This window comes from Microcaecilia unicolor, chromosome 4 (assembly GCF_901765095.1).
Source record: "Microcaecilia unicolor chromosome 4, aMicUni1.1, whole genome shotgun sequence".
In the NCBI taxonomy this organism is placed as follows: Eukaryota; Metazoa; Chordata; class Amphibia; order Gymnophiona; family Siphonopidae; genus Microcaecilia; species Microcaecilia unicolor.
Window position 1 is genome coordinate 2550690 of NC_044034.1, and position 105854 is coordinate 2656543.

General features: G+C 46.0%; 2 protein-coding genes across 2 annotated transcripts; one reads left to right on the forward strand and one right to left on the reverse strand.

Annotated features, from left to right (window-relative positions):
- Window positions 1–12693: 12693 nt before the first annotated feature.
- Window positions 12694–50877, forward strand: LOC115468243 (hemopexin-like). The gene is made up of 10 exons (XM_030199783.1): window positions 12694–12883; window positions 16434–16501; window positions 24033–24110; window positions 25479–25621; window positions 29990–30143; window positions 36255–36470; window positions 42013–42129; window positions 47097–47227; window positions 49285–49429; window positions 50307–50877. The coding sequence occupies exons 1-10, from the start codon at window positions 12798–12800 to the stop codon at window positions 50531–50533; spliced, it is 1365 nt and encodes a 454-aa protein (XP_030055643.1). The 5' UTR covers window positions 12694–12797; the 3' UTR covers window positions 50534–50877.
- A 13081-nt stretch (window positions 50878–63958) lies between these two features.
- LOC115468180 lies at window positions 63959–82108 on the reverse strand. The gene is made up of 2 exons (XM_030199718.1): window positions 81871–82108; window positions 63959–65153 (listed from the first exon to the last, which is right to left on the reverse strand). The coding sequence occupies exon 2, from the start codon at window positions 65084–65086 to the stop codon at window positions 63959–63961; it is 1128 nt and encodes a 375-aa protein (XP_030055578.1). The 5' UTR covers window positions 65087–65153; window positions 81871–82108.
- Window positions 82109–105854: the final 23746 nt, after the last annotated feature.

The following is a 105854-nucleotide window of genomic DNA, read 5'->3' on the forward strand; positions in this document are numbered from 1 at the left end:
TTAGAGAGAATTTAGGTCACTTTTGTTGGACCCGTTTTTTTCACGAACAGGTCCCAAAAAAGTGCCCTAAATGACCAGATGACCACTGGAGGGAACTGGGGATGACCTCCCCTGACTCCCCCAGTGGTCACTAACCCCCTCCCATCAAAAAAACCAGAACGTTAAACACTTTTTTTTCCAACTTGTAAGCCAGCCTCAAATGTCATCCCCAGCTCCATGACAGCAGTATGCAGGTCCCCAAAGTAATTTTAGTTTAGTTGGTGCTGCGCGGGACCCAAGCAGAGAGGAAAAATCGGAAGAAAAAAAAACAAGTGCAGTCAGGGACATCTAAATTACCACACTAGTAAAAGGGGGATTTGAACCAGCAACCTTCTGATTACAAGCTCACTACTCAAGCCAGTGCACCACCCAGGGCTGTGCCAAGGGTCTCTGGTGCCCCCCTGCAGACTATCAGTTGGTGTGCCCCCCCCCTCCCCCGCTTCTTCATTAGATGTTTCTCCATTGCTACCTGTCTTTCCTTTAGACTGAAAACTACAGGCCCAGCCAGACCTGACAAAAGGGTCTACCACACCCTTCAATGTCAAGCATATACTAGAAAACTGTAAATTAGCTTACACAGGAAAGCAGTTTAAAAAAATAAACACAATTCCTGCTGTTTCTTAACACTGCTCTCCAGAGAAAGCACTGCCTTTATAAAGAGGCTTTTCAGTGGGACTTAGCAGTGTGACTTAGCCTATTAAAAACTATTAGCATAATTAGGAATGGCCAGCCCTTGTAACTGCAGAGACCTAGTGTGTGTGTGTGTGTCTGTCTGTGTCTGACCTCCCTTGGAGACTGCTATACATTGCAAAATAAGATAGCACATGTAAATTCTCAAAGTGGACATATTCCAAACACTAAAATGAAAATAATGCTGGCCCAGTATTTGATTCTGTTGCTGGTATCTGTCCTCTTAACTCTGTTTCCAGGGCTTCCTTTCCACTGTATGTATCCCTCATTGATAAGTCTCTGACTCTAAAGTTTAGCAATTTCATTAAAGCAAAATGTATTTTCAAATATCACAAACTCTCCCTATCCAAGCAGAATGTTTTATATAAAAACAAACACACAAAAAAAGCAATCAGATTTTTACTTACCAGCTATTCTACACTATACGTCAGCTAAACTTTCTCTTTGAACCTCAGCCAATTAAATGGATTTTAGGTGTAGCTATGATAATTATGTACACATCATTGCAGTCATGCCCTCCTCTCAGTGTACATGCTCAAAAAACAAAAAACTTTGAACCACTTACAGATAACAATTACACTATTTATTTTTTATTTCTCCCCAGTCTCACTTGCACACCTGCCTCCAAACCTGTTCTCTTTAATTTGAATGTTGTTCCAGCTCACCCTGAATGAAAGTTGTTCAAACACCAAAGCCATAAATAGCTGCTGGTTGTACTCTTTGAAGCAGCATTAGCAGAGCAGCGTGTCTGTCTCAGCACGGCCCTGGCACCACCTTAGTCAGTTGCTTAGATGTCCTTCCCTTTCCATTAAGTCCCAGTTTCTGTCAGCTGACACCAATGTCAGCTAAACGAGCTGTGATTGGCTGACAGAAACTTGGAGGGACTTAATGGAAAGGGAAGGCTAAGTAACTTAATAATGTGGTGCACTGAGTTTGTAATTAGAAGGTTGCTGGTTCAATTCCCCCTTTCACTAGTGTGGTAATTTAGACGTCCCTGACTGCACTTGCTTGCTTGTTTTTTTTTTCTTCCGATTTTTCCTCTCTGCATGGGTCCCGCGCAGCACCAACTAAACTAAAATTGCTCTGGGGACCTGCATACTGCTGTCATGGAGCTAGGTATGATATTTGAGGCTGGCATAGAGGCATCTCAGGGGGACCAGTCCACTACGAATGCTGGCCCCTCCCACGACCAAATGCCTTGGATTTGGTCGTTTTTGAGCTGGGCCGCTTCGGTTTCGATTATCGCTAAAAAACAAAAACGCCCAGCTCAAAAAACGCCCTAATCCAATGTATTTTCGAAAAAAAAGATGGACGTCCATTTTTTTCGAAAATACAGTTCGGCCCGCCCCTTCACAGACCCGTTCTCAGAGATGGACATTCTTACACATAGGCGTTCGCGTTTGATTATGCCCCTCTAAGTCAGGAATCTATAAGCTTTTCATTTTCAGCCTTATCCTGTGTGTCTGTTCCAAGGTGTTTTAACCCACAGTGAGCAAAACAATGCTGAACGGTTGTGCTGTTAACATTTCGCCAGCCATCAGCAATAAACTGCACTGCTTGTAAAAGATCAATCTTTCCACTGACTTCTTTTGCTGTTGAAGACGACGTGAGCCAAATTTCTAAAAATACCTTCAAGGATATAAGTTACCAGTTTGGCATAGTATAAGGTCAGGTTTTTAAAAAAATGATTTTCATGTCCATTCGTTGCACCAGAGATGTGATGCTGGGACAAAGAAATTCCACCTGGATGTTCTTCAAACAGTCAATGTGTGGGTGTGCTGCATGGTTATCAAGGACAAGCACAATCCTCCGAGACCTCCTCTGTAACTCACTGTCCTAGCTCATTAACCAGTTCTTTTTTTGTTAGTATAATACAGAGCAGGTAAACTTTCCATACTGATCCCTTTAAAACACTGCGGCTTTGCACTTTTCCCTATAACCAGCAGCTTATGTTTATCGGTTCCCAACATGTTGGAAAAGAACAGCACTGTTACACGATCCACAGCTTTCGTTGAGCCTAACAGCATCGTTTATAAGACAGGGATCCATCAGATGTGGCAGGGTAGAATATCCCTATTTCATCAGCATTGTAGATGTCATCCGTGCAAAAATTACAAAGCAATCGTGGAAGTTTTGTGGGTTTCCATTGTTCAGCCCTTATAGTGTCAGCACTGTCCTTCTCACCGTGTGCCCTCTTAAACTTTATCCCGAACCTGCATTTCCATTGCGACAACTGAATATTATCATCATAACTGAGAGCCTTGGTTCAAAGCCTGACTTTGGTTCAGGATCTAAAAATGACAGAAAAGTTTATAGGCCGGTAACTGTAATCTGGAGTTCCAGTAAGACTCCTGAGCTATTTGGAAACCGCCATGCACCAAAATAAGGAAGGGGCTAGGGTGAAAAAAAAACCTCATAAACAGGATGGTGCGGTCTACCAACAGGGCATAGTCAGTTACACCCAGGAAAATATGGTCAGAAATGTAGAACTGAGTGGTTTTGCAAGAAGATGGCCAAGCTTTCTGAGCAATGCTAAAAAAAAAGCCAAGCACGTACGGTAAATGGTACCATATATGGTCACTAAGGTAGTGACTACAATATATTATATCCAATAAGGTATGTTACTGTCATTTTGTCTGTATCCTAAATGGGCATATAAAAAGGAGTGTACTTCCTATTTCTTTGGAGAGAGACAGTCACAACCAGTACCTTTGTGCAAGCAGGGCTGCTCTCTCTCATGAGAAGCAAATCAATTGTTTCTGAATTGGCAAATAATCCTATTGCTTTCTCATAAGTAGCCTTGAGTCTTTTATATCTATTAATTGGCTTTGGCTGGTAAATAAAACATTAGAGACTCAGACACAAAGATCACCTATGTGTAGCTGTGGTACTGTATTCCCATAAGCAATTGATTGTACATATATTTAGGGAATAGTAAATAAAAGTATCTGATTGCTTATATATTCTTTGGCGTCTCAGATGTAGAAGTAATTTTGTGTAGCAGTGCTCTGTATTCCTAGTGAGATATCACTGATCTGCTAATTGTACAAATACTGGAGAAGAAACAAGGTATCTGAATAAATTCTAACTGATGCAGCCTTGGGTGATATATTTCTTCCTAGGTATTGGTGGGTAAACCACCATATTGGGAGGGATAAATTTACCCTAAAAAAAATACACAACCATCTATTTGTCGCTTTAAAATCATTGTGATTGAGTTTTCTTGCTAACTCCTCTGACTTGCTTTTTAACATTGATCCACTCCCACGAACACCTCTTCCTCTTACAATTGAGAGTCACCAATTCAGGGCCTTTTCTACGTCGGGTTCCTTACATTTTTAGGAAACGCCATGTTGCCTCTCAGTTAAAGTACACTCATTCATAGGCGGTCGGTTGCCCAACTGTTTGGGGAGGCTAAAGGGGGTGGGGTTAGGGGTGGGACCAGGGGTGGAGCTTAAATCCATAATTGTCTGATAACACACAGAAAAAATAAATAAATAAAAATAAAAGTCACATTACCTTTTATTAAATTTAGATATTAGATATGTATCAACTCCCCCTTCATTATCTCCTCAGACCCTTGCTGAATTCTTTCACAACAAAGTTCAAAAGATAAACCTTGCATTCTCTCCCTCCACTAGTCCGTTCTCCTCTCTCTCCTTCCCCTCATTCCCTTTCCTCCTTTCCTGAAGTTACTATAGAGGAAACTACACTTCTCCTTTCTTCATCAAAATGTACCACCTGTTCCTCTGATCTCATTCCCACCCACCTTCTTAATGCCATCTCTCCTGCTCTTATTCCTTTTATCTGTCACATTCTCAACCTCTCACTTTCCACTGTGACTGTCCCTGCTGCCTTTAAACATGCTGTGGTCACACCTCTCCTTAAGAAGCCTTCACTCGACCCTACTTGTCCCTCTAATTACCGACCCATCTCCCTCCTTCCTTTTCTCTCCAAATTACTTGAGCGTGCTGTTCACCGCTGCTGTCTTGATTTTCTCTCCTCACCTGCTATTCTTGACCCACTACAATCTGGTTTTCGCCCTCTCCACTCAACCGAAACTGTGCTTACTAAAGTCTCCAATGACCTATTACTGGCTAAATCCAGAGGTCAATATTCCATCCTCATTCTTCTTGATCTTTCCGCTGCTTTTGACACTGTCGATCACAGCATACTTCTCAATACCCTGTCCTCACTTGGATTCCAGGGCTCTGTCCTTTCCTGGTTCTCTTCCTACCTCTCCCTCCGCACCTTTAGCGTTCACTCTGGTGGATCCTCTTCTACTTCTATCCCTCTGCCTGTCGGCGTACCTCAGGGTTCTGTTCTTGGTCCCCTCCTCTTTTCTATCTACACTTCTTCCCTTGGTTCATTAATCTCATCCCATGGCTTTTCCTACCATCTCTATGCTGATGACTCCCAAATCTACCTTTCTACCCCTGATATCTCACCTTGCATCCAAACCAAAGTTTCAGCGTGCTTGTCTGACATTGCTGTCTGGATGTCTCAACGCCACCTGAAATTAAATATGACCAAAACCGAGCTTCTCATTTTCCCCCCCAAACCCACCTCCCTACTCCCCCCGTTTTCTATTTCTGTTGATGGCTCTCTCATTCTCCCTGTCTCCTCAGCTTGAAACCTTGGGGTCATCTTTGACTCTTCTCTCTCCTTCTCTGCTCATATCCAGCAGATTGCCAAGACCTGTCGTTTCTTTCTTTACAACATCCGTAAAATCCACCCCTTTCTTTCCGAGCACTCTACCAAAACCCTCATTCACACCCTTGTCACCTCTCGTTTAGACTACTGCAATCTGCTTCTTGCTGGCCTCCCACTTAGTCACCTCTCCCCTCTCCAGTCGGTTCAAAACTCTGCTGCCCGTCTCATCTTCCGCCAGGGTCGCTTTACTCATATTACCCCTCTCCTCAAGACCCTTCACTGGCTCCCTATCCATTTTCGCATCCTGTTCAAACTTCTTCTACTAACCTATAAATGTACTCACTCTGCTGCTCCCCAGTATCTCTCCACACTCATCCTTCCCTACACCCCTTCCCGTGCACTCCGCTCCATGGATAAATCCTTCTTATCTCCGTTGGTTCCTTGATCCCTGTGCCCCGGAACAGGTTACTTCCTGTTCCGGGGCAGAGAGAGCAAGGAACCAATGGAGCCGACGCAGCTCCCAGCGACGTGGACTCGGAGGCGGATAGGCCCTCCCGCCTGCCCCTCGCTTCTAAACTAGGTAAGATCGCGCTCCGGGGGAGGGTGCGCGCCGAGGGGGGGTTGCGCAGCTGCGACCTGCCCCGGGTGTCAGCCACCCTCGCTACGGCACTGCCTATGCACTCATTTATCAATTTTTCTTGTTGTTGTACAAGGTGTGCTATTGTGGATCTTGGCACTCCTGTAATCTCTGCTGGTTGGCACTGTTCTGGTACTCGACGGTTATTTTTTCAATTCTTCTAGCAAGGTGATTTTGTCGGTGAGTGTGACATATAAAGAGGGTTTCTAAAGAAAAAATAATTCGACCAGAGTTCGTCTCTCTCTGTCCCTTTTGTGTGTGTGTGTGTATTTCAGTCCCTGGAGAGTGGGATCCCCTGTCCCGTGTGTTTGTGTGTGCACATCTCTTTCTGCCCTCACGTATGGTACCTTCCTCTGGCAGTATGAAGTTCCTTTTCTCAGTTTACTGTCTGTGCTGCAGCCTGGCATTGGCTGTGACATTTTCTCTGTAAGTACAAAGCTTCAATATTTTTCGTATACTAATGACAATTAGTGCTATGTAGATGCTTGTGTTTGGTGTATGGATATGTGTCTTGGTTTGTTTGCATTGTAAGTACTCTTTGTAGGTGTCTGTTTATGGACTTTCTGTATGAAGGATTTGTTACTGACTTGCTCTGTGTTTTTAACGTTATTTCAATGTAAATTGTCAGGAGTAGGGGATTTACAAGGTACAGAGGAACTGTGGACAGAAATCAAAAGAATATTCAAAGGAACAAGTCATTGTGTCAGACACCCTTGGCAAAGGGGAGAGAACAAAGAGACCCCAACGGTTCACTCAAGAAACAACAGAAAAAGTGGGACTAGAAAGAGTTGTTCAGGAGGTGGAGAGGCAGAAGAGCAGATAGAGAAAGAGCACTTCGAATGAAGGTCAATAATGCCCAGTCAATACAGCCGCACATAAAACTTTCTTTTGATGGGTCAGGTCACTTTTACATTGATGAAACTCACACTAAATAGATATAGCCATCTTCAGATCATGACCAGATATTAAAATTATGTAGAGAGGGAAGTAACGAAATCATTCATTCAGGGGTTGGTGACGTATCGATGACGTTTTATGTACGTTACTGCCCTAAGTAACCGGCGCATTGTCCTGAATAAGTGAAATCATTGCACCTTTACAACTGTTCTTTGTTTCCATTTTCTGGGTTTTGGGCCTAATATGTGGCCACCCCAATTAGGCGGTGCCCGAATTAACTGGAATGCACTGTATTCTGAATGTGTGTGTGAGTAATGTGTGTATAAATGTAAGCATCCCATTTATAGAATTACGTGTCTGAATTATCACGTAAGATATTCTGGATGGGATCCAAAGCTGTAGACTTAACCTTAATCTGAGCAAAACCAAAGCCCTTATTTGTACTAAGTGCAATGATCCATCTCACCCAACTATGTGTTGTCTGTTGGGCTCTCAGATAACAATTAGTCCCTCTATTAAGATTCTTGGAGTTGTGCTGGAAAGTAAGCTGAGCTTTCAAACACATGTTTCCAGCAGATATGAGAGGCTATTCCTGTCAAGGTCCATAGGGGACACAAGCAGGAAGGCTGAGCAAACAGGAAAACCTGGCATGAACATAAGAAAAACCATACTGGGTCAGACCAATGGTCCATCTAACCCAGTGTCCTGCTTCCAACAGTAGCCACTTCAGGTCACAAATATCTGATGGAATCCCAAAGAGAGCAAGGGGTGCACCAAATAAAACCAGGGCAGCTTTTGTCACCCCTTGCCACAGTGAAGTCTGACTGGGGCATCCAGGCCTCTAAGACCCCCTTCAGGGCTACACTCCTGTCTCACTCAGTAACTCTTCCATTGCTGTGCTCTGTTAATGAGTAAAGTTACAGGTTTCAAGGAAGAGGTAACTGAACAAATTTGTACATCTCAGGGGACAGGAAGTCAGAGTTGGGAGTCATTAGAAGGGGGAATCATTTCTCCTCAGTGAAGATAAGATGCTTGATATAATTTAAGGGTCAGATTTAAATTCCAGGCAAATGAGTGCAAACCCAGGAAGTCAACGCCTTTCATTATCAACCCATGGAGAGGTAGATCTGGGAGTCATCAGCGTCAAGATCATATTGAAATCCATGGGAAGAGATCAGAGCACCAAGGGAACAAACATAGAAAGAGAAAAGAAGAGGTCCCAAGACAGAGCCCTGAGGTACTCCAACTGATAGTGGGATAGCAATGGAGGAGGGTCCACCAAAGTATACACTAAAAGTACGATGGGAGAGATAAGAAGAAAACCAAGACAGAACAGAACCCAGGAATCCATGACATATTTGATTGATTGGGTTTCTATTTTTCAACCAATTTTTGCAATTAAGTAAAGAAATATAATGAATGAAAGAAAGTACCTTTCCTCCTATCTCATGATAACTTCGCTGAGGGTCCTTATCAAAGGCTTTTTGAAAATCAAGTGGCTCCACCTTATCTTTCTGCTTGTTGACACTCTTGACAACCTGCAACACTTTAGTGAAATATGACTAATCCTCACAAAAGTTATGTTGACTCTTCTCCAACATTTCACATTTACCTCTGGGGCAATGGCTTCCACTTTTAATCGTGTGCAGGATAACTTTCTGTAGGACATGTAAGTCGGAAAATAGAGGTTTAGGCTCAGTGAACTGCAGCACTGCTCAAAAGCACGTCTATGTCCTAAGTCGCATGGTAGGGAGAACCAGGGTAGAAAAGAAGAATGAGCAGGCATCACTGGTGAGTTTTCAAGTGTAAGTAACACTACATACATGTAGAAGGAGCAGTTTTGCTACATCTGGAAGCAAGTGGCAAGAAGTGAATTGCAGAAATCTATAGAGAGGTGATTAATGAGCTATCGTGTGAAACACAAAGCAGGTCCCATGTTACGGTTGTGGTTGTGCACTGTGTTTACAACTCGCCTCTTCTTCCAGTGACCAGGCCCTGTGGCCGCTGTGGACTGTCTTTTCTCTGTTTCCCAATCATGGAGTGGCCTAGTGGTTAGAGCACCGGGCTTGAAATCCAGAGATGGCTGGTTCAAATCCCACTGCTGCTCCTTGTGATCTTGGGCAAGTCACTTAACCCTCCATTGCCTCAGGTACAAACTTAGATTGGGACAGAAAAATATCCAGTGTACCTGAATGTAACTCACCTTGAGCTACTACTGAAAAAGGTGTGAGCAAGATCTAAATTAATAATATCATTCCAGTCCTATTCTGATGTTCCAGCATTCAAGCCTCATTCTGGTATTCCTGCAGCCAAGCCTCATTCTTAGTTGTGACATCATCAGTAAATGCCTTTATAAAGCGCCTTGGAACCTTCCTGCTTTGCTTTTGTAACACAGGTCTTCAGATGAGTTCTCATCTGTGTGTGTTTGTTGAGGTACCAGCCCTGCTTGTTCCAGTCCTGTCTGTCTTCAGCTACAGTTCTAGTCCCGCTTGAACCAGTCCGGTCTGTTTTCAGCTTCAATCCTTGGTTGGGTGGTTCGCCTGCTTCTGCTGTTCGTCGACAGCAGCCCAAGGGCTCACTATCCTTAAATCCATGACAGCCCATTATTTTCGCAGCTGTATTACCGGATGCTTGCGATCCTGCCATGTTTGTGATGTCACCAGAGCGACCCAGTCAGTTACAGCGTTTGTGCTACTATTTACTTTTATTGTACTTTAGATACAAACCCCCTGATATTCAGCCGGCGACAGGCAGCACGGTTAGCTGCTGCCACCGGCGCTGACCCTCAGTATTCAATGCTGGCTCATATCCAGCGACCGGCATTGAATATCTGGTTTCATTTTTGGCTATGACATTTTAACCAGCTAAGCAAATATTCAGCCCTAGCTAGTTAGTTACCAGCTGTTAAAGAAAGGCCTGCGATTAAAGACCTCTCTTAACCACTCAACTTAGCTGGTTTAGTGCTGAGTATTTGTGCTTAGGTGGCAAAGAGGGGACTAATCGAACGGCGCCGGCGAAATAGATTGCCGACGATCTATTTTATCGGTGCCGCAAACAGCTGGCCGGAACTGTATTATCGAAAAAAAAAAATGGCCGGCCATCTTTTGTTTCGATAATACGGTTTTGACCTGCCAAATGCCAGAGTTCGCCGGGTTTGAGATGGCCGCTTTTGTTTTTCAGCGATAATGGAAACAAAAAGCGGCCATCTCAACCCTGGCTAAATCCAAGGCATTTGGTTGTGGGAGGAGCCAGCATTTGTAGTGCACTGGTCCCCCTGACATGCTAGGACACCAACCGGGCACCCTAGGGGGCACTTCTAAAAATATATACAAATAGCTCCCAGGTGCATAGCTCCCTTACCTTGGGTGCTGAACCCCCCAAATCCCCTCAAAACCCACTCCCCACAACTCTATACCAATACCATAGCCCTTATGGGTGAAGGGGGGCACCTACATGTGGGTAGAATGGGTTTTGGGGGGGGTTAGGAGAGCTCAACACTTACTACCACAAGTGTAACAGGTAGGGGGGGTGGGCCTGGGTCCACCTGCCTGAAGTCCACTGCAACCAACAAAAACTGTTCCAGAGACCTGCATACTACTGTCAGGGAACTGGGTATGACATTTGAGGCTGGCATACAGGCTGGCAAAAAGGTTTTTATTTTTATTTTTTTAGTGTGGGAGGGTGTTGGTGACCACTGGGGGAGTATGGGGAGGTCATCCCCCATTCCCTCCGGTGGTTATCTGGTGAGTTGGGACACCTTTTTGAGGCTTGGTCATGAAATTAAAAGGATCAAGTAAAACCGGCGAAATACTCATTAACGCTGCTTTTGTTTTTCCATTATGCGCTGAAGCCGGCCATCTGGTAGCCACGCCCATGGCCGCCCATATCCCGCCTTTGCTATGCCGCCGACACGCCCCCTTGAGCTTTCACCGGCTTGGCGACGGGAAAGCGGCGAAGGTGTCAAAAAAGCACCTTTCAATTATACCGACTTCGACGCTTTTGAGAGATCGCCAGCCATCTCCCGATTTATGTCGGAAGATGGCCGGTGATCACTTTCAAAAATGAGCTGGAAAGTCACATTATATAGCTTGTTAGCAGCTCACTACTAAACACTAATATTCAGTGGATAACCGGCTTTCTCATGCTGAATATTAGTGTTTAGCCAGCTAAGCGCTATTTAACCAGGCAAGAGTCATTCCTGGTCAGTTAAATAACGCTGAATATCGGGCCCTTTATTTCTCTGCACAAACCTGTGTCTTCTGTTTTGTTCTTTGCTAGAAGCAGGTCCATTGTCTGTGCTGCTGTATTACCGGATGCCTGTGATCCTGCCCCGTTTGTGATGTCACCAGAGTGGAACGGGTAGACGTGAATCGTTTGTTTACTCTTTCCAAAAATACTAGGACTAGGGGACATGCGATGAAGCTACAAAGAAGTAATAATTCACTGTCCTGGGCTGCAACTAGCAATCACTCATCCTTAGGTTTTAAATTCATGTCTCCTTAACCTTTCTTGTGTCTGATTTTGATTAGTGAATGGTTCCTGGAGTAACCCTTCGTATTTTGCAGTTTTTCTGAATTTGCCACTTGTTTTTTCTTGTTTGCTCATCTAATTCTTTGAAGATTTTTTTTTCTCTTCTTTTGCAAATGCTGTTCCATCATTCTGGAAGTCAGCATTCATATTTCACCCTCTTTCGCGTGTTTGGATCTGATGACACTGTTACATAAAAGCCTGGAGGCCTAAGATACTACCTGTAGAGGTGTGGATCTATAAGACCCATCCCTCCTTTGGGTGTGGATCTAGTTCTATAGGTGTGGATCTATTTCTATAGGATCCACCCCTCCTTTGGGTGTGGACCTATTTCTATAGGTGTGGATCTATTTCTATAGGAGCCATTCCTTCTTTCGTGTCAATCTATTTCTGGATCTATTTTTATTGGACCAGTTCCTCCTTTTATGTGGATCTATTTCTATAGGACCTGTTCTTGCTTTGATGTGCAACTATTTCTATAGGTGTGGATCTATTTCTATAGGACCTTCTTTTGTGTGGATCTATTTCTATAGGTGTGGATCTATTTCTATAGGACCCGCCCCTCCTTTGGGTGTGGACCTATTTCTATAGGTGTGGATCTATTTCTATAGGACCCGCCCCTCCTTTGGGTGTGGACCTATTTCTATAGGTATGGATCTATTTCTATAGGACCTCTTTCTTCTTTTGTGTGGATCTATTTCTATAGGTGTGGATCGATTTCTATAGGACCCGCCCCTCCTTTGGGTTTGGACCTATTTCTATAGGTGTGGATCTATTTCTATAGGACCTGTTCCTGCTTTCGTGTGGATCTATTTGTATAGGAGTCATTCCTCCTTTCATGTGCATCCATTTCTATAGGTGTGGATCTATTTCTATAGGAGTCGTTCCCTCTTTTGTGTGGATCTATTTCTGGATGTATTTTGATAGGACCCGTTCCTCCTTTGGGTGGGGGAACGTACAGTCTTGGCAGATAGTGACTGAATAGCATTGGTGATTTGTATCTTTGTGCAAATGGGATTGAGAAAGGTTTTGCTGAACAGTGACATACATGGAATGTTCTGGTATGAAAGGGAAGAGGGATGGATGTGTCACTGTTTATTTAGGAGGGGAATGTTTAAGGGTCATTTCAGTGGGAGGAATGAGGAAACGTTGTGTAAGATTCCGGGATGTGTGTGTTGAAATCTCAGTACCTGTGACATATAAAGAGGGTTTCTAAAGAAAAAAAAATTCGACCAGAGTTCGTCTCTCTCTGTCCCTTTTGTGTGTGTGTGTGTGTGTGTGTATTTCAGTCCCTGGAGAGTGGGATCCCCTGTCCCGTGTGTTTGTGTGTGCACATCTCTTTCTGCCCTCACGTATGGTACCTTCCTCTGGCAGTATGAAGTTCCTTTTCTCAGTTTACTGTCTGTGCTGCAGCCTGGCATTGGCTGTGACATTTTCTCTGTAAGTACAAAGCTTCAATATTTTTCGTATACTAATGACAATTAGTGCTATGTAGATGCTTGTGTTTGGTGTACGGATATGTGTCTTGGTTTGTTTGCATTGTAAGTACTCTTTGTAGGTGTCTGTGTATGGACTTTCTGTATGAAGGATTTGTTACTGACTTGCTCTGTGTTTTTAACGTTATTTCAATGTAAATTGTCAGGAGTAGGGGATTTACAAGGTACAGAGGAACTGTGGACAGAAATCAAAAGAATATTCAAAGGAACAAGTCATTGTGTCAGATACCCTTGGCAAAGGGGAGAGAACAAAGAGACCCCAATGGTTCACTCAAGAAACAACAGAAAAAGTGGGACTAGAAAGAGTTGTTCAGGAGGTGGAGAGGCAGAAGAGCAGATAGAGAAAGAGCACTTCGAATGAAGGTCAATAATGCCCAGTCAATACAGCCGCACATAAAACTTTCTTTTTTTGGGCCAGGTCACTTTTACATTGATGAAACTCACACTAAATAGATACAGCCATCTTCAGATTACGACCAGATATTAAAATTATGTAGAGAGGGAAGTAACGAAATCATTCATTCAATTGATTTATATGGATGTTATATGGATCATTTGCCGCCCAAGTGTTTCCTCCAGCTTCTGATCTGGAACAACGGAACTAGTGCACTGACCCAGAGCAACAAATTTTAAAGAAAAACTCCTCCTTCCCTCCAATACCCCTCCCCCTCCCTGTATTGTCTTCTTCTTAGCATCCTTACCACCCCATCCCTAATCACCCCCCTGATTTCAAGGTCCAAAACTGACCCCCAACTCCAGCTGCTTCAAGCCAATTCATCAAAGGTCTCCGTACCCCCCCCCCCCAGAACCTAGAGGCTTAGTGGCAGTGGTGTCTGCCCTCTCCCCTCTGTCATCTTGGGTGATGAGTTCCAGACAGGGAATGAAAGGGGTTTGTTCTACCAGGACCTGCAGGGTTCATGGGTGTCCTGAGGGAACTCCCAATAGCATCTGGGATAAAATTCAAGATACTAACTCTTATTTTTAAAATCTTTTGTAAAGGATGGGTCCATTTTTAGAAACATAGGTTGGCCCTGTAAAAGCCCAAAAAGCCCTTGAGATGTTTGCAGGATAAGTGCTGAGAGCTCCACTGTTTTGGAGGTTAAATGCACTCTAACTGATGAAAAGGGCTTTTTCTGTTTTCAGTCCTGACTTGTAGAAGGAAATTAATTCCTGTTCTGAGTATTTAACCATTGGGAAGGCTGTAAAACGTGAATTGTTGTACAAGCGTTCAGGAACCTTTCTTCTGATGCCGTGTGTTAGACCTTTTTTTTCCCCCCCCCATTTTTGTTTTCCTACCTCTGATGTATTGTGAGTTAGATTACAGTTTTTATTTTTATATTGCAGTTTTATTTTCTGTTTTTTTTTTAAATAACTTTGTTTGTTACAATTTTCTCCTTATATTCCATGTTTTACTCCTATCACCTAGATCATAAGTTTTGGACAGGTTTCTCAAAAACTGAACTGAACGAGGTATGGAAGCTTTGAGGCCACAGAATGCAAAATTCAAAGACGAGGGGCATAGCGGGAGGGAGCAAAAGGGATCTGAGAAAGTAACTTTCCCCTGAGAACATCAAGGACTCTTGAAACAGATTTCCAACAGGAACCAAAACAGTGGCAGAAGTGGGGCTAATTCTACAAGTGATTTAAGTGCGTAAATCGCTGTTTCACTCACTCATCGCTTATTAAACTGCCCCGCTATATAGATGCTGATGTAATTAATTTGTTTAATATAATTCTATATGCCTTTCAGAAAATATCAAATCAGTTCATGATAGCAATTTAATGTCAAATACCCCCTCCCCAAGGTCTCACCCTAAATATTGCAGCTGATTGTCCTAAAGTACCGGCAGTAAAGAACAGCCATTATTATCATTCAAACAATCACAATTTTTAGCATTACCTAAAAGCTCTGCGAATGTGTAAGAAGATTAATCCATAAACTAGGAACAGACAGAGAAAATCAATCTGTTTGTGTCCTTCCTCTAATTTCGTATGCTGGCGGGACTGTCTTACCTGGAGGAATGGCTTATTAAGATACCCCTAACGTCTCAGACAAGGAGGATGTCAGTGGTTATTCACAGCTGCACATTTCAGAAGCTGAAGGAATAAGGTACCTTTTCCAGCAGGTTTTCCTCAGTATCTTCACTGTTACATCTAGACCACACCTTGTGCTTTCGTACCACCCTACCACCCAGGAATGCTAAAAAATCATCCCACACATTCTACTACTACTACTACTATTTAGCATTTCTATAGCGCTACAAGGCGTACGCAGCGCTGCACAAACATAGAAGAAAGACAGTCCCTGCTCAAAGAGCTATGTAATAAAAGTGAGCCAAGTATAGGACAATCAAGCCATTGTGACATCACTGATGAGGTTGGCTCTTATTGGTGGCCTGAGGCATTATGACATCACAATATTAGCTCTGGTTACAAGAGACTACTACTACTACTATTTAGCATTTCTATAGCGCTACAAGGCTTACGCAGCGCTGCACAAACATAGAAGAAAGACAGTCCCTGCTCAAAGAGCTATGTAATAAAAGTGAGCCAAGTATAGGACAATCAAGCCATTGTGACATCACTGATGAGGTTGGCTCTTATTGGTGGCCTGAGGCATTATGACATCACAATATTAGCTCTGGTTACAAGAGACTACTACTACTACTATTTAGCATTTCTATAGCGCTACAAGGCTTACGCAGCGCTGCACAAACATAGAAGAAAGACAGTCCCTGCTCAAAGAGCTTACCATCTAATAGACAAAAATAAAGTAAGCAAATCAAATCAATTAATGTGTACAGGAAGGAGGAGAGGAGGGTAGGTGGAGGCGAGTGGTTACAAGTGGTTACGAGTCAAAAGCAATGTTAAAGAGGTGGGCTTTCAGTCTAGATTTAAAGGTGGCCAAGGATGGGACAAGACGTAGGGGCTCTGAAAGTTAATGTTCACTTCCCCAATTGCAAAGGTCTGAAATACAAACTAATACATGCGTCAACCTTTTCCTACTTGAGCACACAATTCTGGAACGATCTATGAACTGACTAACTTCCGCAAACTACTGAAGACCCACCTCTTTGACAAAACATACCACAATGATCAACACATGTGAACTCTTCCACATGTCACCAGAACTATCCTACTCTATTATATGTTATAATATGATCACGTTTTATTATTATCACGCTACCCAAGATTCTTTTGCAATACTAAATGTATACTTTCCTACAAATTTCCACAATTCATGATGTATTGTAAGCCACATTGAGCCTGCAAAAAGGTGGGAAAATGTGGGATACAAATGCAATAGATAAATAAATAAATTAGGGGACCTGAACTAACAGGGCGCTGTGTGTGTATTAAATGAGGGCATGTGTTCAGTTTATATGTGTATGAAAGTTGCATGAGTCTGTTCTGTGTATGTGATTTGTTTGTATATATTTTTTGTATGATCTCACACAATACATGAGAAACAGTAGACTGACGTCTCTTTACAGGATCAAATCTAAACACAATGACACTGGATCCAAACTGTATCCCACACACCCAGAAGACAACGCCACATGTAAGTATCCTACAGGCCTTCACTGAAACTTACAGCAAGCAGGCAGTTAGGGCGGAGATATAGTATGGGTAATATTGATAAGCCTTATTTTTAGTAGACAGTATGGATAAAGCAGGTGTGTCTCAGGTCTGGTATACAGGGCAGATAATGCAGGAATATCTGTGTCTCAGAACTGGACTGGAATACAATACAGATAAAGCACATATGCCTCAGGACTGGGACACAGGTCATGGCCAGGTGCAGTCCAGCAAGGCTGGAGGAAGGGAGGGAACAACCCAAACAGACAACAGCCTCAGTATAGAACATAAGACCAATGGTCCATCTAGCCCAGTATCCTGCTTTCAACAGTGGCCAATCCAGGACACAAGTACCTGGCAGAATCCCAGGGCAAGCAGTGGCCTTCCTACATATCTATCTCAATAACAGACTATGGACTTTTCCTCCATGACTTGTCCAAACATTTTTAAAACACACATACGCTAACTACTGTTACCACATCCTCTGGCTTTTAAAAGTATTTCCATGTAACTTCACTGAGTGTCTCCTAATCTTTGTACTTTTTGAAAAAGTAAAAAAAAATCAATTCACTTTTACCCATTCCACACCACTCAGGATTTGGTAGACTTCAATCATATCCCCCCTCAGCCATCTCTTTTCCAAGCTGAAGAGCCCTAACCTCTTTAGCCTTTCCTCATATGAGAGGAGTTTCACCCCCTTTATCATTTTGGTCGCTCTTCTTTAAACTTTTTCTAATTCCACTATATCTTTTTTGAGATATGGTGACCAGAACTGAACACAATACTCAAGGTGATGTCGCACCTTGGAGTGATACAAAGGCATTATAGTATTTTCGGTCTTATTCACCATCCCTTCCCTAATAATTCCTAGCATCCTGTTTGCTTTCTTAGCCACCACCACACACTGGGCAGAGGATTTCAGCGTATTATCTATACCACCTAGATTTTTTCTCCCAAGTTGGATCCTAGCATCAGGTAACTATGATTCAGATTATTCTTCCCAATGTGCATCGCTTTGCATTTGTCCACATTAACCCCCCTGTTTACTAAGCCACGTGGCAATGCCAACGCAGCCCGTTCAAAGTGAATAGGCTGTGTCGCAATTAGCGCACCACCAGCTGGCTAGCGAGGCTTAGTAAACGGGGTAAATTTCATCCGCCATTTGGATGCCCAGTCTTCCAGTTGCTTAAGGTCTTTCTGTGAACCCCCTAGTCCTAGTATTTTTGGAAAGAGTAAACAAATGATTCACGTCTACCTCTTCCACTCCATGCAGTATTTTATGGACTAATTAACTATTCAATGAGTGAAAAATATTTTCTCTTATTTGTTTTAAATGCGCTACTATGTAATTTCATGACCTGTCCTATAGTCTATGCTCTTTTTGGAAGAATAAATAATTAATTTAGAAACACAGAAAAATGTAGATAGATAAAGACCATATGGCCTATCCAGTCCATCTACTCTCCCTATCACTCCCTTAGAGATTTTTGTTCCAAGCTCTCTTGAATTCAGATACTGTTTTTGACTCCATCTCTTCCACCGTGAGGCTGTTCCATAAATTCACCACTCTTTCCGTGAAGAAGTATTTCTTCAGGTTAGTTCAATCCCCTTTCACCTTCATCCTATGCCCCCTCCTTCCAGAGCTTCCTTTGGGCTGAGACTCGCTTCCTGTACATTTATGCCATGTGGAGGGACATAATCGAACCGCACTGGCCAAATTGATGGCCAGCCATCTTCGGGGCCGGTGCCGTAAGTGGGCGGAGCCAAGCATATTTTTGAAATACGCTTTGTGCCAGCCAAATCGCTCGCCGGGTTTATATGAGATGGCCGGCTTTGTTTTTCAACCATAATGGAAACCGGGCCCGGCCATCTCAAACCCGGCGAAATGCAAGGCATTTGGGCGTGGGAGGAGCCAGCATTTCTAGTGCACTGGCCCCCTCACATGCCAGGACACCAACCGGGCACCGTAGGGGGCACTTTAAAAAAAAGCTTCCAGGTGCATAGCACCCTTACCTTGTGTGCTGAGCCTCCCAAATCCCCCCCCAAAACCTACTCGCCACAACTTTACACCATTACCATAGCCCTAAGGGGTGATGGGGGGCACCTACATATGGGTACAGTGGGTTTTGGGAGATTTTGGAGGGCTCTACATTAACCACCACAAGTGGAACAGGTAGGGGGGGATGGGCCTGGGTCCACCTGCCTGAAGTGCACTACACCCACTAAAAACTGCTCCAGGGACCTGCATACTGCTGTCAAGGAGCTGGGTATGACATTTCAGGCTGGCATACAGGCTGGCAAAAACAGTTTTAGGTTTTGTTTTGTGTGGGAGGGGGTTGGTGACCACTGGGGGAGTAAGGGGTGGTGATCCCTAATTCCCTCTGGTGGTCATCTGGTCAGTTGGGGCACTTTTTCCTCACTTGGTCCTAAAAATAAATGGACCAGGTCCGGCCGGTGAAATGCTCCTTCGAGCCGGCCTCTTTTTTTCCATTATAAGGCGAAGCCGGTCATCTCGTACCCACGCCCCCGTCCCGTCCCTCATCCTGCCTTCACTAACCTACCAACATGCCCCCTTGAAAGTTGGCTGGTGCAGCAATGAAACAGCAGTTGAAGCCGGCCAAAATCGGCTTTCGATAATACCGATTTGGCCGGGATCATGAGATCGCCGGCGATCTCCCGATTTGTGTCGGAAGATCGCCGGCAATCACTTTCGAAAATAAGCCTGATAGGTATTTAAATGTGTCTATCATATCTCCCCTTTCCTGCCTTTCTTCCAAACTATACATATTGAGATCTTTAAGTCTGTCCCCATATGCTTTATGATGAAGATCACTAACCATTTTAGTTGCCACCCTCTGGACCAACTTCATCCTGTTTATATCTTTTTTGAAGGTGTTTTCTCCAGAATTGTACACATGAGGTCTCACTAGAGTCTTATACAGGGGCAACATCATTTTCCTACTTGCCATTCCTCTCCCTATGCTCCCAAGCTTTCTTCTAGCTTTCGCCAACGACTTTTCTACCTGTTTTGCCACTTTGAGATCATCACATACATCAGTGCCGTAGCGAGGGTGCCTGACACCCGGGGCGGGTCGCCGCTGCGCACCCCCCCCCCAGTGCAGGGCACGATGCCCCCCCCTCCGGAGCGCACCCCCCCCGAAACGCACCCTACCTTGCAGCGGGGGGCAGGCGGGAGGGCCGATCCGCCCCCAGTGCACGTCACTGGGAGCTGCGTCGGCTCTGCTGCTTCCCTGCTTTCTCTGCCTCGGAACAGGAAGTAACCTGTTCCGGGGCAGAAAAGAGCAGAGAACCAGCGAGCCGACACCCCCCCCCCCAGCACGTGCACCCGGGGCGGACCGCCCCACCGCCCCCCCTCTTCCTACGCCACTGACATACATACCAAGTTCTGCTCCTTTTTTTGTGCACAAAAGTCCTTCACCCTCTATACTGTACCATTCCCTCAAGTTTTTGCAATCCAAATTCATGACCCTGCATTTTTTAGCATTAAATCTAAGCTGCCAAATTCCAGACCATTCCTCTAGCTTTGCTAATTTGTTCCTCATGTTATCCACACCAACAAGTGTGTCTACCCTATTGCAGATTTTGGTATCATCCACAAAGAGGCCAAACTTACCAGACAACCCTTCAGCAATATCGCTTACAAAAATGTTAAAAAGAACCGTAACAAGAACCGAACCTTGTGACACACCAATGGTAACAGACCACTACCCACTCAACCAGTTTCTAAGTCAGTCAGTCAGTCACTTTAGGACCCATACCGAGGGCACTCAGTTTATTTTCCAAAACTTTATACCACTTAAATCAAAGGGGTTTACAAAAAACACACAAAGCATAAAAAAACACGTTAGTCGTCTATGTGGACTCATGTCTTCCCTCAGCTGAAGAGCCCTAACCACTTTAGCCTTTCCTGATTTGAGAGCCCTTCCATCCTCTTAATCATTCCAACCCTTTATTTACTGTATTTTAAATAAAGAAGGTTCTAATATTTCAGGGAGTCGATATTCAAAAGGGTTTAACAAATGGGAAAGGCTCATGCCTGGTTAAACCCAGGGCCGCCGACAGACTGGGCCGGGCCTGGGGCAAGGCTGCCCCCGGGGCCCCGCCCCGCCACCCCCACGAGGTTGCCACCGCCGCTCCCCCTCCACCCCCCCCCGAGGTCACCGCCGCTCCCCCCTCCACTCACCCCCCTCTGTCCGCCACTGGGCCAGGCCCCCTGCATTGAAATCACAGCGCCTCTCACCTCCGTGTGAAAGCGCTGCAGGCAGCAGAGCAGCACATCGCCTCCCTTCAGCCCTCCTTCCCTCCTTGTGTCCCGCCCTCACGGAAGTTACGTCAGATGAGGGCGGGACACAGGGAGGGAAGGAGGCCCGAAAGGAGGCGATCAGCGCTTTCACATGGAGGTGAGAGGCACTGTGATTTCAATGCAGGGGTCTGGCCTGGTTGCAGACGGTCGACGATGGAGGGCGGGTGGGACTGCGGTGCTGGGCCCCCCTTGGAGGCCCGGGCCGGGGGAATTTTGTCCCCCCTGCCCCCCCTTCTCGGCGGCTATGATTAAACCCAGTTGAGGTAAGCAGTCACGGATATTCAGTGGCACTTAACTGGTTAGTGAGTTCAATATCCTGCTAACTGGCCATCCCCTAACCAACTCAGTGAGGGAGGGCTGGGGGTAGAGAATGGGCAGTGTGATTTTCAGTCCACTAACTGGCTAAGTAACCACATGAAGTCAGGAGGAGTGGCTTAGTGGTTAGGGTGGTGGACTTTGGTCCTGGGGAACTGAGTTCGATTCCCACTTCAGGCACAGGCAACTCCTTGTGACTCTGGGCAAGTCACTTAACCCTCCATTGCCCCATGTAAGCCGCATTGAGCCTGCCATGAGTGGGAAAGCGCAGGGTACAAATGTAACAAAAATAAAATAGATACTATTGGAGATTGTACATGGAATGTTGCTACTATTGGAGATTCTACGTGGAATGTTGCTATTCCATGTAGAAGGCTGCACAGGCTTCTGTTTCTGTGAGTCTGACGTCCTGCAGAAGCCTGCGCGGCCACATTGGTGATCTGCAAGGGCCGACTTCTACGTGGAATGTTGCTAGTGGAATAACAACATTCCATGTAGAATCTCCAATAGTAGCAACAGTGGAGGAGTGGCCTAGTGGTTAGGGTGGTGGACTTTGGTCCTGAAGAACTGAGTTCGATTCCCGGCACAGGCAGCTCCTTGTGACTCTGGCCAAGTCACTTAACCCTCCATTGCCCCATGTAAGCCGCATTGAGCCTGCCATGAGTGGGAAAGTGCAGGGTACAAATGTAACAAAAATAAAATAGATACTATTGGAGATTCTACATGGAACGTTGCTACTATTGGAGATTCTACATGGAATGTTGCTTCTATTGGACATTTTACATGGAATGTTGCTATTCCACTAGCAACATTCCATATAGAGGGCTGCGCAGGCTTCTGTTTCTGTGAGTCTGACATCCTTCTCACAGAAGCAGAAGCCTGCGCGGCCACATTGGTCATCTGCAAGGGCTGACTTCTAGTGGAATAGCAACATTCCATGTAGAATCTCCAATAGTAGCAACAGTGGAGGAGTGGCCTAGTGATTAGGGTGCTGGACTTTGGTCCTGGGGAACTGAGGAACTGAGTTCGATTCCCACTGCAGGCACAGGCAGCTCCTTGTGACTCTGGGCAAGTCACTTAACCCTCCATTGCCCCATGTAAGCCGCATTGAGCCTGCCATGAGTGGGAAAGTGCGGGGAACAAATGTAACCAAAATAAATAGATACTATTGGAGATTCTACATGGAATGTTGCTACTATTGGAGATTCTACATGGAATGTTGCTATTCCACTAGCAACATTCCATGTAGAATCTCAAATAGTAGCAACAGTGGAGGAGTGGCCTAGTGGTGAGGGTGCTGGACTTTGGTCCTGGGGAACTGAGTTCGATTCCCACTTCAGGCACAGGCAGCTCCTTGTGACTCTGGGCAAGTCACTTAACCCTCCATTGCCCCATGTAAGCCACATTGAGCCTGCCATGAGTGGGAAAGCGCAAGGTACAAATGTAACAAAAAGAAAATAGATACTATTGGAGATTCTACATGGAATGTTGCTAGTGGAATAGCAACATTCCATGTAGAATCTCAAATAGTAGCAACAGTGGAGGAGTGGCCTAGTGATTAGGGTGGTGGACTTTGGTCCTGGGGAACTGAGGAACTGAGTTCGATTCCCACTGCAGGCACAGGCAGCTCCTTGTGACTCTGGGCAAGTCACTTAACCCTCCATTGCCCCATGTAAGCCGCATTGAGCCTGCCATGAGTGGGAAAGTGCAGGGTACAAATGTAACCAAAATAAAATAGATACTATTGGAGATTCTACATGGAATGTTGCTAGTGGAATAGCAACATTCCATGTAGAATCTCAAATAGTAGCAACAGTGGAGGAGTGGCCTAGTGATTAGGGTGGTGGACTTTGGTCCTGGGGAACTGAGGAACTGAGTTCGATTCCCACTGCAGGCACAGGCAGCTCCTTGTGACTCTGGGCAAGTCACTTAACCCTCCATTGCCCCATGTAAGCCGCATTGAGCCTGCCATGAGTGGGAAAGCGCAGGGTACAAATGTAACCAAAATAAAATAGATACTATTGGAGATTCTACATGGAATGTTGCTACTATTGGAGATTCTACATGGAATGTTGCTAGTGGAATAGCAACATTCCATGTAGAATCTCAAATAGTAGCAACAGTGGAGGAGTGGCCTAGTGATTAGGGTGGTGGACTTTGGTCCTGAGGAACTGAGGAACTGAGTTCGATTCCCACTGCAGGCACAGGCAGCTCCTTGTGACTCTGGGCAAGTCACTTAACCCTCCATTGCCCCATGTAAGCCACATTGAGCCTGCCATGAGTGGGAAAGCGCAAGGTACAAATGTAACAAAAAGAAAATAGATACTATTGGAGATTCTACATGGAATGTTGCTACTATTGGAGATTCTACATGGAATGTTGCTAGTGGAATAGCAACATTCCATGTAGAATCTCAAATAGTAGCAACAGTGGAGGAGTGGCCTAGTGATTAGGGTGGTGGACTTTGGTCCTGAGGAACTGAGGAACTGAGTTCGATTCCCACTTCAGGCACAGGCAGCTCCTTGTGACTCTGGGCAAGTCACTTAACCCTCCATTGCCCCATGTAAGCCGCATTGAGCCTGCCATGAGTGGGAAAGCGCAGGGTAGAAATGTAACAAAAAACAAACTGCAGCAAGTTAACCGGGCAGCAGTCTGAGTATCAGCCAGTGCTGTTTAACGTCTGGTGAGCGACTTGCCCAGTTTTGAATATCTGGCGTTAGGGTAGCTGCCGCTGGAAGTGCCTTGAAGCTGTTACCCCTCACTTGACAGAAAACATGACCGTGTCAGTTCTTCTGATTATGTTTTGGGTTTTATAATTCTGGTTCTACTTTTGGACTGCGCTGGTTGCTGATCACTGTTTCCTGCTTTCCCTCAGCTCTGGCCGATCCCTGTTCTCCTGAAGGCTTCGATGCAGTTACCCTGGATGACAAGGGCTTGATGCATTACTTCCGAGGTAAAACAAAGACCCAGTTTGATGGGATCCAGGTACAGAGTGTAGAGAGCAGCAAAGTCATAAAAAGATTTTTGTTTTAGTTAAAAGCAAGTGCTTTAGAGGTGGAACTAAAAGCACAGGTACCAGTCAGGAAACTTTCAGAATGATGGATAACACTACTTTGAGCTGTACATCCACATAATTTCACTGAATATATGACCAGAGAGCAGGCTACAAAAAAACACCTCTGGATTTTGTTAAAATCTTTGATACTGTCTTCCGTGAAATGCTCATTTACAAGGTAAAGTCTCTGTATAGTTCTAAGGGTCTTAGAGTAAATTAAATTTGTTGCAGGCTCTGATATGGTGGACTATTATAATAATTATCCAAAGAAAATATGCATAATGCTCCTTCCTCTCTCACAGCTCTCTCTCTAGGGTCCCTTCCTTTGTCTCTGCTCTGAGTTTTCTCTCTAGTGTCTCTTCCTATGTCTCTGCTCTCTCTAGTGTCCCTTCTTGTGTCTCTGCTCTCTCTAGTGTCTCTTCCTATGTCTCTGCTCTCTTTAGGGTCCCTTCCTGTGTCTCTGCTCTCTCTAGTGTCTCTTCCTATGTCTCTGCTATCTCTAGTGTCTCTTCCTATGTCTCTGCTCTCTTTAGGGTCCCTTCTTGTGTCTCTGCAGAGTTTTCTCTCTAGTATCCCTTCTTCCCTTCCTGTGTCTCTGCTCTGAGCCCAGTCTCTAGTGTTTCCTCCTACTACTACTACTACTATTTAGCATTTCTATAGCGCTACAAGGCATACGCAGCGCTGCACAAACATAGAAGAAAGACAGTCCCTGCTCAAAGAGCTTACAATCTAATAGACAAAAAATAAATAAAGTAAGCAAATCAAATCAATTAATGTGAACGGGAAGGAAGAGAGGAGGGTAGGTGGAGGCGAGTGGTTACAAGTGGTTACGAGTCAAAAGCAATGTTAAAGAGGTGGGCTTTCAGTCTAGATTTAAAGGTGGCCAAGGATGGGGCAAGACGTAGGGGCTCAGGAAGTTTATTCCAGGTGTAGGATGCAGCGAGACAGAAGGCGCGAAGTCTGGAGTTGGCAGTAGTGGAGAAGGGAACAGATAAGAAGGATTTATCCATGGAGCGGAGTGCACGGGAAGGGGTGTAGGGAAGGACGAGTGTAGAGAGATACTGGGGAGCAGCAGAGTGAGTACATTTATAGGTTAGTAGAAGAAGTTTGAACAGGATGCGAAAATGGATAGGGAGCCAGTGAAGGGTCTTGAGGAGAGGGGTAGTATGAGTAAAGCGACCCTGGCGGAAGATGTTTCCTTCACCTCTAACCTGATATTATCAGGCCTGTGTTCTTTTCTCTCATGCTGGTATTGTTTTTTCCCAGGTCATTATGTCTGGAAAGGTTTCAGAACACCAGCAGCGTTTATAAATGCCACCTGGCCAGAAATTGAAGGTCCCATTGACGCAGCCTTCCGCATTCACCATAAAAATCAACCAGAAGCTCATGAACGGATGTATTTATTTAAGGTGAGGACCACAGAGCAAATCAGATACCTCCTAAAGGTTAGAACACGGATCAGAAACCCACCCGGAGGGAGTGGTCAACATTTGAAATGATCCAAAAAGATTAAAAGAACTTTGCACATGGGGTGTAAAAGCCCAAAAGAGTTATTATTATTAGCATTTGTATCCCACATTTTCCCACCAATTTGCAGGCTCAATGTGGCTTACATTTGCCGTAATGGCAGTTGCCATTTCCGGGTGACAGAACTACAAATGGTATTGCGTTAAGGTGCATACATACATGATAATATACATGGAACAGATCATTATATATATACAGTATATAGCATGTTCATACAAACATGGTAAAGAGGAATAAGTTATGGTATTCCATGAAGGTTCCTGAGTAATAGATTGGGTTGTAACATACATTAGGTCATTGACTATATTTTTTATTTATGTTACATTTGTACCCTGCGCTTTCCCACTCATGGCAGGCTCAATGTGGCTTACTTGGGGCAATGGAGGGTTAAGTGACTTGCCCAGAGTCACAAGGAGCTGCCTGTGCCAGGAATTGAACTCAGTTCTTCAGGACCAAAGTCCACTACCCTAACCACCAGGCCACTCCGCTCCACCCTATTCAACATAACGTTTAAAGTGGTATTGCTTGATCATTAGTATCAAAGAGGCTAATCAGTCATGTGATAAGAGTTCGGTTTTGTATAGATCGTGTATGGCGTTATATTTGCTAGGGAGTGAGAGGCTGATAAGCACAGACCAGGAAAGGGACCTTGGGGTGATAGTTTTGGAGGACCTTAAGACAGCGAAATAACATGACAAGTTGGTGGCTGTAACCAAAAGTATGCTAAGCTGCATAGAGAGAGGCATATCCAGTAGAATAAAGGACGTGTTAATGCCACTGTACAAGTCATTGGTGAGGCCCCGTTTGGAGTATTGTGTTCAGTTTTGGAGGTAGCAAAAGACTTGAGGCAGTTCAGAGGAAAATGACTAAAATGATATGGGACTTGTTCCAAAAGACATATAAGAAGAGACTTGAAGACCTGCCTATGTATACCCTAGAGCAGGGTTTCTCATCCCGGGACACACCTATGCATGAAATAAATTGTGTGTGTTGTCTCCACACTTTGCAAATCTCTCTCATGCATATTCATTGTGGGTATCCTGGAAATCTGACTGGCTGGGTGTGTCTCGAGAACTGGACTGAGAATCCCTGCCCTAGTGGAAAGGAGGGATAGGGGAAAATGATACAGACGTTTAAATACTTAAAACGTATTAATATGCAAACTAATCTTTTTCAGAGATGGGGAAGCAGTAGAACTAGAGGTCATGAGTTGAGGTTGCAGGGTGGGAGATTTAGGAACAATATCAGGAAATACTTTTTCATGGAAAGGGTGGTGGATGCCTGGAAAGCCCTCCCAGGAGGTTGTGAAGACAAAAACAGTGACGGAATTCAAGAATGTGTGGGATAAACATAGAAAAAGGATGGAATCCAATTAAAACTAAACTTAAATGGTCTCCTCTCTGGAGTCAGCTTTGACGATAGATTCAGAGGTTGGGAAGTAAGACCAATGTTGGGCAGACTTCTACGGTCCTGGGTCCTATAAATGGTAAAAACAGATTAGGTTCAAGGCTGGATGGGCTTTGACAGCAACTCCAGTATTTGGGAAATAGGACTGCTGCTGGGTAGACATCTACGGTTTATGCCCCAAAATTGGCAGGGAGAGACAGATTGAGTCTACCAGTGTTAAATCATGAAGAAGTGGAACCTGTGCAGCCACCTTGTTGGGCAAATTGGATGGACGGTGCAGCTCTTTATCTGCCGTCATTTACTGCGTTACTATCAGGCTTATTTTTGAAAGAGAAGGGCACCCATCTTTCGACACAAATCGGGAGATGGGCATCCTTCTCTCAGGGTCGCCCAAATCGGCATAATCGAAAGCCAATTTTGGGCGTCCCCAACTGCTTCCCATTGCGGGGACGACAAAAGTTCACGGGAGCATGTCAGAGGTGTAGCGAAGGCGGGACTGGGGCGTGCCTAACTGATGGGCGTCCTCGAGCGATAATGGAAAAAAGAAGGGCGTCCCTGACGAGCACTTGGCCGACTTTACTTGGTCCATTTTTTCTTACGACCAAGCCTCAAAAAGGTGCCCAAGCTGACCAGATGACCACCAGAGGGAATCGGGGATGACCTCCCCTGACTCCCCTACTGGTCACTAACCACCTCCCACCCCGAAAAAAACAACTTTAAAAACTTTTTTTACCAGCCTGAAATGTAACATTCAGGTCCATTGCAGCAGTATGTAGGTCCCTTGGGGGGGGGGGGGGGGAAGTATGTGTGTATCAGCGGAGGCATAGCGCAGGCGTGGACATCCTTCTTTCAAACATTGTGGATGTTCTAAACTGCCCCCCCCCCCCCACAGGGACATCCAAACTTCAAGGGAGTGGAGTAGAGCAGAGGAGTGGCCTAGTGGTTAGAGTACTGGTCTTGCAATCCAGAGGTGGCCAGTTCAAATCCCACTGCTGCTACTTGTGATCCAAAATCCAAGTAAATAAAGGGACTGTCAGAGGCATAGCAGGCATGGACATCCTTCTCACAGAAACATCCACATTTCGCCATTGCAGGGACGGAGGCATAGCGACATATGTCCTTCACCCATACTCTAAAAAAAAAAAAGACATCCCTGACGAGCACTTGGACGTTTTCACCTGGACTTGTATTTTTCTAAGGTTGTAGACGTCTATTATACACGCAGCTTGTCTACATGTATGAAGCCGCTTTTGGCAAGCACAGAGCAGCCATGCATAATGCTTGGCTTCTCTGCACTGGCTTCCCCTCCTTAGGAAGGAAATTGTGTGCAAATGAGCTAACAGTGAGCAGCTCATTTGCATGCGATTTCCTTCATGCATGCCCGTTCCTTTCCAAATCACTAAGGGATCGGTAAGGGAAGGGCTTTTTCCGTTCAGTTAGTGCATCAGTTAGTCCACTGCAGTGCCCCCTAGGGTGCCCGTTTGGTGTCCTGGCATGTCAGGGGGACCAGTGCACTACGAATGTTGGCTCCTCCCATGGCCAAATGACTTGGATTTGGTCGTTTTTGAGATGGGTGTCTGTGGTTTCCATTATCGCCGAAAACCAGCGATGACCATCTCTAAGGTCGACCATCTCAACATTTATGTCGACCATTTCTAAGGTCGACCTAAATGTTGAGATTTGGGCGTCCCCAAAATGAAAGCTGGACGCCCTTCGCGGGGACATCCTGCGAGGACGCCCTCAGGAAAACTTGGGCGCCCTGTTCGATTATGCCCCTCTAAGTTACCTCATGTGCCCAAATCTGTGTGCCACAGGTTAGAGGTTGTAGCACCTCCATGTCCCAGGGGTTAGGAGCCAGAACACAGGTGAAAAACTTGCTTGGCCTCTCTCAGCCTTCCATTTCTCACAGGCTGTGGATTGGAATTTGAATTATGCTTGACCCAGCTCCAGGCTTCACATGTAGATCAATTCACATCAGAACCCCACTTCAAGGGTCCTACATCATGTCTCACATGTTAGAGACTAAAACGCCTGCAGTAACCAATACTCCATCTCGTAGGTTACACATTTAATCATGTGTCATGATTCCATTTCTATGGGCTATAGATTGGATGAGAATAGATATGACAACCTCACCAGCGTCATGTCCTACAAGTTAGAGGCTCAGTTCATATCAGTAACCTATAAAGGGATCCAGTTCCATGTCTCAGAGGATAAGGGTAAGAACAGAGGTCAAACCCATGGCAGTGGGTTCCATGCTGCACCAGCAGGTCCACTTCAGCTGGCTATCGCTATGCCTCACCAGTGAGAGATCAGAACACACATCAAAACCTCCCCATCTTAGGGTCCAGGACCATGTCCCACAGGTTAGCAAACGGAAACAATTAAAAGAGTACCCCCCTCCCGACCAGGATCCAAACCAGCTCTCTGTCTTTGTGATTAGGGAACCGAAAACAGATAGCAGTCCCATCTCAGGGGCCCAGCAACATGTCATACAGTGACAGCCTTTGGGGGTGTGGAGGGAACCAATAAGCAGCAACAAGAAGTAGCATTGGAGAAATGCACTGTAGAATGTGTAAGGAAAAGGGTTGGTCGTGATGGTTCCCTGATGAGACCTTGATGAAAAAGAATGCAGAGAATAGCTATGTGTGACACACTCATGTTGGGAAGTGGATGAAGAGATGAGTGGGACAGATTGATGTAGGCTGAGGACAGAGGTGAGTAAACCACAAAAAGATAAAGTGACAGGTCAGAAAGAGTGAGGGTGTCAGAGGCAGGATTAGAACCTTTTGATGTGTGATATACTTATTATTTTCACTTATTTGAGCCTTTTCTCTCCCCAGGATGACTTAGTGTGGGCTTACTATGAAGGCAAGCTAGTGGCTGGCTTTCCCCGGAGGATCAGAGAGGAGTTCCCTGGTGTTCCTGGACACCTAGACTCAGCTGTGGAGTGTCCCTCAGGAGAATGCAAGTCAGACACTGTCCTTTTCTTCAAGGGTACGAAACATGGCAGGTTGGCAGCAGGGGGTGCTGCTGGCAGAGAGACGACTATTTTGATTTGAGTATTCCTAATTTTCCTTCTCATTAGCGCCTCTTCCTGGCCTGTGATTCCACTTACTTGTCTTTAGGTAGCTCATGGAATCAACCTCTCAGAAAACTGCGATAGTACTTGATGGCCAGGAATTAAATATCATATGTTCACTTCATCAGAACTAGGCAGCAGTGGCGTACCAAGGGGGGGGGGCGGTCCGCCCTGGGTGCACGCCACTGGGGGGGTGCCACGGCGCGCGCCTGCTCTGAGATCGCTGGTTTCGCGCGTTCGCTGCAGCTCCCTGTTCCGGGTCAGAGGGAGCTGCAGCGAACGCGTGAAGTCAGGGAACTCTGAGCAGGCGCGCGCTGCGGCACCCCCCCAGCGGCGTGCACCCAGGGGGGGGTCCGCGCTACATCATGGGGGGGGGGTGCTGCACCGGGGGGGGGGGGGGGGGGTCCGCGCTGCATCGGGGGGGGGGGGGTGCTGCACCCGGGGGGCCCCCCCGGGTGTCCGCCCCCCTAGGAACGCCACTGCTCAGTAGTGAGGTGAGATGCACATGTAGCGTTTCATAAAAACATAAAAATAGCCATATTGGGTCAGACCAATGGTCCATCTTGCCCATTATCCTGCTTTCAACAGTGGCCGATCCAGGATCTCAAGTACCTGGCAGAAACCCAAATAGTAGCAACATTCCATGATACCAATCTCAGGGCAAGCAGTGGCTTCCCCATGTCTACTATGGACTTTTCCTCCAGGAACTTGTCCAGACCTTTCTTATGCTAACCGCTGTTACCACATCCTCCGGCAATGAGCTCCAGAGCTTATTCATTCAGTGAAAAAATATTTCCTCCTATTTGTTTTAAAACTATTTCCATGTAACTTCATTGAGTGCCCCCTACTCTGAACTTTTTGAAAGAGTAAAAAATCGATTCACTTCTACTCGTTCTACACCATTCAGGATTTTACAGACCTCAGTCATATCTCCTCTCAGCTGTCTCTTTTCCAAATTGAAAAGCCCTGACCTCTTTAGCTTTTCTCATATGAGAGGAATTCCATCCCCTTATCATTTTGGTTGCTTTTCTTTGAATCTTTTCTAATTCTGTTCTATTTATTTTGAGAATGGAGCACAATACTCAAGATGAGGTCGCACCATGGAGCATTACAGAGGCATTATAGTACTCTTGGTCTCAGGGACGACGACACTGGGCTGGGCCCAGGGCAAGGCTGCCCCCAGGGCCCCGCCCCTGCTGCCCTCGCCCCCACCGCCCCCCAGAGGTCACCGCTGCCGCTCCTCCCCTCTATCCACCACCGGGCCAGGCCCCCTGCATTGAAATCGTAGTCTCACCTCAATGTAAGCAGCACTGCAGGCAGCAGAACGCCTCCCTTCAGCCCTCCTTCCCTCCTTGCGTCCCGCTCTCGCAGAAGTTACGTCAGACGAGGGCGGGACACAGGGAGGGAAGGAGGGCCGGCGTTCTGCTGCCTGCAGCGCTGCTTCCACAGAGGTGAGACTGCGATTTCAATGCAGGGGGCAGGTGGTCGACGATGGAGGGCGGGTGGGACTGCAGCGCCGGGCCTGGGGAATTTTGTCCCCCCTGCTCCCCCTCTTAGCAGCTATGCTTGGTCTTATTTACCAAGCCCTTCCTAATAATTTCTAGCATCCTGTTTGCTTTTTTTTGGCCGCTGCCGCACACTGAGCAGAAGATTTCAGCGTATTGTCTAAAATGACACCTAGATCTTTTGGGTGCTGGCTCCAAAGGTAGACCCTAGCATTTGGTAACTAAGATTCATATTATTCTTCCCATGTGCATCGCTTGCATTTGAACATAAAATTTGATCTGCTATTTGGATGCCCAGGTCTTCCAGTTTCCTAAGCTCTTCCTGCAGTTAAGTACATAAGTAATGCCACACTGGGAAAAGACCAAGGGTCCATCGAGCCCAGCATCCTGTCCATGACAGCGGCCAATCCAGGCCAAGGGCACCTGGCAAGCTTCCCAAACGTACAAACATTCTATACATGTTATTTCTGGAATTGTGGATTTTTCCCAAGTCCATTTAGTAGTGGTTTATGGACTTGTCCTTTAGGAAACGGTCTAACCCTTTTTTAAACTCTGCCAAGCTAACCACCTTCACCACGTTCTCCGGCAACGAATTCCAGAGTTTAATTACGCGTTGGGTGAAGAAAAAATTTCTCCGATTTGTTTTAAATTTACTACACTGTAGTTTCATCGCATGCCCCCTAATCCTAGTATTTTTGGAAAGCGTGAACAGATGCTTCACATCCACCTGTTCCACTCCACTCATTATTTTATATACCTCTATCATGTCTCCCCTCAGCCATCTCTTCTCCAAGCTGAAAATCCCTAGCTTCCTTAGTCTTTCTTCATAGGGAAGTCGTCCCATCCCCGCTATCATTTTAGTCGCCCTTCGCTGCACCTTTTCCAATTCCAGTATATCTTCACAGTCTGCATTTGTTTTTAACAACTTTGAATAGTTTTGTGTCATCTTCAAATGTAATCACCTCACTCATCATTCCAATTTCCGGATCATTTATGGTTCAACATTTTTATTGATGACCAACCAACCAGAACACTTTTAACAATATGAATATACGGAGATTCCAATATGAAGATATATACAATAAAAACAAAATGATGCAGTCCGCCATCAAACTTTTAACTTTTCATCTCCACCCTATCCTTCTGTTTTTATGTTTAAATGATTTCTAGTATTATGAACCACCTTGCAGCACTTAAACCACAATCTTGCAGAATACAAATGTGTTAACCAATCATTTTGTACGTGCTCAACATAATACAATCAACTATCCAAGTGAATTCAACCAATTTTCTCCCCTCCCCAACCCCTATAGATTCCAGATCATTTATAAAAATGTTAAATAGCACCAGTCCCAGTACAGATCCCTATGGCACACCACTATTCACTCTCCTCCATTGAGAAAATTGCCATTTAACACTGTCCGTTGTTTTTTGGCCCATAACCAATCCGTAATCCATAACAGAACATTGCTTCATATGCCATGACTCTACTTTTCTCAGGTGTCTCTCATGAGGAAGTTTGTTACTACTTTTTAATTTGTTGATTTGGCTCAGTACATCTTGCAGGTTCACAGAGATTTATTTCAGGTCCTCTGCATCATCATTCTTGAAAACTACAGGTAGATCTCTTACATCTTTTTCCGTAAAGATCGAAGCAAAGAATTCATTCAGTTTCTCCACTATGGCCTTGTCTTCCCTTAGTGCCCCTTTTGCTCCTTCATGATCTAATGGTCCCACAAATTCTCTCACAGGCTTTCTGCTTCTGATGTACCTGAAAAAGTTGTTACTGTAAGTTTTTACCTCCACGGCGAGTTTCTCTTCATATTCTCTTTTAGCCTTCTTTATCAATGCTTTGCATCTAGCTTGACAGTGCTTATGTTGCTTCTTATTTTCTTCATTCAGATCCTTTTTCCATTCTTTGAAAGATGTTCTTTTGGATCTAATAGTCTCTTTCACTTCACCTTTTAACCTTGCTGGCTGTCGTTTGCTCTTCTTTCCACTTTTGTAAATATGTGGAATACATCTGGTCTGGGCTTCCAAGATGGCATTTTTAAACAACGTCCATGCCTGATTTAAAGTCCTACATGCAAATACAAGTGAACAGCTAGGATGCACACTTAATCTTATGATAAATTGGAGAAAAAGACCTCAGATGTTGCAAGAAACTTACACCAACCTTATTGTTTGCTAGGTTGGGGGAAAAGTCTTTAGCGACAATTCAGTCATAGGTCAAAAAACATGCTTAGTTCATTTATTACAATCAATTTTTTCAACCAAAGTTTTTAAAACTATTTTATGGTTATTTTTTAAATTATATTTTGAAATCATTTGCAGGTTCTTTTCTTTATATATATTAGGTTATCAATAGAAATCAAACAAAATAAAACATGGAAAACAAAATAAGATGATATCTTTTTTATTGGACATAACTTAATACATTTCTTGATTAGCTTTCGAAGGTTGCCCTTCTTCCTCAGATCGGAAATAAGCAAATGTGGTAGCAGATAGTATATATAAGAGAAACATCAAAGCATTACTTTGACTGACAAGGTGGGAGGGTGGGGGTGGGTCGGAGGTATGCATGGGGACATCAAAGCATATCATTGATATTCTAACAGGATGGGTGTGGATAGGTGAGGGGAGGGTGATCAACAGAGAAATACAATTTTATGGTTTATAATGGGTTAGAAAACCCAGATCCTTATTAAGTCCTGTTTGTTGGGTGTCAAAATATTCAATCATTCTTATTTCAAAGGTCTTACGTTCCTGTATTGTTTTAAAATTACCTTTCAGTATTCTTACTGCATGCATACCCCCACCCTCCCACTCTGTCAGACAATCAAAGTAATGCTTTGATGTTTCTCTCATATATACTATCTGCTACCACATTTGCTTATTTCCGATCTGAGGAAGAAGGGCAACCTTCGAAAGCTAATCAAGAAATGTATTAAGTTATGTCCAATAAAAAAGGTATCATCTTATTTTCTTTTCCATGTTTTATTTTGTTTGATTTCTATTGATAACCTTAAGAGTGGACTAACACGACTACCACACCTCTCTACTTTATATATATTGAAATGAGGTTTGCAGGCAACACACTTTCTTTCACATAGAGATCAACTTCTCAGAAATGAGAAAGAAACTCTTTTTTTTATCCCCAATTATCAAAAAATGTTGTTGATCTCTATTTTGTATAGCAGTGATGAGCAGTGTGGAGTGACCCCGACAGGCGCCCATTTCACTGTAGCTTCGTCAAGGGATCATGTCGATGGTCACTCACAAACACACGCTTTGAATGTAACATAGTAACATAGTAGATGATGGCAGAAAAAGACCTGCACGGTCCATCCAGTCTGCCCAAGAAGATAAATTCATATGTGCTACTTTTTTATTTGTACTGTCCTCTTCAGTGCACAGACCGTATAAGTCTGGCCAGCCCTATCCCCGCCTCCCAACCACCAACTCTGCCTCCCAACCACCAGCTCTGGCACAGACCCTATAAGTCTGCCCAGCACTATCCCTGCCTCCATGCTTTCATGCAGTAAAACATTGATTGCAATAAATGAACTAAGGATGTTTTTTGACCTATGATTGAATTGTAGCTAAAGACTTTTTTCCCAACCTATCAACAATAAGGTTGGTGTAAGTTTCTTGCCACATCTGTGAGGTCTTTTCCTCCAGTTTATTATAAGATTAAGTGTGGATTCTAGCTGTTCATTTGTATTTGCATGGTTGACATATTAGAGTGTGAACATTATTACCATGTTTTTGCTATTAAGTGATTTAAAGACTTAACCTTTGCAGCTGATACTTTTCGCTACTTTTTAACCATTTTCTTAATTTTGTCACAGTTGCCCTTTGGAAAATCCAGTGCTGCTATAGTAGATTTCCTTTGCGACTTCACTCCAGATATTAGCTCAGATTTGATCATGTTATGATCACTGTTTCCCAATGGACCCAAAATTTACCATTCATCGTTCACAAAAATCTCTCATGTGTTACTAACTCTTTCCCACAAGCAACAAACTTAATTGACAGAAAGAAATTACCTGGGGTTCCTTTATCATGAATCAGGAGCAGAATGTGACGATGCTGGTCCACCTCCAGGAGGTGCTTCTGTTTCAGGATCCCTGGGCAATGAGCAGTGTCTCAGTCCCTGCTGAGATCCCTGAACAATGAGACAATGTGTCATTCTCTGGTGAGATTCCTGGATAATGAGGCAGTGTCTCACTTCCTGCTGAGATCCATGGGTAATGATACAGTGTCTCACTCCCTGGTGAGATCCCTGAACAATGAGACAATGTGTCATTCTCTGGTGAGATTTCTGGGTTACTGAGGGAGTGTGTTACTCTGTGGTGAGATTCCTGGGTTATTGAGACAGAGTGTTACTCTCTGCTGAGATCCCTGGGTAATAAGACAGTGTGTCACTCCCTGGTAAGATACCTGGATAATGAGGCAGTATGTCACTCTCTGGGAGAATTGGAGATATCTAGCCATACTGTACCTCTGTTCTCTTTGCAGAGGGTTCAGTGTACGTTTACGTCCTCGGTGAGACCCCTGCAGTGAAGAAGAGGGCTTGGCCCTTACCTCAAAGCTGCTCAGCTGCTGTTCGCTGGTTGGAGAAGTATTACTGCTTCCATGGTGTCAACTTTACTCGTTTCACCCCTGTGTCCTTTGAGATTCCTCTTGGCTACCCTCTAGATACCCGGGACTACTTCATCCACTGTCCTGGCAGAGGTAAGGTTCAACAGTGACCCGGCAAGATCTTAGCCTCTCCCATCCTGTGCTTGTGATGTACACTCAGAAGAGAGGAGGCAGGACTGGATTAAGGCATATGCAAATTAGTTAGTGCCTAGGGCCCAAACATTTAAGATGAACCCTGTCAGTTGGGCTACTTCAAAGGGGTGAAAGGCAGATCTTTACCCCCAATATGTTGGCTAATAGTAGAGATATGAGGGGAAAGGGAAATGGGACTTGATATACTGCCTTTCTGAGGTTTTTTGCAACTACATTCAAAGTGGTTTACATATATTCAGGTACTTATTTTGTACCAGGAGCAATGGAGGGTTAAGTGACTTGTCACAAGGAGCTGCAGTGGGACTCAAACTCGATTCCCCAGGATCAAAGTCTGCTGCACTAACCACTAGGCTACTCCTCCACTAGCAACATTCCATGTAGAAGCCTGCCCTTGCAGATCAGCATTTCAGCCGCGCAGGCTTCTCTTTCTGTGAGTCTGACATCCTGCACATACGTTCAGGACATCAGACTCACAGAAACAGAATCCTGCGCGGCTGCGTTGCTGATCTGCCAGGGCCAGCATCTACATGGAATGTTGCTAGTGGAATAGTAACATTCCATGTAGAATCTCAAATAGTAGCAACAGAATCTCAATAGTAGCTACATTCCATGTAGAATCTCCAATAGTAGCAACATTCCATGTAGAATCTACAAATAGTAGCAACATTCCATTTAGAATCTATAGAAATCAAACAAAATAAAACATGGAAAAGAAAATAAGATGATACCTTTTTTATTGGACATAACTTAATACATTTCTTGATTAGCTTTCGAAGGTTGCCCTTCTTCCTCAGATCGGAAATAAGCAAATGTGGTAGCAGATAGTATATATAAGTGAAAACATTCAAGCATTACTATGACAGTCTGACAGGGTGGGAGGATGGGGGTGGGTAGGACGTATGCATGGGAACATCAAAGCATATCATTGATATTCTAACAGGGTGGGTGTGGATAGGTGAGGGGAGGGTGATCAACAGAGACATACAGCTTTATGGTTTATAATGGACTAGGAACCCCAGATCCTTGTTAAGTCCTTTCTGTTGGGTGTTAAACTATTGAATCATTCTGACTTCAAAGGTCTTACGTTCTTGTATGGTTTTAAAGTTACCTTTCAGGATTCTCACTGTGAAGTCACTGGTACAGTGTCCTGGTCCTGTAAAATGCTGACCAACAGGCGTGGGGGCCCTACTGGCACCAGTATTGTTCATGTGATGTCTATGTAAATTGAATCTTGTCTTAAGCATCTGGCCTGTTTCTCCAATATAGCATCCTTCGTTACATTTTTTACACTGAATGATATATACCACATTGGAAGATGAGCAAGTGAAAGATCCCTTTATGTTGAATATCTTTCCTTTGTGGATGACTGTGGGGTCCTGTGAAATATTTTGGCATAGTTTGCAACTGGATAAATTACAGGGAAGTGTGCCCTTCTGTTCCTTTTCAGTCTGTGATGGAAGTTTACTTCTGATTAGCTTGTGTTTTAAGTTGGGTGGCTGTCGGAAGGCCAGTACTGGTGGGGATGGGAATATCTCTTTCAGTAATTCATCCTCCTGGAGTATAGGTTGTAGATCTCTTATGATTTTCCTCAGTTTTTCCAGCTCTGGGTTGTATGTCACTACAAGGGGGGTTCTGTCTGTGGATTTTTTCTCCTTGTACTGTAGCAGATTCTCCCTGGGTGTTTTGAGGGAGAAGGCAATATTCTTGGAGATTATTTTGGGGTTGTAGCCTTTCTGTTTGAAGGATGCAGTCAGGCTTTTAAGGTGTCTGTCTCTGTCCCCTGGGTCAGAGCAGATACGGTGGTATCTTGTGGCTTGGCTGTAAATGATGGATCTTTTTGTATGTGAAGGATGGAAGCTGGAGTTGTGGAGATAGCTGCATCTGTCTGTGGGTTTCTTGTATATAAATGTTTGTATACAGCCATCACTGATTGAGACCGTGGTGTCCAAAAAATTGACTTTTTCTGGGGAGTAGTCAATTTTGAATCTGATTGTAGGATGGTATGTATTGAAGGCAGAATAAAATTGTTTCAGAGTTTCTTCCCCCTCCGTCCAAATCATAAAAATGTCATCGATGTACCGGTAGTATTTTAGAGGTTTGGTCTGGTGTGTATTCAGAAATGTCTCTTCCAGCTAAGCCATAAAAAGGTTGGCATATTGGGGTGCTGTCCTGGTGCCCATCGCAGTGCCCATTATTTGTAGATCGATATCATTGTTAAAACGGAAGTAGTTGTGAGTTAAAATGAATTTGATTAATATTGTAATAGTTTCTGGTGAGTATTGATGGTCCAGTGTGGATTTTTTTAGGAGTCTGAAATAGGGAAAGGGAAATGGGACTTGATATACCACCTTTCTGAGTTTTCTTGCAGCTACATTCAAAGCGGTTTACATATATTCAGGTACTTATTTTGAGCAGGAACAGACCCAGAGCCATTGCTCTGATGCCCCCCAGGAGGTCTTTCTGTTTATCTTGACCATCCCTTATGTGCTGTCTTCTAGCGGGGCAGCAGAGGTTGGCTCACAGTACTTCTTCCCTACTGCTGCCACCTGGACTGCTGGCTTTCATCTCACTGGGTGGGGTGTCTAGTCTCACAGGAGCTTCCAGCCTGGCACAGTTCACAGAGGAAAGTTGGTAGAGGAGGAGGCAGCAGTATGAAAGAAGTAACTGTGAGCCCTCTGGGGCTAGGAAAACAGCCAGAGTAGCTGAATGTAACTCACCTTAAGCCAATGTGGAAAAGGTGTGAGTTAAATCCCAAATTCCTGCTGTCTGGTGAGGATCAAGTGATTGTGGGAGGATAAGGAAGGTGAAATGGTTATGCCTAGGAGTTGGGAGGGATGTTTTATCAATGTATTTCTTGTGGTGGTGGTGTTGGGAGGGGCAACATGGTCCATTACAGGGTTCATCCTGCCCTGAGAGCCAGTAAAGTGAATTTTACAGAGTAACTCCGTCCGTGTACACTTTCTCTTAAGATATTCACTTGCTGCTGATGCTCAAGGAAAAGAACAATGCCGAAATTTCAAATAGTGCCAGGATTAGAGGATAGTCCATAAATCTAACTGGTAGGAGATTTTCTGCTGTGGAACTTAATGCTGAGAGATATGGGCAAAGGTTGACAGTAAGGATTGCATAAGTTTCTGAAGGACAGATCCATCAATAGATATTAGCCAGGTAGATCTGGGTATGACTTCTGGGAATAATGAGAACAGGGAAGGGATCTATGGATACTCTCAACAAAATCCAGATAGACCGCCAGAGGGGATTCTGGTTTTGGTGAATCACTGTTTTTTTCTCAACACAACACTTCTAACATCTAACAGAGCTGGTAGTGGGAGGCGGGGCTGGAGGTTGGGAGGCGGGGAGAGTGCGGGGCAGACTTATACGGTCTGTGCCAGAGCCAGTGGTGGGAGGCAGGACTGGAGGTTGGGAGGCGGGGAGAGTGCGGGGCAGACTTATACGGTCTGTGCCAGAGCCAGTGGTGGGAGGCAGGACTGGAGGTTGGGAGGCGGGGATAGTGCGGGGCAGACTTATACGGTCTGTGCCAGAGCCGGTGGTTGGGAGGCGGGACTGGAGGTTGGGAGGCGGGGATAGTGCGGGGCAGACTTATACGGTCTGTGCCAGAGCCGGTGGTTGGGAGGCGGGACTGGAGGTTGGGAGGCGGGGATAGTGCGGGGCAGACTTATACAGTCTGTGCCAGAGCCGGTGGTTGGGAGGCGGGGCTGGAGGTTAAGAGGCGGGGATAGTGCGGGGCAGACTTATACGGTCTGTGCCAGAGCCAGTGGTGGGAGGCAGGACTGGAGGTTGGGAGGCGGGGATAGTGCGGGGCAGACTTATACAGTCTGTGCCAGAGCTGGTGGCTGGGAGGCGGGGCTAGAGGTTGGGAGGCGGGGATAGTGCGGGGCAGACTTATACGGTCTGTGCCAGAGCCAGTGGTGGGAGGCGGGACTGGAGGTTGGGAGGCGGGGATAGTGCGGGGCAGACTTATACGGTCTGTGCCAGAGCCGGTGGTTGGGAGGCGGGGCTGGAGGTTGGGAGGCGGGGATAGTGCGGGGCAGACTTATATGGTCTGTGCCAGAGCCAGTGGTGGGAGGCGGGACTGGAGGTTGGGAGGCGGGGATAGTGCGGGGCAGACTTATACGGTCTGTGCCAGAGCCAGTGGTGGGAGGCAGGACTGGAGGTTGGGAGGCGGGGATAGTGCGGGGCAGACTTATACAGTCTGTGCCAGAGCTGGTGGTTGGGAGGCGGGGCTAGAGGTTGGGAGGCGGGGATAGTGCGGGGCAGACTTATACGGTCTGTGCCAGAGCCAGTGGTGGGAGGCGGGACTGGAGGTTGGGAGGCAGGGATAGTGCGGGGCAGACTTATACGGTCTGTGCCAGAGCCGGTGGTTGGGAGGCGGGGCTGGAGGTTGGGAGGCGGGGATAGTGCGGGGCAGACTTATATGGTCTGTGCCAGAGCCAGTGGTGGGAGGCGGGACTGGAGGTTGGGAGGCGGGGATAGTGCGGGGCAGACTTATACGGTCTGTGCCAGAGCCGGTGGTTGGGAGGCAGGGCTGGAGGTTGGGAGGCGGGGATAGTGCGGGGCAGACTTATACGGTCTGTGCCAGAGCCGGTAGTGGGAGGCGGGGCTGGAGGTTGGGAGGCGGGGATAGTGCGGGGCAGACTTATACGGTTTGTGCCAGAGCCGGTGGTTGGGAGGCGGGGTTGGAGGTTGGGAGGCGGGGATAGTGCGGGGCAGACTTATACGGTCTGTGCCAGAGCCAGTGGTGGGAGGCAGGACTGGAGGTTGGGAGGCGGGGATAGTGCGGGGCAGACTTATACAGTCTGTGCCAGAGCTGGTGGTTGGGAGGCGGGGCTGGAGGTTGGGAGGCGGGGATAGTGCGGGGCAGACTTATACGGTCTGTGCCAGAGCCAGTGGTGGGAGGCGGGACTGGAGGTTGGGAGGCGGGGATAGTGCGGGGCAGACTTATACGGTCTGTGCCAGAGCCGGTGGTTGGGAGGCGGGGCTGGAGGTTGGGAGGCGGGGATAGTGCGGGGCAGACTTATATGGTCTGTGCCAGAGCCAGTGGTGGGAGGCGGGACTGGAGGTTGGGAGGCGGGGATAGTGCGGGGCAGACTTATACGGTCTGTGCCAGAGCCGGTAGTGGGAGGCGGGGCTGGAGGTTGGGAGGCGGGGATAGTGCGGGGCAGACTTATACGGTCTGTGCCAGAGCCGGTGGTTGGGAGGCGGGGATAGTGCGGGGCAGACTTATACGGTCTGTGCCAGAGCCAGTGGTGGGAGGCGGGACTGGAGGTTGGGAGGCGGGGCTAGTGCTGGGCAGACTTATACGGTCTGTGCCCTGAAGAGCACAGGTACAAATCAAAGTAGGGTATACACAAAAGTAGCACACATGAGTTGTCTTGTTGGGCAGACTGGATGGACCGTGCAGGTCTTTTCTGCCGTCATCTACTATGTTACTATGTTACTATAAACGTCTCTTCTCTTACAGGTCACGGCTTTGAAACCCGGAGAAATTACACCTTCTTGTCAGTCAAAGATCGATGCAGTAACAGGTCTTTCGATGCCTTTAGCTCAGACGACTCCGGCAGGACCTATGCATTCCGAGGTGAGGCAGCAACGGGACATGATGCATGAGGACTGCAGAAAAACAACATTACTCAAAGTGCCTGTATTTATTGGGAGAGTCAATGCCACATCTGCTTAGTCCTTTTCTGTTGTTTATTCTGCCCTATATTTATTGGGGGAGTCATTTCTAGGTCTACTCAGCTCATTCTTCCCTACATTTACTGGGGGAGTTATTTGCCGTCCTTTTCTCTTCTTGTCACGTTGCTGGCATCAACATTTAAAAAGTAGATAGAGCAGCTTTTAAACTAGAAACGGGGGAAAGGCTGACAGTTTCTCAAAAGCACATGGTTTGGAACAAGGTATCTTTAACAGATATCACCAAAACAGGGAAGATACGGCAACCTGATAGTGAGGTTGCAATAAAGACCGTAGTAGATCAGGAGTAATAAACAACAAACACATTTTAAAGATTGCAAATTATCATTGTCAAACTGCTGAACAAGATGTAAATAGTAACAGCAAACATTGATTGAAATGTTTGTATGCAGATGCCAGAAGCCTAAGAAATAAGGAGAGAGTTAGAATATATTGCACTAAATGAAAAATTAGATATAATAGGCATCTCTGAGACCTGGTGGAAGGAGGATAACCAGTGGGACACTGTCATACCGGGGTACAAATTATATCGTAGTGATAGGGTGGACCGAATTGGTGGAGGGGTAGCATTGTATATTAAAGAGAGCCTTAAATTAAATAGATTGAAAATTCTGCAGGAAACAAAACACTTCTTGGAATCACTGTGGATTGAAATTCCATGTGTAAAGGGGAAAAGGATAGTGATAGGAGTGTACTACCGTCCGCCTGGCCAGGATGAACAGACGGATGCAGAAATGTTAAAGGAAATTAGGGACGCAAACAAACTGGGCAACACGATAATAATGGGTGATTTCAATTACCCCGATATTGATTGGATAAATGTAACATCGGGACATGCTAGGCAGGTAAAATTCCTTGGCGAAATCAAGGACTTCTTTATGGAGCAGCTGGTACAGGAGCCGACAAGAGAATAATTCTAGACCTAGTCCTTAGAGGAGCGCATGATCTGGTGCGGGAGGTAATGGTGCCGGAGCCGCCTGATAACAGTGATCATAATACAGTATGATCAGATTTGATATTAGCTTTGAAGTAAGTATACATAGGAAATCAAATACATTAGCGTTTAACTTTAAAAAAGAAGACTATGATAAAATGAGAAGAATGGTGAAAAAAAAACTTAGAGGAGCGACTGCGAGGGTCAAAAATTTACATCAGGCGTGGATGCTGGTCAAAAACACCATCCTGGAAACCCAGGCCAAATATAAAGGAGGGAGGAAGACCAAATGACAGCCAACATGGTTAAAAAGTGAGGTGAAGGAAGCTATTAGAGCTAAAAGAAAATCCTTCAGAAAATGGAAGAAGGAACCGACTGAAAATAATAAGAAACAGCATAAGAAATGTCAAGTCAAATGCAAAGCGCTGATAAGGGAAGGCTAAGAGGGACTGTGAAAAAAAGATTGCATTATAGGCAAAAACACATAGTAAGATTTTTTTTAGGTATATTAAAAGGAAGAAGCCGGCAAAAGAATCGGTTAGATCACTAGATGACCGAGGGGTAAAAGGGGCGATCAAGGAAGACAAAGCCGTAGCAGAGAGATTAAATGAATTCTTTGCTTCAGTCTTCACCGTGGAAGATTTGGGAGTGATACCGGTGCCAGAAATGATATTTTTAAAAATTTTTTGTTACATTTGTACCCCGTGCTTTCCCACTCATAGCAGGTTCAATGCGGCTTACATATTATATACAGGTACTTATTTGTACCTGGGGCAATGGAGGGTTAAGTGACTTGCCCAGAGTCACAAGGAGCTGAAGTGGGAATTGAACCAAGTTCCCCAGGACCAAAGTCCACCACGCTAACCACTAGGCCACTCCTCCACTGACGAGTTGGAAAAACTGAATGAAATCTCTATAAACCTAGAGGATGTAATGGAGCAATTTGACAAATTGAAGAGCAGCAAATCTCCTGGACCGGATGGTATTCATCCCAGCGTACTGATAGAACTGAAAAATGAACTGGCGGAACTATTGTTAGTAATATGTAATTATCTTTAAAATCGAGCGTGGTACTGGAAAATGGAAGAAGGATCCAACCAAAAATAAGCATAAGAAATGGCAAGTCAAATGCAAAGCACTGATAAGGAAGGCAAAGAGAAACTTTGAAAAGAAGATTTTGTTGGAGGCAAAAACACATAGGGGGTCTTTCACTAAGCTGTGGTAGCGACTTTAGCGTGTGGTAGAAATCGGCTGGTGGTAAATGCCAAGACACCCATAGGAATACAATGGACATCTCGTGTTTACCACCAGCTGATTTCTACCAGAAGCTACGAATACGACCGAGGCTTAGTAAAATCTTTTTAGGTATATTAGAAGCAAAAGAATCAGTTGGGTGCTAGATGGCTGGGAGGTAAAAGGGGCACTCAAAGAAGACAAGACCATAGAGGAGAGACTAAGAGGGGCATAATCGAACGGGGCGCCCAAGTTTTCATGAGGGCGTCCTCGCAGGACGTCCCTGTGAAGGGGTGGGGAAACCCGTATTATCGAAACGAAAGATGGGCGTCCTAAATGTTGAGATGGTCGACCTTAGAGATGGTTGTCCCCAGTTTTCAGCCATAATGGAAACCGAGGATGCCCATCTCAAAAACGACCAAATCCGAGCCCTTTGATCATGGGAGGAGCCAGCATTTGTAGTGCACTGGTCCCCCTCACATGCCAGGACACCAACCGGGCATCCTAGGGGGCACTGCAGTGGACTTCACAAATTGCTCCCAGGTGCATAGCTCCCTTACCTTCTGTGCTGAGCCCCCCAACCTCCCCCCCCCAAAACCCACTACCTACAACTGTACACCACTACCATAGCCCTAAGGGGTGAAGGGGGGGCACCTACATGTGGGGACAGTAGGTTTCAGGTGGCTTTTGGAGGGCTCACATTTACTACCACAAGTGTAACAGGTAGGGGGGATGGGCCTGGGTCCGCCTGGCTGAAGTGCACATTATCCCAAACAGAGTTCAGGTTCAATATGGCTTACAATCCTGTTATAAGCAGGTGCTATCTCTGTCCCTAGAGGGTTTACAATCTTGGTTTTTGTACCAGGGGCAATGGAGGGTTAGGTGGCTTGCCCAGGGTCACAGGGAGCAGCAGTGGGAATAAAACCCACGATGTTGGGCTCAAAGCAGGGGCGTAGCCACGGGTGGGCCTGGACGGGCCCAGGCCCACCCATTTTCCCTCCAGGCCCGCCCATCCGCATTGCTGTCTCTATCCCTTTTGTCCCACGGAGGCAGCGCTTCCTTCCTGCCCTGTCTTCTCCCGAAGCTCCGCTGCATCGGTCCCTCCCTGCAAGTAGAATCCTCCTTCGCCGGTCGCGCTGCGCTGCCATGCAATTGCACACGCAGCTACGCTCCTCCCCCTGCCGCATCTATCTGGCTCTCTGTGATGCACTTCCTGTTTAGGGCCGGATGAACGCGGCAGGGGGAGGAGCGAAGCTGCGTGTGCATGGCAGCGCAGCGCGACCGGCGAAGGAGGATTCCACTTGCAGGGGACCGATGCAGTGGAGCTTCGGGAGAAGACAGGGCAGGAAGGAAGTGCTGCCTCCATGGGACAAAAGGGATAGAGACAGTGCGAAGGATGCGGATGGGCGGACCTGCAGGAAAAATGGCTGAGCTGCTGGGACATGGGAGGGAGAGGAGGAAGGGACTTGAGGGAAGGGAGAGAGCCGCTGGGACATGGGAGCATTGGAGCCGACTCTGTGGGTGCTGTGGGTGCTTGAGCACCCCCAATATTGAGAAAATTACTTGTATCTGTCCAGGGAAGGCTTATTTCCATTGGGCTTAGCACCCCCATTAATTTTGAAAAGTTGGCTCCTATGCATGGGAGGGAGAGGAAGAAGGGACTGGAGGGAAGGGAGAGAGCCGCTGGACATGGGAGGATAGGGAGAGAAAGAGGGGAGATGGATGGAAGGATGCAGAGAGAAAGGGGAGAGACTGGAAGAATGTGGAGAGAGAGAGAGAGAGAGAGAGAGAGAGAGGGGAGACTGAACAGAAAAGGGTAGAGAGATAGAGACACTAGATGGAAGGATCAGGAGAGAGGGTAGATGGGTGAAAGGATGAGGAGAGAAAGAGGGAAGACACTGGATGGAAGGGTAGGGAGAAAAAGGAGACGCTGGATGCAAAAGAAAGAGGGGAGCTGCTGGATGGAAAGAGGGAGAGGACAGAGTAGGGAAAGACTGGAGAATAAGAGGAAGGGGCATGTGGAGAACCAGGGTGAGGAAAAGATGAAAAGCCATAGGTGGTGAATGGACAGGAAACCCTGGCAAGAGAAAGACGAAGGAAATTAGAATCTAGAGACTGGGAGCAACACAATGAGAAAAAGTAAATGGCCATACAACAAAGGTAAAGAAAATAATTTTATTTTTAATTTAGGATAAAGTAATATGGTGTTAATAAAGTTTCAGAGACCAATACTTCCTTCCTTAGGTCAGGAGAGGATACCATAACAGCGTTATGCTGACCTGAGGCAGGAGGCTTTGGCCTCTGAAAGCTCATTGAAAAGGGTGTTAGGCTTTTAAATAAATTTTCTGAAACCTGATGCACTGAAAAGCAGCACTTTACCCCTATGTGACAAATGCATTTGATTAGTGTGACTAAATTTTGCTGGGGAAGGGGGAATAGAGAGAAAATTTTGTGTCCACCCACTTTAGGTTCAGGCCCATCCAAAATTGGCAGTCTGGCTATGCCACTGGCTCAAAGTCTGCTGCACTAACCATTAGGCCACTCCTCCACTCTGTGTATTTATTTGGGAGAGTCTCTAAGGGTGTCTCCCTTAATGTGGCTCTTAGGCTGTTGGAAGGGGTCTTATATTTCTGAGCTGTTACTGCATCACATCTCTCTCTCTCTCTCTCTCCCTCTCTCCTCAGGTAGTTATTTCTTCCGCACGGACAGTAAACGGGATGGTTGGCATGCTTGGCTCCTCAGCCACAACTGGAAAGAACTCAAAGGGAAAATAGATGCAGCTTTTTCCTGGGAAAATAAGATGTATTTTATCCAGGTATCTGTTCTTTCACTTTCTGACCACAAGTTTCCCTCCTGGGATTGGGGTTTTGCTTCCAAACTACACTCCCTTTCTGTGGGCACCGCTCCCCACCCACGTGTTCCTTTCCATCCTTATTTATGTATTTAAAATACGTCTAGTCTGCCTATCCCCAGGTCTAGGTGAGTCACAGAGAAATATATGAAATATGTATCAGGTTCATCCCTGCTTTCTTGCCAGGAGTCTTGTTCAGTTCTTGGGCCCCAATCCCTGCATACTGAGTTCCTGAAATAGTTGTTATTTCTAACCTTGCAGTGTGATCTATCTAATTTGATTGTTATGGGTGATTATAATATACATTTTGAGGCAGTTGTTGTGAATACATTTCTAGCTGAGTTTGTACACGTGGGACTAGCAGGGGTGTAGCCAGACAACTGATTTTGGGTGGGCCTAGGCAAGAAGTGGGTGGGCACCAAGTGTTCTCCCCTTCACCCACCACCAAAAAAAATCTCAGCTGGCGGGAAAACGCTTCTTTCCACCTTAGCAGTCTGCAGCAGGCACGCGCTGAAAACTGAGCATGCACATTTGCAGGTATCCTGGAGAATAGAGTTTTCATTACCATCAGGGGGAAGTCTTCTGCTGGCAGAGTTTGGGATCCCCACCAGTTACCGCTAATATGTGTGCTGCTGTTGGGTGGGCCTGAGCCCTAATTGGGTGGGCCCCGGCCCACCTGTGGCTACGCCACTGGGGACTAGATTCAGTCAGTGCAATAGCTTGGGTATTATTTTAAATTCTCGTTGAGGTCTTTTTGAGAAAACTGCAGGCATTGTTAGAACCAAATGACTTTAGATTAGAGGTTCAGATGTTGGCTTTGGTTTTGCCATACATAGATTATTGTAATATGGCTTACGTTAGCTCTCTTGATGTTTCATTACATCTGCTTCAGTTAGTGCAAAATGCAGCATATCACATCGCTGTGAGTTGGAAGAAACTGGAGCATGTTACTGAGGGTTTATTGAAGTGTTTATGAGTTCTGCAAAGTAGAGAATTAAGGAAACGGTTGCTTAAAAATAAGTCAACCCAAACTTTATGGTGTAAAAAGAGTTTTTGTGTGTGTTGTTGTTGGAAAGGGTGAGAAAAAATGTACATGTGAATGAGTCTTTTCCATTGTTGGAATTTGCTTCCGTCTTCCCTGCAACAGAAGAGGAACTTTCTAACCTTTAGAAAGGAATTAAAGACACATTTATGTAGGCTGCTTATAGGTAAGGTAGAATAGCACTTTAACCTGTTGCCTTAGATTTTATGTATTTGAAGTAAAATGTTTTAATTGGAGATTTAATTTTATGTATGTCACTGAGATAGGTGAGTTATAAATCTATCTAGTGAATGAAATGAAACCCTGAAGCTTCCTCTGTAGCTGGAACCTGCATTCATTACTTCTACAGTTCATTCAACTGAGCAGAAGGTTGCCTTCATTGACTGTGCTTGGACCTTCCACCATTTAATCAGAACCAAATGCTGGGTGCAGTGGCGTAGCCACAGGTGGGCCTGGGTGGGCCAGGGCCCACCCATTTAGTGCTCAGGCCCACCCAACAGTAGCACACATTTAGCGGTAGCTGATGGGGATCTCAAGCTTGGCCAGCTGAACACTTCCCCCTGATGGTAACAAAAACACTACTCTCCACGATACTGGCACCTGTGCATGCTCAGTTATCAGCGCATGCCTGCTGCATACTGCCAAGGTGGAAAGAAGCACTTTCCCGCCAGCTTAAATATTTTTTTTGGTGGTGGTTTGGGAGGGGGGAGAACACTTGGTGCCCACCCACTTCTTGCCTAGGCCCACCTAAAGTTTGTTGTCTGGCTACGCCCCTGGCTGGGTGGCACTGGTACCCTCTGTCCCTGGGCAGGAGATCAGTTCCACACCTCTGTCTCCAGGCTAGAGAACCATCTTCCTGCTCTCTGCACAGGAGGGAGAACCGTCTTCTGTCCTCAGGCAAGAGAGCTGCCGAGCTGCCCCCTGTCTCCAGGTAAAGAATAGTTACTAAATCCTGTCTTTCTTCCATTTTATTTCTCAGGGATCACAGGTCACTATCTTCCTCTCAGATCAGTTCTACACTCTGGTGCAAGGATATCCCCACCCCTCGCAGGAAGAGCTGGGTATTGGAGAGCTGGATGCTGCTTTCACCTGCCCCCACTCCTCCCAGCTGTATGTCATCAAAGGTGAGCATCAGCCATTCTATGTGTTCTGCTCACCATTACTGCCTACAGGATTTCATGGGACCCTCCAATAGAAGATTTGGTGGACCTTTGCTGCTTTCCCTTGGCATGAGTGGCACAATTCTCAGTTAAATATACCGCCCTTCATTGATGAACAGACTAGACCGGTTTAGTTCTAGGCTTCCTTGTCAAACAGGTCTTTTCAAGTGATCTCTGGTGGGTGGTGTTTCTTAGAGTCCTATACTTGCCCCCACCTTAGTCAGTCTTTTCCATGCCCTACTGGCTGCCCCTAATCCAAGTTGTTAGTCTATTCCACTTCTTCTACACAGATGACATTGAGTTGCCCGTTACTATAGACCAAGGCTCAGTCAGTCTGGATCCTCTTAACAGCTGTTCTGATGCCAGGGCATAGTGGTCAGCACAGCAAAGCTTTTTTTGAACCCAGAGAAATCAGAAGCCACCAGTGCAAGGGATGTTTGTGCAAGATGGTGCCTATATCGCTGGAATCTTTTACCCTTGATAATGCCTTAAGAATATGGAAAGACTTCCTACTATATAAGAGTTGGTTTGAGTAGATATGGCCACCATGATATGGCATAGCCTTCGCAATAGGTTGAGATATAGTATGAGGGATTTAGTAATTGGAGGGGGTGGGGGGGAGTCTGAAGTTTTGAGAACGGTTGGCAGAGTGGGGGATGGGGAGGTTGGTTTTTAGGGGTCTAGAGAGTGGGGGAGATATTTCGACGAAATTTAGTTCAGTGACTGTGGCTGTTTATAACGTTTTCTAAAATCTTGAAAAAGATAAAAAGTGGAGATCTTAATTGGCTGTTACGTATGTTGTGGTTTATAATTTACCATCTCTTTTTTGCTTTCATGTCAGGCAATAAGATTCAGATGGTGGATTTGAAGCTGAGCCCTCGTGCCCCAGAGCAGGAGAAGGTGATTGTGCATGTCCATGTGGATGGTGCGATGTGTAACACGGAGGGTGTGCATATATTCAGTGGACCATTCTTCTATCGATACACGGATGTCGCTTCACTGCTGAGTGCCAAAGAGCTGCCAGAAGCTCACCGGATTTCTACAGAGATTATGGAGTGCACCCAGTGAGGGGCACAGCCTCATTCCTTCTACCCTCATTACCCCCCCCCCCCTTGTTTCATTGGAGTTCTGTACTAACTAGTCCTCTCTCATCATGTAATATCCAGTATCTCTCATGGGAGCCAATTTTTCAAAATTATTTGGGGTGCCAAGACCTAGACATACACAAGGAATTTTCTCAATATTGGGGGTGCTCAAGAACCCACAGCACCCACAGAGCTGGCTCCTATGGTCTCTCTTCTCTTTTCTAGTTATTCTTCACTTTGAATTCATGTTTACCTCTCTGGACACTGGCAAGACTCCATGGAACTGTTTTTAAGTACTCAATAAAGGCCTTGATGAATTAAACCTCACAGTGACTGTCTGTCTCTGTCCAAATATGCAGTAATTAATATTTTCAGTGTGTTTTATTGTGTGTAATACAGACAGCTTGTATTGGAAGTCTGAGCTGGCCTATATTTATTTAGATTTTGCTCAAACCTTTTCAGTAGTAGCTCAAGATGAGTTACATTCAGGTACACTGGATATTGGGAGAGGGTAGGTAAAAGGGGATCTGGGAAGGCACGCAGAAGGTGGGTGTAGGCAGCCGGGGAACCCCAACGGGGCAGACTTCATGTGCCCAACACCCACATTCAGAAAGCTGCGCTACCGGAGGCAGAGAGGTTGGCCGGGTTAAGGAAGAAGAGGAGGAACTACCAGTCCCAGAATCCCTCTCTTCCCCACCCGGCTGTGCAAGAATTAGGGGAGGAGATAGAAGATTGGGAAATGGTCTCTGAGGGAGGTGATGAGGGCCAGCTGGAGAGGTTGGGGGCGGGGGAAGTTGAAGAGGAGGATAAAATGGAGGTTACTGAAGGACTAGAAGAGGAACAGATGGAGATTGGAGCCCTGGCTCAAACCCAAAAAGCTGCTGTAAGAGGGTGGCTAGCTGTACCTTGGAGAGCCTGGTGGAAGACCAGAGGAGAGAGGCTGAGGCACTGGGGGAAATCTCTACTAAAGAGGAAACAGGTGCAGCCTGTGGGAGAGAAAGAGAGCTGGGCACAATTGAAACCCCAGCCCGAACCAGGTGGGAATAAAGCTGTGTAACCGTGCTGTAAGAAGGTGCAAGAAAGACTGTGTAAACTGTTTCATACTAAAAAGGTCTGGGCTATTTGTTTTTTCCCTCTGATAATGTACTGTTCCCTAAGTGAAGTAATCTGAGCTAAAGTGAAGTGAAGTTATATGGACTGTTTTTGAACCTGAGTTTGAAGTTATATGGACTGTTTTTGAACCTGAATCTGACTGTGTTGAACCTGAATTGTGCTCTGGGCTGCTAGCCTAAACAACCTGGAGTGAAGGGTGTTTTGTTGATTTGAAGCAAGAAAATAAAAGCTCTTACTTATAAACATTGGGCTTTGAATGTGCCTCTGTGAAAGGAATGGAGGGAGGAGGGAGGAGGAAGTCCTGGGAGTTCGCAGGGCCTGGAGCCAAGGCTCAGAGGAGCCAGATTGCTGTGGAGTGAAGGCAACAGTCGTGTGAAGGAAGAGGCAGCTAAGCAGGGTTGAGCCTGGCTGGGTCCTGGATGGGCAACCCAGCTACAATATTTATAAAGAAAGCATTTAGCTATCTGGGTCTCTTTCTCGGGGGTTGCAGGAGAACAGTGTCTATGTAGGCTTGCGGTGGTCTCTAGCAGGAGAGTAAAACGCAGCTAGCTGTCTCTTTAATATGTAGTCAAGGAAGGATAGCAGTGGTGTGACCCTTGTGCAACATCTGTTTATTCAAAATAAACCAATTGAACCAATGGACTCCCTCGTAGGCTTTGTTTGAAATGCACTTGAAAAAGGTTTTACTAGGGAGTTTTTGCATGCTCCTTTTTTTTCAATATTTGTTTGCAAAACTTTTAGTTTCTAGTTTATTAAAATTTACTCTACTGCTGTTAGCTAAGAAGTTGATCACAGCGGTTAACACTCTGAAAACCAAACATAAGAACAATGAAAAGAAATACAATTCTTGATAGGAAAGAGAACGACACTTTCAATCACAGTCAAATAAATACATGAAGCTGAGCAGTAGGAGTAACTGTGGCACAAACCTTCAACGAGTATCCTTAAACGGAGTCAAAAGCTTGGCAAAACCGCCAGGTCTTTAAGGTCATTTTAAATTTCAGCCCAGAATTCTAGAGGAAGGGAGCTAAACAAGACATGGTGCCTTGTAGATTCTAGCTGGGCTAACTTAGGGCTCCGGAGACACAAACGGTGGTCATTGATAGAATGAAGCAGCCTAATGGGGGAATATGGAATGGTGACAATAGCGTGAGAGTTCTAAGATAATTCGTTTGACAACAGGCAGCCAGTGTAGTTTGATGAATAGGGGAGAAACATGATTGTATTTCCGAGCGTGACAGAGTAATTGTTCTGGAGCGACTGCAGTTTGTTTAGATTCGATTGGGTGCATCCTAGATAGACTTTTATATTACAATAATCCAATCTAGTAACAAGTAAAGAAAGAATTAAAGAATGAAGTTCATCAGATGGAAGTTGGCGAAGTATGAACAAGCTAGTTTTGCATACATTAGAAATTTGCAAATCTATCTTTCTCACTGTGGAGTGGTTTACAACAAGAGTCATTTTCATATTTATTTATTTGTTGCATTTGTATCCCACATTATCCCACCTCTTTGCAGGCTCAATGTGGCTTAGTTACAATACATCATGAATAGTGGATACAAGAAGAGAGTAGACATTTGGTATTACAGAGGGTTTGGGGTTACATGATAATGATGAAGCATATGAGTAAAAACAAGAAAACATTATAAGACAGTTTTGGATACATGTGGAGGATCTCACATGTGTTGATCTTTGTGATATGTCTTGTTGAAGAGATGGGTCTTCAGTAGTTTGCGGAAGCTGGTTAGTTCATGGATCATTTTTAGGTTGCGTGGCAGCGTGTTCCAGAATTGTGTGCTCATATAAGAAAAGGTTGTTGCGTGCATTAGTTTATTTTTTAGACCTTTACAGTTGGGGAAATGAAGATTAAGAAATGTGTGAGATGATTTTTTAGTGTTCCTGGGTGGTAGGTCTATCAGGTCTGACATGTAGGCTGGGGCATTGTCATGGATGACTTTGTGAACTAGGGTACACACCTTGAACACAATGTGTTCTTTGAGTGGGAGCCAGTGTAACTTCTCACGTAGGGGTTTAGCACTTTCATATTTTTTATTTTTGTTACATTTGTACCCTGTGCTTTCCCACTCATGGCAGGCTCAATGCAGCTTACATGGGGCAATGGAGGGTTAAGTGACTTGCCCAGAGTCACAAGGAGCTGCCTGTGCTGGGAATCAAACTCAGTTCCTCAGTTCCCCAGGACCAAAGTCCACCACCCTAACCACTAGGCCACTCCTCCACTCCACGCCACATTTTGATTTTACGAATACAAGTCTGGCTGCTGTGTTCTGAGCTGTCTGGAGTTTTTTTGAGTATTTTGTTCTTTGCAGCCAGCGTAGAGTGTTTTAAAGTAGTCTAGATGGCTGAGTACCAATGATTGTACCAGATTACGGAAGACGGTCCTTGGGAAGAATGGTCTTACTCTTTTCAATTTCCACATTGAGTTGAACATTTTTTTGGTTGTGTTTTTCGCGTGACTTTCAAGTGTTAGGTGCCTATCAATGGTAACTCCGAGAATTTTTAGGGTGTCCGAAATTGGTAGGTTCAGTTTTGGTGTGTTGATGGTGGTATATTTGTTCATGTTGTGTTGAGAGGTGAGTATTAGGCATTGGGTTTTTTCTGCATTAAGTTTCAGCTGGAATGCATCTGCCCATGAATGCATGATATGTAGACTTTGGTTGATGTCATTGGAAATTTCCTTTAAGTCTTGTTTAAATGGGATGTAGATCATTATGTCATCAGCGTATATGTATGGGTTGAGGTTTTGGTTTGATAGTAAAACATGCTTTACAAATGCAAAATAGTTTGGAGTAGAGGAGTTGCCTAGTGGTTAGTGCAGTGGACTTTGATCCTGGGAAACTGAGTTCAATTCCCACTGCAGCTCCCTATGACTCTGGGCAAGTCACTTAACCCTCCATTGCCCCTGGTACAAAATAAGTACCTGAATATATGTAAACCGCTTTGAATGTAGTTGCAAAAACCTCAGAAAGGTGGTATATCAAGTCCCATTTCCCTTTCCTCTTTCCCCCCTATATTTGATCTGCCCTATCATTCTCATATAATATCTATCCCAGCCTTGCAAAATCCCTTTGATTTCTCTCCTTCCACCACCTGTCTGTGATGGTTATTATGACTTTCTAAGGGGATGTTCTGACTTACCAGTTTTGTCAGTTTCCTTTGAAGATGCTTCACTCTGAACCAGGGCCGGCTCAAAGCATGGATCAAATGAGGCGCTGGTTCAGGGTCTCAAGGGTGCTAAAGACCTGCCTCACTGGTTGTCCTACAACAACCAGTTCCCTGCTCAGGGCTAGTGACAGTGTCTCCCCACTTCACCCCCTATGTCTAGCATCTCTCTCTCTCTCTCTCCCTCCTCTCTGCCCCAGGTCCAGAATCTTCCATCTCTCTCAACCTGTCACGGAGTCCGGAGTAGTGAGCCCTTGGGCCAATGCCAGTGACCGGCAGCAGCAGGTGAACCACCCAAACAGGAAGTGAGGCTGAACATAGACAGGCTGGCATAAGCAGGACCAGAACTAGCATGATGGGAACTGAAGCGGTAGATGAGCAGGACTGGAACAACCGGATTCTGGAACGGACTTGGCTTGGCTGGAACCGGATTCTGGAACGGGCTTGGCTTGGCTTGACTGGAACCGGATTATGGATTCTCAAACAGGATTCAGGAGTCTCTAACAGGCTTGACTGGAAGGGAAGCTGAAAGCAGACAGGGTTGGAACAAACAGTGGAGAAACTGAAGCTGAAGACAAACAGGGCAGACATAAGCAGGATTAGAACTGAAGCTGAAGGCTTGCAGGGCTGGAACAAACAGGGTTGGAGAAGAAGTTGAAGACTGGCAAGAGAAGAACTAGCAGGGCTGGAACTGCAACAAACACACACAGACGAAAACTCATCTGAAGGCCTCTGTTGCAAAGGGAAGTCTGAAAGTTCCCAGGTACTTAATAAAGGCAATTACAGATGAGGTCACTAGTAAGAGTGAGGCTTGGCTGCAGGAACCCCAAAGCAAGTCTGGAATGCTGGAAGATCTGGATAGGACTGGAATGAACTCTGGATTCTGGAACATGTTTGGGAAACAGGAAGAAGACAGTCCACAACAGCCATAGGGCCTGGTCACCAGGAGGTGAGGTGAGTGTAGGCATGGGATACAGTCAGAACTGTGACACAACCTCCCCTTTACCCCCCACTATCCGGGTGTGGCATCTCCCTTTCTTTCTCAACTTCCTCCCCCCCCCCCCCCCCCGCCCCATAATCTGGCATTGCCCTCTCTCTCTCAACTCTCAGTCCACCTTAAAACATGCCTTTTCCCTCTTAAGGTTACCAGCAGCAGTAGCATTTCACATAAGCTGCCTGTGGTGGGCCCTGGAGTCTTCCCTATGATGCATACTGCCCCTGCAAAAACAGGAAGTTACATCAGAGGGGGAGGGACGTGGCAGAAGGAAGGCTCCAGGGCTGTCTACAGGCAGCACATGTGAAACACAACCACTGTTAGTGACCTTATGAGGGAAAAGGCACATTTTGGGGTAGCCTGGAGGGGTTGAAAGAGATGGGGTAATGCCAGATCATGAGTGTGTGTGTGTGTGGGGGGGGGGGGTAGTTGAGAGAGAGGGAGATGCCAGACCTGGGAGCACAGGAGAGGGAGGGAGGGAAGAGAGAGGGAGAGATCTTGGACCCAGGGGTGGTGGGAGGAAAAATGTATTGGGACTACTTAACATAGGAGAAAGATTCTGGATGGGAGGTTGGGCTCTATAGGAAGATGGAGGATAGATGCTGGATTTGGGGATTGCATAGGGTAATGCAATAGTGTAGGTACCACCTTTTTGTGGTACAACCAAAGTGGTTTATATATTACATGCAGGTACTTTTTTATAAGGAGATGAAAGGGACATAGATGTCAGACATAATGACATAGGGTGATGGAGGGTAGATGTTGGACATATGGGGACATAGTAACATAGTAGATGACGGCAGAAAAAGACCTACACGGTCCATCCAGTCTGCCCAAGATAAACTCATATGTGTATACCTTACCTTGATTTGTACCTGTCTTTTCAGGGCACAGACCGTATAAGTCTGCCCAGCAGTATTCCCCGCCTCCCAACCACCAGTCCTGTCTCCCATCACCAGCTCTGGCACAGACCGTATAAGTCTGCCCTCCACTATCCACACCTCCCAACCACCAACCCCTCTTCCCCCCACCTGCTCTGCCACCCAATTTTAGCTAAGGTTCTGAGGATCCATTCCTTCTGCACAGGATTCCTTTATGCATATCCCACGCATGTTTGAATTCCGTTACCGTTTTCATCTCCACCACCTCCCGCGGGAGGGCATTCCAAGCATCCACCACCCTCTCCGTGAAAAAATACTTCCTGACATCTTTCCTGAGTCTGCCCCCCTTCAATCTCATTTCATGTCCTCTCGTTTTACCACCTTCCCATCTCCGGAAAAGATTCGTTTGCGGATTAATACCTTTCAAATATTTGAACGTCTGTATCATATCACCCCTGTTCCTCCTTTCCTCCAGGGTATACATGTTCAGGTCAGCAAGTCTCTCTTCATACGTCTTGGAACGCAAATCCCATACCATTCTCGTAGCTTTTCTTTGCACCGCTTCCATTTTTTTAACATCCTTCGCAAGGTACGGCCTCCAAAACTGAACACAATACTCCAGGTGGGCCCTCACCAACGTCTTATACAGGGGCATTAAAACCTCCTTTTTTCTGCTGGTCACACCTCTCTCTATACAGCCTAGCAATCTTTTAGCTAAGGCCACCGCCTTGTCGCACTGTTTCGTCGCCTTCAGGTCCTCAGATACTATCACCCCAAGATCCCTCTCCCCGTCCGTGCCTATCAGACTCTCCCCGCCTAACACATACATCTCCCTTGGATTTCTACTCCCTAAGTGCATCACTTTGCATTTCTTCGCATTGAATTTTAATTGCCAAACGTTAGACCATTCTTCCAGCTTCTTCAGATCTTTTTTCATGTTTTCCACTCCCTCCGGGGTGTCCACTCTGTTGGAAATCTTGGTGTCATCCGCAAAAAGGCAAACTTTACCTTGTAACCCTTCGGTAATGTCACTCACAAATATATTGAACAGAATCGGCCCCAGCACCGATCCCTGAGGCACTCCACTACTCACCTTTCCCTCCTCCGAGCGAACTCCATTCACCACCACCATCTTGCGTCTGCCCGTCAACCAGTTCCTAATCCAATTTACCACTTCGGGTCCTATCTTCAGCCCATCTAGTTTATTCAAGAGCCTCCTGTGGGGAACCGTGTCAAAAGCCTTGCTGAAATCTAAGTAGATTACGTCCATAGCACGTCCTTGATTTAATTCTCCTGTCACCCAGTCAAAGAATTCAATGAGATTCGTTTGGCACGATTTCCCTTTGGTGAAACCATGTTGTCTCGGATCTTGCAACTTATTGGCTTCCAGGAAATTCACTATCCTTTCCTTCAGCATCGTTTCCATTACTTTCCAATAACCGAAGTGAGGCTTACCGGCCTGTAGTTTCCAGCTTCTTCCCTATCACCACTTTTGTGAAGAGGGACCACCTCCGCCGTTCTCCAATCCCTCGGAAACCTCTCCCGTCTCCAAGGATTTATTAAACAAATCTTTAAGAGGACCCGCCAGAACCTCTCTGAGCTCCCTCAGTATTCTGGGGTGGATCCCGTCCGGTCCCATGGCTTTGTCCACCTTTAGCTTTCCAAGTTGTTGATACACATAGGGACATAGGGAGACAGAAGAAAGATGTAGGACATGCAGGGGGAGGACCTAGGGGGACTGAAGGGAGATAGTGGACCTGAGGGGAGTGTTTGTTGGATTGAGGAAGGGATTGTACAGGGAGATGTTAGACACAAGGACATAGAGTAATGGAGGGAATATGTTGGACATGGAGAGGGAAATGGGGAAAAGCTGGACACGGGGAGAGATGGGAAAAGAGTGCAGATGCTGGATATGGGGAGAAATTGGGAAAGGTGTGAGGTGGGAATTGGTTGGCGCTTGAGGGGTTGGCAAAGAGTCTGCTGAGTCCTTGGCGACACGAGGAGAAGTGAGGGTTCTAAATATATTATAGAGGGTGGCAGTGTTGGGGGCACTGGAAATTTTCTCAGTATAGAAGTGTTTCTTAGAGGTGAGAATAGCTGTCTTCTAGGAGTCAGCTATGTCAATGTATATAGTGTAGGTAAGGGAGAACGTTGATATCTCCATCCTTGTTGTGCCTCTTTGAGCTGTTTGAGGTCAGGTGTAAACCATGGTTCCCTGTGCTTGGAGGGATGAGAGAGAGGGGGTTGTCTTCACAGATGTCAGAGAGTCTAGAACAGTATGAAGAGATATTGTCCAAGTAATTAATCTGTCATCAAAGGGCAATGTGGCCAAACTATTGAGGTCTAGTCCTGATTGAGTGAGTAGAGATTCAGCAGTGATAGTACTAAGGTCTCTGTGGAAGACGTTTGGTAGCAAGTGAGCAATGGAGGAGATGGTTATGGAGTAGTGAAATGATAGGAGGAAATGATCTGTCCATGGCAAGGGAAAGGTTGAGAATTTGGTCAGAGAGTGAGGTAGATCATAGGCGAGCGTATGAAGTCTAGAGTGTGACCCCTAAGAGGAGTGGGACCCTGGATATGTTGTGAAAGATTCAGATCTGAAATGAGTGTAGAAAAGTCTTGTGCAGAGGGAGAAGTAAGATCATCTAGATGGAGGCTGAAGTCACCTAATATAATTGGATAGAGAAAGTTCATGCAGTGATCAGTAATTGTAGTATGAAACAGTTGAAGGGAAGATGTGGTAGGAGGGAGAGGATGATAAGTAAGTTGAAAATTTGAAAAGGAGTGTGGGCCAAGCCTGAAGGTAAGAGATTACAGAAGACGATGAGAATGGGGTGAGGAACATGAAAGTTGAAGATAGAAACATAGAAACATGACAGCAGATAAAGGCCATATGACCCATCCAGTCTGCCCATCCTCTGTAACCCCTAATTCTTCCTGTTCCTAAGTGATCCCACATGCTTATCCCATGCCTTTTTAAACTCTGGGACAGTCCTCGACTCCACCACCTCCACTGGGAGGCCATTCCATGCCTCCACCACCCTTTCTGTGAAATAATACTTCCTTAGGTTACTCCTAAGCCTATTCCCTCTTAACTTTGTCATATGCCCCCTCATTCCAGAGCTCTCCTTCTTTTGAAAAAGGCTCTCTTCCTGTACATAAATGCCCTTGAGATATTTAAACGTTTCTATCATGTCTCCTCTCTCCCTCCTCTCTTCCAGCATATACATGTTGAGGTTCATAAGCCTGTCCCTATCATTTTTGCATTCAAGACCGCTTACTAATTTCATAGCCACCCTCTGGACCGACTCCATCCTGTTTATATCTTTCTGTAGGTGCAGTCTCCAGAACTGCACGCAGTACTCCAAATGAGGCCTCACCAGAGACTTATACAATGGCACTATCACCTCCTTTTTCCTGCTGGCCATGCCTGTCTTTATGCACCCAAGCATCCTTATGGCTTTGGCCGTTGCTTTTTCTACATGTTTGAAAGCTTTAAGGTCATCAGACACAATCACCCCCAAGTCCCACTCTTCCTTCGCACACTGAAGCACTACACCCCCTATACTGTACCATTCCCTCTGATTTTTGCGACTCAAGTGCATGACCCTGCATTTTTGGGGATTAAACCTTAGTTGCCAAATATCGGTCCATTCCTCTAGCTTCGCTAGGTCCTTCCTAGATGTGAGGAATAGATCACTGCAAGTCCACCACCTCGATGAGAGTTATGATTATTAACATAATTCTGAAAACCTGGAGGAGCTCCTGGTTAATATAGGCAACTTCTGTGTGTGAGCCAGGTTTCAGCAAATTATGCACTGGAATAAGGTTGTGTATAGATGAGATTTGCTACGCATAGAGCGGGAGTTAAATAGATCTATGGAGACGGTAGCTGTTGATTGCTGTTCCATGTTATAATGTAATCATGTTGATTGTTCTTTGTAAGCCACATTGAACCCAACTTGATTTGGAAAATGTGGAATATAAGACTGAATAAATGAAAATGAAATGCTGAAGACAGACTAGGTTCTGTTTGGGAAGACTGTAGTGAAACTGGAGTAAAAATCTTACCTGCAGCGGTGAGATGATGCGAAGAGGCAGGGATAGCCTGTGACCCCACATCCGCAGAATAGGCCTAGCAGACACATATTAAAGAGCGTGCAGGTAATAGAGACCAAAACTTGACAAGCTAGCATTTGAGGTGCCATAGTACCATGTGGAAGCGGTTAAAAAGAGTACACACTCAGGGTTCAGGGCACACCTAAGCGGTTACAGAACACTAACGTAATGGCCCACTGACATGCAGTTAGATGTTAGTTGGGTTACCGAAGAGTGTCATGCAACGTGTGACATACCCAGGCTCCACCCATGTGTACCTAAGAGCAAATGCAACGTGTGACACACCCAGGCTCCGCCCATGTGTACCTAAGAGTGCATGCACTGTCTGCAGTTGATTGTATTCTATAAGTTCCCTTATTACTTGGTGACATACCTAGGCTCTGCCTATGTGGAAGCGATTGTGGCATGTAGTTTATAGAATAGTGTTTGGCTCTTGTGCACATAACTGGCCCTAGTGATGCTTGTGAATGCTGGTATCCTTCACCCTGCAAGCGTATCTGGTGCCCAGCATTACGCAGCAGCTTATAAGCTCTATTAGTCATTTTCGGGATTCTACCTCCCTACACACTCTCATTCACTGTAACACTATTTACTGCGGTATCTCCTCCTATCTAATACATCGTTTGCAAACTATTTACAATTTCACAACAAGATTTTTGTGTAAGTATGATCTTTTTTTGTTTGCACTGGTTGCCCATTAAATAAAGACGGTTCAAAATTCTTTGCCTAACCCATAAGGCACTCCAGCTTGTCTCTCCATCCTATCTCCCCTCCTCTTCCAAAATCCACTCTACCCCTTCAAGTGCACTGTGGTCCCTTGAGTCCAATAAACTTGTTCTTCCCTCACCTAGGATGGCTCACTATGAGTTTATCCGTAGGTCTGATTTTTTCTTTCTGTCACCCTTCTTATGGAACAACCTGCCCCCTCTTCTTAGGTCAGAAATGTCTTTCCCTAAATTTAAATCTCTTTTGAAAGTGCACTATTTACAGCAGGGGCTCCCTGAGCTTGCTGGTTCTGCTTGGACTCAGTGGTTGGAATGTGTGTAGACTGTTGTATATCTGACCCTGTTTGTAGTGTGATGTACCTGTCTTATGCAGTCTTGGTATGATGGGTCTGTACCTTTCCTTTCTTTCTTTCCCTATTTCTAAAAATTTTATTGTATGCTGCTATGGTCTGAGTATTGTAATAGGCAGACAACCAAGTGGGGTTCACACTTTCCACAAAAACGGAACACAAACAGAAATTGGGTGGAAAGGAACCAGTATCAAGTAATCAGTCACCACATCAAGGTAAGATGCTCCAAATGAAACCTTTATTGGGACCCTGCTCCAAAAGAAACCCATGCCTGGAATAAACTCCCTGAGCCCATACGCCAGGCCCCCTCCCTGCCCATCTTCAAATCCTTGCTCAAAGCCCACCTCTTCAATGTCGCCTTCGGCACCTAACCACTATACCTCTATTTAGGAAATCTAGACTGCCCCAACTTGACATTTCATCCTTTAGACTTTAAGCTCCTTGAGCAGGGACTGTCCTTCTTTGTTAAACTGTACAGCGCTGCGTAACCCTAGTAGCGCTCTAGAAATGTTAAGTGGTAGTAGTAGTTTATTGGGACCCTTAAAGGTTTCTTTTGGAGCATCTTACCTTGATGTGGTGACTGATCACTTGATACTGGTTCCTTTCCACCCAATTTCTGTCTGAGTATTGTAATGGTAGTTAATCAAATATTTTAATAAACATTTACATGCGCTGTTCCAGAATAGCGCCTAGTCGCTTTGCTTCCACGTACGCATGTAAGTGTATACCTACCCTCAAAAGTGCTGCTATTCTGTGTACTTACCCCTGCAAGTGGGGCATAGTGAGGTGGGAGTTCAACTGAAACCATTTTGAAGTTCAGCAGCAGGTTTTCGGGATATCCACAATGAATATTCATGACTGAGATTTGCATGCACTGCCTCCACTACATGCAAATCTCCCATGAATATTCATTGTGGATATCCTGAAAACCTGACTGGCTGGGCTGCCTCCAGGACCAGGTTTGGAAACCACTGCAGTAAGCTAATCATACGCAAATTTGAAACAGACAGAACCGTTAATCAAGGGGATACACTCGACACATGCGCAGAAGGTCCTGCGCCGAGGGCAGCTAGAACTATGCATGTCTGCGCAAAATGAAGGTGCCGACGCAGATCTGCTGGAATGTTCTTCTACAGCATCTCAAACATTTCTTGTGCATAACATTTTTAGGATATTTATGCATAAAAAACTTTCCAGCACATGCCGCAGATAAAATGTTTTCTGTTCGGACCTGTGTGCAGAACCATCACTTCCCCTTCTGTCTTAAAATGTTCTGGGTACTGTTATGCTCACAGCAAAAAGAAGAAGCAGGCATTAAATTCTCACAGGCAGTACCTCTACGCCTCCTCTGATGTGGCGTTAAAGCTCCTGCCTTACATTCTTCTGCGCACTTCTGTGCGTTGGGACTGAAGAGTTAACGGTTTCATTAACATTCATTGTAATATGCTGTGCACTGGTGTCCTATGCACAGATTCACACAATTATCTTCGGCATGAAATGTGTTTCTGCATTACACACCCATAGAAGTACACACAAATGTCACATTAACTCTGCGTGAATGTCAGCACAATCTATCTGCATGAGTCCTGAGTGAGCATTTTAATGTGCTCTTTGCCTTACTGCATAGTAGACTGAGCTTAACACCCTTTGTGAGTACTGTATGTGAAATTCAGAGTCTGTTCAGTGTGTGCATGTGAAATGTGTTGCATAGGCCCAAAGCATCCCTTCAGCAAACCTGAGTCACAAATGTTTTGCATTTGAAAACAAAAACTGAATTCTTATCCCAGCCTGCTAGAGAAATCTTGGGCTCCTCAAGTAGTCTGTGATATTTTATCAAGTAATATGAAATGCTTGATTATGTGAATAGATAGCTAGTCAATGAACTGATCAAAAGCACGTTGTTGCAGAATTAACCATGCATGAAGACTTCCATTTGCTACATTTAACTTCTTTATTGATTTAGCTAAAAATTAGATCATGACTATAATTAATAAAACAATAGCCCTGAGCATCTCAGTGACATTTCTTTCTCTTGGAAAACCATCAACCAAAGATGCACACGGTGCCAGTGGCCAGACGATGCTTGTATTCATGAAGGACAAAAGTTGCTTGTGGAAAGTTACATTTCATATCCAGTTTGCCAGGGACAGCATGAACAGTGATCCCTTCTCCTAGACCTTCCCCCAACTTCTGCAGCATCCTCTGGGCCAAGTAGGTCTTGGCGTAGTCTGGGTTGGCTTCAATGTTAGCATACACATCAGGTGGTGGATTTGGTATCTTCCACTCTAAGTCTCCGATCAGCAGGTGAATTTTATTCTTGTCAAGGAAGGACGGGCTTTCATTATAACATGCCACCACATGGAGACCACATTCTTGCCTTGCTGAGATGAAGTTTCCCCGTACCAGAATCTCCTGGGAGCTCTCCTCAGAGGAGTTAGAGACCATCACTGACCACTTTAGCCAGTCATAATTTTTTTCCAGTTTCTTCAGAATGCCAGATGCAATTTCATCATTCTTCAACTTTTCCTTTTTCTCCAGGAACTTCTCAATATCCTCCTTTGCCTGCTCCTTGAAGTAGTGAACACACTCATAGGACACTGCCTTCATACGCTTATACAGGGCCTCCATCTTTTCTGACCAGCGAGACATCATCAGAGCGGTGTCTCTCCCAGTGAGGGAACTGTGGGTGAAGAGACAGAGAAGACCAGTCCCAATCACGAAGTTGATTTTCTCACAGAAGGCCAACATCTCCCACCGGCGTGGCTTGTGATCCAATATTACCTGTTCCAGCAGTGTGGTTTGATTGGCCAGGACAGAGACCCCCAGCAGTCGGTTGTACAAGGCATTTAGTTGCCTCTCAATTTTATAATCTGCAACATGCTGCAGAAAGACCTCTGTCTCTTTTTTTGTGAATTGCTCATTGGCTCGAACAACCATGCCTAACTGGTAGTACACCACAGTGATGTTGTCTTCGCAGTATACTACATCTGCATCATGCATCAGGCCTTTCCCAGAGGCCAGCTGTCTGTCAATGGCATCCAAGTTTTTTCGGACAAACTCCAGTTCCTCAGCCTTGGCAGTGCCTTGCAAGTATGACTCAATACCCAGCACCATGGACTTCATTGACTGCAGGTATCCTACGGGTTCTAGCACTTTCCCAAACAATGCCATCCTCTACTTGGCACAAGGTCCAGATGTTGTCTTCTCTCAGGAACTATCTCCACAACCTTGCGATCTACTGTAAGAAAAGATTGTTTAGTGATCTAAAATGTGATTCTTTCACTTTTCCCCAGCATTGTCTCAAAAACACAGATTGATTTATTTTTAGCTTTTATTAAGTATAACATTCAAGATAAACATCCTGAGGACAAAATTCAACTGGACCTTGAAAGGGTAATTTTATTAAGAAGCACATAAGTGTCTATGGTGGTTAGTTTAGAAGTATCCACACATCTAAATGGCAGCCTTTAAATGTCTGGACAAGCCCAGACGTTTAAATGCCATTTCAAAACAGGTATCAGGGGCGTAACCAGGCACCCAATTTTGGGTGGGCCTGGGCCCAACAGGGTGGGCAGAAGAACTCCGCCCTGTCCCACAAGTGATTTGGTCTCTCCCTCTCTTGCCTGCATGCCATATGGTCTCTCAAACATCCCTCCTCCCCTGCATACCTTTTAAGTAGCAGATTTTCACCGGCAGCGAGCAGCAACTAATACACACTGCTCATTTTGGCCCCACAGCCTCTGATGCAACTTCCTGTTTCTGCATAGTTGGGAATATATCAGAGGGAAGGCAATAGGACCAGTGCGAACAGCATGTATTAGTCGCTGCAGGTGAAGATCTGCTATTTACAAGGTATGCAGGAGGGACAGTTGGGAGTTTTTGGCTGGTAGGGCTTGGGGATCCCTGCCAGCCACTTCATAGGTGTGCTGCTACTGGGTGGGCCTGGGTCTACCCGGGCCCACCCTTTGCTACGCCACTGACAGGTATCATTCAGACGTGTAGAAGATCACCACATCTAACTGGCAAGGGGTATGGGGAGGATGGGGAGAAGGAGTGGTCTGGGTGGGAAAACAATAAGATGTGCATACTTTTATTTCACATAGGGAATGCACATCTGCATGGAGAATCCTGAACCTTCATTCCAAGCTCCTTTATCTCTGTGGCCTGGCTAGTGCTGTCATCCTGATGTCACTGCAGTCTGAGAGAAAAGTCATGGGCTGTCACAGGGGCAAGTCAATTACAAAGAGGTATCCCAAGGGGTCACCCTTTTGGGAGCTCTTTAAGGAGTGACCAAGATCTGCACCGTACAGGCTGGAGTGGCCTTCGACAGCAGCTTGAGTAGCTGAAACCAAAGGACAGGGCCGGGCGGACTTCTACGGTCTATGTCCCAGAAATGCCAAACAGAGACAATGATCAATTTAGGGAGCCACCTCATCCACTGTTTCATAGGTGGGGGCTAACCCTTTGTGGAACTTCTCCAGGAGGATGACTCTTGCAATCTCTGGGCCCGTCTTTCTTTCAGGTTGCAGCCATCTCCTGGCCATCTGCTTGAGTTGATAGAAGAAACTCTGGAGGTTTTATTTAACTTACAGGAACCCTTCTGGAAACATTGCCAGTAGGCATCTTGGGTGCAGCCTGCCCTCTCCAAAATGGTGGCTTTTATTTCTGCATAGGTGGCCGTCCCACCGGAATTGATATCTTGGAATGCTATTTGGCTGCTACCGGTCAGTAAATTCCCTAGGTAAGTTATCCATGATGCTTGTGGCCAACCAGAAAGGTGGGCAGTTCTTTCAAAATTGGTCAGGAAATAGTCCAGGTCATCCTCTGGTACCATCTTCAGTAACACCAGAACCGGAGGGTTTCAACCTGGGAGACCGCAAGGCTTGTGTCACCTGGGCCAGGGAGCTCTGCTGGGCTTCCAGAGATCTTTGGGAGGCTTGCTGGTGTTCCCATTGCCTCGGTCTGGCCTTCCATTAGGACCTGGAATAGCCTTGCCATGTTTTTGCTGTAACAACCTCGCCCAGAAACATTCACAACGTGAGGACAACAAAAACAAAACCTGCCTGTCTGGCACTAACTATACATCCCCCTCTAACTAGGCCTGGGCTAACCCCTTTTGCCTAACGTCCCGGTGCGGTATCTTCAATAGGCCCAGAGCCCCGGAGGTCAAGGATCCAGCTTCCTTCGACAGGATAAGCTCCAAATCCCACCACTGCCACAATATGTGATACTGTGAACAAGTGTTGAGGGTGGGCCTTCACAATAACACAGCCAGACATGAAATAAGTGCTTTATTAAAATTCAGTCTGAGGCCTGTTACTTCACAGGCCCAGGAACAAAGGTAAAGTCTCCTTACTTCAGAGAACAAAATCATAGCCAGGGCTGTGGTTGACAGGGCCCAAAACACCAGTCGGTAGCTTGTGATTGCCATTCCCCAAACACAGTCTGTAAGTTTATGCTCTCTCAGAACAAGGCTTACAAGTCTTCAAATCAAAAGTTGGCTTACGTCAGCCAGGTCACAGTAGCTAGCTAGATATATGTCATAAAGTCATATGCTGGTGCTTCATCTCTTCCTTCCTTGCGCCTCCTTAACTCCACTCTGGCCCTGCCTTTTATACTTCCTGGTTTTATACTTCCTGGCTGGGCTCCACCACTCCCATCTCACTTCCTGCCTGGGCAGGACTAGTGGTTTTAAGGTGGCTCAGAATACCTGACCATGTTCACCTATCTAGACCCGTCTTGCTAGGGGAAAGGGCACTACAGAACCAGCTGGGTAAGTTGTGCTGGCAATTTCCCAAGAGACAGTATTGAGGCAGTGGACAAAGAAATTATATATATAAGAAGTGATATTAACTGTTAAAATCTGGGGTTTAAAAGTGGTGTTTGAATTCCTATTTCAAAATCAGCTTTTTACTTTGCAACTGAAGTGAAGGTATGCCAGATGTTTCATATTATTTCAATGTCTAGCTGCCGAGCTAAGGTTAGGAAAGGTCAGTGAGAAATGCAACTCTGTCCCTTGTGAATTGCCAATGCTAGCTGGCACAGCTGTAAACTATTATGACTGAACAAAGGAATGAGCTAGATATATTGTAGTTTACAAGATAGAAAATACTATTTAGAGAGAGGCAATAGATTAGTATTTAGAAGTTCTGTTTATATTTAGGATATGTCTTATAAGAATGCTTATTTTAGAATATGTTTTATTCTCTGTAATTTCTATGTAGGATGTTTGTTCAACTCTGTGTTACTTTTAAAATGATCCTTTGTCTGCTGTTTAAGGCTGCAGTGAGGAGATCAACATGTGTTTTGAGTTTTCTGTGGTCTTAGCTAGTTCTGTGTATGGAGCTGATAGGTGAAAAAGGTCAGGACTAGTCAGCTCTCTTCTCCTTGATTAATTATAGGTAAAATGCAGAAATGGTCTTGGAAGCAATAGCCTGATATGTATGCTATTAAGTAAGACTGACTTTTGACCTCTTTAATGAATGCCAGAGTTTAGTTAGCAGTTAGTATGAACCAGACTAGGGATATGAGAATAACCAATGTTAGATGGGGCCTCTTGGTCTCTAAGGGAATCCAGTCTAAGCTATAGATGAGACATCAATCATAATGAGGAATGTAAGAGACTGGAGACCAAATGTCTGGCTTGAGGGGCCCCAGGTCACAGGTCAGTTTAGGATGTCTGGAACCTATGTAACTGATATTTCAAAAGTAATGATTGGTTGAGGCAAGGTAGCCAATCAGTTTCTTAACCAATTGGGAGTAAAGGGGGCTAGGCTAGGAGGAGGGCTTAGGACCCTATTTAAGTGGGAGCAGAAGCAGTTTACGTCAGAAGGAGCTCAGAAGAAAGAGAAGGACAGAAGGAACAGACAGAAGAAGGAGACAAAGACACAGAGAGCTGAGAGAAAGACCCAGAGAGCTGAGAGAAAGACATAAAGAGCTAAGAGAAGAGAAGAGAGCTAGAACTGATGTCCTGCTTTGTTTGCTGGCAAATAAAGAAGATTACTCTCTCATTCTGGTGTGTGCTGTCTGACTCCTGAAGCATCACAAATTCCTATCTCAATTCCTGCAACAATTCTTGGTGGCAGCGGTGGGATGAATCCTGCATTAATCCCAGCACCCAACTGACTGGAGAACATTCGCCGGGTATGTATTCTGTATTTTGTATTGTAATCCTAGCTAGGAAATTGTAAACCAGCCCCTCAAGAAGGAGGGAAGGAGAATCTGATCAATTCTCAGCAAAGGCCCTAGTACCTTCTAGTCGCGGGGACTAGAAGCGAAAACGCTTGAGCTTATCTGTATTTGAGAAATCTGAAATTGTTGGGTGGGATTTTCTGTATGGAATGTGTGATGCATGAATGATTAACTGAGTGCGGACTTCTTATAGCTGCATTTCCAATTAACGCGAGTTCAATTGGTCAGCAACGGAAGGAAGCGATTGTTGTCTGTCTACCTAGTGTCTCGAGAGTGCGGACCCCTTACTGCACTCTCAAAATTCCCTCCCTTTTTGTGTGTTGTAACTGTAAGCATTATGGGTGGGACATCATCTAGACAAATTGTTACCCCCCCTAGATTGTATGCTTAGAAATTTCAAGAAAGGCTTTTTAATTAATGACTATGGACAGACTTTAAGCTCAGGTACTTTAAGAACCTTGTGTGAAGTTGAGTGGCCATCTATGGGAGTGGGGTGGCCCCCTAGTGGCAGCTTAGATATTGAAGTAATCCGGAAGGTCTATAGCATAGTAGTAGGAGAATCAGAATATTCTGAACAACTCCCTTATATAGATTCCTGGGACAGCCTTGTGACTGACCCTCCCTCCTGGTTGAAAACTTATATGGGATCCCCAGTAAAATTCATGTTAGGCCGTGTTCAAAGAAAGATTAGAAAATCTAAACTAGAAGAGGGAAAGAGCCCCAGGAAGCTTACCACCCAATCGGTGGCTTCCGCCCCTACCCTGTCTGAGAAACCCATACTCTCTGATGACCCCTCAGACCTTGAGCCACCACCTTATGGCCCATTGTTGGGGTTCCGTGCCACCCCTAGAGATCCACGCCGCCCAGCCCAAGCCTCTCCAGCACAGGCTTCTCCGGATAGTTCTTCCCCTCCTGTGCCAAACCTGCCACACCCTAGGTTGGACTTTTCACCTGGCCTCTACCCTTCTGTGCCACATCCTCCCCTGTTAACCTCCGAAGACCCACTTTGGGCTCCACTCCCTGACTCCTCAACTCCTGACAGCCCAGCCTCTCCCTCTAGTACCCCTACCCACTCATTAGGGGCCCGGCATCCCTTTCAATGGACTGACTCACCTGTGACCACCTCTCAGTCTATGAGTACCCCTCCCCATCCCTCAGGGGTTCAACACACCTCCACTGAATGGGTTAGACCTGCTGCAATCACCTTTGAGCATGATAGGAGGGTAGCTCCTAGCTCTACCTCAGGTTCCATCCCCACTTCCTCGAGAGTTCTGCCACTTCGTCAGGTAACTACCACTCGACCGGATCCTAATAATCAGGGTCAGGTTATACAGGCACAGGCCTACCAGTATGTACCCTTCACAACCACCGATCTCCTGAATTGGAAGACGCATTACCCCTCTTATACTGAAAAGCCTCAGGCAGTGGTGGACCTAGTGACTAGCATTATGGCCACCCATAACCCAACCTGGACTGATTGTCAACAACTTCTCCTGACCCTCTTCACAACTGAGGAGAGGCGGAAGATTTTGCAAAATGCTGAGGCCATCACGCGAGAGCGTGCTCCCGAGAGGACACCGGACCTAGAGGGGTGGGTTAGAGCTCGGTTTCCTCGCGCAGCTCCAGATTGGGATCCAAATGATGGGCAGCACTATGAACTGTTGTCTGGCTATTGCCGGGACTTACTGGAAGGTATGAGGAAAGGCATAAAGAGGCCCATTAATCTGGCAAAGGTCTCTGAAATTCTCCAAGGGGCACTGAATCCCCTGGGGCCTTTCTAGAGCGACTAATTGAAGCCTACAGAACATACACCCCATTTGACCCTGAAGCCCAAGAAAACCAGAGAATGGTGAATAGCGCATTGGTGGCCCAGAGTATGCCAGATATCCGGAAGAAGTTGCAGCGTCAGGAGGGATTCGCAGGGATGAATACCACCCAGCTAATTGAGATCGCAACCAAGGTTTTCATTAATAGAGATCAGGAGGTGCGCCGAGAGGCTGACCGGAAGATGCAGAAGAAGGCCGACCTTTTAGCGGCAGCCATTACTAATTCCACCCTTAACCGAGGTCGACTTCTAGCTAATGGGAAGCCAAAGTGGGACCCCGGACCACCAGCCAGGGCCCGAGATTCCTTCAATCAATCCCGGCCAAGGGGGGAGAATCCCAGACCAAGATTGGAGAGGGATCAGTGTGCCTATTGTAAGGAAAGAGGGCACTGGAAAGATGAATGCCCCCAGAGGCGCCAGGGACTGAGAAGGGGACCAGGAGATCGAGGAAGCCGAGGCCGAGTTCGAGAGGGAAGATATGAGCCTCCTGAATCTGACATCATCGGGATAGCCGAGATGGCAGAATGGGACGAATAGGACAGACCGGGTTCCTATAAACTGGGCTCCCAGGAACCTATGGTCAAGCTAACTATAGGGAGCCGCTCAATTCCATTCATGATTGATACAGGAGCTGAACATTCTGTTGTGACGGAGCGATTAGCGCCTGTGTCTGGAAAAACTGTCCGAGTGGTGGGAGCCACGGGGGTGCAGAACCGGAGGCCCTTTCTGACAACCCGTAGATGCCAATTAGGCTCACACATAGTCACTCATGAATTCCTGTATATGCCAGACTGTCCAATCCCTTTGTTAGGTCGAGACCTGCTGTCCAAGCTTAGGGCCCAAATTTCTTTTGACTCTGATGGCCAGACTTCAGTCTCCTTTCGGCCCCCAGCATCCAGCCCTAAGGGTATATTGAGTTTCTGCTGCCCTCTTGAAGAAGAATGGCGGCTGCATCAGTCGCATGGCCAAGTTGACCTACCCCTGGCAGACAGCTTTCAGGTCAGGGGGGTATGGGCAGAAGATAATCCCCCAGGGTTGGCCCGAAATATTCCTCCTGTACATGTAGACTTACTTCCAAGTGCCCGGCCAATCCATCTTCGCCAATACCCAATTCCCAGAAAGGCTCTGGAAGGGATTCAAGCACATTTGAATCGTCTGTTATCCCATGGAATTATTCGACCTTGCCAGTCTCCATGGAATACGCCACTATTGCCAGTTCAGAAGCCAGGGACTGAGGACTACCGGCCAGTCCAAGACTTACGAGTGGTCAACAAATCCACTATTTCATTACATCCTGTAGTGCCTAATCCATATGTCCTGCTAGGATTGATACCTTCTGGAGCTACCCATTTCACGACACTAGACCTAAAAGATGCCTTCTTTTGTATTCGGGTGGCCCCCGCCAGTCAATTGCTTTTTGCCTTTCAATGGGAAAACCCAGTAACAGGAAGGAAGCTTCAGTATACATGGACCCGCCTGCCACAGGGGTTCAAGAACTCCCCCACTATTTTTGGGACAGCCCTAGGGCAAGACCTTAAGACTTTTAAATCTGAGCCTTCCAGGCGAGTTTTACTCCAGTATGTAGATGACCTCCTGATTGCAGCAGTGACCCAGGAAGAGTGTTTTGAGGCTACTAGAGAATTGCTGGAGCTACTCTTGGATGCAGGCTATAAGGTCTCACGCTCAAAGGCCCAACTCTGTCAGTCAGAAGTGAAGTATCTGGGCTTCTGTATTTCCCAGGGAAGTCGGAGACTGGATGCTAGTAGGAAGCAAGCGGTAGCTGCAATCCCCCAACCCAAGTCCAGAAGAGAAGTTAGGGAATTTCTGGGAGCAGCTGGATTCTGCAGAATTTGGATTCCAAATTTTGCATTGATGGCGAAACCCCTTTACCAAGCCACAAAGGGGGGTGAAAAGGAACCATTTGAATGGGGACCTACTGCTCAACAATCCTTCATTGCCATAAAGAAAGCCCTACTCCAAGCCCCTGCGTTAGGCCTTCCTGATGTGGAGAAACCTTTCTCATTGTATGTCCACGAGCGACAGGGGGTTGCTCTGGGTGTGCTGACCCAGATGATGGGATCCTGGCAGAGGCCTGTTGCATACCTGTCTAAACAGCTGGATGGAGTGGCTAAAGGATGGCCAGCCTGCATGAGGGCCATTGCAGCAACAGCCTTACTGGTCCAGGAAGCTGATAAGTTGACCTTGGGGCAAGAACTGGTTGTTAAAGTCCCCCACGCAGTTCTTACCCTCATGGAGTATAAGGGCAACCACTGGTTTACAAATAACCGCATGGTTAAGTACCAAGCTAGCTTGTGTGAGAATCCACGGATACACCTGGAAACAGTGGCTACATTCAATCCCGCCACTCTTTTGCCAGCATCTGAGGGACCACCGGATCATGACTGTATCCAAACTATGGATGAAGTGTACTCCAGTCGACCAGATCTTAAAGATGTTCCGTGGAGGGACCCAGATGTAATTTATTTCACAGATGGAAGCAGTTATGTGGAGAACTCCAAGCGATTGGCAGGCTATGCTGTGGTGACAGAGGACAAGGTGATAGAAGCAAGAGCCCTGCCCCAAGGAACTTCAGCCCAGAAAGCAGAACTTGTGGCCCTCATACGAGCTCTGGAGCTAGCAGCAGGACTGGTGACCAACATTTATACTGATTCTAAGTATGCTTTCACAACCCTACATGCTCATGGAGCTTTGTATAAGGAAAAGGGACTCATAAATGCTGCAGGCCAACCTGTTAAGTATGGACCTGAAATACTTCAGCTGCTAGAGGCTGTGTGGGCCCCTAAGAAGGTAGCTGTTATTCATTGCAGGGGACACCAAAGAATAGATACTCCAGTGGCCCGAGGGAACCGCCATGCTGATCGGGTGGCCAAGGAAGCTGCTCGAGGACCCCCAGCAAGTACTGTGACCCCCCTGTTCCAAATTCGACTGCAAGAATGGACACCTATGTATACCCAAATGGAAGAGAAATGGGCTCAAGAAGAAGGTGCAGTAAGGAGACCTGATGGCTGGTTACATCTCCCTGATACCAGAGTTCTGGTGCCACGCCACCTAGCTTGGCCTGTAGTGTCTCAAGCTCATGACCTATCACACTTAGGGAAAACAGCACTAGCCCGTCTACTCAGTCGAGTAGTGGTGCTGGAAGGATTGGATAGTCTGGTTGCCACTGCCTCTGCCCGATGTACTCTCTGTGCCCAGAATAATGCCCGTCAGGGACCCCGTATTCCACCAGGAGTTCAGTCTAGAGGACTAACACCCTTTGAGTCCCTAGTTATAGACTTCACAGAAATGCCCAGGAGTGGTAGGTTCCGATACCTCTTAGTCATGGTCTGTACCTTTTCTGGGTGGGTGGAAGCATATCCTACAGTCACTGAGAAAGCCACAGAAGTAGCTCGAGCTCTCCTTAGGGATGTCATCCCCAGGTATGGACTGCCCCTTGCCATAGGTTCAGATAATGGTCCCGCCTTTGTTGAAGCTACACTTCAGGCCCTGTCCCGCGCATTGCGCATTACCTGGAAATTGCATTGTGCCTATCGTCCCCAGAGTTCAGGGCAGGTTGAGCGAGCAAACAGAACCTTGAAAAATAGCCTAGCAAAGATTTGTCAGGAAACCCAACTGAAATGGCCACAGGCACTGCCACTAGCCCTCTTCCGCCTCCGATGCACCCCAACTAAAGGAACAGCCCTCTCTCCCTTTGAAATTGTGTATGGGAAGCCCCCAGCCATTTTACAGGGAATTAAGGGAGACATAGGGATTTTAGGGTCTGCCCAGGTGCAGGAGCAGGTAGCCCTCTTGGGGAAGATAATTTCTGAGCTTCAGTCTTATGTGAGAGAAATAAACCCTGTCCCCTTCCAGGCTCAGGTACATTCCTTCCTGCCAGGGGATAGAGTTTGGGTGAAAGACTGGAAGCTCCAGCCTTTGGGGCCCCGATGGAAAGGACCTTTTACTGTTTTGCTTTCTACCCCTGCAGCTGTGAAGGTCGCAGGGATAACTCCATGGGTCCATTGGTCTCGAATTAAGTCTGCTGACCAGACTGAGCCCAGCACGGATCAGACGGAGCCTAGACAGTGGAGAGCAGAAAGAGATCCAGCGGAGCCATTGAAGTTGCGCCTGACCCGAACCAAAGAATCTACTAGCTGAAAAGAAGGGTCAACTGCATACTGCAGGAGCGGCTGAACTTCGGCTTCACACTGAGACTCTTTCTTGCCTGATTCTGGCTTTCTTGGAATTTGAAAGCTTGATCCTTGTCAGTTGAGGGTCTATCCCAACTGGTATAAGAACTCAAAGACTGAGAACACTATATTAGAGTAATCTGTGATTAGCACAGACTGTTGAAATATTATTGCTTAATTAGTTTGCTGTATTTGTTTTAGATTAGGAAGAAAGAAAATGTTAGTAGTTTGGATGCTTTTGTTGTTTTCTACTCCTTGCCTCCTTGTTCCTAATACCCCAACTCGCTCCAACCTTTGGTTACACTCAGTCCAGGAACTAATTAGCCAGGCAAAGATTACTTCCCCTTGTATTGTGTGTTCCCGATTTTCTCCTTATACTACAGATGTCCCAGCTGTTCCTGTCCCTGTGCAACTCCCAGCTCTTATACCTCCCTACTTTTCGAGTTCAGGCCCTTGGAGCCAGGATTATACTTGGTGGTCCTTTTATAATGCTACTTCCCCCCTCTGACTCTTCTCTAAGGCCAGTTTTTACGTCTCCCTATCCAGCTTCTGGAGTGTTTTGTTTAACAAGAAGCATCTCAACTGTTCTTCCCATTCCCTGTAACTATACTAATGTTCTCCTAGAGAAGGAGGAACCTGTGTGGGTAGTTTCTCCAGGTACTCCTATGTGCCCTACTACCATACCTGTAGATTATGACCAAGGTGATTATCTGGCTCCTAACTATACTACTGAGAAGACTATAGTGTCCCATCCTATTTTCTACTTTCATAAGTCCCCGGGGGATGAAGGGGTTGCATCATATGAGCGGTCTGTTACAATTGGGGATTGGCACCTATGGTGTGCAAAGTCTCCATTTCTTCTTCGTTCCCCCTGGGATAGGGGCTCGCATTATGGGCATCCTAATCTCCATCCTGTGCCTACATTTATTGGGAACTTTCGTCGCCCTCTCCTTGGTCATTACTGGCTCTGTGATAATGTCCTCCACATGATTCTTCCCTCCACATATGATTTTGTGTATTGGTAACCTTGAATTATTTTCCTAAAGTTATTCCTCTTAAGCCACTATCCCCGCACCGCTCTAAGCGAGAGGCTTTGTCCTTACCCTCCTCCGTTGCCACAGAGGATGAGGCGATTGAATTAGCCCTCCAGTATATTAATTCTACTTATCCTCTGACTAAAAAGAGACTTGTAGCCCTTTCTGCCACGGCCTGGATTCCAATTGGAGGCCCGGTAGCGGGTATTACTGAACTAGGTATGGCTACCCGGAGACTTCAATCCCTACTCCATGTTTTAGTTCATGAGCTGAACGTGGTAGTCAATGCATTGCAGGATCAAATTAATGAATTAAGTATAGTTTCTAGATATAACCGTATGGGCCTTGACTATCTCTTTGCAGCTCAGGGTGGCCTCTGCACAGTGCTAAATTCTTCAGAGTGCTGTACTATTGTCATAAATAGGACGCATGTAGTTAGGCATGCCATGGATAAAGTCCTACAGTTGGCCAGCCTTAATGTGGAGGATTACCGAGGAGGATTAGACCTTACCTCCTGGTGGTGGTCATTGACCTCCTGGATACGTCCCTTGTTCATTTCCCTAATAGTCTTAGTTTTAGCAGGGTTTTTGTTTTGTTTCCTGGCCTCATGTGCTTCGGCAGTATGCCGTCGGACCTTAACAAGTAGGGTAATGGTAATTCACAAGTCTATTCCTAGTTAGGATCACTATAGTCTCCAGAGTTTGAGATGTGAGACTTATCTCTGCATAAGCTGATTTTAGTCTCAAAGGGGGGAATGAGGCAGTGGACAAAGAAATTATATATATAAGAAGTGATATTAACTGTTAAAATCTGGGGTTTAAAAGTGGTGTTTGAATTCCTATTTCAAAATCAGCTTTTTACTTTGCAACTGAAGTGAAGGTATGCCAGATGTTTCATATTATTTCAATGTCTAGCTGCCGAGCTAAGGTTAGGAAAGGTCAGTGAGAAATGCAACTCTGTCCCTTGTGAATTGCCAATGCTAGCTGGCACAGCTGTAAACTATTATGACTGAACAAAGGAATGAGCTAGATATATTGTAGTTTACAAGATAGAAAATACTATTTAGAGAGAGGCAATAGATTAGTATTTAGAAGTTCTGTTTATATTTAGGATATGTCTTATAAGAATGCTTATTTTAGAATATGTTTTATTCTCTGTAATTTCTATGTAGGATGTTTGTTCAACTCTGTGTTACTTTTAAAATGATCCTTTGTCTGCTGTTTAAGGCTGCAGTGAGGAGATCAACATGTGTTTTGAGTTTTCTGTGGTCTTAGCTAGTTCTGTGTATGGAGCTGATAGGTGAAAAAGGTCAGGACTAGTCAGCTCTCTTCTCCTTGATTAATTATAGGTAAAATGCAGAAATGGTCTTGGAAGCAATAGCCTGATATGTATGCTATTAAGTAAGACTGACTTTTGACCTCTTTAATGATGCCAGAGTTTAGTTAGCAGTTAGTATGAACCAGACTAGGGATATGAGAATAACCAATGTTAGATGGGGCCTCTTGGTCTCTAAGGGAATCCAGTCTAAGCTATAGATGAGACATCAATCATAATGAGGAATGTAAGAGACTGGAGACCAAATGTCTGGCTTGAGGGGCCCCAGGTCACAGGTCAGTTTAGGATGTCTGGAACCTATGTAACTGATATTTCAAAAGTAATGATTGGTTGAGGCAAGGTAGCCAATCAGTTTCTTAACCAATTGGGAGTAAAGGGGGCTAGGCTAGGAGGAGGGCTTAGGACCCTATTTAAGTGGGAGCAGAAGCAGTTTACGTCAGAAGGAGCTCAGAAGAAAGAGAAGGACAGAAGGAACAGACAGAAGAAGGAGACAAAGACACAGAGAGCTGAGAGAAAGACCCAGAGAGCTGAGAGAAAGACATAAAGAGCTAAGAGAAGAGAAGAGAGCTAGAACTGATGTCCTGCTTTGTTTGCTGGCAAATAAAGAAGATTACTCTCTCATTCTGGTGTGTGCTGTCTGACTCCTGAAGCATCACAAATTCCTATCTCAATTCCTGCAACAGTATGTCAATATGTGAAATATATTATTTATTATATACGATAATAAATATAATGGAAAAAGAAAGCAAACACAATAAATTCCTACAGAATAATACAGATATTATAATCTGTATAATCGGCTAAATAAACCATGCCCCTGAATCCAAGCCAGCCACTGGCAACAAGCAATACAAGTCTAAACTCCCTACTGTAGAAGTAAAGCTGAAATCTCACCCTGAGACTTGCTTCTTTGCTGATCTCTGGATAGATGAAAAGCAACTTCTTTCAGCCTTAGCTGTGAACTGCGAGCTGATATAACCTTTTCGTTCCCTTAGCCCAGGCAGCCAGACGTAGCCCCAGTAAGCAGCTGTAGATATTAGCTGACTTCTCTCCAGAGGAGAAGGCAAAGAGGTTGGTTCTTTGGCACGACCAGACAGTGTCTTATTCAGAGTTGCCAGCAGAGACGCCACTTTAGTTCGGCGCCAGGTAGAATCTGATTACTTTGTACCTCAAAGGATCTGAACAGAGCTCTGTCGATAGTCCTCAGGAGATTCTTTTGGACCAATCAGACCATGCATTTTTGATATCAGAATGATCGAATCCAGGCCGGCTAAGATAAAGAAGTCTAGTGTTGATACAGACACTCTCCCTTACCCTGTAGCACTAGCCAAGTAGCCCACAAATGGCATCACATACTTGAAGGAAATAAATCTGTCTGGCAAGCCAGTTCACCCCCCCTTAGATGAAATGCAAATGTTCTCTGTGCTTCCAGTGTCAGCAGTGTCCATGGGCTGACAGAGAAATAGGAAATGCCCAAACAGCCATCTTACTCTTGTTCACACAGATGATGCAGATTCAGGCCTGTAGGTGGACGTAGGCCTCAGTTGAGCACAAGGTGACCCATTGGAGATACATCTACAAGAGGGACTAACTATTCTTAAAGGTGAAGGGCAGGTATTCTATAAAGCCCCTCATAGCCAGGTAAACCAGGGGACTGAGTAATGTGGAATGTATCTTCTCTTTAGCATCTACTACTACTACTACTACTTAACATTTCTAGAGCGCTACTAGGGTTATGCAGCGCTGTACAAATTAATAACTAAGGACGGTCCCTGCTCAGAAGAGCTTACAATCTAAAGGACAAAATGTCAAGTTGGGGTAGTCTCGATTTCCTGAGTAGAGGTGTTGTGATTAGGTGCCGAAAGCGACATTGAAAAGGTAGGCTTTGAGCAATGATTTGAAGATGGGTAGGGAGGGGGCCTGGCGTATGTGCTCAGGGAGTTTGTTCCAAGCATGGGGTGAGGCGAAGCAGAAAGGGCGGAGCCTACAGTTGGCGGTGGTGGAGAAGGGTACTGAAAGGAGGGATTTGTCTTGAGAGCGGAGGTTACGGGTAGGGTATCTCTGAGTGACCTAAATCAGATGGATGCTGGGCACTATGCACCATTGGTCTGATTTGGTATAGAGCATTGCGTCTGATCTAGTAGCCAAAATGGACTGTTAGTCTGATTGATTGATGTAATCCAGTTTGTTCATCTTGTTGTACTTGTACCTTCCATTCTATCTTTAATTAACCCTTCCGAGTCTTTCCCTTCTAACTTTAAAATGTATTGAATCTGTCCTTGCCCTTTCATTCTTCTCACCTCACTACTTCAACACCTCTCTAGCTTAAAACCACTGAACACGTTATTAACACTAACTCTATAATTTTCTGACTCCTTAGCCTTAAACTCTTCCCAGTCTGGATTCGACCTTCTTCATATCATATCATTATTCTTGTCCTAGGCTTATTCTCTGAAGCTTGATTATTTACCCATGCCTTCCACAATTAGAACATTAGGATAAGAAGTCTGTTGAAACCTTTTAAAATGTTTTTTCTCTTCATTTTTTTCATACTGTAATTTTTACTCCATCTCAATGTTTTATATGAAAGACAGATACTCAAGTAATACTTAAATAGATAAAAATAGTACATCTTAAAAGAATGTAAAAAAAAACAAAAGGAGGAAATATTTTTTCACCCCAAGAATAGTTGAGCTCTGGAATCCGTTGCAGGAGGATGTGGTAACAGCTGGTTTAAAAAAAGGTTTGGACAAGTTCCTGGAGGAAAAGTCCATAGTCTGCTATTGAAATGGACATGGAGGAAGCCACTTGCCCTGTGATTTGTTATCATGGAAAGGTGCTACTAATTGGATTTCTGCCAGGTACATGTAACCTGGATTGGCCAATGCTGGGAGCAGGGTATTGGGCTAGATGGATCATTGGTCTGACCCAGTATGGCTATTCCTATGTTCTTATGTAAGTGTCAAGCTATGTCAGACCAGTGGTGCAGACCAGTTCCGTCTCTTAGAGGTTTCGAGAAGATCCCTTCTCTGTTGTGTGACATCTTCTATTTTCTTCTCTTGCCTGCTACTCTGCTAGTCTCCTTTTCTTCTAACTATCCCTTTTGGAAACTTTCCTGTCTTGGCATTTCTAACTTATCTGACCGGTCCTTCATGGTTTTTGGCAATATGTCCTAGAGATGTTTCAGGCTCTACAGGACTTTCTGCTTATTTAAAATCTATCGTTGGTGTCTCGATTTCCTTTATTTTCTTGCAAGGATGTTTTGATTACTACTTAATGATAATACTCAAATCTACCTCATTTTCTTGTCTCCATCCCTTCCATCTCCTTTTGCAACTCATCCTGTCTCCTCTGGTTCTTCTTCATTACATTTCACTTCATTCTCCTAAAATTAGAATTCTCTCTCCCCCCCCCCCCACCCCAGTTAAATTAAGTGTTTCTTTCCCTTCAGTTGATTTTACTTCTATCAGTTCTTCACTGCTGAACTTCTCACAATCCAGCAGATATCAGGGTAGTCTTCTCTTCACACAATCCTCCAGCACCCATTCTTCATCTCATATTTCAAAGAACACAGTCTCCCAGTTCCCAACCCATCAGGACACTGTCCCACTCTCACACAACAGAATACAATACACTCAGTCCTTACCTCATAAAAAAAAAAAACTTCCCTGGTCTCACACAACAGTCTTCCACTGCCCCCCACCTCGTCCGAATAACCCCAGTCTCAAAGAACAAAGAATAACACAGTTTCCCAGTTCCCAACCCATCAACACACTGTCTCAGTTTCACACAACGAGGACTAATTCACTCTTCCACTGTCCCCGCCTCAGCAGAATAGCCCCAGTCTCTAACACAGTCTCCCAGTTCCCAACGCACTGTCCCAGTTTCACACAACAAGGACTAATTCACTCTTCCACTGTCCCCGCCTCAGCAGAATAACCCCAGTCTCTAACACAGTCTCCCAGTTCCCAACCCATCAACGCACTGTCCCATTTTCATACAATAAAGAACAACATTCTCTCAGTCCTTACCTCATGAATACACTGTCCCAGTCTCAAACAAAAAAGAATAACACTCTCAGTCCCTACCCATCATCAATACACTGCCCCAGTCTCACACAGTGTTCCACTGCCCCCACCCCATCAAAGAACAAAGAATAACACAGTCTCTCACAACAGGGACTAAGTCAATCTTCCACTGCTCCCACCTCATCAGTATTGTCCCAGTCTCAAAGAACAAAAAATAACAACAACCACCCAGCCCCCACTAGTACACTCTCTGGACCTCACACAGGAATGAAAGATACTGTGTCCTACTCCAGTACCAGACTTGATGTCACATGCACATCTTGCCATCATTTTGGTTTTTTTAATCTCTTACTGTTATGTCTGATCCAGGTCCAGTTGCTGTCTACAGCCTCTCATGCAGATTGTGTGGCACGGGAAGGATACCCTGCTCCGTAAGCCTCAGAGGGTGGAACTAAGGTGTGAGAAGGACACCTGGTCTTTCAGCCAACAGTGCTAGGACTGGGATGTGTGAAGGACATTGTGACTTTGAAATTCTTATCTTTCCCAGCTCATGTGATCACAACAAAGGAACAAAGAAATACAGAACAGGAAAGTCACCAGGAGCATGTGAACCCCAAAGCCACATGTCCACACCCACTGGGGAGAAAGAGAGTGGCAGCAGAGAGCCTGGTGAAGGTCAGATAGTGTGGTGGCCATGTTAGTCTACTTTAGAGATATTAAACAGAAATGTAAAAAAAACAAGGAAAATAAGATTACACCTTTTTAATTTCAGTAAAAATACATTTTAACTAGCTGTTGAAGGCCAGAACCTTCTTTCCAGGTCAGAAAAGAGCAACAGATGACAAAATCAGAATATAGACATGAAACATAAAAGCATTCTAATGACAGTCTTGAGGGACAGGTACAGGTGGGGGAGGGAGTGAGGGCAGAGGGGGAGAGATGGATGGGTGATCAGAGCCTACACAATGGTATTGTGTGACTTGACTCTATATAATGAACATTTTTGTAAGTGAAGGATGAAAGCTGGAACTCTGGAGGTAGCTTCATCTGTTACTTGATTTTGTGTATTTAGATGTTTGTACAGAGCCGTTGAAAGAAAGTGTGGGGTCTAAAAATTTAACATAAGAGCATAAGCGTTGCCATACTGGGACCGACCGAAGATCCATCAAGCCCAGTTTCCTGTTTCCAACACTGGCCAAACCAGGACACAAGTATCTGGCAAGATGTCAGAACTGTAAAACAGATTTTATGCTGCTTATCCTAGAAATAAGCAGTGGATTTTTCCAAGTCCATTTTACTAATGGCTTATGGACTTTTCTTTTAGGAAAGTATCCAAACCTGTTTTAAACCCTGCTATGCTAACTGCTTTCACAACGTTCTCTGGCAATGAATTCCAGAGTGTGATTACATGCTGAGTGAAGAAATATTTTCTCTGGTTTGTTTTAAATTTGCTGCTTAGTAGCTTTATTGCGTGCCCCCCCTAGTTCTAGCATTTTTGGACAGAGTAAACAAGTGATTCAGTTGACATTTTCTTTGGAGAATTCAGTTTTGAAGGACAAATACTTTAAAGAATTCAGTCAGTAAGCAAGGAAAAAGCACTGGCAAATGCACAACTACAGTGAGAAATACAAAGTGTTACTCAGAGCCATATGTGGATCGAACTCGGACACATGAATTGTTGTGGAGAGAGGAGAACTGAAACCTGAGGATGTGAGATTGATATTTGCAGCCCAGGACAGTGAATTACAGGTGTAACCCAGGTCTCACCTACTTCTACTACTTATCATTTCTGTAGCGCTACAAGGCATACACAGCGCTGTACACCATACACAAAAAGACAGTCCCTGCTCAAAGAGCTTACAATCTAGATAAGACAGGCAGACAGACAGAATAATTAAGGGTAAAGGAATAAAGAGGTAAGGATAAAAAGGACAGGGCAAGTGAGCAGTGGTTAGGAGTCAAAAGCAGTGGTAAAGAGGTGGGCTTTAAGTTTGGACTTGAAAACAGCCAAAGAGGGGGCGGCTCGGGAAGTTTATTCCAGGCGTGATGTGCAGCAAGATAAAAGGAACGGAGTCTGGAATTAGCAGTAAAGGAGAAGGGGACAGATAAGAGAGATTTATCAACAGAACGGAGTACCTGAGGGGGGGCATAGGGAGAGACAAGAGTGGAGAGGTATCGTGGAGTGGCAGAGTGAATGCACTTATAGGTCAATAAGAGAAGTTTGAATTGAATACGGAAACGGATAGGGAGCCAGTGAAGTGACTTAAGAAGAGGGCTAATGTGAGCATAGCGACTTTGGCGGAAAATGAGTCATGCAGCAGAGTTTTGAACTGATTGAAGAAGATAGAGATGGCTAAGAGGGAGGCCGGTGAGAAGCAGGTTACAATAGTCAAGATGAGAGGTGATAAGAGTGTGGATAAGGGTTCTGGTAGAGTGCTCAGAGATGAAGGGATGGATTTTGCTGATGTTATAGAGAAAGAAACCACAGGTTTTGGCAATCTGCTGAATGTGAGCAGAGAAGGAGAGAGAGGAGTCAAAGATGACCCAAGGTTACGAGCAGATGAGACAGGGAGAATGAGAGTGCCATCCACAGAAATAGAGAAAGGGGAAAGAGGAGAGGTAGGTTTAGGGGGAAAGATGAGAAGCTCAGTTTTGGCCATGTTAAGTTTCAGATGACGTTGAGACATCCAGGCAGCGATATCAGATAGGCAGGCTGAAACTTTGGTCTGGATGCTGGTTGAGATTTCGGGGGTGGAGAGGTAGATTTGGGAGTCATCAGCATAGAGATGGTATTGAAAGCCATGGGATGATATCAGAGAGCCAAGGGAAGAAGTGTAGATGGAGAACAGGAGAGGACTGAGAACAGAACCCTGAGGTACACCGATTGGTAGAGGGATAGAAGTGGAAGAGGATCCACCAGAGTGTACACTAAAGGTGTGAAGCGAGAGGTAGGAGGAGAACCAGGAAAGAACAGAGTCCTGGAATCCAAATGAAGACAACGTATTAAGGAGTAGGCTGTGATCAACAGTGTCAAAAGCGGCGGATAGATCGAGAAGGATGAGGATAGAATAGAGACCTTTGGATCTGGCCAGGGACAGGTCATTGGAAACTTTTGTAAGTAGTTTCAGTTGAATGAAGAGGGCGAAAGCCAGATTGGAGTGGGTCAAGAACAGCTTGAGATGAGAGAAAGTCAAGACAGCGGCGGTGAATGGCGCGTTCAAGTAACTTGGAAAGGAAGGGAGGAGGGAGATGGGTCGATAGTTGGAAGGACAGGTAGTGTCAAGTGAAGGCTTCTTCAGGAGCGGTGTGACCACAGCATTGTCCGAAGGCATCAGGAACGGTCGCAGTGGAAAGAGAGAGATTGAGGATATGACAGATAAAAGGGGTGAGAGTAGGAGAGATGGTGTTAAGAAGGTGGGTAGGAATGGGATCAGAGGAACAGGTAGTTCGTTTTGAGGAGCAGAGAAGATGTGATGTTTCTTCATCAGTGACTTCAGGAAAGGAGGAAAAGGACGGAGGGGTTAAGGAAATAGGGGAATGAACAAGGGGAAGGAGAGGTGGGGGTGGTTTGGTAGAGAATTTGAGGTTTACCTTCTGAACCTTGTCGTGGAAGAACTCAGTTAGGGTCTGGGGAGATAGTGAGGGGGGAGTTGGGGGTGGAGGCACCTTGAGGAGAGAGTTTAGTGTGGCGAAGAGAAGTCGAGGGTTTGTGCAGAGAGAATTAGTCAGCTGGATGTAGTAGTCCTGTTTGGCAAGCAAGAGAGCAGATTGGAAGGAGGTCAACATGAACTCACCTCACCAGTAGCTCAGTTCCAACATCTGACCCGGGTCACCACAAGATTGTTTTTCTTTTTCACATCACTGCACTCGTCCCTCCACACTTCCTATACTATACAGTCCTGGTGGAAGATTTGGACCCCTTTCTTCTACTCTTGTAGCTCAAGGTGCGGAACAGAGATTCGGTAGCAATGGAGAATGAAGTCAAGCTTCAGAAAGGGTTCTCTTCCAGTCCAGGGAGCAAGCATCCTCAATCCTGCTCCAAAGAACCACACAGCACTCCACGGATTATGTCTTTATGCTACTTCAACTTTACTGAACTTTCTGCAACTGGCAGGTAAACCGTTTTATAATTTCTTCTGTACAATTAACATTTGGTCTCAACAGTCCTCCTGTCCATTCAAGATTGTTTCATTTTCCAACTCATTTCACTTAGTAAACCCAAAGCATTTACATATTTACAGCTCCACCTGTCCTTTACCCGTCCCGCCCGTCCCTTCGGGCTAGCAATAATCCAAGGCTGCTCCTGATACAATCCAGTTCTCCTTCAGGCACAGACCCTTTTAGCTGTCCTCCTTCCAGCAATGCACTTCTCAGAGCTGCATCCTCCTGGCCTCGAACAGGCTTCCCCTGCTCTGGTTCCTGCTCTTGGGCGGGGCTCCCCTTACCCACCCAGAGCTCCTCGCTCCTCCTCAGTTGCCAGTGTTAGGGGCAGAAACTCTCCTTAATTCAGCCCTGGTTTATTCTGCCACTCCAGGGCTCTCCTCTAAAGGTCCCTGTGGGGGTACAGGTAACCAAAGACCCTGTGTTCCCCTCTGTAATCCCTTTTATCAATTCTGACTCCTCTCCAACTATCAATCACTATGCAATAGCACTTTTCCTCTGAAAGTTATCCCAGAACCCACCCCCTTGGGCTGGATCCCCACTCCCCTTACACCTCTACCCCTCCCCCCCAGTGGCTCTGGAAAGTTCTACCTATACACTCATAGTAATCCCCATTATGATGCTTACACAGACAAGATGGCTCCAAGTGAGCATAGAAAAAACTAGGAAAACAGACATATATGGATTCTGTAAGAAACAGCTGGAAACAACTACTCATCTTGTAGCTGGATACGAAGTTCTGGAGGCAGAAATTTTCTATATGGAAAGGCACATCTCATCCATTGGAAACTTTGCAAATATTACATTGCTGTACCCGAGAAGCACTGGGATCCAGGGCCCCAAGGGAATTATGGAGAATGAAGTTATGATCACCTGGAAACTCATCCCGACCGATAACAAGCTGAATGCAAAGAAACCAGACAGCCACTGAACACCAGAACAGCGTTTGATCATAGTAGGTCAGCGCTAGGAAATTATTCTGTGAATCGCATGAAGACAGAGAAGATCCTGCTAGCAAGAAATGAGGTCTGAGACCAAGAAAGGGTGACAGAAAGTTACAGAAATATTTCTCATTCTATTGAATCCCTCAGGCTTGATTAAAAATAATTTCCAAGCCCACCTTGATAAACTGAATATGACCCGGTGAAGGAAGCTTTCTTTGGCATGATCGAAGCACTATGGTGCATGTTAGCAGTAATGAGAGACTGAGATCATACTCCAGGTACCCTGGATTAAGAGTGAGGTTCATTATTGTCATGGTTTATGCAGAACTAACCCATTGGTTGACATTACCTCCAAGACACTCCAAGGTGACATCTCTGTGAGTCAGCATTATTTGGGACAGCACAGCACTGTATCAATGACTTTATGGTCAGAATATTAAAAGGAAATTTTAGGACAATGCAGGAATGTAAGCTGCTGAAAACATACCTCTTCAGACAAGCTTACCCAAATAATCCAACTTAATTCTCAAACTTAACCACGCTACCCATACTCCAATCCTCTCCCCCACAACTCTCCCAATTGTCTTACTCCTTACAACTGGATCATCTATGTTATACTTCATACCATACTCTGTGTACCTTGTACCTTACTTTGTGTTATCTCTGTGATACTCTGTACCATATCCTGTAAGCCGCACTGAGCCTGCTATCGAGCGGGAAAGAGCGGGGTATAAATGCCATAAATAAATAAATAAATGCAAGACCTTTGAAATTAAAATGATAAAATATTTTGATACTAACAAGAAAGGACTTAAGAAAAATCTGGGTTTCCTATCACATTATAAACCATAAAATTACACTGCTTTGCCACCTTCAGATCACCCATCCATCTCGCCCTGTTTCTCACCCTCCCTCACCCCCCCTATCTTTCCCCTTGAGAATACTTTTATATTTTACTTATATATTCTGATAGTCATCTTTCATTCATACTGTCCAGACCAGAGCAAAAAGGTTCTGGACTTTGAAAGTGTATTGTTAGCCTGATAAAAGGTATCCAGTGGCGTACCAAGGGGGGGGGCGGTGGGGGCGGTCCGCCCCGGGTGCCAGTGGGTGGGGGGTGCTCCGCTCCCGCCGCCTCCCGTGGCCGTTCCCGTGGCGCTGCACATTTAAAAAACCGGCGAAGCAGCGTCGCAGGCAGCGCCTCGTGCCCTGCTTGTAAAAAAGAAAATCAAATCTCCTTCCTCCTTCTCCTCCTCGTCTTGACGTCGACTCGGGCCTTCCAATCTGGAAGGCCCGAGTCGACGTCAAGACGAGGAGAAGGAAGGAGATTTGATTTTCTTTTTACAAGCAGGGCACGAGGCGCTGCCTGCGACGCTGCTTCGCCGGTTTTAACGGGACTGAGGTGGAGAAGGAGAGGGGCGAAAGGGACTCGGGTGGGGGTGTTCAGAGGGAAGAAGGGGACTGGGGTGGGGGTCTCAGACAGGGGAGGGGAGAAGGGGACTGGGGTGGGGATCTCAGAGGGGAGAAGGGAAGCGGAGGGGAGAAGGGGACTGGGGTGGGGGTGTGCAGAGGGGAAAAGGAGGGGAGAAGGGGACTGGGGTGGGGATCTCAGAGGGGAGAAGGGAAGGGGAGGGGAGAAGGGGACTGGGATGGGGGTGTTCAGAGGAGAGAAGGGGACTGGGGTGGGGGTCTCAGACAGGGGAGGGGAGAAGGGGACTGTGGTGGGGGTCTCAGACAGGAGAAGGGGAGGGGAGAAGGGGACTGGGGTGGGGGTGTTCAGAGGGGAACTGGGGGCTGAAAAAAGGGGCAGAGAGAGAGAGGGGACAGATCCTAGATGGAAGGGAGAGCGAGAGGGAGGGCAGACCCTGGATGGATGGGAGAGGGAGGGCAAATGGTAGATTGAAGGGGCAGAGAGAAAGGGCAGGCAGTGGATGGCAGAGAGAGAGAGAGAGAGTGAAGACAGATGCTGGATGGAAGGAAACGGTGAAAAGAAGATGAGGAAAGCAGAAACCAGAGACAACAAACTGTAAATAAGATATATTTTTTTTGCTTTAGGATAAAGTATTGTAGATGTGTTAAATGTTTATAATAGAACATGTAAATAAGGTAATCTTTTTATTGGACTAATTTTAATACATCTTGACTAACTTTCGGAGAACAAAACCCCCTTCCTCAGGTCAGGATAGGATACTGTAACAGCACTATACTGTACTGACCCGAGGACGGAGGTTTTGGCCTCTGAAAGCTAAATGTATTAGTCCAATAAAATGGTATTATTTTACTTTCTATATTTGTTTTATTTCTATTTGTTAATTTGTAAAGTGGTGATTGGTACTTGTTAGTTTTTTCAAATTTACATCTGCTGTCTTTATATTTTGCACAGTACTAGGGGACAGTTTCTGTTTCTGTGGTGTTGCATTGTATGCAGAGTCTGGCATTGGGGGTTCAGTTTAATTTTTGTCTAAATAGAAAGTTTATGATTACTTATCCTATAGTGGATTAGGGTGTATCTGTGTTTGTGAAAAAGACATGGCTTTCAGTTGGCATTGACTGTGCAGGATCTACGATCTGTACTATTCTGTCTGGTTTCGTTTTACAATAGGTGAATTGATGTTCTAGTGCTCACTGTAGTGTTTAAGATGCTTTCCTTTTCCTTGTGTGACTCGTAGAAATGACTGCTTATGGTATGGTAGAATTGCTCTATAGGTCCTGAGTGTTTTGTATTCTCGGCATGCCTAGTACTGGATTTGGGGGGGGGGGGGTGTTAAAAAATGACCGGCCCCGGGTGTCAACTACCCTAGGTACGCCTCTGAAGGTATCATCTTTTTTTTTTTCAGGTTTTTTTGTTTCATTTTTATTTCTTTTTATTACTGGTGCAGCTCAGAAAAATGCATCAGAGAGGAATCGTGTGCCAGTACCACACACATAAAGACGACCAGCAATTCCATCACTAATCACAGCAGAAACCCAGAGCACTGCCTCTTGCCCCAATTAAGATATCACCCCCTCTCCCAGCACCTCACTCATAGAGTGCCATCGGTATGGATCCTAAGGTGACTCACTGGATTAGGAACTGGTTGAGTGGAAGGGGACAGTGGGTAGTGGTAAATGGAGTTCACTCCGAAGGAAGGGATGTTGCCAATTTTGTGCCGTAAAGTTCAGATCTTGGATCATTTAAAAAAAAACATTTTTGTAAGCAATATTGCTGAAGGGCTGTCTGGGAAGGTTTGCCCAGTTTTAGATACCAAAATTTGCAATAGGGTAGACACCCCTGATGGTGTGGATAACATGAGGAGGGACTTAGTAAAGCTTGAAGAATGGTCCAGAATTTGGCAGCTAAGATTTAAAGCTAAAAAATGAAGGGTTATGCATTTGGGTTGCAAAAAGCCGAGAGAACAGTACAATATGGAGGTGAAGTACTTCTGTTCATGGAAGAGGAGTGGGACTTAGGTGTGATCGTATGTGACGATATTAAGGTGGCAATACAGGTAGAAATATGACGGTGAAAGCTAGAAGGAAGCTTGGATACATAGGAAGAGGAATGGCTAATAGGGGAAAAAGGAGGTGATGATGCCCCTGTATAAGACTCTAGTGAGACCTCATCTAATATAATAATTCGCACCTCCAACGTTCTGAAGCTGACTCTGTGGCAGCATGGCAGTGAAGCCGTGTAGTATTCGTAGGATTCGTAATCGCACTCCCGATCACTGCCCCACCCTCGAGGGAACATCAGAAGGAGCAGGGACCAACCACAGGCCTCACACTCAGTGCCCCGCCCTCAGAGGGAAGGGAAGGCTGCATAGTTTGTTCCCTCCCTCCGAGTTCCTTGGTCGTCGTCCGTCCCCCCTCCCTCCCTCCCTCGAAGGGAAGGCTGCATAGTTCGTTCCCTCCCTCTGAGTTCCAGGGTCATTGTCCGTCCCCCCTTCCTCCCTCCCTCCCAATTCCAGGGTCCCCCCTCCCTCCCAGTTCCAGGGTCATCGTCCCTCCCTCTCTCCCTCCCTTCCAGTTCCAGGCCCTCTCCCTCCGAATTTTAAAAGTCATCCTGACTTACCTTTGCGCCGTAAAAAGCATGCAGGCTCGGCACTGACTTCAGTTTTCCATTCTCTGTCTCTCAGCTCTGGTCCCGCCCTTGCAGAAGCAGGAAATGAGGGCGGGACCAGAGCTGAGAGACAGAGAAGGGAAAACTGAAGTGAGTGCTGAGCCTGCACGCTTTTTACCATTGCTACCGGCCGCCGTAACCCCGACGAGGTAAGTCAGGATGACTTTTACAATTCGGAGGGAGGGGGCCTGGAACTGGGAGGGACGATGACCCTGGAACTGGGAGGGAGGGATGACAACCCTGGAACTGGGAGGGAGGGGGGACCCTGGAACTGGAAAGAAGGGAGGGGGGACCCTGGAACTGGGAGGGAGGGAGGGAGAGAGGGGGGACCCTGGAACTGGGAGGGAGGGAAAGAGGTGGGACCCTGGAACTGGGAAGAAGGGAGGGGGGACCCTGGAACTGGGAGGGAGGGAGAGAGGGGGGACCCTGGAACTGGGAGGGAGGGAAAGAGGTGGGACCCTGGAATTGGGTGGGAGGGAGGGGAGGCCCTGGAACTGTGAGGGAGGGAGGAAGAGAGGGGGGGACCCTGGAATTGGGAGGGAGGGAGGGAGGGGGGACGCTGGAACTTCCCTTAAAAAGTGCAGGGAAGGGCGGCGAAAATGATAAAGGGGATGGGACACCTTCCCTATGAGGAAAGGCTGAAGCAGCTAGGGCTCTTCAGCTTGGAGAAAAGGAGGATGAGGGGAGATATGATAGAAGTCTATAAAATAATGAGTGGAGTGGGAGGGGGTTAGACATGAATCGCTTGTTTTCTCTTTCCAAAAATACTAGGGGCAATGAAGCTAGAAATTAGTAAATTTAAAATGAACTGGAGAAAATATTTCTTCACTCAACGTGTAGTTAAACTCTGGAATTCATTGCCAGAGAATGTGGTAAAAGCGGTTAGCTTAGCGGGAAGGTTTGGATGGCTTCCTAAAGGAAAAGTCCACAGACCATCGGCCGAGGAGAAATGGGCGTGCTCGGCCGATAATGGAAAAAAGAAGGGCGCCAGAAGCGAGAATTTGGGTCACTTTTTCTGGACCCTTTTTTCTCAGGAACAAGTCCCCAAAAAGTGCCCCAACTGCCCAGATGACCACCGGAGGGAATCGGGGATGAGCTCCCCTGACTCCCCTAGTGGTCACTAACCCCCTCCCACCCAAAAAAAAGAACTTTAAAAACTTTTTTTTTCCAGCCTGTATGCCAGCCTCAAATGTCATACCCAGCTCTATGACAGCAGTATGCAAGTTGCTGGAGCAGTTGTTAGTGGGTGCAGTGGACGTCAGCCAGGTGGACCCAGGCCCATCCCCCTCTACCTGTTACACTTGTGGTGGTAAATGGGAGCTCTCCAAACCGCCCCCAAAACCCACTGTACCCACATCTAGGTGCCCCCCTTCAGTCATAAGTGCTGTGGTAATGGTGTAGAGTTGTGGGCAGTGGGGGGGGGGGGGATTTGGGGGGTTCAGCACCCAAGGGAAGGGAGCTATGGACTTGGGAGGTATTTTAATTTTTTTTAATTGTTACAACTGCCCCCTAGGGTGCCCGGTTGGTGTCCTGGCATGTGAGGGGGCCCAGTGCACTACGAATCCTGGCCCCTCCCAAGACCAAATGCCTGTGATTTGTTTGTTTTTGAGCTGGGCGCCTTCGGTTTCCATTATCGCTGAAAAACGATACCGCCCAGCTCAAATTCACCCAAATGCGATGCATTTGCCTGGCACAAACCGTATTATCGAAAAAAAAGATGGACGCCCATCTTTTTCGAAAATACGGTCTGGCCTGCCCGTTCATGTACCCGTCATCGGAGATAGACGCCCATGGAGATGGGTGTTCGCATTCGATTATGCTCCTGTTTGTGTTATTACAGAAGTTAAATTGAAATTGTGATAGCTTTAATTGCAAACCTGAATATGTTATTGTTTTTCTAATTTATTGCAAAATATTGAACACCTTGTACTATTTTCTTTAATACCATCAAACTTTAATGATTGGTACCAACTTAAGGAAACATATCCAAGTGTTTCTATTTAATAAAATATCTAAAACTTTTTCTTGTCAGATCCCTGGTTTACATGGAGTTTATTTCCTGTTTCCAACAGTGGCCAATCCAGGTCACAAAATACCTGGCAAGATCCCAAAAAAGTACAAAACATTTTATACTGCTTATCCCAGAAATAGTGGATTTTCCTCAAGTCCAGTTTAATAATGGTCTATGGACTTTTCCTTTAGGAAGTCGTCCAAGCCTTTTTTAAAACTCTGCTAAAGGGAAAGGGAACTGGGACTTGACATACCGCCTTTCTGAGGTTTTTGCAACTACATTCAAAGCGGTTTACATATATTCAGGTAATTATTTTGTACCAGGGGCAATGGAGGGTTAAGTGACTTGCCCACAGTCACAAGGAGCTGCAGTGGGAATCTAACTCAGTTCCCCAGGATCAAAGTCCATTGCACTAACCACTAGGCTACTCCTCCACTCATTCCACCAATAAGAGCCAACCTCATCAGTGATGTCACAATGGCTTGATAGCCCGATACTTGGCTCACTTCTGATATTGTGATGTCATAAGGGAAGGGAAATGGGACTTGATATACCGCCTTTCTGAGGTTTTTGCAACTCCATTCAAAGCAGTTTACATAGTAAATACAGGTACTTATTTTGTACCAGGGGCAATGGAAGGTTAAGTGACTTGCCCAGAGTCACAAGGAGCTGCAGTGGGAATTGAACTCAGTTCCCCAGGATCTAAGTCCACTGCACTAACCACTAGGCCACTCAAACTGAAACATATCATCACTGTGGAAAGCAGGCTGCGGAGTACCACAAGGATCACCGCTATCACCGATACTCTTCAACCTAATGATGACCCCACTAGACAAGTCCTTATCCAACCAAGGCCATCTAGCCCTGTATCCTGTTTTCTAAACACTGGCCAAGCCAGGTCACAAGTACCTGGCAGATATCCAAATCGTGGCAACATTCCATGTAGAACCCCAAAGAATAACACGATTCCGTGCAGAATCTCAAAAAGTAGCAACATAATCCCAGGGCAAGCAGTTGCTTCCCATGTCTGCCTCAATCTGTCGTCATTTGCTATGTTACTCTTGCCTCTATGCTCAAAAGTAAACACAGGCACTAGAGGCCATTAGCCCCAAACTAGCTCCTGCATTTACCTGCGCAAAATGCTGAGAGGGCTCGAGCGTTGGGAATGAGCACAGTACAGACTAGAACAAATACATGCAAATTGATTTTAAATAGAATTTGAAGTAGGCCTTTTCATATTCCCTCTGATGATTAAAGAAGAGCGCCCTAAACAAGGGTGCTCTTACTGCTGGGAACCTTATGCCAGTTCTGAGCTAGCGGGAGGTGTCTGAAGAGGCAGAGAAGTGGAGAGAAGAACTGCAAGCTACACATAAATGGGGACCTCTGAGGCCAGACTTCAGACACTCAAAAGTCCTAAGACTTCATGGACTTAAAGAAGAAATTGAAAGAAAATGCCAAACCCTCACAAGCACGGAATTATGATGACGGCAAAACAAGTCTACTTCTCTAAACAGGGTAATATCTCGAAACCAGGTCCATTGCGGAGTACCAAAAGAAGCTACAATTCAGCGGAGGACCTGCAAAAACTAACAGCATTTGAACAGGAGTTCATGTGCTTCTCTCAGACCTCCCTACTGAAGAACAAAACTAGCCTGGGCTCCCTGGTTTCACTATAGGCTGGGCTACGGTCACAGTCTCTGTGCTGGGGGGAGCACCTCCTGCACACGGTCCCGTTTCAGTTCTTGTGCGCATATGCTGGGTTTGTCCCCCCTCCTTACTTCTCAATGTTCAACGCTCACAGCGTGCAAAAAATGTGCGCGCCATTAGTGTTGAGCATTGAGGAGTTCCTTTGGAGTTCTGAGCATCAGGTCTTCTGTTACGTTTGGGGAGCGTGCCAGGTGCCCTTGACCTGGATTGGCCACTGTCGGTGACAGGATGCTGGGCTAGATGGACCTTTGGTCTTTCCCAGTATGGCACTACTTATGTACTTATGTACTCTGTCCAGCCTTCAGCCTTTTTTTATAATGGACATATTGCACATCTTGTTAATAAGTGACCGGCAGCAGGAGCTGAGGACTGCAGTCTGTCTCTGCAAGCCCCATTCCATCAGATTTATTTTATATATTGAAGGCTTTGTTGCGCTGCCCAGTCTGTCTAATTCCTTTGGCCACTGCTGAACAAATAGATCTGGGAGCCAGGCAGATAAGAGTCAAGGGCAGGGGAGGGTCAGTCTGGCAGCTGTAACTGTACTAAACTTTTCATCTGTAATTAGAAGAGGATTATTCAGCCCAGGAGCCCCTTTTTCCAAGGTGCCCCAGGGTTCAGCTCTCTCTGCTCTACTGTTTGCAACCTCATGGCTCAGGTCTCCACTGCAGCATTTCTGTGGGGATAATTCGATTGATCTTCCCTTTTCAGTTTACTTTCAGATCATCAGCTTTTCCAAAGCTCTACAATCATAGGAGCCAACTTTGTGGGTGCTGTGGGTGCTTGAGCACTCCCAATATTGAGAAAATTCCTTGTACATGTCCAGGAAGGGGTTATTTCCACTGGGCTTTGCACCCCCAATAATTTTGAAAAGTTGGCTCCTATGTCTACAATTGTATTAATGCAGTAAAGAAACTAGCTCAGAATGTGTGGAAAGCAGGGGTCTTTTGCGTTCCTGTACTAGGTACCACTACTCATATTTGAGTAACTGCTCTTGACCAGGTGTTATCTTAGAAAGTGGCCAGAGTAAATCTATTGATCAATTTGCTTTATATTCTTTCCTACCCAATGGATGTTGCAAAGAAATCATATGCTGGGGTCTAGCGTGTCTGTCCATCTGTTTGTCTCCTGTCTTTTAGGAAGCTAAATAACTCTCCAAAAATTATAAAGGAATATGATCAAAATAGGCTGGTGTTAACTTTGTGTTCAACCCCCCCCCCCCATGCACTTCTATGGGAGAAGCAGTCCCAGTTCCTGCAGTACAAAAACATTGATACACTGAAACACAGCATTCAGGGAACTGCCATTCTCAAACTGACTGATCAGAAAATACATACACACGCATGCATACACTCAAAACACACACACAGGAAAGGAAAGAACTGAATGAGGCAAGCTCTGTATGCTGTCTTCATCAGGGGACAGCAGTTTTCACGAGACCGTTGGCACTGGCTCCCGAGACCAGCAATTTCACAACTTCCACCTGTAAGTGGCACCTGCTTCCATGTGCAGCTGTACAATTTTAGAAATAAATAATGAGACAGCAATTTTTATTTTTCATAACTGTAGAGGCGGAAACAAACTTCCTTAATCCCTGATGTAAAACCCTGACCAAATGAGCTGTGTTAAATCTTTTCCCATTAATGTGTCTTCCTTTGTAAAATGTGTATTGGCTACTGTACCACCCAAGGCAAAAGCCCCCCAGCACACCTCCATGTGCAAATAATGGCTTTCTGAACTCTCATGCAGTTTCCATATGGCAATGCATGTAAAATAACCCCCTTGCCACTGAACCAAATAACTGTCTTAATGGTTGCTATCATGTTGACATTTTGAGGGTAATTCTACATTGGGGTGTGGGGGGAGGGCTATGCACATATTTGGAATCTATTCTACAAAGAAAAGTAGGTGCTTATAGAAATAGGTCAAAACCCCCCATTTGCCTAAATATCAGATGTGGAGGGGCATATCGAGAGGTATTTTCCATATGATGTCTAAATTCAACTTTGACTAACCATTCAGGCAATTCAGTCCATTTAAACTGGATCTTCTCACACCAGAGATCACAAATTATTGCAGACCAGTATATGATATATATGCAGCTTCTTATCTCATATAACCAAATATTTTAAAACCAAGGCTCCTTTTAATCTTATATCTTTCAATCGTCTCCTAAGAGCTTCCCCAGAACCTCAGTGATGTTAATCGCTACCCATTTTCATTTGTAGCGATATCAACAACATCAAACTCTTCACTGGTTCTTTTTTGTATAACTACCATTAATAGAGTTATTTAAAACTTTAACATCTTATTTTGTCTTGTTCTATTGTCGGACCCAGGGGAATAACTGTCCGACATGCACGTTTCGCCCCAACTGGGCTGTTTCAAGGACCTCCCCTGCAATACATAAACTCACATTTTAGAATGTGGTATATATCATTCAGTGTAAAAAATGTAACAAAGGATGCTATATTGGAGAAACAGGCCAGATGCTTAAGACAAGATTCAATTTACATAGACATCACATGAATAATACAGCCAGTAGGGCCCCCACCCCGGTGGGACAGCACTTCACAGAACCAGGACACTGTACCAGTGATTTCACAGTGAGAATACTGAAAGGTAACTTTAAAACCATACAAGAACGTAAGACCTTTGAAGTCAGAATAATTGAATATTTTAACACCCAACAGAAAGGACTTAACAAGGATCTGGGGTTCCTAGCCCATTATAAACCATAAAGCTGTATGTCTCTGTTGATCACCCCAACCCTCACCTATCCACACCCATCCTGTTAGAATATCAATGATATGCTTTGATGTCCCCATGCATACCTCCTACCCACCCCGTCAGACTGTCATAGTCATGCTTGAAGGTTTTCACTTATATACACTGTCAGCTAGCACATTTGCTTATTTCCGATCTGACGAAGAAGGGCAACCTTCGAAAGCTAATCAAGAAATGTATTAAGTTATGTCCAATAAAAAAGGTATCATCTTATTTTCTTTTCCATGTTTTATTTTGTTTGATTTCTATTGATAACATTCCATGTAGAATCTCAAATAGTAGCAACAGAATCTCAATAGTAGCAACATTCCATGTAGAATCTCAATAGTAGCAACATTCCATCTAGAATCTCCAACAGTAGCAACACTCCATGTAGAATCTTCAATAGTAGCAACATTCCATGTAGAATCTACAAATAGTTTCAACATTCCATGTAGAATCTCAAATAAGGAAAGGGAACTGGGACTTGACATACCGCCTTTCTGAGGTTTTTGCAACTACATTCAAAGCAGTTGACATATATTCAGGTACTTATTTTGTACCAGGGGCAATGGAGGGTTAAGTGACTTACCCAGAGTCACAAGGTGCTGCAGTGGGAGTCGAACTCAGTTCCCCAGGATCAAGGTCTGCTGCACTAACCACTAGGCTACTCCTCCACTAGCAACATTCCATGTAGAATCTGAAATGGGACTTGATATACTGCCTTTCCTCCTCAATCCTCCAGACCGGTCAAGACGCTTGGGTTATGCTTGCCTACCAGCATAGGGAGACTGAGAACACTAACTTCAAACTATGTACATATAACCTGTGCCTAGCCATCTGTCGTCAGTATTTTCTCAGTCTCAGCAGAGGGTAGACAGGCAACCTGTGCAGCTTGTCCGGTCTGGTAGGATTCAGAGATTATTTAGGAGCTTCTTTTGGTCTGTTTTTAGCTTTTATCCCTGTGCCTGGAAGACTTTAGTGTGCTGGGGGTTGGTGGGTCCGGTGGGGCCTGCCATTGTCCCCTTTGGGGTGTCACACCTGGGTGGCCGGGTCCCTCCCCCTAACTGGCTCTCCCGTTTGGGCAGCTTTGTGCCTCGGCTGCAGTTCTGTGCTGCAGCCTTGAGTGCTGTATAGTTTAGCAGCAGCAGGGCTCAATTTCAGGCTGCAATAAAGTTTGTTAAAAAAAAAAAAAAAGAAGAAGAATCTAAGTTCTGAGATCGAAGGCCCAGACGGTGTTGAGAGCTGAGTGAGCTGCACTCCGGGGTTCCGGAGCTGTTCAGCTGTTTTGGGGCGCCGCGGCGGTGGTCCCGATTTTGGCGGGAACCGCCGCCATTTTGGAATCGGCACCGCAAGGCCCGGAGTTGGTCGGAGGACCTATGGGCAGTCAGTTGTCAGGCTTTTCTGGGGGGGACGTTCCTGGTCGGATCGGTTTTCCACCGGATTTCATTTGGAGTTTATTCCAGGCCTAGCAGGCGGGGCCGACGCGAGTGGAGCCCCCTAGTCTTGGGACGGGGGGGGGGGGGGGCTAGTGTTAAGAGACCACGTGTAGAGTGGTCGGAGGACTTGGACAGTTTTTCCCCTCCGGAGTCAGAGGGCGATTTTAGTTCCCTGGAGGAGGATGAGGGGCCGTTGGCTGGTTATGAGAAGGAGATTGCTGTGCCTGGGGAGGACCCTTCGGTAGTCCGCATTTTTCACTGGGATGAGTTTGCGGAACTGATTGAGCAGGTGTCGTCGACTCTCAAGTTTGAGGCGTCAGCTCCAGTGACAGCCGGGACGCAGGATCCATTGGTTAAGGGGATTTGGCAGGTATCTCGTACTTTTCCTATGAACGCGGATCTGAGGGAAATGATTACCCAGGAGTGGCGTTCGCCAGAAGATCAGTGTAAAGTGGCTTGAGCCATGGCTAAGTTGTATCCGCCTCCCGCAGGAGGATAGAGATTCCCTCCGGCCTCCGACTGTGGATGCCGTGGTGACGGCTGTGACTAAGAGGCTTATTTTCAAAGCACTTAGCCTTCCAAAGTTCCATAGAAACATATGGAACTTAGCCTCCCAAAGTGCTTTGAAAATATGCCTCTAAGGCTACGGCTATTCCTGTGGATGGGGGGGCCGCGTTGCGGGACCCGCAGGACAGGAAATTGGAGACGTTTCTCAAGCGGAGTTTTGATTTGTCTGCCTTGGCGCTGCAGGCGTCGGTTTGTGGAGGTCTGGTGGCCCGGGCATGTTTTCGCTGGGCTGAGCGGCTGCTGGATAGCCCGCCGGCTGATAGGGCTTCTTTAGTTCAGGATTTGGCAAAGTTGGAGATGGGGTCGTCCTTCATGGCTGATGCGCTGTACGATTTGTTATGGGCTTCGGCTAAGAACATGACCCTGGCGGTGGCTGCTCGTTGGGCCCTGTGGTTGCGGGGCTGGATGGCTGATGCTGCTTCTAAGGCAAAGCTGTGTTCGCTGCCATTTAAAGGTTCTTTGCTTTTTGGGGAAGAGTTGGATAAGTTGGTGAGGGGTCTTGGTGATGCTAAGGTTCCTCGTCTTCCGGAGCTTTGTCCTAAGGCTGCTAGGGGGTCCACGGTGCGCGGTCGGTTTCAGGAAGCTCGACGATATCGGTCTGGCAGGTCCTCTGGGGGGACTAGGGGTTGTTTTTTTCCAAAGAACTCAGTCCTGTCGAGGTGGTCGCCGTGGAGGGCGTGGTTCCGCTTCGGGAATGACCGGAGCGTCCCGTCCTTCGCAATGATGGTTTGGGGACCCAACCTCTGGTTCGCGTGGGGGCTCGTTTGCGCTTGTTTTACCAGAGGTGGGTCCAGATCACCTCCGATCAGTGGGTGCTGCAGATTGTGCAAGATGGCTACGCGTTAGAGTTCGACGGTCCTCTGCCCGATTTCTTTCTCGTGTCTCCTTGTCATTCCAGGCGCAAGGCGAGAGCAGTGCGGGAGACTCTGGCGCGTCTGGTCAATTTAGGAGCAGTGGTTCCGATTCCTTCAAAAGAGCGAGGAACGGGTTGTTATTCCATTTACTTTGTGGTCCCCAAAAAGGAGGATTCCTTTCGGCCCATTTTGGACCTCAAGAGGGTCAATGCAGCTCTGAAGGTTCCTTCCTTTCGAATGGAGACGTTACGCTCGGTCATTGTAGCGGTTCAGGAAGGAGAGTTTCTGACGTCTTTAGATCTGATGGAGGCTTATTTGCACATTCCCATCTTAGAGGCACACCAGCGTTTTCTTCGTTTTGTGGTGTTGTGGAGGCATTTTCAGTTTTGTGCTCTTCCATTCGGCCTGGCAACAGTGCCCCGCACTTTTTCCAAGGTCATGGTAGTGGTGGCGGCTGCGCTGCGTTTGCAGGGCATTTTGGTCCATCCGTACCTCGACGACTGGTTGATTCGAGCCAAATTAAAGTCAGAGAGCGAGGAGGTCACCGGCCGGGTGATGTCCTTTCTGCAGTCTCTCGGATGGGTTGTCAATCTGGCCAAGAGTCACCTCGTTCCGTCGCAGTCCCTAGAATATTTGGGAGTCCGTTTCGACATGAAGAGAGGCCGAGTGTTTTTGACAGCTCCCCGCATTTCCAAGCTACAGTCTCAGATCCGGCAGCTCCGAGCTCAGAGGGTGCCATCGGCGCGGGAGTATCTTCAGGTGCTGGGTTTGATGGCGGCATCAATAGAGGTGGTGCCCTAGGGCCAGGCCCACATGAGACCGTTGCAGGTAGCGTTGTTGTCTCGCTGGTCTCCTCAGTTTCAGAGTTTGGAGGAGAGGCTCTTGCTGCCGGAGGTGGCTCGGTGCAGTCTTCGCTGGTGGCTCCACTCTCCGAATCTAGCGAAGGGCATGCCGTTGGACACTCCAGATTGGGTGGTGCTGACCACAGATGCGAGCCTGTCAGGATGGGGGGGGGGGCGCATTGTCTGGGTCAGGTGGCCCAAGGGCGTTGGACGTTGGAGGAGGCGAGTTGGTCCATCAATCGCCTGAAGATGGGAGCTATTCGGTTGGCTCTTCGGGCCTTTCAGAGTCTTCTGGACGGCAAGGCAGTCAGGGTTCTTTCAGACAATGCCACGGCCGTCGCTTATGTAAATCGACAGGGGGGAACGAAGAGTCCCAGGTTAGCCGTAGAGGCGACGGAGTTGCTGTCATGGGCAGAAGTTCATCTGCAGAGTCTATCGGCGGGACACGTGGCAGGGGTGGACAACGTGAGTGCGGATTATCTGAGCAGGCACACGTTGGATCCCGGAGAGTGGGCTCTCCATCTTTCCATGTTCCAGCGGATAGTGTTGCAGTGGGATCGGCCAGTGTTGGATCTTATGGCGTCGGCCGGCAATGTGCAGGTCTCTCGGTTCTTCAATCGTCGAAGGGAAGCTCGAGCCGAGGGCATCGACGCGTTGGTGCTTCCGTGGCCAACTCAGCAGTTGCTCTACGTGTTTCCGCCGTGGCCGCTGGTGGGTCGCGTGGTGCAGCGGATTGGTCGTCACTCGGGGTTAGTGGTTCTGATAGCGCCCAGTTGGCCTCGTCGTCCGTGGTACGGAGATCTGATGCGGTTGCTGGTGCAGGATCCGATTCCCTTGGGGCCTCGGGTGCGGCTGGTTCAGGGGCCGATCGAGATGGCAGATCCCTCTCCGTTCTTGCTTACGGCTTGGCTCTTGAAAGGCACCGGTTGAGAAAGAAAGGTTTTTCGGCCAGGGTGATTGATACGATGTTGAGGTTTCGCAAGAGGTCTACTTCTTTGGCGTATGTGCGGGTGTGGCGCACCTTTGAGAATTGGTGTCAAGAGCGGGACTATGTCCCTTTGCGTGCTTCGGTGGTGGAAGTGTTGGATTTTCTGCAGGATGGCTTGGAGAGGGGGCTGTCGCTCTCTTCCCTGAAAGTGCAGGTTTCTGCCTTGTCTTGTTTTAGAGGTAAGATTCGGGGAGTTTCCTTGGCGGCTTCTCCTGATGTGGGGCGGTTCCTGAAGGCAGTGAAGTTGATTGGGCCGCCTCGTCGTCCGATGGCTCCACCTTGGGATTTAAATGTGGTCCTGGAGGCTCTGGTGGCACCTCCGTTTGAACCCTTGGCAACCATCACATGTAAGGATCTTACTTTGAAGGCGGTTTTTCTGGTGGCCATTTCTTCGGCGCGTAGGATTTCAGAGCTTCAGGCTCTGTCTTGCAGGGAGCCTTTTCTGTTGTTTGCTAAGGAGTCACAAGGAGCTGCAGTGGGAATTGAACTCAGTTCCTCAGGATTAAAGTCTGCACTAACCACTAGGCTATGCCTCCACTAGCAACATTCCATGTAGAATCTCAAATAGTTTCAACATTCCATGTAGAATCTACAAATAGTTTCAACATTCCATGTAGAATCTCAAATAAGGAAAGGGAACTGGGACTTGACATACCGCCTTTCTGAGGTTTTTGCAACTACATTCAAAACAGTTTACATATATTCAGGTACTTATTTTGTACCTGGGGCAATGCAGGCATAGGAGCCAACTTTTCAAAATTATTGTGGGTGCTAAACCCAATGAAAATAATCCCTCCCTGGATACATACAAGGAACTTTCTTAATATTGGGGGTGCTCAAGCACCCACAGAGTCGGCTCCAGTGAATGGAGGGTTAAGTGACTTGCCCAGAGTCACAGGGAGCTGCAGTGGGAGTCGAACTCAGTTCCCCAGGATCAAGGTCTGCTGCACTAACCACTAGGCTACTCCTCCACTAGCAACATTCCATGTAGAAGCCTGCCCTTGCAGATCAGCAACGCAGTCGCGCAGGCTTCTGTTTCTGTGAGTCTGATGTCCTGCACATATGTGCAGGACGTCAGACTCACAGAAACAGAATCCTGCGCGGCTGCGTTGCTGATCTGCCAGGGCCGGCATCTACATGGAATGTTGCTAGTGGAATAGCAACATTCCATGTAGAATCTCAAATAGTAGTAACAGAATCTCAATAGTAGCAACATTCCATGTAGAATCTACAAATACATTCCATTTAGAATCTGAAATAGGGAAAGGGAAATGGGACTTGATATACAGCCTTTCTGAGGTTTTTGCAACTACATTCAAAGTGGTTTACACATATTCAGGTACTTATTTTGTAACAGGGACAATGGAAGGTTAAGTGACTTGCCCAGAGTCACAAGGAGCTGCAGTGGGAATCGAACCCAGTTCCCCAGGATCAAAGTCCACTGCACTAACCACTAGACTACTCCTCCACTAACAACATTCCATGTAGAATCTCAAATAGGGAAAGGGAACTGGGACTTGATATACCGCCTTTCTGAGGTTTTTGCAACTACATTCAAAGTGGTTTACATATATTCAGGTACTTATTTTGTACCAGGGGCAATGGAAGGTTAAGTGACTTGCCCAGAGTCACAAGGAGCTGCAGTGGGAATCGAACCCAGTTCCCCAGGATCAAAGTCCACTGCACTAACCACTAGGCTACTCCTCCACTAACAACATTCCATGTAGAATCTCAAATAGGGAAAGGGAACTGGGACTTGATATACCGCCTTTCTGAGGTTTTTGCAACTACATTCAAAGTGGTTTACATATATCAGGTACTTATTTTGTACCAGGGGCAATGGAAGGTTAAGTGACTTGCCCAGAGTCACAAGGAGCTGCAGTGGGAATCGAACCCAGTTCCCCAGGATCAAAGTCCACTGCACTAACCACTAAGCTACTCCTCCACTCCAATCTAGTGGTAAGGGCTCATGTGCTACATGCATGGTAACTGTTCGGCAAATGCCAGCTGCCGATTACCACCGGAACTCTGTGTGCAGTAGAAAATAAAAAAATAATTTCTACCACCAGAATGAACATTCACCAAATCTGAAATTACCACTGGGGGGGGGGGGGGCACGTTAGCCTGACGGTAGTCTTATTTTAGTGTGCACTGCACGTGCGTAGGCGCTACCACAGCTGAGTAATAAAGAGCCCCTAAGTGTAGGAGCTTATGAGGCAGAACTGATTAGAGTTCTCTATCTCCACCTGCTGGTGGATGGTCACAACCCATTTGTCTTGACTGATCCTTTGGACGTAATGGAAAAATGTTTATGTTTCTGTATATTTAGGGGTGTCTCGGGGGTATAAATGTGTGTGTTTCTACATATTTTAGGGTTGTCTCGGGGGTGTTTCTGTAAAAAATTTTGGGGGGGGTCAGGTGTATAAATGTGTATTGTAGGTGGTTTCTGTATAGTATGGGGAGTCTAAATGTGTTTTTGTTTTTTAGAGGTGTCTCAGGGGTATAAATGTGTGTGTTTCTGTACATTTTGTGGTGTCTCGGGAGTATAAATGTGTGTAGGTTTTTGTATATTTTGGGGGGGGGGTCTCGGGATATGTGTGTTTTTATATATTTATGGGGTGTCTCAAGGGTTTAAACGTGTGTGTATATTTGGAGGTGTCTTGTGGGTATAAATTTTATTTTTATTTATTTTGTTGCATTTGTATCCCACATTTTCCCACCTCTTTGCAGGCTCAATGTGGCTTACAATACATCATGAATAGTGGAGAAGTATAAGAAAAACATTTAGTCTAGCAGAAGGATCTTGTGTAGGTTTTGTATATTTTGAGGGGTCTTGGGGGTATAAATGTGTGTTTCTGTATATATTGGGGTGTCTCGGGGGTATAACATAGCATAGTAACATAGTAGATGACGGCAGAAAAAGATCTGCATGGTCCATCCAGTCTGCCCAACAGGATAACTCATAGTACTACTTTTTGTGTATACCTTACCTGATTTGTCCTGCCTTTTCCGGCATAGACCGTACAAGTCTGCCGAGCAGTATTTCTCGCCTCCCAACCACCAGTCCCGCCTCCCATACAGGCTCTTGGCACAGACCGTATAAGTCTGCCCTCCACTACACTACTATACTTACATTCTAGGCGCTAATGTGGTTACGCACGCGCTGTACAATAACAAGAGGAGACAGTCCCCACTATCCTCGCCTCCCAAACCACCACCCCTCTCCCCCACACAGGCTACGACACCCAATTCGGCTAAGCTTCTGAGGATCCATTCCTTCTGCCAGGATTCCTTTATGTATATATATATATATGTGTAGGTTTTGTATATTTGGGGTGTCTCATGGTGTAAATGTATTTTTCAGGGTGTCTCATTGGTGTGTAGATTTCGTATATATTTAGAGGGGTCTCGGGGGTATAAATGTGTTTCTGTATATTTCAGGGTGTCTCATGGCTATGTGAGTCTATATGTGGGGATACTTGGGGTGTAAATGTATGTTTTGACTAAAAGGCTGTTTTTTGTATAGTTTGAGGTGTCTCGGGGGTAAATGTTTTTTTCGGGGTGTCTCGGTATAAGGGCCCTGTTTACTAAGCCACGTTCTAGGCGCGTTAACATCTTTTAACGTGCGCTATGTACACGCCCACAATATCCCTATAGGCGCCTACACGGTAAGTGTGTGCTAACGCGCCTTAGTAAACGGGGCCCTAAATGTGTGGTGTGTTTGGTATTTTAGTGGTGTCTCAGGGGTATAATGTATTTTTAGGGGGTGTCTCATTGGTATGTGTGTAGGTTTCGTATTTTAGAGGGGTCTCGGGGGTATAAATGTGGTTTCTGTATATTTCAGGGTGTCTCATGGCTGAGTCTGTATATGTAGGGGATACTTGGGGTGTAAATGTGTGTTTTTGACTAAAAGGCTGTTTTTTGTAAGTTTGGGTGTCTCGGGGGTATAAATGTTTTTCAG

Excerpts from the sequence above, each read along its gene's own strand:
- LOC115468180 (XM_030199718.1), bottom strand. The coding sequence starts at position 65,086 with ATGGCATTGTTTGGGAAAGTGCTAGAACCCGTAGGATACCTGCAGTCA.
- LOC115468243 (XM_030199783.1), top strand. The coding sequence starts at position 12,798 with ATGGTACCTTCCTCTGGCAGTATGAAGTTCCTTTTCTCAGTTTACTGT. Across the intron at positions 24,111-25,478 it reads CTTGATGCATTACTTCCGAG|GTCATTATGTCTGGAAAGGT; the intron begins GTAAAACAAAGA and ends GTTTTTTCCCAG. Across the intron at positions 47,228-49,284 it reads ATAAGATGTATTTTATCCAG|GGATCACAGGTCACTATCTT; the intron begins GTATCTGTTCTT and ends TTTATTTCTCAG.